This window comes from Caretta caretta, chromosome 1 (assembly GCF_965140235.1).
Source record: "Caretta caretta isolate rCarCar2 chromosome 1, rCarCar1.hap1, whole genome shotgun sequence".
In the NCBI taxonomy this organism is placed as follows: Eukaryota; Metazoa; Chordata; order Testudines; family Cheloniidae; genus Caretta; species Caretta caretta.
In genome coordinates, this window is record NC_134206.1 from 67377723 (window position 1) to 67521901 (window position 144179).

The window sequence follows — 144179 nt, forward strand, 5'->3', positions numbered from 1 at the left end:
TAGACTAAAACCAGGCTTACACCATTAACTGGTACAGTATTTAATAATCACTACTAGTAAAATTCATTTTTATAAGAGTCAGCAACACATACAATTCACCAGCTGAAACATGTAGTTTGATGGAAATACACATTCAGACGCCAAGAATGAAACCACTAAACTATGGAAACACTTTATTTTTTTAATCAGAGAGTAGAAATGGAAGGAAGAGTTTTTGTGACTCTACCTACTATAGATTCTAGATTTAATAGTGGACTTATTTTTAAGGGACATACATTTATATCAATGGATTTTGATATGCCTAATAAGTGTACTCATTGTAATACAATATTATACACTTACATACATATGAGTATACTGCATGTATGTGTTTATATATTATTACATTAAAAGCTATTTTGGAAAGAATGTTACTGTGGCAAAATCAAGCACTCAAAAATTAGGAAATGCCAAAATTAAGATTGCTCAAGCAATGCTAATTCGGCCCCCTCATGTGTATGCATTATGACATAGTCTTTAATGACATGATCACATTCTTTTTTCCAGAGGATTCTTGCATCATTCAGTGAATGGGTAATTATTTAATATTTCTTTTTATCCTCCTAATCAATATGCATAGCTCAGATCTTATTTACTGCCCATTATTCAAATGCTGTATTGAATACAAAATTATTTTCCTGATGGGCTTTTCTATGATGATCTCACCATAGTATCCAAGTGTTTCACAAGGATGAATGAATTTATCTTCACAACACTCCTGTGTGATTATCCCCATTTCACAATTAGGGAACTGAGCAACAGATATAGTTAGGCCCAAAGTGTCAAAAGCGTGAGCCCAACTTAGGACACTTAGAGCCTTATTTTTCAGAGTACTTAGGATGGGATCCATAAAGGAATGTAGGTGTTACAACACTGAGTGTGATAGCACCTTTGAAGCATCTAGAAAATCACAGGAACACCACTGCAATCCACAAAACCAAAGTTAGGTGCCCAGATTCCCTATACAATGAATAGAGAGAGATAAGCATCTTAGAACCCACAAATCCAGCATGCTATGTGCTGAGCTGCCTGAGCTAGCCAATGGGAGATGGTGATGAAAGGGGTTTGTCATAGATCCTATCATTCTCCAAGAAAGAGGCACCTAAAACCAGGCTGCATGAAGCTGTCTATCTCTGCTCAGCAATCCACAAAATGGGAACCAGACACCTGTAGTCAGATAGATGAGGCACCTAAAGTGTTTCTTGTAAGAATGAGTTAGGCACCTGTCTTTGACCACACAATAGAGGTGGAGGGGCCTGCCTTGCAACTTTTAGCTGTGTGGTTATAGCACTTGCCTGGGGTGACCCAGGTTCAATCCCCACCTCTCTGCCAGAGGGGAGAAGAGAATTTGAAAAGACATGTCCCACTCTCAGGAGAGTGCTCTAACTATTGAGTTTGGGATATTCTGATGTGGGGCTCTCTCAATCTCTCCTCTTGAAGCTGTTCCACTGTGGATAAATAATGAAAGAGAGATTGAAGCAGGGGGACTGGACCCAAGTTCTCCCACCTCCCATGTGAGTGCCCTACGCACTAGGCTACTGTATCAGTCTCGCTCTTTCTTGCCCAATGACTGTTCCGCTGTGGATAAATATGTAAATAGTCATTGGCCGAGAGAGAGAGAATTATCCTCAATGTGGGGAGGGTGGGAATGAGACATATATTTTCCCACAGGGGTTCTCGGCTATTTGCTGGCAGCAGAGGAATGTAGACACTCAGGGGTCCTGGCAGGGAGCATAATATAGTGGTTATAGATCATTTTGTTTCGGTGCCCCCAGCCTGTCTCTGTCCTACTCTACTCCTATCCACCTTCTAACCCAGTTCCCGTCTCTGCTCCTATTCGATTTCCCCACCTGCTTCAGCACCATCCGCTCTTTTCCTATCCATCTCCTCCACCCTGGATTTTGCTTCCCTCCCCTTCTGCTCCTAACCAATCCACATCCACCTGAACTCCTACCATCCTCTTCCTGCACTTATCCACCCCTCACTCCTGACTTCCTCTTCTGCTGCAACTGTCGGCTCCCTGCCCTTCCCCCAATGCTTCAGTTCCTGACCCTCTTCACCTATCTATCGAGGTTTAAACTGATGTAAAAATGTCCACATGCAAAATTACATCAGTTTAACTTAGTTAACTTCTGTGTGTGTAGACCACACCTTGGATAACTTCTTGCAAGACACTTCATTAAAATAAAGTAAAATTGGAAATTTAAATATATTATTTGAACTTTAGACATTATTTTGTTAACACACACGAAGAATTCTAATAGACTACAGAAGCACCATTTTACTTTACAGAAGCTGTGCTAATTTGTCCTTACAGGCTGATCCAAAGCCCACTGAAGTCAATGGAAAGATTTTTGTGGGCTTTGGAGCAAGTCTTATATCATGTTAATCTAGATGTTTTATAATTCTATTTTTAATTGTAATTTCAACTAATTTCCTGGTATTGAAGTAAGGCTCACTAGACTATAATTCCCTGGATCACCCTTACAGCCTTTTTAAAAGATAAGTGCATTTACTACCCTCTAATCCTCTGATATAGTAACTGATTTTAATGAGTGCATATTTTATAGCAGCTCAGTCATTTAATTTTTAGATTCTTTCAGAATTCTTGATGTCTATCATCCAGACCAGGTGACTTTGTGATCTTTAGTTCGTCAGTTGCTCTGTTGACACGACATTCTATGTAGTACCTCATCTTTGTTATGTGAAAAGAGTAGGTCTGGGGTAGATATCTCCCCAATATTTCCGGTAAAGCCTGCTGCAAATAAAGCATTTAATTTCTCTGCGATGTCTTGATATCCTTTAATTGTTCCATTTGCTACCTGGTAATCCTGCAGACCCACCAATTCTCTCACAGGCTTTCTGATTTTGATATACTTAATAACGTATTGGTTTGTAAGTGTTTGGCTATTTCTGTTCAATTATCTACAGGTACTTTGCTCCTCAAATTCCCTCTTGGGCCTCCTAATTTTCACTTTACTTGCAGTAGTTTATGTTCTTTTCTGTTAGTTTCACAATGATTGGATTTCTACTTTCTGAAGGACACCTTTTAGACTGAAATAACCTAAATCTTGAACCTTGCCATTTAACCATAATGATTTTCTCCTTGCCATCCTACTTTCTTTTTTAGTTTAGGGATATGAATGTCTTCTATCACTGTTATGATATGTTTAAGTGGCCCCCATGCAGAGACTAAGGATTTTAATTTCAATACTTTTGATTTAAGGTTTTTTTGACTAGTTTCCTGTCTTTTTAAATTGAAATAAAATAAATCCTTCTTTCTCAGGATAGGGTCACCAAGACCTAGTGTTTGGGATGAATCCTTACTCCAAAGATTTTGAACTTTGTTATATTGTGGTAACTATTATTTAACAGTTCAATTAAAGTTACTTCTTGAAGCAACCGCTGTCTGTTACCTTAAAACGAAGTTGAGAATAGTCCTGCTTTTGTTTGTTCTAAAACCAAAAAGTAATAATTTCAGGTGTCAAGAAATTGATTTTCTAAATCTTGTCCTCTTGTACCATTTGACCAGTTCATATGCAGGTAGTTAAAGTAATTTATTATTGCCATTTTATTGGACTCAGTTGTCTTGTTGATCATCCTCAACACTCAATATATTTTTTCAGATCAGGAGGCTGGTTAGTATAATCCTCCTAGTATATTTGTATTCTTATGTCCTGAGAGTTATATCCACATAGTTTATCTCTTTATGGTCCTCTCTACTCAGAAATTTTATCTCACAAAATATTTCTAATAGGTTTTTTTCCCCCACTAAACATGTGGCATATGCAGAATACATGATGGTGTGGTGCACTACAAAGGTGTTATTGGCACTCATTTGCAATGACCTTCACAACTCTCTTGTGGCTTCTCCACACATGAGTAATGCACCTATTACAAATTAATGCAGATAAAACCTTTATAACACTCTACACAGTCATTTAATATATGCTACATATTTGACAGAAATAAATATTTTAGAAATATCTGCGAGTTGTTAAACAAACAAAAATTATACTATTTGCACATATGGATTGAAATCAATAAATGGCTTTTCATGGCTATAAATTGCATGGCAGAACAAACACCAGAAAGGGAGACAGATGTTTTAGAGGTGCTGAGCACCAAAGTCTATGAAATCAATGGAAACCACAGACAGTCAAAGTCTCTGAAAACAAGGGGTGAAATACTACACCCACCCCTTGAAGTGGGATGGGATTTCACCTCACACCACTTGTGTCGGTGTTCAGATATGGATTTAAGGGCCTAACTTTAGGTACTCATATTTTGATATTTTTTTCCAAATATTCTACATGTGTATTTAGTATAAATGGTATGTAGCTCTTTGGTGCTTTTAGGAAAATTTTCCCAGCAAATTTTGCCAGCAAAACTTCCACTGATTTGTATAGAAGTTTTGGCTGAGTAAGCGCTATAGAGTTTGCCCCTTATTTCAAGGTCCTGGGAGCTTATCCTATGTGTGCCCTCAACTTCATTGACTTCAGGGTGAGTTGAGAACTGCTCAGCATGTAAAGTTGAATACTTAATTATATCAAATGGAAAGAGGCAATTGCTGAATTGGGGGGAGGGGAGGGGGAGAGAGAACAAATCCCCAAATGCATCTTATTTCAACTGAACATAAAAATTAGAAAGAAATCCTTTGATGCATATTACTCATCATATTCCATTGTAAAAGTGAAGTGACTATTTTGGCATGCTGGAACCCTACTGGTCCCTAACAGAAAGGCAAACTAGAGACAACATATGTACATAAACGGGCACCCACCCACTCACCCACAAGATGCCCCAAATGCAGTAGTACTGGCTCAGAACACTAGAGGGAGCTAGTACATAAATGCAATGAGACACTTTTTCATATTCACAGAGCATTTATGTCACATATTTCGATATCCTGAAGTATTTAATTTGGCAACGGTTGCCTAACTATATAATAATAACAGCACAAGACCAAAGGATGGGTGATACAAACCTGCTGAGACAACTGAGTATCTTTGTATCGATGTTCCACTTTACAAAATGTGTTGTTGGTTCACGTCTTATTTTGGTAAATAAAAACAGACTAGTTGTAGCAGACAGCCATACACAGTCAGAATCCTCCTTTCAGAAAGCCCAGTTTATAAATATACCATATATATAGTGTCTCTCTTTGGCACACAGACTATGTGTACGTTTCAGTTTAGCGATTCCACACTGTAACAGATAGATAGATAGATAGATAGATAGATAGATAGATAGATAGATAGATAGATTTTACACAGCATTAGTTTCATAATGGTTAGAAGTAGAATCATTCTGCATGGCAAACTAGCCATTTTAAAGCTACAAAGGGGTCTTAGGATTGGGAAGAGCTCTAGCAAGGACACTGATTTGAATATATAAATGTAAAATATGTACTCTGAGTTGAATGATATTGATGGACATAACTAAAAAAAAGCCTGAGTGTAATTTCATTGACTCAGGCAAAAAACCCCTCTCTCACCTGAATTTTTAACAAACTGCTCTAAAATAATTTCCAGAAGCCTCTTGTAATTGCTCTAGATTTTATTTTCTTTACTTCCTAAATGATACATGTTACTCACTTACACATTCGTCATTCACAATTTATAAATGGCAGCTTAACTTTAGTATTTATGAAGTGAGATCAATACATTAGCAATCAAAACACTCACCTTTCTATTTCAATACATCATGCTTCCCTCCTCCTCCCCCAACTTTCGCCCGGGATGTCTGAACAGTAGTCGAAGTTTACAGAGCTCTCTCCCAGATGGCTGCTTTAAGAGGGAATATATGTGTAGAGACAGTAGTCCTAGTTTCGGTACTAAAACATTACTCCAGGAAAAGAAAGGGGTGACAGAGCACGCCAGGTGCTTCTAAATATTGGTAATACTTGGATGCAAAAGAATCTTCTTGTGGTCCAGAATCATTTGCAGAAGTGCCGAAATTGCCTATTCTAGTTGTTTACCACCGCATTGGCTTCCATAGGTACCACACAGCATTCGGAAAAAGGTTCCTTTGTGCCTGATAAGATTTATATTTTGGTCATCTTCTGAAACCTGCCTACTGTGGTTAGGGTGGGGCCCGATTTCTAATGAAATGTTTAACGGACCTGCGGAGAGGGCAGATATATTTGATTATCGCCTCTTGAGACACTTATTGATCAGTATGTGCTGGAAAAATTATAATATTCGGGTTATCTGTCATGCATTACTACATTAGTGCGTTTCAAATAATTGTTTATCAAGTGGCAACTCAAATGTTTTTACCGAAGGCAGGGGAGTTGGGTAAAGATCGCTGCCTACCCGCCGGTATCACAGAAGATATACAAGACCAGCAGCTGGATCACACGGCACATTCTCCCATTCCCACAGTGAAGCATTCTAACCGTACTCAGGGATTTACGTGGAGAACCTGTTGGGAATCTGGGATCTATGTCATCTATGCAAATTTCATCCCGTCATACGCCGCTACTACAGTTTGTTTAATGTCTGACATATGGGAAGTATTGGTCCTAATTTTTCTCTATTTTCAGCGATCACCGAAGACTCCTTAATATTTCTACAAAAAATGTTTAAAATGCCAGAGAAACACTGCAGTGTGTAGAAATGAGAGACTGCAATTTACAAGCAACAAGCCCTTCTCACATTGTTAGTCTCCAATCTAACCGATCTAATCAATGACACCAAAGCACTGGGGATTCAAGCACCGCCTCCCCAAGCCTTTCCACTGATTCTCATTGGCGGCCAGGTTCGGAGGCAGGTTCTTTTCCTCAGCACGGATTGGCTGGCAGGGAATCAGTATCAATGTTTAAGCAGCGGCGTGAGGTGAATAGAGTCAGTCGGCAAGAGGCACTGGGAGAGAGCGATGGGGCTGAGAACCCAGCAAATGCTGCAGTAAGGGAGGGGGGGAGCTATAACAGACAGTGTTCCAACTGTTGAATTTTCGCAAATCTCCACTTACCTACGGACGGCTTGTACTGTGGATCTGTTTTCTCTGAAATCGACATCTCTTTTGCATATGGTCTGGTTAACGTTGGCTAATGCCTTACTGAAAGGTGCCACCCTTCAATGAGACCGAGAGAAGAATTTTTAAAAATCCCTCTACAACAGACTGCAGAATTAACTATGTACAGTGGCTCCGGACTCAAATAAAGGAGAAAAAAAACAGCACAGAACTGAGACTTGGAACTAGAGCTGTGGGCATTTCAATGGGAACCTGTGCTTTCCCCCCCGTTAATGTGCAAGATCTCTGGGTGTTTCACACATAACACTGAGGAAAGGTGGCTAAAAACACTCAGCAAAGCAGGAGACAGACGCGCCTCTGTGCCCGTGAGTGGATAACAGCCTTGTTTTCCTGATCCCCAGTCTCCCGGAGAAAGAGGTATAGTAAAAGTGCAGCTGGATCCGACACCCTCCTCTTTCTTCCCCTCTCTCTTTTTTCCTTCAAAACATGAATCTGATTTCTCTGTCTATAGCGTGAGTCAGAAAAGCGTTAGGAAGAAGCTGCAACTAATGTCTGTGAAGGGAGGAACATGAGGCGATAGTGAATGTGATTTGTTCTGCTGGATCTGACTCATCCAGCAGATTGAAACACCTGCATTTCTGGATGTGTCAATCATTTCTTTTCGGCTGTTAAAAGAACCTGAAATAAAATTTAACACTCCCCCCATATATACCTATACATAATATCACTGGGGAGGTAAATCATCCCTGGTGAACGCATCTGGCATTGCAGCCGCTCTTTCCCCATACACCAAGATGCACAGAAAGACTATTACAGCTTGAAAAGACTGCAAAATGCATCACACCAAACACTGAATTGTATTTGTTTTATTCCAAAAGAATTGTCGATCAAAATATTTGCCTCTTTTATTCATCGCCAAGATTCCCCCTCCCCTAAATGAAGAGGACTAGGAGGCAGTGTCATTGGAAGGAGATGCTGAATAGAAAGAAAAGAGAGGCACTTGACAGCTCAGCCTTGTGAATGCAGAGACTGTTTCCCTTTTAGCGAGAGACTAAGAGAGTGTGTGTGTGGTGGGTTGCTTTTATTTTTTTGTTCCTCCTCGCCCTCTTTTTTTAAATCAGTGCATCCAGCCATGGGTTGCCTGTTGATTTCCTCTCGAGTAGAGAGAAAAGCAAACTGGAATTAAACTGCATCGAAAAGTGAGGCTCCACAGACACACACACACACGCAGTGTGAGTGAGAGAGAGAGGAGAGGATGTGGTGGTGGTGGCGGCTACTGGCCTGTCTTAAAGAAACCCAAGTGTGCATTTGATTGAGCACAGCCTGTGATTTAAAAAAAAAACAAAAACAAAAAAAAAACCACATCTATCGCTAGTGGTGACGAGCAGCTGGTGGGTTTCTTAATCCCCCCCCCCCCAAAAAAAAAAGAAAAGAAAAGAAGAGAGGGAGGCTAGTGGCGCGGGTAGAGAAAGGAAACTACAAATCCGGACACTAGTTTTCACACTGCAATTTCCCTCCCCTCTTTTTGTTGTTCGGCAAGGAAAGAGTGAGCGTGGAGGAGCCGGCGAGGGGGAAATACCGATGGCAGCGAGATGCAGTTCTCCGCCGCAAGCAATGCAAGATTAGATCTCTAAATGCAGCAAAACACTCCCTGAAAACCAACAACCCCGCGGTGCAATCAGACATTTCACTGCCTCTCACTGCACACGGAGCGGGCTTCTACACAGGCGAGAGACTCTTTTTACCCCCCTCCCCCGCTATCTCCCCCTCCTACCCACCCTCCACTCCATCAGTCGCATCACAAGCAATGAGTAGCAAATAAGCGTTTTCTGTTTACGGTCCTGCTTCCCAACAGCCAACTCCTTTTTCTATATATTTTTTTTTAATTTCTTGGACTGATCTGGAAAACCACCACTGCCACCGATCATTTTTTATACTCTTTGTAAATCGGCGGATATTAAAGGGGAAAAAAATCAAACAACCATTCGGATCCGTCTAAAGAAAAAGGTATATTTTTATTCTCCTCCTCCTCCTCCTCCTCCAGCTGAAGTTGGGCAGCCTAAGTAACTGTGCGGGGATTGTGTGGCCGCAGAAGCGCTTGATTTGAGGCTGCTTTTCTCTCGCTCTCTCGCCCCTCCCTGCGAGCTACATGCTCCATTTGCTGCCCCGCATCCTGTGTCTCTGCAGATGTTTTAGAGCAACAGGTTCAGCAACTTAAAACACAGGGGTGGGGAGCGGGAACAGAAGAAGGGAGCGGGAAGAAGGCGGCGGAGGAAGAGGGGGCAGGGGCCACCCTGGTGCTGCCGCAGCTGCCACCACCCCCTGGCTCGGGGATGTACCTTTCCATTTGTTGCTTCTTCTTCTGCTGGGCTCCTGCCCTGACTCTGAAGAACCTGAATTATTCGGTGCCGGAGGAGCAGGGGGCGGGCACGGTGATCGGGAACATCGGCAGGGATGCCCGGCTGCAAGCGGGGGCGGGCGGGCCGGCGCCGCCGCCGCCGGCGGAGCGGGGAGGCGGCCGGGGAGCCAAGTCGACGTTCCGCGTGCTGGAGAACTCGGCGCCGCACCTGCTGGACGTGGACGGCGAGAGCGGGCTGCTCTACACCAAGCAGCGCATCGACCGCGAGGCGCTGTGCCGCCGCAGCGCCAAGTGCCAGCTCTCGCTGGAGGTCTTCGCCAACGACCAGGAGATCTGCATGATCAAGGTGGAGATCCAGGACCTGAACGACAACGCGCCCGCCTTCCCCTCCGACCAGGTGGACATGGACATCTCGGAGAACGCGGCGCCGGGCACCCGCTTCCCCCTCACCAGCGCCCACGACCCGGACGCCGGCGACAACGGGCTGCGCACGTACCTGCTCACCCGCGACGACTACGGCCTCTTCTCGCTGGACGTCAAGTCGCGGGGCGACGGCACCAAGTTCCCGGAGCTGGTGATCCAGAAGCCGCTGGACCGCGAGGAGCAGAGCCACCACACGCTGGTGCTGACGGCGCTGGACGGCGGCGACCCGCCCCGCTCGGGCACGGTGCAGCTCAACGTGCGCCTCATCGACTCCAACGACAACAGCCCCGTCTTCGAGGCGGCCTCGTACGTGGTGGAGCTGCCGGAGAACGCGCCGCTGGGCACCGCCGTCATCGACCTCAACGCCACCGACGCGGACGAGGGCACCAACGGCGAGGTGCTGTACTCCTTCAGCGGCTACGCGCCCGAGCGCGTCCGCGACCTCTTCAGCATCGACCCGCAGAGCGGCCTCATCCGCGTCAAGAGCAACCTGGACTACGAGGAGAGCGGCCTCATCGAGATCGACGTGCAGGCCCGCGACCTGGGGCCCAACCCCATCCCCGCCCACTGCAAGGTCACCGTGCGCCTCATCGACCGCAACGACAACGCGCCCGCCATCGGCTTCGTCTCCGTCCGCCAGGGGGCGCTCAGCGAGGCCGCCCCGCCGGGCACCGTCATCGCCCTGGTGCGGGTCACCGACCGCGACTCCGGCAAGAACGGGCAGCTGCAGTGCCGGGTGCTGGGCGGCGGCGGGGCGGGCGCGGTGCCCTTCGCCCTGGAGGAGAACTACGACAACTTCTACACGGTGGTGACCGACCGGCCGCTGGACCGCGAGGCGCAGGACGAGTACAACGTGACCATCCTGGCCCGGGACGGGGGCAGCCCCCCGCTCAACTCTACCAAGTCCTTCTCGGTGCGGATCCTGGACGAGAACGACAACCCGCCCCGCTTCAGCAAGAGCCTCTACGTGCTGCAGGTGCCTGAGAACAACATCCCTGGCGAGTACCTGGGCTCCGTGCTGGCCCAGGACCCAGACCTGGGCCAGAATGGGACTGTGTCCTACTCCATCCTGCCCGGGCACGTGGGCGACGTCTCCATCTACACCTACGTCTCCGTCAACCCCACCAATGGCGCCATCTATGCCCTGCGGAGCTTCAACTACGAGCAAACCAAGCACTTTGAGTTCCGCGTGCTGGCCAAGGACTCAGGCTCGCCCCATCGTGAGAGCAACGCCACAGTGCGTGTCACGGTGCTCGACGTCAACGACAACGCGCCCCTCATTGTTCTGCCTGCCCTCATCAATGACACTGCGGAGCTCCAGGTGCCACGCAACGCTGGCGTGGGCTACCCCGTGGGCACCGTGCATGCCCTGGACAGTGACTTTGGGGAGAGCGGACGCCTCACGTACGAGATTGTCGAAGGCAATGAGGAGCACCTCTTTGAGATGGACCCCACCAGTGGTGAGATACGCACTTTGCATCCATACTGGGAAGAACTCAGTCCCGTGGCTGAATTGGTGGTCAAGGTCAGTGACCATGGCAAGCCCAGCCTCTCAGCCGTGGCTAAGCTGATTGTCAGGGCCTTGGCTGGACCACTGCCCGAAGCTGGTGAGCCACAGGTGAATGGTGAGCAGCATCGGCGACCACACTGGGACCTGTCGCTGCCCTTGATTGTGACCTTGAGTACCGTCTCCATCATCCTACTAGCTGCCATGATCACCATTGCTGTGAAGTGCAAGCGGGAGAACAAGGAGATCCGCACCTACAATTGCCGCATTGCCGAGTACAGCCATCCCCAGCTGGGAGGAGGGGGCGGCAGCAGCGGGGGAGGAGGAGGAGGCAGCGGTGGCGGGGGTAAGGGCAAGAAGAAGAAGATCAGTAAGAATGACATCATGCTGGTGCCCAGTGAGGGGGAGGACAGCAGGGGCCCCCTCAATGTCATGAACGTAGTGAGCAGCCCATCCTTGGCCACCTCACCCATGTACTTTGACTACCAGACCCGTCTGCCCCTCAGCTCACCCAGGTCCGAGGTGATGTATCTGAAACCCGCCTCCAACAACCTGACTGTGCCCCAGGGACATGTGGGCTGCCATACCAGCTTCACAGGGCAAGGAACTAACGCCAGCGAGGCTCCCCCGAGCCGGATGTCCATAATTCAGGTAGGAGACTTTTAGAATAACCTGGACCTCACTTTAGACTCTGGTTTAAACTTTACAGTTTGTCTGCAGTGAAACCTGTTGTAAGGCACCAACAAAAATCAGTCACTTCAGGGAGGTGGACTTATTAAAATAAAGGTGTGCAGATCATACTTGAGGGATCTGATTCTGTTCTCATGCTGGTGTCACCAGTGTAAATCAAAAGTTATTCCACTGACATAAATGGAGTTACACCAGTCTAAAGCTGGTCTATGTGAGAACACAGTCAAGCTTAATATGTTTGGTATACTTTGAGGGTAGTCTCCTAAAACGGGAACTGCCTAATAAAGGTGAGAGAGACCAGGTAGGTGAGGTAATATCTTATATTGGACCAGCTTCTGTGGGTGAAGAAGACAATCTTTCAAGCTACACAGAGCTCTTCTTCAAGTCTGGGAAAGGCAAACTCACCCACCTTGTCTCTCTCATAACCTGGGACCAACATGGCTACAACAACACTGCAAACAACTATTAAAGGTTGTCTCTTCCACAGGTTTCACTGAACTTTTGTTTGGGGCGGAGATGGGGTGGGATATTTGAAGAAGTTATGTCTGCTGCTGTAACCAACAGGACATTGCAGAAACTGTACACACTAAGGACACACTTTTTTTTCCTGAGGAAATCTATTGCAACAGTGAATATAGCCTTCCAATCCTGTATGTAATATGGACTATTGCCAAAATGTATGCTTTTAATTTTTTTATTTTCCTTTTTTGACCATATATACATATATTTTTTATCTTTGACACAGAACAGTATAATTTGGGGCCCCATTACTTCTTTTTCTTCTCTGAAAACAATAAAACTTTCAGTCTTGGAAAGTTCGCTTAGTTAACTAGATTAAAATGTAAGTGATAGTTCCTTCTTCCCTCCCCAATGTTAACAAACCTCAAATCCTATTGTAAATCAACAGAATGACTAGTCAGATTTCCAGTAGCCTGAATCAGTATTGACTATTGCTTTATAGTGAAAGACTTGCATGCTCTGTTGTTTTTTTATCAAAGCTCATTTTTGAAAAATGCAGTAGTGGGCCACATTCTGCCTTCAGTAACACTCATCACCCATTGACTTTCATGTATGTCAGTGGTGGCAGAATTTGGGCCATTGGATTGAGTTTAATATTTAATTAACAGAACAACTTAATACATAGTGTGCAGTTTGAAGTTCAAACACAGAAGATGTTTCTGGAGCAGTGGGCTTATACCATGAAATTGAGGGCAGAATCTGGCCCTAATTGATCTAATTTAAAGTATTCCTTGATTAGTGTGGCTTAACGTTCAAATGTTACAGGTATGCTCCAAAGAAATTTTTAGAGTTTTCATTGAATGCAGGCTCTGGGTAATGACTATTAAATATATCTGAAGTGTCATATCTGTTTTGTCCTGTGGTTCTCCTAATATGCTGTTCTGAGTCATAGGGGAATGAGCTGAGTGTATCAAAAGTGACACAGACTCATTTTGTGTTGCCAGCTAATGAGAAAAAGTTGCACTGTAGACACTTAATATATCAAAAAGAAATTCGTAATGCATTTGAGGCTTCATATGATGCAGTTTTGTGAACACCAAATTTACTAGTTTCCAGTGGCATCTAATATTCTCAAGGGAGGTAGCCAATAATTGATCTACTATAGCTCTATATTTTAATAACTGCAGAAAAAATGCCATGTGTACAAGGTCACTGCAAACTATTCCTCAACCCACTGTTGAGTTGTGTCACAGAAACAATTTCATTTTATACTTATCATGAATTTGTGTTGCTATCAATTAGGTGGTTGAGTAATATTCAAAATCAGAAATTAATTTTAACAAAAAGTGACACTTCAGGAGCAATATTAGGTTAGGGCAATACTGAAAATAATTTGAATATAATTCATGCTTTAAAAGACAAATAACTTTCAATGACTCTTGTTTAAGTCATGTAATTTTTTTTTACTATAAAATGAAGTTGTTAAAATACAAAAATTCTTTTTTTTCCAAGTGACAAGTGTAATACTTTCTAAAACATAGAAAATTATATTCTCTTGCAACCATGTAATGTTTATATAAAGCAATTAATACATGTATTGATGCTACCCAATAGTAAAGATTCAACTGTAGTGTAAAATCTCAGTCGTAAATATTATTCCTTTTTTAAAGTGTTCACTGTATCATATCAGTCATGATTTTTTTTTAGATTTATATAAAACTGAAAGAGGAATTTCCTCTCGTAAAAAAAGGTGTGTTGTGGTTTCTGTGAAAGTTTTGCTGTGATGACTGTGGAAAATCTTAACCGTAATTCCTGATAGCATGAACCTGTATACCTAATATTTAACTTTCTGTTTTCCTGAGTATCTGCACACAGTATTTTGGAGCAAGGTGATGCAGCTAGTGAGCTAAGAAACACTCATCTTTCGTTTATGGAAAGCTGGATCAAATTTAGTTTAGGTCACAAGTGGACCTGAATTTAATAGTCACAATATAATCATAAAACAAATACGCAGTTTGACATAGTTGTTGGGCCTTGTTCAGGATAGGCCCAAGTTTATAGTATCAGGAGTTTGTATTAAGAGAACTCTGTGGAAAAAATTGCATGTCTTCACCAAAGGCTACAGATTTTACATGCCACAGAAATGAAATTTTATATTTTCTTGCCTTCTTTCTCTCCCCATCCCCAAATTAAGTATTATATATAAACTCTGCATTTAAAATCAGGAAGCACATGCTACTTTGGGTCTGATTCTGCACTTCAGTGAAGCTCTCATTGGAGTCAGTGGGAGTTTTCCATGAGCAAAGAGTGGAGGATCAGGCTCTCTCCCTAGTAGAATATCTACTTCTAGGAAAATAACCTATGCTGTGAGGAAGCAAAAGAGGTAGCCAGTAAAAGGAAGAACTAGTTTCTAAACATCAGGGTTTCTCAGACGTTCTTGTTAAACCCTGGATTTGTGCTGGAAATGGCCCACCTTGATTATCATACACATTGTAAGGAGAGTGATCACTTTAGATAAGCTATTACCAGCAGGAGAGTGGGGTGGGGGGAGAGAAAACCTTTTGAAGTGATAAACACCCATTTTTTCATGGTCTGTGTGTATAAAACATCCTCACTGCATTTTCCACTTTATGCATCCGATGAAGTGAGCTGTAGCTCACGAAAGCTTATGCTCAAATAAATTGGTTAGTCTCTAAGGTGCCACAAGTTCTCCTTTTCTTTTATCAGGGTTATTGTCCACCTTCATTAACTAGTGAAAAATGCACAATTTGCTCATTGCTTCAAGTAGGTGAAAGCTAAGCTATTTTATAAGTATTTTCTCTAGTGAATATTCAGTTTAGTTTTTTTAATACATATGTATGGTGGAACCACATTAATCTCCTACTTTCTAATTTACACAGCAGAACAGCTCTCTTTCTCGTCCTGTTTCTCAGCAAGGATTTAATAGAGTTCTCTCGTGAGGTTCTAATAAGATTTTGTATGTTTACAAAATATACTACATTATATTACATCACATACACTACCAAAAATGTATAAATAATTAAGTAGAGACTACAGTTGTCTAATCAATAAGGGCCAGATTTTCCCTTTCTTACCTTTGTACTCTGAAGTTATTCCCAGACTAAAGTCAATAGGTCAGATTGTGATATCCTTATCCATGTACATAGCATCATATCTCACCTATAATCCCATCAGAGTTGATGGATACCTGGAAAAAGGTACTACTTAGAATCTGGCCCAATGAGAATACTTGCCATGCAAAGTACTGCTCAGTATGAATGAGGTAGCATAATTTTCTCCCAATTTAAGTACATTTTGCAATTCATTATCTTTTATGTTTTAACTGTCCTTTTACTCACTAATTTGTGAGTAAATTTCAGTATTTGCAATGGGTTTATAAGTAACTAATGTGAATTAGTGGGGTTTTGTACCATAATTATGAAAATCTTCAGATTTCCTGTATTATGTATATGAAAAATTTTGGATCGATATTCAGCAGCACTGAGAACTCAGCACCCATTGATTTCTAAGAGAATTGCAGGTGTTCAGCAACTCTGAAAATCAGGCCATGTTTATTCAATAGATTAATCAGTTGACAGGATAACATATAAAGACTATTACTTTACTAGTCATACATAGTTAAGACACCTACTGTGCACAAACACATCTTATTGTTACTTAACAATTCAACCAGCACAATGTATACATCCTCTAATAAAGAATAGTAGTTTTAAAGAATAATTTAGCATAAATATGTTTAGACATAAATGTACCGGTGTGTGTTTATATACACAGACAAAATGTATTTACAAACCAAAATTTTAAATGGTTCACATAGAGGAAAAAAAGTGTAAATTTCATGGCCAGATTAAATCAAACTTCCATCCAAGCCCTTAATCTTGTAACAAATGGGACTTTGCGCTGTATTCTACAAGTACATGCGTTCATATTCAGCCCTATCAAAAACTTCTGTAGTTAAGTGTGTAAGCAATTCATGCTAACAGGAAACAGGCAAATAGTTCTGCTGGCAAACAAGCCACAATTTCTTTTTCTTCAAGTTTCCAGTAGATGAAAGAGTGGATGGATAAAGGGAAACCAGCAGAAATAGATTCTTTAAAGTGACATGACAGTAGTGTAGAAAACTATCTACATATGCAAGGAGTGTTGATGATCATAGAGAATATTTATTATTATACTTGGGATGCAGTGTGGAGAGATTTGTACATATATCAAGTGAGACAGAATGTGGAAACTGTGGTCACAGATTTTATTGAATAGAAAAAAGAAGAAGAAGAAGACGAAGAAAAGAAAGATACCATTTTACAAGGAACTATCAAGCTGGGAGTCACCACAGTAGCTGCAGTAGGCAGTCCTGTAACATTTTAAGATAAAGTGCAGATCATTCTTAATACTTCCAGGCACCTGATGTTTCCGATGTGTCAACAGATTACTGTTAAATCCCAATGCAACCTCATCACCAGGTGTCTAGTAGTATCTGAGAAGAAATAGACTTCAAGGGGAAAAAAACTCTGTAAGCTGTATTCATGCTGTTATGTCTTCAAATATACTATTGTTCTATTGTTTGCTTTAAGAAACTTCAGTGTGCAGTGTTGCAGAATGAAACATGCTGACACTGTAATATCAGGAGAACTGAAATAATTAAAAAACAAATTGCATTCATTCCCAGAATTCAGAACTCCAATCTCAAAAGACTCACATTATGTTTGGTTTTTATATCCTTTGCAAAGGGGGAATATTCTTCGTCTGATGCAGAAGCTAATTTTTCTAATAGAGCTAGTGGAAGTTTAGGACATGTATTGAGAGGAGAATGTAGGAGAAGTCAGTGGAAGTTCTGTACAATTGCAGGCTTGCAGTTTGGACATTATATTTCCCAGGCATTTGGATTTACCAACTGTATTTTCTAAACTCAAATAAAAAACTACCAGACTAACATCTGATCTCATGTCAGAGCTATCTGGCTGAGAGGTATTACAATAGTTTTTATAATGTGTATGTTTAAATTAGGTATAATGTAAATTAGCCCTATTAAATGTTTGAGATTTGTAAATATATATTGCACTGAGTATAATTACAGTATACACATTTCTAAAGCTTCTAGGCCTATTTTTCATTGTGTATTAATTTCAATGCAAGTATTGCCAGCGTAAGAACTGCAGGATTGGACATTTTCTTTATATTTGCACAACAATAAATATTTCCTTTCTGCCCAACAGATACTCTATTTGAATATAACACTGTTACATAAAATACATGTACTTTATGGCCTGATCTTGCAACCATATCCCACATAGTATCCACTGGGATTACTAATGTGGGTTATGGCTGCAGGATCAGGCTCCCCCTCTTTTGTACCATGTCTGTCATAGACCCTGTGGGCCTGATTCTGATCTTCCTTCCTCCTACATTTTACACTAGTGTTACTCCATTGACTTCACTGTAGTTAAGCCTGATCCATGCAGGTGTAAGTGAGATCAATCTAAGGCCCTATACTCCAAAATAATTTGTGGGTTTAAACATTACAGAGTTAAACAATACAAAATAGCAAAGGGAGAGACAAATTATGAGTCAGGAGGAGAAAATGCAGATACTGGGAGTAGGGAACAACAACAATGCCTCCAAAATAAAAATCCTCATTAGCTAGTTGATTAAGAAGATCAAGGGCTCTGTATGACTTGTTTTCTGTTAACAGAGACATATACAAGCTGAAAAAAGTTAGTGCAGTTAAAATAAGTGACTAAGGGCGAGATCCTTCAGTCCTTATTTGGGTAAAACTCCCATTGACTGTTATGTGCTGCATAGTTGTTGAAGCTCTGCTCATGTTGGTGACCACTTAACATGAGTAGTCTCATTGATTTCAATGGAAGTACTCAGGTGAATAAGTGATTACCAGCATGAATAAAGTTTGTACAACTGATCCCTTGAAGAGTTAACTTTTGGTTTAGCAATAACTTTGGCCCAGATTCTGCCACCCTTACATTAAGTACTGTTTTACTCGACACATAATCCTATTGAATCCAGTCAAACTTCACACCAAGGAATCTAGTTTCCATTTTAGACAACAGTATAACTTTCATTGACTTCAGTGATGCAAAATCAAGCCTCCTACTAAGGTTTCTATGGAATGTGAGTAAGGGTGGCAGACTCTGGTCCTTTATATTTAGAACTCAGTCATAAAAATCGTCTGTCATAGCAGATGTGGAAAGTTGCTCATATATACATAATATATATAGATAGATAGATATAATGGGACCAGCCTGTGCACGATGGTGCAGAATCCTTTTCTAATGAAGAATTGGGGAGATTTCAATCTAACTTTTTAAAAATAATTTAAATGTCCAAATTTATGGTTTGGAGTTGAAAATAATATAGTAATAATTCATTAATTAATAATTATAGTGATATAAAGGTCAGAGATATCTAAGACTCCCTTTGAACTATTCATAAAGAACACTTTTTGCTATTATATTATATAAACAAATATTTGTATTTGTTTTAAACCATATATACAATATTCTATTATTTTTAAAATGTGGTAAATATAGCTCTGTGAAAAATTTTCACTATGTAAATTTAAAGTATTTGCAGCTCTCACCTGCAAATAATCAAGTATAGACCAAATCTTGCCGTTGCTACTCAGGCAAAACATTAATGAAAATGAATGGAGTTTTACTTGATTAAGGATCGCAAAAGTGGACCCTAAATCAGTTCTTGAGGTTTTTTTTTTAAAAATATGAAGAAGCTCCAGTTTCTCTTTATAGCCACTTTCTCCCCCTGAGTGAATTTTAGACACTTTGTAATTTTTCACCTTTATATTTTAAAAAAGCCACACTTAACCATCTCTTTCCCTTAATTCTGTTGCAAAAGTAAAAATGTTGTACCAAACCCTTCAGGCAGTATTACACAAATCCATGTCAGTCTATTTCACTTGTCAGAAGCCTTGAAAATAAACAAAAGAACACCCATAGCTGTGTTGCTTTTTGGAGGTAACAAACTCTTCAGGTTTGAGGAGTATCTGTCTATGTTAGATGAAAGGAAAAAATATTGTGCAACAGTTAAGAATTTCCATGAAAGGATCTTTAAACAATGATTTGTTGACCAGAGCAGAAACACAGTTCCTTTTTTATCTCTACTAGTACAGAAGCAGTATTTTGATGTCAGGAGGTCGGAAGAGAATACTTTGGACATATTTTTTTTCCCCAGAAAGTAGCTTGAGGACTTTATATTTTCAGTCATATCAGTGCTTACATTGTACAAACAGAGGTGGTAAAATTCGTGATGAGAGGGTACCAAAAGATAGGGAATGAGTGAAATCTGCCTCTCATGAGAATGCAGTTTCTTACGTGGACAGGAAAATGCTCCAGGGAGAGCCTGGCAACATCTTTTTGGGGGAAAATATCATTTTTGAGAGTAAGGACCATTTTGTTTTTTTAGTTAGGAAGAGGGAGAAACTAGTAGATCTGGCTTTCTCGTAGTTCTGAAGTGATGGGACTCAGTATTGCACGCATTCTGCCAGCATTAAGCATTTTGTATAAAATTTCCACTGTTAAGTATTTACACTGAAGAGTAAGCAAATTTATACATATACACCTGTTAATTAGGATATTAGGCAGTGCTTTATATAACCTTCCCAAACACAAATATATTTTATATATAAATCCCAGAGGCTGCAGCATACAGTTCATGCTTTATTAAGGTCACAACAGAAGCATCTATTTCTATTGGTGAATTGCTTCAACCAGTTAGTGTTGCTACCTGTGCAAAAGGACAGTATAAAGATCAGTTCATCTGTCACTTACTTTCAGTTAGAGGATGTCTCTTTTTTCAGCTCTAAAGTTAATCAGTCCTATGCTGATGTACTGTCAATTTATTGTAGTAAAGGAGATGTCCTCTGATTACTTAAAATAAATTATCTTTAAGACAAAAGGCTTTAATGACATCAGTGTGCTCTGTGACTGTGTGCTACAGTCTTCAATGCATGGGACAGCGGACTTTTAAGTGTAAAAAGAGAGAATTGTTAGAAAATATAAATGCAGAATTTCAGCTATGTGGATGGCACATCTTATCGATTAATTGTAAATTCTTTCAGTGATAGACATGTGAAATTAGTTTCAGACAGTGTTTCAGACAATGTATTGATATATGTATGACACACTTAGATTTGCTTGTTCTAGTCCCAGTGACACTATGATTACTGGTATTTGCAATCCTTGCCCTGGAACACTTCCAGACAGTTTTATTGTATTGAAATGACTCTTACAGTTCATTGAGCATCTAGCATAACACTGCTGAATATGATTGGCGCGTTTGCATATATTTATTCAAAAAAAATCAGGCAGTTAAACTGCATAATTATGGGAAAACGAATCATAACAATAAAAGACCATTTAAGTTAACAAGCTTTGTGATCAAAGGATAAATACAGGTTGGATAAATGAGACTCTAGATGTAACTAATCTACATAAATAGGCTTTGGTCTGATTAAAGGAAAGGAATACATTAAAATAATTTAAAGGTATTAAAAGCATTTTGCTTCAGTAGCTTTATAACATCTAGTTTTATCTTATTTTTGTTATGTTTCGATTCAATAAAAATAGCTGTGATCAGTGATAAACTACTTTTATGTGTTTTTTTATTTCTTGATTACCAATGTTTACAAAGCAAAGAAAATATAAAATAGCACAAGTAAACAAAAGTAACAAATCATAAGTTTCCATTTTATTTTGAACACATTGTGTGTCAAAAACCTGAAGCATTTTTAAAAACTTGCAATGTTTTTGATTGATTTTTAATTAAAGAAAAACATTAAAGGGAACATTTAAAGGACTATTTCTTGTTTACTGTCTTTATCAGTGAAGAGCAGCCTTTGTAGTGTTTGAAAGCTGCTGCATTAAAAATCAATTTCAAGTCTTCAAAGCTATAAACTCTTCCTTGCGTTGTAGATATATACTGTTTTTAAAACCATTCAGAACACACTTGACAATTGAATTAAAAACAAAAGGTAAATAATGGCTTCATCAACATTTTGAAGGATTTTAATGTATTTTTAATAATAGCTAAGGATCTTTATATTTAACTGACTTGAATCACAGTTTGTAGTTTTTAAATGAATAATTTGTTCCTAAAAGCAATAATACTTAGTCTTTTATTTATACATTTTGTTTTCAACTTTCATTCTTGGTGTTTTTTGTTTTTCAATGAACATCGTGACTCAAACACAGAGTATGTCAGTCAATATCTTTACTTATTATATTTCTGCCTGGATCATTACTGATTGCTAAGCAACCACTTATGGATAGAATTGTTGTGGCTACAATTCAATAAAAACTGAGCAAGAGTACACAGAATTGCATTAGGAGCTGTCATAACTGCCAGAAGTTTAATTGTATAAAACTGCAAAGGTCATTTAATTTAGAAGAGAGTTGCCATAAAACTCTAAAACACAAAGATTGTTAACTTAAATGGTCTTTTATAGCTTTTTTACTGCACCCCAAATTAAACACTTGGATCCTACTTGCACAAAGCTTATGCTCAAATAAATTTGTTAGTCTCTAAAGTGCCACAAGTCCTCCTTTTCTTTTTGTGGATACAGACTAACACGGCTGCTACTCTGAAAGTTATGAGAGTTTTTTCATTAATTTAGTGGATCAGGATCATGCCCTTAATCTGTTTATGATTAACTCCAAGACCTGTGAAAACTAACCTCCTTAGATATGACAACTTCTTAAATAGAACAACTGCACTGGTATTAGAGGTCAAAAGGCCTGATTCTGAAAATACTTATTCAGCGAAGTGTTTTAACTCATGAGAATAGATCAGTGGTGGGCAACCTGCGGCCCATTGGCCGCACAGGGCTCATCAGGGTAATCTTCTGCTGGGCTGCCAGACAGTTTGTTTACATTTGCACGGCCACCCGTAGCTCCCAGTGGCCGTGGTTCGCCGTTCCCAGCCACTGGGAGCTGCAGGCGGCCATGCAAATGTAAACAAACTGGTGGCCCAGCAGCGGATTACCATGACAGGCCGCATGCGGGCCGCAGGTTGCCCACCAGTGGAATAGATCCATCGAATTAAATGGGATCACTTGTGTGTGAAGTTGCTCGTGTGTCAATATATGTAGAATTGGGCCCAGAATTTGTGATTCTTTATTATCAGCATCCCTCCCTGTGGGATCTTCCAAAATTGAATCCAAGCTGCAAAAGCTGTTCATTTCACTTTCCCTCAAACTGCACTCTGTAGTGCTCTATTGCGATAATCCTGATGACTGAATATTTGATAGTTTTTGCTGTTTTGCATACACTTGTGTAATTTGATATGCAGATTTGAAGATCATAAAACAATCCTGCTTTGATGATCATGAGCAAGATTATCCAGCCACAGCTGTAAAGTACCCAGTGTGTTCTTTACTGATCTCTTCATCATTTCACTGGATCAGATTACAATAAGAATATAGTGGAATTTGGAGTGCTTGGGAAATAGTGGATTTAAAAGCTTTAAAAATGGCAATCACGAAAACCTCAGAAACTGGTTCAGTATCTAGGCCACACTTCAAACAAAATAAGTGTGCGTGCGTGTGTGTGTGTGTGTGTGGTAGAGAAGAGGATGGAATGTGTTTCAAAAAGATATCTACAGCTTGAATGGAAAAGAATGTTAGTTAATGCACTTTTAATGGCTTTTTTGTATGTATTACATGACCTGTAAAGAACTGTTAAGCAGTCCTGGAGAAGATGTTGTCAGTCTTTACCCTCTTGCAACAAAGGAGAAAGCAACAGGTTTAGAGGCAGATTCTGTTGTCATGTTTTCCTGGGGCAAAAGTGTAATGAAGGAAGGGCCTCCCTTTCTACTGCATAGTTGCAGTTAAACATCCTGCTTAAAACTGTGTATTCAACTGTCAACTTTCAGTATTGAGAATAATGATGAGGAGGAGGTATAAATCATGTGGAATGTGAAGTAATCAGCACTCAATCGGTTCTATTAACAGCATTAGGTATTAAAAAACACACGGTAATTTGCATCGCCATAGCTTCAAGGTAAGGAACAAATCAGTCAACTATGTAGGCAGTGTGTAGAAAAGGGGGAAAAAATGTTTTATGTTTCTTTTGAAGTATAGTCCTCTCTTTATGTAAGTCCATAAATGTATTCTATCTGTTTAAGTCACCTGTAACTTCTTTGCAGGCCTGGCAGAATAGAATATTGAATAGTGCTAAAACTAACAGGATGGATTTGCTTTATTATTTATTCATTGACCACCCATTATATATGGAGTCTCTTCAACAGTATACATCTCATTAACACAATAATGTGACTGTCATGAAATAAAGATTTCTTCAGAAGTAAAGTAAGCAATTTTAAATGTGTGTTTCTGCTTCCAGAATCTTGAATAGAACTTTTAAGTTCAGCTCATTTAAAAATTATACACTAGCATCTTCCCCGCATCCCCTGCACTTTGATTTTTGGCAGAACAATCCTAATAATTAGTGGCTAGCTTTCCAAATCTTGACCTGATCTGTAAGGCTACTGTTTATCCTTGAATGAAATTAAAACAAGAAGTTAAAACTGCTACGGTTAAATAAATGCAAGCTGCAGGAATTTTGGCTGGTATTGGCAAAGATCTATTATGGATTGCTTGCAGTTGTGTTTGTCTTGCTGATTCCAATAAATGAAGAAATGGGTACCCATGCTGAGTAGCAAGGGGAGGAGAGAATACATTTAAAGGAGACTGTTTGTTCTGATTTAAATTTTGAGCAATAGGTTTTCGACAGTATTTTATAATCAAGACAATTACATAGTAATTTGGGTTAGAATACATGCCCAGTTCCCTATCTTAAAACCCAATTTGTTACCACCTGTGGCTATTTCTATTAAAAAAAGAAACATAATTACTATGCGTCTCAGCAGTCTAAGAGTAAATTTTTGCAATTACAATACCTCCCTTGGGCAGATATGTGAAAATGGCAGATTAATTCTTGCCAGGGTCTGTCAGTTCCTTGTGAATTTTTAAGGTTGCTAGTAGTTTAGTATAGTCTGCTTATTACATTGGTACTGTTCGTAATGTTGTGGTTAAGGTTAAGTCAGCACTTCCATTATAAATCTCTAGAAATAGGGCTCTATAGCACTGCCATAAAAAATTCTCTCCAAATTGAAACTTGACATATAAGGTCTCAGGCAAGGAGTGAGAACCCAATTCTGCTTGCATGGGAAACTGATAGGAGTTTTGCCAGTGAAGTTTACTTCAGTAGAAACAGGACTGGGATATGTGTTATTATTTTATCCCTGACCAGATTTTAACAAACAAGTTTAGTTTTAGTACAATAGCTGGATCATTCTCAGAGTCATATAGTAAAATTGATGTAATAGTGTGTGAACTGAAGGGCCACATATTGCCTTTAGGATTGCAGAAAATATTGATGGTTTCAAATAGGATTTTTTGTTTTGTCCACAATGGCAGACAAACTTCCATGTTTCTTTAGAGTGGAATGTCTGTGGGCCACCAGGACCAGATCCCGAAACATCCACCGGAGTTACTCATGTGAGTAGTCTTATTCAAGTCCTAATGAACTTTACTTACCTGAGTAAAGTTACTTGTGTGCATAGGTATTTTCAAGATTGGGTGGTTAGGCTCATAGCCTGTACACAGCTCTGCACAGATGAACTCTTGCCTCCAAATCGAGCCCTTGTTGAAGTCAGTGTGGCTGCACATGGGCTCATGAGTCCACCTGCAGGGAGCAGCATTAGCCTGTGTTATGGATTAGTGCCTTATTAGTGTTCAAAGAGAGCAATTTAAGGAACCCTTAATGTGTCCATTTTCTTTACATTCACGTGTTGTGTGTGTTTGATTTTATTTTTCATTGTTGCTGTTGTGATTTGGGATTTTTTTGACAAAAGAATTGTTTGTTTCATTACTCTCAACTGATTGTATGGGCATTTTTTTGACTTGGGCATTGTCACAAACACAGCAGGTTAGAATGGCTTCCTTAGAGCCTTTACAGCCCATTAATTGAAAATCCATGGGGAAAAAATAGGTTTATACATCACACCACAATATCAATTGATTTATTTATTCTTGATTAAAGCATCCATATGATGGCTCTGAGTGCCTTGCCATTTAAATAAATTATAAAATCAAACCACCAGTTCAGTCAACTCACCCTCGTATCAAGCAGCTGCTTATAATCAGATATTAACAATCACATATATTGGCCTGTACATCAGTCTCCCATCCCCAGGTGAAAAAAATGGGCCCAGCAGCTCTGCCCTGAAAGTTGACAAAAATCCATGCTATTTTGGAATGGGGCAGGAGGGCATTCCAGAATCCCAGGCTCCTTACAGAGAATACCTTTTCAGCTGTCCTCTCTCTACTTTACCAAGCAGCTCTAGCTTCAGAGCCTCCACAACTGTGGCAATGTATTACAGGGAGAGAGGCAGTGCTTATGTGAAGATACATGACTAATGGTTCAAACATTTATTTAAGGACATAACCTCTTGTTAAATTTGTGCAGGCCTAAATTATTTATCTTATGTCATAGATAATAAAGCAACATCACAAAATTGTACAACTGCAGATGTACGTCACACAGGCATATGATGTCATCAGATTCGATAATTTGGTGTTCCTTCATTGTAGTTTCAGTTTTCAGTTCTGCAGCTGTTTCCATATACAGAGGATGTGACTCTAACTAGTGCTAGTTCGTGGTAATTATATCTACGTGAGAATAGAGCATCATATCCATGAACCAACGTACATGAATAACAACTTTAAAATGTTGAAATAAATAGTTACATGAACCTAAATAAATAGTAACCCAGACAGAAGTAAATGTAGAGTTCATGGCCTTCAGTGAAGAATTAAATAAAATTAAAGGTTTAATTTCTGACTGGCTCGAAGAAAATCTTCAAAAGAGGAAAATATTCTGAAAGCTCTTTAGCAACTCCTAAAGTACCAGAAGCAGGTGAAGGGCACCAATTTAAAGAAGAAGGCAACTGAAAGAACTGTGGGAAAATGCAGATCTGCCTCTGTATATTTCATAAGTATCGCACCGACAGGCAGGTCCAATGCCCTGCTCATTTGTGTCCTCTGCCCCTAGCAGCATGGCTCTAAAATTATACTATATCATAGACTTCCCCTGGACACAAAGCATGGAGTCAGAGTACTAACACCTGTGCAGATTTACATTTGGAAATCTGCTGGGTTTGGAGTAGAACATGTCATATACAGGGTCTGCTCTCTTGGTCATTCACCATTCCCTATCATCACCCGCAAAAACCCACTGAACCCCAACCATGTGTCTGTGTAGAAGGGCATCTGCAAGTGTATATGGGGAGGTGGAACATACTGTACAGGAGTTCCTTCATCCATCATTTCACGTAAGAGCCCATTGTAATCTTTTTCCTGCGCCTTTGCAACTTTCTGCAGCATTCAGTTTATATGTATGTGGGAATATAATCCCGATGTAAGTACTCAGTTCTGCTTCAGCTGAAGTAAAGGGCTGATCCAAAGCACACTGAAGACAGTGGAAAAAAACATCAGTTTATTTTAGTGGGCTTTGGATAAGGCTTGATGTGAATTTTGCCATTATCTTTAGATGGAAAGGGAGCAGCCCCAGACTATATAAACAGCAAATTAAGGTGTTGAAACAAACTGAATAAAGCTAAGACGTTCAAAACAGAATGTCTCTGTTTCCCCCCCATCAGTATACTGTGAGTTCAGGATAGTATACCAATAAAAGGACACATTTTGATCTACCCCCCCCACCATATACTGTTGCTTTTATAGATTTTTTCCCCCTAGAAAACGTGTTCAGTGCTTGTAAAAAAAGGAAAACAATAACAGTAAGAATAGGACAATTCCTGAAGTATGTGCTTGCTCAAGTGGAAGTTTGAGTAAGAACGTTGGGATTTCACTCAAAATTAAAAATAAAATGCCCCCAGCTCAGCATTCATGAGCATTGTAAAACCAGTGTGCATGGTAGAAAGAAAAATGTCAAAAGATAAAGAGATGGTTTTCATAGTTCCAAGGGAGGGTTGCAAACAGGGGGAGAGGAAGAAGAATATTTTTTTAATTATGCAAAAATACTTGGACTGTCTACTTAACTTTTAATATCCTTGCTTTTGTCAGCTTGTATATAATTTTAATTGGTTTAACTTTCAGTGTTAACATTTAATAAGTAAATCAGGATGGCGTTGGTATCAAATTTGATATCAAAGATGTATTATCTCTTCTTGCTTGTGATTCACTAGTCCTGGAGCAAGCTGATACAGTGATAAGGTGTTGCAGATATCATCTAGTCATTTAATTGTAGCTGAGTCAGTTAGTTGTAGTAAACATAACATCTTGTTTGGAATGCTAAGGTAGATTCAACATAGTGAGAGCCATAGATAAAAGATCCGTTAAAGCATTTCAGATTCAATCATTAGGTTTCATTGCACCCATCTGCTACCAGAAAATGTAATTGGAAACTTGATTCATTGACCTTTAACTGTCATTTTGGACTATAATTTTTAAATCCATATTTTCAAGTCAGAGTTAATTTGATAAGAGCAATGTCCAGTACATTTTAATGCAATTATTTTTGTGCAGTTTTAACAAAAAAAATTATAATCAGGTTTTAATGGTCTGTTGTATATTCTGCTAATCCAGTCAAAGTAGTTATTTAATATGAATGTGGTTAAAAGCAACTAATGTTCAACTTCATTAAGGCTTCTGTTAAATAGGAGGCTTGCTGAACTTTTCACTGTTATTTTATGCACGAACTACTACCTCTTATTAATTATTTTCAGGGGTCCATGTTACACTAAAATTATACTTACAAGTTCCAATCACACCAAGATTATACAGCATGACACAGAGGCTAAATAAGCACTGAAATGACATAGCGCTTCAGATATTCATTCCTAAAGCATGCTTAGTTTCATAGCCTTCCTTGTATTTTTCCTAGCACAGATGCTGTCTCATGCAGGGGGGATAGCACACACACATCCCGTAGCACTTCTCCTGCATGTGTAGCACACAGGTAGAGTGTCTTGTAAAATTACAGGGTTACTTAGAACAAGCAGGAAACGTGTTGTGATAAATGAGCGTGATTTAATATCCTCTCAGTGATGGTATGCTGTTCTGTTGTCTGAAGTTCATGTGATGGGAAAAAATGATTAGACAGGTGTTTCTTCAGCTGGTGGGATCAAATTCCTGAAATATTTTACATAGTGTAGAGACAGATGTACACAACATAACCTTATAATCCCATTTCACAGCTTTTCCAAATACTGGGGAGCTCGATAAATAGAAAGCCGATTATATTGGCAGCATAACTCTATTAATAGGATTCAGATCCACATTATTGACAAGTCAGTGCTGTTAATATGATCCAGTATATTAAATTGACAGGAAAACTAGAACAATAGGATGCATCTGCAGCCTAATTGACATGGAAGCTCTTTCAAAGGTTCTTAATGTGGTTTTTATTGACAGTGTGGCTCTAGTAAGTACATATCGTTGGTCAAAAGTGAAAATATATTGGATACAACTATACTAGCAGGCTAGAGTGAAGTAGTTATTGTTCTGGTTTCCCATACTGCCATCTTAACTTTGATATAAGTCATATCAAGTCCCCTCATAAGAACTTCACAAATACTTCTTAAAGCATCAGTCTCAGCTGCAATGCTCACAGGCATTTGACATGTTGTGAATTATTTTAAATGTGCTCATCTTTTTTTTTAAATGAATAGAGGCAATACAGAGTAATGTAATAATGTGTCATGAATTTCATTATGTTTATTTATTGATTCTGCTCTGCAATAGCAGAGGCAGAGCTATTGTATTTTCAGCCAGAGCTCTTTATACAGTGTGGTATTTGGCACATCTTTCTATATGCATTTCTTGTGCCTTCTCCAAAAAATAGTTTATTTTAAGAAGTCATGCTACAATTAAATAAATATTTTCTTACTGCTTTTCCTTCACTTTGTTTATGTTCTCATCAGATGTTCACATCTCATGTGAATGAGGCTGAAAGACCTCCTAGTGAAAAAAAAAATCTCCATTATGCACAAAGGGAAGCAAGAGTCTTCCCTCTGATTGCCATTTTAGTAGGAGAGGAGTCATGGACTAAGTGAGGTTGTCACCCTTTCCCCAGTTCTTCTCTTTTTCGTGGAGAGAGATTTGGCTGCTAGATGTCTCTTGTATCTCCTCTTGCAGTGATGGGGAGAAAAAGGGATGTGTTAGTCTGAAAGAGCTTTCCCTCTGAGGGGGGAAGAATTGATCATGGAGAGGTTGCATTCTCTCTTGTGTCTTTTATTTCAGATGCTAATCTGGCCAGGATCCGTCCATCCCCTTTCCCATCTATCTTTCACTTTTCCTTTTTACAAGGGCTAGGGGGAAACCTGGCAAGTATTCTTGCGTCTTTTTTGTCTGGTGAATTGCCAAGTACACCATTGGAAGAACTTGGCAAATAAATAATAATACATGGATTGGGGACTGATTTGGCCAGGATAATCTGTGATGCTCTAGTTTATTATATCAGATGTAGAGAGCGGTGGATATCGCTCATTCTTTTGTTCTCTGCTTTCCGTGTATATGGGTTTGAATGTGCAATCCATGGCTTCCCGAAAAGAATCCTTCTTCCTTTGGGCAAAAGAAAAGCAAAAGAAATGCATGATACCAGGAACCTGCACTCAGTATCCCTACAGCAGAGGCTGGTGGTACAATCTTCACATGTGCCCTTGTTTATCATGTGTTTTCTTAATGAAAATATGCTTTTGGACAATGTCATATGTTATTGGAAAAATCATATAAGCACACTGCACGTTTTCTAATATGGAAACCCACATTTTAGAAGTGTGAAGCTTCCCAGTCATGTATATATGTAATATAAAATATACCACGGTGGTGCAATTCCAGAAGGAAATGAGAGCACAGCACATAAGAGGACAATTGTTCCTAGATTTGTCTAGAATGGTGTCACTTTTTAATTCTATCCTCCAAATAGGTAAAATTCTTCATTACTGATTTATGTACAACTCTTTGTTCGCTGTTGGGCCAATACCTTTTGTTAATGGTAAAGGTCTGAGGTTTAAGGTTTTTATACCGAAATAAAAAACTAAGTCTTCAGGCCAAGTAAACACACTCAGCAGCAGATTTACCAAGAAACCTTTTCTTTCTCTTTGTGGAAAATTGTACCATGTAGAACATAAACAGTTTCTAACAAAATCAAGACAATTGTCTGTTCTTTCAAAACTAGATTTGGCAGAAAACAGTTCTTTTGTCTTGCGAAGTGATTGCCAGTATGTAAGAGCTCTGTTTCACTGGGTGGAAAATACTTGGAATTAAGGTTTTCAGAAAAAGAATTGAAAGATGTTTGAATTAGATATTAAGTGGCAGTCTGATAAAGGGGAGTGATGTTCCATTTCATTTTCTGCTAAAGTTTAATTAAAAAGATGTTAGAGTCAGCAAAGACATTTTGTTTTATTGTAGTTTCAGGTATGAACACCTACATAAAATAGACTTGCATTGAATCACACATTTTGCAGCTGTCATGCTTCTTCTTGTAATTCTGAGACATAATATGAGAAAGATTATGAATATTCTAGTTGCCTAATATTCATAAATCTGATTAATGTTTGTCTTCTTTTTTAGACATTAGAATATATCTTCTTCTAAATATGACAGTTATTTCTGGGCACAATTTGTCAAGAATACTTGAATACCATGTTTCTCTAAAATTTTCTGGAATTGTGTTGTTTTCAGACGTTTATTTTTGCAAGGGAGGGAGCTGTTAAGTTGCAAGCTTGAATTTTCTGTCTTATTTTCTAATCATTTTGTGCAAGCTAATGAGAAATGTACCAATAGTGGATTTCAGACTGGAGAATTGCAGTGTAATAGTGGGCCTGATTTTGTAAAACAGCTTTTAAATTTGCATCTGTGATTTTGGAAGCTCTACACATGCACAAACACCCAAATCTGCACCAGTAAAAACCTTTGGATGCAGAGATGTGGGATTTTGTGCACACAAATATTAAGAGGCAAGGTTCAGGCCCCTTTGGAAATTAAATATTTATGTAAGGGACATACTGATGTTTCCAACGTGGACCCAGATCATATTCTTCTGTCATAATACCCAAGGGAAATGACTCTGGAGGGGAAAATTTCCACAGGTATCATGAAGTTGCCCTATGTTGTCCCGCTGCGGAATAGTGGGATGCGTGCAAACTTAGTGGATCCCAGAGGGTGTACCTTTCTCCTGCGAATCTTCCCAAAAGAACAAAACCTCTAGAACCATCGTGGAAATCTTCTTAATCTACAAAACATTAAAAACATTTCATTTCAAATAATGTAGATTTCAGTACCCACATTCTTCCCTTGCATGGATTAACAAAAATTAAAAACGGGAGAGACCTTTTAGCTCAGCAAGACTATCCTCCCCTGCCACTAGAGGAATGTTCACTGTAATACAACATCATCTAGGGCTGTATCCAGTCTTGTTTAAAATGTTTCAAATGGTGGGGCTTCCATATCTTTCTGTAGGAGACTATCCCTCTCTAGTGGATCTCATTAGGAAGTTGTTCCTAATATTCAGCCTCTTATTATCTCAATTTCCTCCTTTCCTTTCTCTTAAATTAATCTTTTTGTAAGTAGTAGCCATTGTAAAGTTAAATAGTAGAACCTAACTAGTGGACATGCAAATTTCTGGGTCACATGGTTGTGAATTTGGAAATTGAGAATTCTGAGTTCCCCATATGTAAGTAATAGGCAAATGCAATGTTGGTGTACTGAAATGTATTTCTTCTGAGTACACAGATCCAAGCTGGTATCACAGAATGTGGATAGGTAGGTGTGTACCACAGCATGCAATTTAAAATTCCATGCGGCCAGCATTTCTTATGACTAATAGCAGAATTTGTATGTGTGTTCTTCTTCAGTACTTTATCATCACCGTGCTTGATCCCTGTCTAATGCACTGTGTTAGTTAATTTTACTCAGTGAACATCTTGAATTCCAAATAAAATCTCCAAAATCTGATGCTAAAAAGCTGATGTGGGGGTTTGGTGCGAAGGTGGGTAATGCTATCTGCCTGTTCAATTGGGGGAGCAGATCAGGGTGCATTAGTGTAGCCCCTTGGATGGGCTGCTCCAGGCTTCAGATTAGTAGCTGTTGCCCAGCACCCCTTATATGGGGATTCCTGATCACAGAATACATGTAAAATGCAGTCACCTTTCTGCCCAAATATATTTGAATCTGGTGTAGAAAATACCTCCCTAGCAGCCAGCATGGCTGCCCCAACTAGGCCCTACTATGCAATGGTTCTGTGGACAGTTCTAATAATTATAAATGGCAGTTCAGTTCTGATTCTTGAACATCCTTTCAACATCTAGTTCAGACAAAAACTGACCAATACATTATTTCCTAAGAATTAAAATGATCAAGGCAACTGCTTAGATTGCAATACCTAAAATCATAAATAGTGTTTAATAGGGGTGTAGTTTGCCTGCCCTTTTATCTTCCTTCTCCTCCAAACACAAAAGATTGAATTCTCTGCTGTTGTAATGCCACTGATTCTTAAAGTTTGACTGTGTTACTCTGGTTGTGTGATACCAGTGGCACTTGAGGTCTTATCCTATACTGTATAAATGAGTGTGTTCGATGTAAATGAGTTCAAAAGTTAGCAAGGAATATGGGCATACAGTATGCCACTAATAAGATCTGCAGCTAATAACATAGAAAGGTTTTGGGTAGTCAGAGTGCAACAAAATGCTTTTTGCTGGTGGTAGGTTTTTCAAAAGCCATACATTGCTTAGAACTGCAGCGGTGTGGTATAAAGTGGTATGACTAATAAGTCTGCTGAAAATATTTAAGATGAAGTTTGGTGAAAATCTTTCATATCAGCTTTCATCAGTGTTACATTTTTTAATTTTTTTAATGTCTGCTCATTTAGGCTGGGATTGTCAATGCAACCGATGTGAGTTAGGCACCCAAATCATTTAAATCAATGTGAGTTGGGAACCTGACTCCCTTAAGTGCCTTTGGAAATCTCAGCCTCAAAGCTTAATGTTTAGTATTTATTATAATGGTTACAGTGTATGTAAGGATAGTGTATGTAAGGATTTTGCCCTGTAGCTAAGCGTGCCCTGCTGTAGCTCATCATTGGTAGGGAGTTTCCAAGAAGTGGTAAAAGTCTATGTTTCTGGAGTTGAAGGAGTAGGATTTTATACTTAGTTCTGCAACTATACATAGATTATCTAGTAATTGTGTGCAGCTCCATAGTTAAGATTGCAGTTAGGGTTCCATTATGAACCCTGTTTTTCTTATCCCTTGTAACGTGGCATAGAAAAAGTATTTTCAGCTAAAATTCACTTTAACATTTAAATTCAAATGTATGTATTCCAAAGAATGTTAATTTATACAAAAAATTAAAATAATGGAAATGGAAAGTAAATAATCAAGGACTCACTCCATACAGCTTCTTGAATAGATGTTCATTTATAAAACATCACATCTAATATTAAAAAAACAACTTTAACTCTGCTGCCAAATACCAAACTGTCATGCATCTAGCAGGGTTATGCTTTACACCATAACACCTACAACATTAGACATTTTATAACTGTTAGTTATAGATCCTTTCGCCACTCTTCCCTTCCAGCTCCTCTGTGCTTCTCTGGCAGCAGAAAGCAGACAGCTAGCTCACTCAGTCAACTGGGTTTCCCCTGGAGTAGGCAAATCACTAGGTCATACAAATCTGGTATATTCTACTGTATGCACCATGTTCCTATCCCCTTGGGATTGGAGACTGAAGGGTGTGTGGCCAGAACGCACATTGCTCCAAGAATACTGGCAATACTGCTATGGGGCAAGTACAAAACAGTGTAACATGGCTTGTTTTGTCTTGCACCAGTGATCAAATACCTTCAGATGATCCCAGGATTGGAAGGGAAAGATGGAGAAAAGCCATCTACACCCTTTCCCCAGGTATACCATTGGCACTGGCCCATGGATTACAAATGAAAGTGTAATATATTCTAGACCTACTCTATCTCTCTTCCTTTATATAAGTAAGTATTGTGCAAGCCTTGGTGAAGGAAAGGAAATTAATTGTGGGTTTTTTAAAAAATATCATAACCCTGAGTGCCTCGGAAGAAGGAGGGTGAGAAGTTTGCAGAAATCGCCTGTTGTGATTTGGTTATTATTCCTTGGGAGGATATGTATGGTCTGTGATAAGATGGTGTGGTGATTGGTGCCGTTCCAAGAATCTAGATAGAAAGTTTGAACAGAGTATTATGAGGCATGGACAATAGATGTAAGGTGGATTGAGCTAAATTTAATATGTGGACTGTATCTGTAAGATAGCATCTTTGACTTTAGGAAGATAAAAAGGGAAATTATATTGAGCTATAAATATACTGGATGAGGTAACTAGCTTTTTGCCTCATAGTGGAACGATAGACGGGAACAGTGTTGATTCTGGGTGGTCTCTTGAACATAATAGATAGTTGAGATTAGGAAGAGGCAAATGTCTAATTAGTATAGATAAGAACAAGAGGTTAACGTCTCTGGCTAATAATAGTTGAGACGAATGGGATCTAGAAAATAGTCTGTGGTTGGTTCTATTGGCTATAAACAGTATGCTGGGTGGGATGAGCGGTGATTTGTGAGCAGTGGTAGGCTGTTTTCAGAATGTATATAGTGTAGGGTGCATGAGTATAAGAGCATTTCTGGTCTATAGGCTGAGATTGAACAGGGATATGGGAGCAGAGGTTGTTTTGGGGATATGTTATGAGGTATTTAAATATTCTAACAGTTTATCTTCCTTCTCCCATTTCATAATTGTTATTTTAATTCCTTTAAATGCCTATTTTAAAAACTGTAATATTTATTGCTATATGTACATTACAGCCTACATGTTAACTAGCAAGCTTAATATAAATAAAAAGCTAACAGAGGCTTTTTTTGATAGTAGATATTAAGGATCATGTTTTCAAAAGGGCCAAGCACCAAACGGCTTCTGTTTATGTATCTAAATTAAGTGGCTGGGTTTTCAAAAGTGCTTAGCTCCCTACAGCTCCTACTGTGAGCACTTTTCAAAATCTAACCTCAATAGTGAGAACTGAGCACTTCTGAAAATCTGCTCCTAAGAGGCTTGCCTAAGGTCACACAAAAAGCTAATGAAAGAGCTGGGATTAGAACCCATAACTCCAAAGTTCCACTTCTCTAGACTACGTTTTCTTAGGTTATACCTAAGAATATGATATTTCCCACAGCAGAAATCCATTTTACCTTCTAACATCTGAATAAAATCAGTTGCTATATGCATATATAAACCCCTATATTTGAAAAGCACTGTGAAGATTTGAGGCTACAACCATAAATTGGAGCCATGAATCTAAAACATTTTATTTTGAAAAAAGAGGAGTAAAAGTCTGATTCTATTGTCAGACATATGATTTGCATTGCTACACATCTTAAAAGTAAACTCTCACATGTGCAAAATCAGATTATTTTAAAATCAACATACACAGTATGGTGCATTCCAAATCTGAAATTTGAAACTGCTTCAAATGTTAATACAAAATGCCTGGTAATACTGTACCAACTGACTGTGCCAAAGAGTTAATAAGCAGTAAGGGGGAAAAAACCCAGAGTATAAATACTCTGCGTTAACTAGTGGGTGAGAGCATGTAGTTTTTCCCCCAAATAATCTGTAGTTTAAAAAAAACACACCACAAGTTATATAGCTAAGTTTATTTTGCATATACTGGGAGAATGATAGATGTTTGATAGTTGGTTGCAGCAACCAACATAGAATAGTAGATTTAAGATGTAGGGTCACATTCTCCCAAACTTCCCATACAACCTACAAACAGCAGCAAATCATTTTTATTACAGTGGATCTTCATCAGTTGCACATAACAACAAACAAACCTAAGAAATTAAGTTGGGAGCGAATAGGGAAAACAAATATTTAAGCGACTAGTCATTTATGTAAACACTTGTCCTGCAACATTAAACCTTACCTTGGGCCTTCTGCTTCGTTAATTGAGTGCTCCCTGTGTTACTGATACTTATGCGCTAGATGCTGTTCCTGAACTCATTGCTGCAGAGCATAATGGCGTGATATGAAGTGTTTCAGAAAACAGTAGAAGCTTTGTCGCTAAGTCAGCTGCAAGAAGAAGTGATGTGTATGAATGTATAGTATATGGTGTTTTATGAAAGATACAGTCTCTTTCTCTCTCTTTCTCCCAAAGAACTCTAGTTGATGATACAAGGGGAATTCAGTTCCCTTTGGCAGAACTCCATGTCAGTCTGGATGCTCTAAATACTCCTGTTCTACAGTTACTTAGCTCATACTGCTAAAAATACACTAGTCACAGACTTTATAAAATATCTTCTTTTAAAAGAATGTTTGGCAACAACAATCATTTAATGTTATTGTGTGCATGCAACCCCTATTTTTCAGAAACAGCTATTAATACTGATGAGAATTAACTAGAGAGACAAAATCAAACATATGCATAGTGCTTGCATTTGGTTCCAGTAATATTTAAAAGAAAAGACCCATAAACCACTAACAGAAAGATTCTTAAACTATATTTTTTGCAATTCAGAAGTAATGTACTAGTTTAAATGAAATTGTATTCAGCAATAAGGGCATCAGAATCCCAGAAGATGATGTAACTATGTTAAAAGTGAGCATTATTGAATAATTCACTTTTGTAATATGCAAAAATTGGGTAATTTTTTCTTTCCTCTTTAATAACCATCAGTCTTAATATCTAACTAATGAAAAAACATAAACAATGTCATCTGTCAGGTTACTGACAGAGAATACCACTTATTATAGCCTCATTGTTTACTTTAGCAGGTAATTTGTGGACCGGAATCATTTAATTGTTCTGAGTACATAATTACATGCCAGCATTTTCCAATTTAATTAAAATGTACAAATCTGAAGATTAAGGGATTTTTTTGAATTATTAATTATTTCTCCTCTAGGAAATCTTGTTGCTCTGCAGGAGATTTGTCCAGTGTACAACTATACGTATTTTTTTCCTTCTCTTTCACAGACAGACAATTTTCCCGCAGAGCCCAATTACATGGGCAGCAGGCAGCAGTTTGTTCAAAGGTAAGGCCTATTAAATAACTTTCTCGGCTTCCCCATTTGCATTCTTGTCAAAATTGCTTTGCCAGAGAGTACAATTCAAATTGGAACAAGTAAATACAACTCTCTCTTTTTTTTTTTAAATATGTATTTCAGTAGCTCCACGTTCAAGGACCCGGAAAGAGCCAGCTTGAGGGACAGCGGGCATGGGGACAGTGATCAGGCTGACAGTGACCAAGACACTAACAAAGGCTCCTGCTGTGACATGTCTGTTAGGGAGGCACTGAAGATGAAAACTACTTCAACTAAAAGCCAGCCACTTGAGCAAGGTGAGTGAAGCTTCCAATACCTACAAAGTGTAAAGCTTAAGCAATCATTATAAACCTATTAGTGCTACAGTTGGAGTTTATCATGGTGGAATTGATACTACTATCAGATAAAACAGTAAATCTTGGCCCAGAGCAAAGAATGTTCAATATCTTTAAGTATAAACATGAAACTACAATAGCCTTTCTTTTTTTATTCCAAAGAAAATTTTAAAAATCATTAAAAATTAGTATTTTTCCAAAACTATTAGCATATATTTTGTTTTCATGGACATTTCCATAAATGTATAGTGTACAGTCTTTCTGCCTAGGCATGCCTTGAAAATTGAAATTAGATATGATTACAACAACAGACAAAATAACATCTAGTCATTTCCATTCTTTACATAGTTTGGAGTGAGGTTTAAGAAAAGATCTTGGATATCAGGGGAAAAAAAAAACTGGATCAGAAGAAATTTTCAGTTCAAGGCTATATTTTCCTATTTGTAACGTTGACTTCACTATTCATCGCAATATAAGAAGCAAAGTGTCAAATAATGGCATCATACGATTTTCAGTATAATCATTTCATTCACACCCTAAGAAAGACGCAGATAAGTGTCTGTTAAGCTGCTACAATGATTTATACTAGGACAGCGGCAATGCTCTATAAGCATACATTCTGATAAATAAGCATGTTTATTGCCTCCAAGTCTGTGTCCAATTCTTTTTTTTTATGCCTTTTCACTAATTATGATATCTTCTATTTCAAAATAAATATGACATTTCCTAACAATGTCAGCCAAACTGAATGCTCCAGCATCATGTATGTTTGTGTTTTTTGTTTGTAGTCTCAAAAGCAATGAGGAAATGAACAACTGAATTCTTTTGAATTTACTGTCACATATCTGTTAGTCATTTTAGTCTGTTGTGTGGAAAGTGATTCACAATGTTAAGGATATTTAAAAATTGATTAATTAAATCATTCTTAATGAGAAGCTATATTTATAATTAAGCAGAAATACATTATAAGCTTTTTATTAATTGATGATTAATTGGAACTAGATTTTTGCCTCTAGCACAGTCTGATCTGTAGCACATTCATCAGCAAATACACGCTCTACTTCATTTTTCTGATCATGTTGAGATTGCAATATAATTTTTGTTGTGTACAATATTTATAATGCTGCATTATAATTTATTCTGTGTGTATTGGAGGGTTGACCTCATACAAGGCCTTGTTTTCCAAGTAATAAATGCCAGAAAGATTATTTTTTTTCCTGACCTTTTACCACAGTGACTCTGCTTATAATTGGACATTGATCTGTATAAAGATGCAGTGCTGGACTTTTTTTTTTTTTTTAAAAAGAAACTGTTTGAACATGGATCTAAGTTTCTCAGTTTTTGTATAGAAAACAGAGGACAGGGTCTCCAGGCTTCAACATAACAGGTAACCTGAAAGTACAATGGAATTCCAAAAGACAAAAAAAAAGTGGAATTAGGAAAGTTATGTTCTAATAATCTAAACAAAATAGGTGCATTTTTAGGAAAGCGTTAAAAGACAGAGTTTGTATTATTGCATTTTGTGCAGCAACATGTTATACACATGAGCCAGATACAGGTCAGAATACAAGAAGACTAGTAAGCAAATTTAGTCAACCATTCGTATTGCTTATTTTTGTAATCATGCAAAGAGCTATTCGGAAGTTTGCATTTGTCATCATATCTGGATGAGGGGTCCTATTAATCAAAAAACTACTCATGCAATTGGCTCATATTAATTCCTCAGTTTCTTTTTATACAGAAATTGAACTATGAATATTAAGTGCAATCTGTTGCTGAATGTCAGCAGGAGGCATTTAGGCAAATCTGTTTTGGGGGGTTTTGCACAACAAATTAAATGTAAACATAGAGACGGCAAAGGGAGCTATGTTTCAAATGTAATTAAAAAGGGTAATGATATTTGTTGTTTCCTGTGAGTTCTTCAGGAACAAAATGGATGGTGGAGTTATGTAGACTAGGGTTCCAAACCTTCACTGAACTTCATATGGACACAGAGGTTCAATTCATGCAGAGATCATTGCAGGAAAGAAGCCCAAAAGCCCAATTCTGTTCTACTGAATCAATGATTGTTTTTCTGTTGATTTTAATGCGAGCAGTATTGGGCTCAATAATTCTACCTGCACCGGTATAGTCTTTCTCTTCAGAAAATGGGTTTTGTTTTTTGAATGAAAAGGCCAGTTTGTGGGAGGAGACATATGACAAGTAAGATAGTGAAAGAAAATGATCTTGTTTTCCATAAAGAAAAATTGTCTTCCAGGGTAAAAGAGATGGAAGAGTGGCCAAAAACCAGTTGTCTAGACCAGAGCTCAAAGTGGTAGCAGAAGTGCTGGCTCTGTCATCATTCTAGGTTGCACTCAAGGATGGAAAACCATCAATTTGTAACAAAAATTTAAGCCAGGTGGTATTTGTTTAAGTATATTTAAAATGCTGTTGCTTTTGTTGATCTGAGGTCAATTAGAATTATTACGTGTTCAGCACTTTTTAATATTAGACCATGCTTAAATGGACTCAGGAACCTAATGTTAGGGTTTTGAAACTCTTGGCCTGAGTTTGTATCTGCAAACTTTTGTATATAATTTCCAAGCATTCCTATCAGAAGTGTAGCTCCAGACCCAGCCATGGTAGCAGCAGCAGGAACACTCGTGTGAACTGGTTACTGATACGTTAACAACTGTGTCATCTAATCTGGCTCAGAGCAGGTCTAGACGACATGGTGGTTAAATGTCAGTGGTTGATCTACACTTATGCTACCACTTGTACAGCCACACAGTGCTAGCAAAATAGGAAGTTTTATGAAAAAAAATGTCTAGGATAGAAATAGCTTCTGGCTGGATATGGGGATCTGCGCAACCCAGCTCACATTTCGGCTTCCACCAAAGGAAAGAGACAGTGGAGAGCAAAGCCCAAATACATCTGCTGTTGAGAAAGTTTGATTTTGAAGGGGAAGTCTACAGGTGGCACTTTTCGTTTTGCGCTGGTCTCAGTACTATTAAATATGGGAGAAACTGCAAATGAGAGAATTTTTATCAAAACTAGACATTGGCCCCTAATGGGAAAAAATAACCCACATGCTTTAAAAAAAGTCACTGGAACAATAAGTCTCGTGTACTAAACAGTCATGTCTCCATTCAGTTATTTCAGTGAAGCCATCCTGCTATATACTTCAGTCCTCTCTTTCTATAAAAATGTCTAGCTGTCTTTTAATCTTATTTATACTATCTGAGTCACTATTCTTACTAAGCAACTTATTCAATATGCTTATGGTTTTGCCAGAATTTTTTGTTTATGCCTCATTTTTAGGCTGTGTCCCTGAGTTATTTTAACCCTTTCACCAGACAGAACAGTTTGAACTCATTCCCTTTGTTAAACACTTTTAACAGCTTTAAATAGTTCCTATTAAGTTACCTTGAAACTCTTCACTGCTCCAACTGAAATAGCTCATAGTATTTTTTTTCCAATAGTATTTTTTAAATACTGGAATCATTCTTTTTGATGCCAATGGTTTAAACATAAGGGCAATAATATCTTTTCCTGGAAAAGATGACCAGAACTGAAAATCATATTCTAAATGGTATCTAGAAAATGGCTAGTACAATAGCAAAATAATTTGTATTCCATCCTTCTGTTAATGCATCCTAGAAATCTATTTTCCATTTCTTGCAGCTATCCACAAAGTTGGATATTTTTCTAATAACTCTTAAATCCTTTTCCTGGTTAGAATGCTGCAGGATTTCTATTTCATTTCTATTTTGGTTTATTTTCATTTCTATTTTGGTAGCGGTTTTTCTACTTTTCCTACATAAAATTATTTTATTATTTTATTGTCAAAATTACTTTTGAGATCAAGTCTCTCTGAATCTAATAGCCTTGTTCAGTATTTGTTGTAACACAAGGTGTGGTATCATAATTTCAAATATATGATATCAAAGTTTGCTTTTCATCCACATCTCACAGGAGGAGTTTGCATAAATGCTGTTGCCTAGTTAACAATAACTTTATTCTTGAGAGAGAAGAAAGGACAGAGGAGCCTCCTGAGAGGAAGATTAGAAGGAAATTCTTCAAGATTCATGTCAGAGACTCCCTTAAACCCTATAATCTGTTTACCAGGTTTCTCCGCTAGAGGGTACAGTTTTGCCCTAATTTACACAACACGGCTAACCAGTATAAAAGGGGCAAAATGAACCCGCAAGAAAAATAAGAGATACTAAAGCATCAGCCCCAAAATATAATACTTCTTTCTTCTTACAACAGAAATACATATGCATCTTAACTGTAGTAGCGCTACCTGCAGCAATCTTATAACAAAAACATTATCAGTGTTTTAACATCTCAAAGAATATTCTGAACTCTTGAGTTTGTCCACAGAACAAAGTCCCTTAAAGTCTGTTGTAGCTTGTTTGTTGATTTTTTCCACTCTTTGAGCAAGAGTGTGATAATTTGTTCTTAAAATCCAGTACTCTGCATTGATTCCCCAATAGTAAGCATGAGATTATCAGAATTTTTGACCAAGAATTTTTCTGATCTCCCCATTGACAGCCTTGTCACAATTCCTGAGGTCCCCAGGATAATTAAAAGCCATTGGGATCTATTTAATTGGCTGAAATTCAGCCCTTGATGGTCAGTGAGGAAAGATCAGGCATAATTCTATTCTGCTCTCTGACGCCATCACCAATGCTTTTCGTGCCATTTGGAATGATGGGTTGTTAAACAAGTGCACTAGTTTAATGAGATATCCAAACAAGAAGATTGTGGAGAAATTCCTTCTCACAGTTTGGTGATTGCCTCTGCTGAGAAACTGATTCAGGTTGGGAGTCCCCCCAAAACTGACGCAACCTGTGAAATATTTTGTTCAACATTGCTTCCTCCCATAGGTTTCCCCCCCCGGACAGAACATCTTCTATCACATTCTCTCTGTGCCCAGAATGTGAATAGCTGTCAGACTGCACTACTTGTTCTGACGCCACCTAAGAATCTTTATGTCCAAGAGTATCATCCACTCCAACTTGGTTACCCCTAACATGGTCAGGTAAGAGACTACCTTGCTGTTGTATGTCAGGATTTGCACGCAATACCCATTCTTCACTTTAATCTGATTCAGTGTGATCCAGACCCAGAGCAATGCCAGCTTGTTTATACATAGAGTCTCTTACCTTTTGATATCTCAGGGACTTTTCTCATTCTGATTTAGAAGTATCAGTTTCTAGAATTATAGAGTATAGAAACTATTTGGTAGTGCCCAAAATAAATGAGGTTTTATCCCTATCAGATTTGTTCCTTACCATACATTCCCTGGTATTCCCACTCCTTTTCTGACTTCTGTGATTTAAGCAAGCGCATCTGTAGTTTTATGTAAGCAGTTGCCATGGGAAATGCTAGCAACAAAGCTGCTTTATCAAGGAAACGACCTATCTAGCCAGCTGTCTCTGACCAAATCAGTTACCAACACCCCGTGAGATATTTGGGTAATGCAGTATCATTTTAACAATAGGGATTTTAGTTTAAGACTCAGAACCCACTGTGGCTTTTATTATTTATGTATGGCTTTTATGCTCAGCTCCAAAGGTTTCTTAATTTTCTGCAGTGCGTAGGATCTGATGAGAAACAGTCAAATGAAAAAGAGTCCCATTCAATTACATCACATAATGGCACACAGCTAAAAAGTGAAAATATTTTAAAGAGCTTATGTACAAATGCTAGAAGTCTAAGTATTAAGATGGGTGAACTTGTGTGCCTCATACTAAATGAGGGTATTGGTATAATAGAAACTTGGTGGAATGAGCATAACCAATGTAACATGGTAATACCAGGGTACAAAATATATTAGAAGGACAGAATAGGTCGTACTGTTGGGAGAGTGGTGCTATATAAGAAAGCAGGCATAGAGTCAAATGAAGTAAAAATCTTAAATGAACCAAACTGTACCATAGAATCTCTATGGATAGTAAGTCCATGCTTGAATAATAAGACTATAGCAGTAGGGATATATTACCGACCACCTGACCAGGATGGTGATAGTGACTGTGAAGTGCTCAGGGAGATTAGAAAGGTTGTAAACATTTAAAAAACTCAATAATAATGGGGGATTTCAGTTATCCCCGCATTGACTGGATACATGTCACATCAGGGCAGGATACAGAGATAAAGTTTCTTGACACTTTAAATGACTGCTTCTTGGAACCCACAAGGGGAGAGGCAATTCTTGATTTTGTCTTAAGTGGAACACAGGATCTTGTCCAAGAGGTGAATATAGCTGAACCGCTTGGTAATAGTGACCATAGCATAATAAAATTTTACATCCCTGTGAGGGGGAGGGAGAAACACCAAAGCAGCCCACCCCGGTACCATTTAATTTCAGAAGGGTGAGCTACACAAAAATGAGGAAGCTAGTTAAACAGAAATTAAAAGGTACAATGTCAAAACTGAAATCCTTGCAAGCTGCATGGAAACTTTTTAAAGATACCATAATAGAAGCTCAATTTAAATATATACCCCAAATTAAAAAACATAGTTTAAGAGGACCAAAAAAATGCAAACATGGCTAAACAACAAAGTAAAAAAAGCAGATAGAGGCAAAAAGCATCCTTTAAAAAGTAGAAGTTAAATCCCATTGAGGAAATTAGAAAGAAGTGTAAACTCTGGCAAGTGAAGTGTAAAAATATAATTAGGAAGGCCAAAAAAGAATTTGGAAGAAAAGCTAGACAAAGACTCAAAAAATAACAGCAAAAAAAAAAAAAAACATCAGAAGCGGGAAGACGGCTAACCAACCAGTGCGGCCCCAGTATGATCGAGATGCTAAAGGATCACTCAAGGAAGATAAGGTCTTCACAGCTGAGGATGTGAGGGAGATTTCCAAACCTGAGCCATTCTTTTTAGATGACAAATCTGAGGAACTGTCATGGATTGATGTACCATTAGAGGAGGGTTTTGGAAAAAATTGATAAATTAAACAGTAATAAATCACCAGGTCAAGATGGTATTCACCCAAGGATTCTGAAGGAACTCAAATGTGAAATTTCAGCACTACTAACTGTAGTAGATAACCTATTGTTTAAATCAGCTTCTGTACCAGATGACTGGAGGATAGCTAATGTGATGCCAATTTTGAAAAAAGTCTTCAGAGGCAATCCTGGCAAATACAGGCTGGTAAGCCTAACTTCAGTACGAGGCAAATTGGTTGAAACTATAGTAAAGAACAGAATTATCAGCCACATCGATGAACATGATTTATTGGGAAAGTCAACATGGTTTTGTAAAGAGAAATCTTGACTCACCAAGCTACTGTAATTTTTTAGGGGGTCAACAAGCATGTTGACAAGGGTGATCCAGTGGATATAGTGTACTTAGATTTTCATAGAACCTTTGACAAGGTCCCTCACCAAAGGCTCTTAAGCAAAGTAAGCTGTTATGGGATAAGAGGGAAGGTCCTCTCATGGATCAGTAACTGGTTAAAAGATAGGAAACCAGGGATAGGAGAATGGGACAGTTTTCAGAATGGAGAGCGGCAAATAGTGATGTCCCCCAAGGCTCAGTACTAGGACCAGTATTGTCCAACATATTCATAAATGATCTGGAAAAAGGGGTAAAAAGTAAGGTGGCAACATTTGCAGATGATACAAAACTACCCCAGATAGTTAAGTCCAAAGCAGACTGTGAAGGGTTACAAAGGGATCTCACAAAACTGGGTGACTGGGCAACAGAATGGCAGATGAAATTCAGTGTTGATAAATACAAAGTAATGCACATTGGAAAACATAATCCCAACGATACATATAAAATGATGGTGTCTTAATTAGCTGTTACCACTCAAGAAAGAGATCTTGGAGTCATTGTGGATAGTTCTCTGACAACATCCACTCAATGTGCAGCGGCAGTTAAAAAAGCTAACAAAATGTTAGATAATAAGACAGGAAATACCATATTGCCTGTGTATAAATCCATGGTATGTCTACATCTTGAATACTGCATGCAGATGTGGTCGCCCCATCTCAAAAAAGATATATTGGAATTGAAAAGGGTACATAAAAGGTCAACAAAAATGCTTAGGGGTATGGAACAGCTTCCATATGAGGAGAGATAAGACGGGGAATTTTCAGCTTGGAAAAGAGATGACTTAGGAGGAATATGATCAAGGTCTATAAAATCATGACTGGTGTGGAGAAAATAAATAAGTAAGTGTTATTTACTCCTCATAACAGAAGAATTAGGGGTTACCAAATGAAATTAATAGGCAGCAGGTTTAAAACAAACAAAAGGAAGTATTTATTCACACAATTTATAGTCTACCTGTAGAGCTCTTTACCAGAGTCTGTTGTGAAGGCCAAGACTATAACAGGGTTCAAAAAAGAACTAGATAGGTTCATGGAGGATAGGTTCAGCAATGGCTACTAGCCAGGATGGGCGTGGATGCAAAACCATGCTCTGAAGTGTCCCTAGCCTCTGTTTGCCAGAAGCTGAGAACGGGAGACAGGGGATAGATAATTTGATGATTACCTGTTCTGTTCATTCCCTCTGAAATATCTGTCGTTGGCCACTGTCAGGATATTGGGCTAGATGGATCATTGGTCTGACCCAGTATGGCCATTCTTATGTTCCTATCAGTAGATTGGTCAAGAAAACAGCACTTCTAAGCTTGAGAGTCTGATCAGCTGTACCACTGGCCGCGTCCTCCTCATGAAAGTACTAGGTGCGCTGAACAGACTGAACATTGTAACTTTCCATTGGTGTATTACTGCTTTTGACACAATCATCTAGCATTTTTGGTAATAATAACACTCAAATGGCTTTGCTGAAGTCCACTTTTGCTTAAAAAGTTTTCCTGTTGAATCTTTTAAGCTGTCCATTTTGAATGCTTATAGCACTAAATACTTGTTCAAGGATTTTAAAGGTAGGACAAGCCAAAACCAAGACTTTCTGACCAAAAATATAGATCTGAACTCGTCTCTGCAAATGTGCTGCCCCTCTAATATTTCATAGCAGCCTCTCCTGTAAGGCCAATAAGCATAAAAGATATATTTTAGCAAAGTTCAGCCACAAGTTGTTGGGCTAGATGCAAGAATTATTGGATGAAATTCTGTGGCCTTTGTTATGCAGGAGGCCAGTCCAAATTATCGTAACATCTAAAATGTATGATTCTGAGAAGTATCTATTTCTGTATGTTATATGATAGGAGAACTTACCCCCAAATTATATTTTGAACAAAACTAAGCCTGAGCCCGTCTGACATCCAGCTCTTATTTACTGATATTGGAGGATGTACAGTGTGTTTATTATATTGCGAGAGGAAGGGTTTGTCTGTTTTTGTTTTTTTGTCCCATCCCTTTAAAAGTCCTTTAATAATAAATCCCCTTTTTGTTTGCATGTTGTGTTTTTAAACTTGAGTCTACCAGTTAATTTTTAGATTGGTTTCAGAGGAACAGCCGTGTTAGTCTGTATTTGCAAAAAGAAAAGGAGTACTTGTGGCACCTTAGAGACTAACCAATTTATTTGAGCATGAGCTTTCGTGAGCCACAGCTCACTTCATCAGATGTTTACCGTGGAAACTGCAGCAGACTTTATATACACACAGAAATCATGAAACAATACCTCCTCCCACCCCACTGTCCTGCTGGTAATAGCTTATCTAAAGTGATCAACAGGTGGGCCATTTCCAGCACAAATCCAGGTTTTCTCACCCTCCACCCCCCCACACAAATTCACTCTCGAATTTGTGTGGGGGGGTGGAGGGTGAGAAAACCTGGATTTGTGCTGGAAATGGCCCATCTGTTGATCACTTTAGATAAGCTATTACCAGCAGGACAGTGGGGTGGGAGGAGGTATTGTTTCATGATTTCTGTGTGTATATAAAGTCTGCTGCAGTTTCCACGGTAAACATCTGATGAAGTGAGCTGTGGCTCACGAAAGCTCATGCTCAAATAAATTGGTTAGTCTCTAAGGTGCCACAAGTACTCCTTTTCTTTTTGCAATTTTTAGATTGAATTTCTGCATTTTCAGTCTCAATTCCGTATTGAGAGTAGGTTCTCGGATGGCATTTTGTGATGTCAGGCCAGAAGACAATAACAGCTGCTGCTGAGAAGCTGGGTCCAAGCCTTTATGCTGGGTTTCTGCCATAAAGACAAGAGAATTCCCGCAAGCTACCTCCCTCCACCAATGTGCTCCCCTCAAGTCTTTGAAGCTTTTGGGAGTTCTAGCAGTAGGATAAAAGGGGGAGCGGGATGAGGAAGAGGATACTATGCTAAAAATGGGCAGAAAAATTATATGAAGTGTTGACCCTCTGATGGGAGAAGAGGTCAGGTTAATGTCTCTATCTATTTACTGCCTTTATATTATATATAAAACAGATAAATGTAGGCAGATGTTACAGTAGTTGAAGAGTCAGTGAGCAGCACACTTTGCATGAGAATACCTCTATCTACTCTTACCACAAGCTGCGTTTCAACTGGAGTTGGGTTCATCCAGACCAGGTTTTCAAATGCAAGGACATGTTTCATTTTGTCTGGGCTCACCACTAGGATATCCTGGTGTTTTGGCAGTGTACTTAAGTATATGGGAGAGACTAAATGAAGCTATTTAGGCAAAAAATTACGGGGAAACTCTCTCTGACTGACTTTCAAAACATACCAAAAAGTACTTATGTATCTATATGGAAATAGAAATGTGTCTTTGCAATATAAAGGGGGGATAATCAGACAGCAGGGCACTGTATATGCACCATTTGCTGTGTTATGCCACTTTGTCAGACAACATTTTACAGGCTACTTTGTTTTTTCTCCCAACAATTCACCTTCCTTTTTAACTGGAGGTTGGCCAGGCTAGACAGCTGTACTTTCCCCATTCTACTCCAAGCCTGCCAGTCTGCTCTTCTCCTCCAGGGACCTTCTCCCCATTGCCTGTGGGAAAGAAGACTTGTCCTGTGGGACTGGCTCCCAGACCTGCTATTTGAAGGGTCAGTTGTGAAAAGATTTCCATATTTTTCCTTCTATATCTTTATTTTTATTTTGTAGACAAAGTTTCAGCACCAGATTAATTTGCTATCTGATGCTGATGAATTCTTAAAGGGGAAGAGATTGAAACCTGATCTGGATAAACTACTGCTCCATTTCAAATGCTGTTTGCTTGGTGTGCTTGTTTGCACATCAGTACCTAGGATATTCCTCAAGCTCACCACTGTTTAACAACAGGTCTTGTGTTTGAACTCAGGGTGTAAAGGGTAAGGTTTGGGAGCTCTACTGTAAATACTTATTTCTACATGTATTTCTGAAAGCTAAAAATGCAGAAGTCACCCCCCCCAGCCACTCCTTCACACCCTCACCCCCAGTTTAAGCCTCTCTACCTTTTCCTGCAATCCCTATTTTGAAACCACCTTAGCTGTAGTCAGGGACAAAGTCATAGTGCGGTGATTTGTTCTTGGAAGTCTTGGAATTCATAAGTATTTCACATAGTAGAGCTTTGTGTTTTTTTACTGCAAGAAAAGCAGAGAAAAGGCTCACAGTGCTCAGTAAGATGAAGCACTTCTGTGTCAAAATTATTATCTTGAGCTAACAATGTTCTTTCAGATTCTTTCTGTAAATGGAAAGAAAAGTGGGGGCATTGAGAGATCAACAACTTTGGAACAAGGCAACCAAAAAGGAGATAGTTCTTATTGTTTTAGGTTTTATACATTTTTCTTTGTAGTAAACAGCTATTCTGTTGTGCTTACTTTTGTTAATAGAAGTTTTAGGCGTACACATATGAATTCATGATGACTTCATAAAACCCATACTCTTGGGACAGGATTGTACCCTTTTTCTGAGAAAGTTCTCGGTTTGGTGGACTTATATTATAACTTTCCCTTCCTTTATTATAGTTTCTTGTATGGAATTCAATTTTATTTAAAAGTATGTGTCTATGTTTGTGTGTGTATCCAGTTATTTAAATTACATAATTAGAGCATGTACATAATAAAATGTGATGATGGGCCATATCCTGCCTTCCTACATTAAAATGCACAGAAAGGGAAAATTTGCATTGAATAATCCCAAGGCTTTTTTGTCAGTGAGCATCCTCTCTGCTATGAGGCTTGGCTGGCTGTGGTGCAGAACTGGCAGGAGGTCTTGACTGCTGAGTGCTCTGAGGCAAGAATCCATGTAATATAATAATACTACTTAGCATTTATAGAGGGCTTTGCTTAGACACAGTGCTGTAACAACATTAACTGATTAATACTAATTACAAGTTGGGTCTAAACCCCAGGGATGCTGATGTATATATACTCAATGTGTATGTACATGTACTCAATGTACTCTGCCACCATACACTTATCAGATACCCCCAAATCCAAAATGGCAGCTGAGCTGGCTTCCATGTCCTGCTACCGCTTCCCCTTCATCCCAGCAGCTATACTTATATAACTTCCCTGCCCCAAGTGGGCTTCATAAGTTGTGAAAGAGACTTATTGCTCCTGAGAGCAGCAGGAACTTCTGATGCATATTTCATCATGTTACAGTTCTTTATACTGAGAACACTCCATGTATAACAGATGTTCCCTGACTACTACCCTTTCCTGAAGGTGACATGCCCTTTTTTCTTATGTTGCAGCTCTGCTGTGTGTGTTTTCCAAAGGAGCTGATAGTGGCTATGTGTTACTAGGAGAAGAAGCTGCATAGCGGCCCCTGTGCAGCATGCTAAGCTACATTTAATTCCGTCTGCTCCCCTGTGCTACACAGAATGGAGGGGAGCATATGCCTGTTAGGGGGCTTATTCCTTCACCCACTTACTTCCCTGGTCCTTCTCGCATGAACAGAGAGCAACAATACCCGAAGTCCAAAGGTGCAAACAATTCGATGTTTATTGGGGGGAACTTCCAGCAAGCATGATTCCAGTTTCCTTCCTTAGTATCCCCCTTCCCAGCTCTGACCACAGAGCCTTACACCTGTGTCCCTGTTCCCATTCCTGCCCTTAGCCAAACATGATCCCAATTTCCCCACCCCCAATCCCTTTTCACATTTCTCCCTTTAGCAAAACATGATTCCAATTTCCCCCCGACACCCCACTCACTTTTTGATTGACTGCAGATTATATAGTAAAATTTGAGTTCTGCTTAGCTATACCTTAACCATTTTCCTGAAATTTAACTAACCAATCCTAACATATTGTAACATGATTATGTAACCAATTATATCCCACTACCTTAATTAGTTTACACCCAGAAAAATTAATTATACAGCAGACAGAAACAATCACAGAACTAGACAGAGATTATACAGACAAACAATAGCAAAGTGGGAACTATCATGACAAAACAATATAGAAGTGAGGATTTCACATCCCAGCTATTGATAAGTGAGTTCTTGCCAGACAGAATGCTATCAAACTAAGTTTCCTTTTACATTTTCTAGACACTTCCCTTTCTCTGGAGGTGTTAGGCACTATCAGGACAGGACTGTGTTCCTAACAGCCCAACAGCACCTTATTTCAATGTGACTAGTTTGGAATGTGAGGATGTGACCATTCGCTTCCCAGCTTATGGCTGCCTCTGCTGCTTAGCCAAAGATCTTAGCGTAAGCACAGGGCCTCAGACTGTCACAGTACGAGAAGGCTCTTACACCGGCAGACAGTGATTTTGATTCTTTCTTTTATACCCCTAACTAGCCAAGTGATAAGAATACACCTAAATTCTTAAAGTATAGGCCTTTACAGACAGGCCTGAATATCTGTATCCTAACAATGCCCAATGTAACAAAGTTATGCTGTGACATCAGATTTCAGAGTAGCAGCCGTGTTAGTCTGTATTCGCAAAAAGAAAAGGAGTACTTGTGGCACTTTAGAGACTAACCAATTTATTTGAGCATAAGCTTTTGATGCATCTGATGAAATGAGCTGTAGCTCATGAAAGCTTATGCTCAAATAAATTGGTTAGTCTCTAAGGTGCCACAAGTACTCCTTTTCTTTTTGTGACATCAGAAAATCTTTATTTAAATCTGTAAATGTGTTGTACAAATTTAGGACCAAATTCTGCTAGCCTTACTTACATGAATAGTCCCATTGAAATCAAGGCAATCAAGCAACATATAACCCACAACTCCTAATATTTCAGATGTTAACTTTTTCTTTAATAGTATGTTATTAATCAACAGTTTCTGAAAGTTGATTATTTAAAATATCCCATTTTATTTTGAATTATGGGAGCAGTGTGAAAAATTCAGATTTGTACATTTCTTATACCTGTTCCCAGATTGTAAAAGTAAATGCAGTTTGCAAGTGTGTTCTTATGCCAGGGCAGTCCGTTAACCTCTGTGTTTGTGAAGTTTAATAATTCTAGGGTAAAAACTGCTGCTAGCTAAAACTTAGTGTACAGTATCTCTACCCTACTAAAGAGAGAGAGTGTTTTATAAGTTGAAAGATTTAAAATTGTCGTGTTTTTTAAATAGATCATTAATAGGCACCTTAGAAAAACCGAATATAGGAAGACTTGCGTGTTTTAACAGAATATTCAACTTCAGCCCTCCTCCTTGTGGGTTATTGTGAACTTGCATAACTCAAACCAGTTTTTATGTAAAAACTGAAGTTTGGCAGTCTCATTGGGCCAAATCCTTGGATGCCTCACCTGCCCAAATAAGGTTCAAAAGAATCTTAAAATTGTGCAGGCCAGGTGCAGCAGAAGGACTGCATCACCTTTCATACTGTGAAGAAAAATCTCTGCGATAGTCTCTGCAGTGTGAGTGGTCACAAAAAGTGGCCACTATACAAATCCACCGTTCCTAAACCCCACATATAGTAAAAGCATGTGTTGTTTCTGCTGCTCCATTCCTAGGGTCTGTGGCCTGTTGGTGTTGAGGATTCTGACCATTAGCCCTGTGACTTTTTTTGTTGACGTGAGCAAAGCCCACATTAAAGGGCTTTGATCCATTTCTAGGATTTGGCCTTTGGTCTATAAATTTACAATATTATCAATATTTTTTTTCTAATCTGAAGAAGGAATATCTTTTTATTTGCCAAGTAACTTCGAAAATTGTCTCCTGCACCTTTGCAATAATTATTTCATAAAATGCCAGCCTCCCCTCTCTTTTCCAGCAATATTCCACTGATAGTTTAAATTCTGCATGTATGATCAACAGTATATTCTTAGGATATGGTACTAACAGTTTTAGAGAGGATTGGCATGAGAATAGTTGCCGACCAATTTCAGTTAAATTCATATGCTTTTGGACTGATTTTTTAAATATTTGCTATGTGTCCAAAGGCAAATATGTTCAGAAAGTTTTAACTAATTCCCTTCAGCTCTTTTGATTTTGAAAGGGGTAAAAAATGCTTTTTCCGTTTAAAAAATTCTGGCTAAACTTCTTTAGGCAAGGCTTTGAGATTGTGACCTCTAGCAAAGAAAAGTTAAAATTGCTTTGGGCACCATCAATTGGCAACATTGCTTTTTTTTTTTTTTTTCTGCTCTCTCAGTTTTTCAGTGCAGAACGTTACTACAATAGAACCTCAGAGTTCTGAACACCTTGGGAATGGAGGTTTTTCATAACTGTGAAATGTCTGTAACTCTGAACAAAATATTATGGTTGTTCTTTCAAAAGTTTACAACAGAACATTGACTTAATACAGCCTTGAAACTTTGCTATGAAGAAGAAAAATGATGCTTTTAACCATCCTAATTTAAATTAAACAAGCACAGAAGCAGTTTCCTTACCTTTGCAAATCTTTTTTTAAACTTTCCCTTAATGTTTTAGTAATTTACATTTAATACAGTACTGTACTGTATTTGCTTTCTTATTTTATTTTTTTTTGTCTCTGCTGCTGCCTGATTGTGTACTTCAGGTTCCAAATGAGGTGTGTGGGTGACTGATCAGTTCATAACTCTGGTGTTCGTAACTCTGAGGTTCTACTGTATTTATTATTAATGAAAATTGTACCATATTATATAAGCAACATGGCAGAGTTAATGTTGCAGCCTTAACTCTTAGAATGTCTTAGCTTTTGAATACTTGATCTAAAATCCTGAATATTGGAATAGTGCAGTCTAATTTGAAAATTGTTTATTTAGGAATAATTGTCATGTTTTGGTGTTATTCTTCATACCTGAATGTTTCTTCTTCAGCAGAGGCCGAAGAATAATGTTCTATTTCAGAGAATTCCAGGAAAAACTGGGTTCAGTTGGCTACCATCTCCCATTGTTGTCAATGCGATAGAGGCCAGAGGATGCCCTTAGCAAAGACGAACACTGTCTCCTGTCACCTCCTGACAGACATAGAGGGTTACCATCTTCTCTGAAGGCATGTTGGCTTTATTTCCTTTTGAGAGACAATGGCTATTTTATAAGAGGACATCCTCACTGAGGGCAGGCCTCTGGCCATAGCCTCATTGAGAACAGTAGAAGATGGTGGCCATTTTGAAAAAAGCCAGTTCTTTTTGGGTTCTCTGAAAGAGATTTTATTCTTCAGCTTCCATTGACGGATGCATTTTCAGTAATGAAAGATAGTGTTTCTTCTATTGTACATACTCATAAATATTTCTTTTTTAAAAACTATCAGGCCTACTCAACAAGGAGGATAGGCGATGAGGTGTATGGGTGCAAACTAGGGAATATGTGTTCGGAGGAATGTAGGGGTGTAGAAGGGATGGTGGGCTTGGGGAAGATGGGTGTTTGTGTATTCAGAGGAATGTAGGTGGTTAAGAAAGGAGGGGAAAATTCAGGGTGGTGGTGCATGGGTATATAAAGGAATGAATGAGATTTTGGAGGAGGAAACTGGGGTATACACCATATTTTGCACTGCTGTGATGATGCAAAGTCTCTCTAAACTCAGTTGACTAGTCAGTATGCTCTGACTGGTTTGTGGTTCTCCAGAGTGCAATAAAGTATCCAGAGCATATTGATGAATCTGGCCCTAAAAATTAAAATAAAAAAGATATCTTCAAACTATTAGAAATATCACATGATAGCAAGAGAACACTTTTTATTAAGTGTTCATGTACAACATTTTCAATTAAAAAAAAACAAGAAAATTCCCATACAAAACCTATTTTCAGGTGAAATTAATGTTCAGGGTATATATTAGTAATTTAGGATAAAATAAATTACAGGGATCATAGAATCATAGAATCATAGAATATCAGGGTTGGAAGGGACCCCAGAAGGTCATCTAGTCCAACCCCCTGCTCAAAGCAGGACCAATTCCCAGTTAAATCATCCCAGCCAGGGCTTTGTCAAGCCTGACCTTAAAAACCTCTAAGGAAGGAGATTCTACCACCTCCCTAGGTAACGCATTCCAGTGTTTCACTACCCTCTTAGTGAAAAAGTTTTTCCTAATATCCAATCTAAACCTCCCCCACTGCAACTTGAGACCATTACTCCTCGTTCTGTCATCTGCTACCATTGAGAACAGTCTAGAGCCATCCTCTTTGGAACCCCCTTTCAGGTAGTTGAAAGCAGCTATCAAATCCCCCCTCATTCTTCTCTTCTGCAGGCTAAACAATCCCAGCTCCCTCAGCCTCTCCTCATAAGTCATGTGTTCCAGTCCCCTAATCATTTTTGTTGCCCTTCGCTGGACTCTCTCCAATTTATCCACATCCTTCTTGAAGTGTGGGGCCCAAAACTGGACACAGTACTCCAGATGAGGCCTCACCAATGTCGAATAGAGGGGAACGATCACGTCCCTCGATCTGCTGGCTATGCCCCTACTTATACATCCCAAAATGCCATTGGCCTTCTTGGCAACAAGGGCACACTGCTGACTCATATCCAGCTTCTCGTCCACTGTCACCCCTAGGTCCTTTTCCGCAGAACTGCCTTCTAGCCATTCGGTCCCTAGTCTGTAGCTGTGCATTGGGTTCTTCCGTCCTAAGTGCAGGACCCTGCACTTATCCTTATTGAACCTCATCAGATTTCTTTTGGCCCAATCCTCCAATTTGTCTAGGTCTTTCTGTATCCTATCCCTCCCCTCCAGCGTATCTACCACTCCTCCCAGTTTAGTATCATCCGCAAATTTGCTGAGAGTGCAATCCACACCATCCTCCAGATCATTTATGAAGATATTGAACAAAACCGGCCCCAGGACCGACCCTTGGGGTACTCCACTTGATACCGGCTGCCAACTAGATATGGAGCCATTGATCACTACCCATTGAGCCCGACAATCTAGCCAGCTTTCTACCCACCTTGTAGTGTATTCATCCAGCCCATACTTCCTTAACTTGCTGACAAGAATACTGTGGGAGACCGTGTCAAAAGCTTTGCTAAAGTCAAGAAACAATACATCCACTGCTTTCCCTTCATCCACAGAACCAGTAATCTCATCATAAAAGGTGATTAGATTAGTCAGGCATGACCTTCCCTTGGTGAATCCATGCTGGCTGTTCCTGATCACTTTCCTCTCATGCAAGTGCTTCAGGATTGATTCTTTGAGGACCTGCTCCATGATTTTTCCAGGGACTGAAGTGAGGCTGACTGGCCTGTAGTTCCCAGGATCGTCCTTCTTCCCTTTTTTAAAGATTGGCACTACATTAGCCTTTTTCCAGTCATCCGGGACTTCCCCGGTTCGCCACGAGTTTTCAAAGATAATGTCCAATGGCTCTGCAATCACAGCCGCCAATTCCTTCAGCACTCTCGGATGCAACTCGTCCGGCCCCATGGACTTGTGCACGTCCAGCTTTTCTAAATAGTCTATCTCCACAGAGGGCTGGCCATCTCTTCCCCATTTTGTGATGCCCAGCGTAGCAGTCTGGGAGCTGACCTTGTTCGTGAAAACAGAGGCAAAAAAAGCATTGAGTACATTAGCTTTTTCCACATCCTCTGTCACTAGGTTGCCTCCCTCATTCAGTAAGGGGCCCACACATTCCTTGGCTTTCTTCTTGTTGCCAACATACCTGAAGAAACCCTTCTTGTTACTCTTGACATCTCTGGCTAGCTGCAGCTCCAGGTGCGATTTGGCCCTCCTGATTCCGTTCCTACATGCCCGAGCAATATTTTTATACTCTTCCCTGGTCATATGTCCAACCTTCCACTTCTTGTAAGCTTCTTTTTTATGTTTAAGATGCGCTAAGATTTCACCATTAAGCCAAGCTGGTCGCCTGCCATATTTACTATTCTTTCGACTCATCGGGATGGTTTGTCCCTGTAACCTCAACAGGGATTCTTTGAAATACAGCCAGCTCTCCTGGACTCCTTTCCCCTTCAAATTAGTCCCCCAGGGGATCCTGGCCATCCATTCCCTGAGGGAGTCGAAGTCTGCTTTCCTGAAGTCCAGCGTCCGTATCCTGCTGCTTACCTTTCTTCCTTGCGTCAGGATCCTGAACTCAACCAACTCATGGTCACTGCCTCCCAGATTCCCATCCACTTTTGCTTCCCCCACTAATTCTACCCGGTTTGTGAGCAGCAGGTCAAGAAAAGCGCCCCCCCTAGTTGGCTCCTCTAGCACTTGCGCCAGGAAATTGTCCCCTACGCTTTCCAAAAACTTCCTGGATTGTCTATGCACCGCTGTATTGCTCTCCCAGCAGATATCAGGAAAATTAAAGTCACCCATGAGAATCAGGGCATGCGATCTAGTAGCTTCCGTGAGCTGCCGGAAGAAAGCCTCATCTACCTCATCCCCCTGGTCCGGTGGTCTATAGCAGACTCCCACCACTACATCACTCTTGTTGCACACACTTCTAAACTTAATCCAGAGACACTCAGGTTTTTCTGCAGTTTCGTACCGGAGCTCTGAGCAGTCATACTGCTCCCTTACATACAGTGCTACTCCCCCACCTTTTCTGCCCTGCCTGTCCTTCCTGAACAGTTTATAACCATCCATGACAGTACTCCAGTCATGTGAGTTATCCCACCAAGTCTCTGTTATTCCGATCACGTCATAGTTCCTTGACATCACCAGGACCTCCAGTTCTCCCTGCTTGTTTCCAAGGCTTTGTGCATTTGTATATAAGCACTTGAGATAACCTGTTGATCGCCCCTCATTCCCAGTATGAGGCAGGAGCCCTCCCCTCACAGACATTCCTGCCTGTGCTTCCTCCCGGTATCCCGCTTTCCCACTTACCTCAGGGCTTTGGTCTCCTTCCCCCGGTGAACCTAGTTTAAAGCCCTCCTCACTAGGTTAGCCAGCCTGCTCGCGAAGATGCTCTTCCCTCTCTTCGTTAAGTGGAGCCCGTCTCTGCCTAGCACTCCTCCTTCTTGGAACACCATCCCATGGTCGAAGAATCCAAAGCCTTCTCTCCGACACCACCTGCGTAGCCATTCGTTGACTTCCACGATTCGACGCTCCCTACCTAGGCCTTTTCCTTCCACGGGGAGGATGGACGAGAACACCACTTGCGCCTCCAACTCCTTTATCCTTCTTCCTAGAGCCACATATTCCGCAGTGATCCGCTCAAGGTCATTCTTGGTAGTATCATTGGTGCCCACGTGGAGAAGCAGGAAGGGGTAGCGATCCGAGGGCTTGATGAGTCTCGGCAGTCTCTCCGTCACATCGCGAATCTTAGGATGTTGCGGTTATCGCTAAAACAGGCATTATAATTTATACCCAGCAGAGTGATAGTTAAGGTTAAACTTTAAAGAAATCCAAAAATGTTAATATATGGAAATGCACTGTTAAGGCTCCCAAACAGACTTAGTACTGCCCTATTGTGACACCAAGATGGGGGGTGGGGATTCCTGTGTGTCTTTAAAAATGACAAGTGTCTAATCTTAGACCAGAAGCACTATGATTATTGCATGATGTCACTATAAGCTAGGATTAATATTGTTTGGATGCCTTAACTGTGTATTTACATATCTCAACATGTTTGGATTTCTTTTAAATTTAACCTTAACTCAAAACTTCCTGAGTTTATAATGTCTATCTCTGAAATAATTACAAACGCCCTGTAATATATTTAGCCCTAAATGACTGATATATATTCTCAACCTTAACTCCACCTTAACCTTGTTTTTGTCTGAGAAAGTATATTTTATCTATACTGAACTGCCGATGATTACTAAAACGTTGGCTTATGTGTTCTTTCTGTGTACATGTGTGTACAAGGGGAAAGATTTAAAAAGACAAATTTGACTGTCAGTGGAATTTAGGCACCTAGCTGCCCTTTGTGTCTTTGAAAATCTCCTCCAAGATTCTTCACTAAATATCTACTATTTTAAATTGTACAAAACAGACATTTAACCTGTTTTAAATAAGACAATGTAAGTTCCAATGTAAGCCCAGAAATGGCTTTAACATCAATGGAAAAGATAAGGAGCCAAATGCTACTTTCCCATTTTAAAGTAATTGGAATTACTCCAGATTTCCACCAGTATACATAACTGAAGAATTTGGCCCATGGGTTATAATAATAGATTCTCACCTAATCTTTCTGCTAGCAAAGTAAAGATGTAGGGCTACATTCACAAAGGGATTTAGGCACCTAACTGCCACTTTAGGCACTTAAACCAATACAGATGTATTGGGTTTCTAACTCAGGATTGCGAATTGCACTAGGCGTCAGAGTGCCTGCGAATTAGGTGTTGCTATCCTCAACATAACACCACCTAAATCCAATTTGTGACTCTAACCAGCACTTACTATATAGCTGCATCCCTTCGAATGCAAATTAGGATATTTTTTGGCTTTCCAGATGTATGTAAAGACAGAGAAGAGAGAGGGAGAGGAGAGAAAAGAGAAAATTAGTTTTGAAGCATTAGAGTAGGAATACAGCATGTAATACCAAAGAGAAAAAGGCAAATAACCATGACACGTTTAGATTCCTTAAGAATAACCAGAGGCTGTCCTACCCACAAAGCAGCATAGTGTGGCCTTCTGGTGAATGCTGTATTTTTTACTTCTCTGTTAAGAATTAAGAAGAAAGCAGAAATTTATTTCGTCATCCTGAAGATTGGGAGCAGTTAAACTTAAGTTGTAGTAAGGCTTACCATAGTGTAAGTACACTTTGTTGTGTGCTGCAGAGACTAATCAGGGTAAGCAGAGTAGACCCGCCTTTTCCTGTTTTGGATCAATACAATATAATCCTTACGTACTGCTGTAAATAGATTTAGCATAATTTAACTTTAAATTTTCTCTGCTCACTGCCAGATATCTCCTCTGTTTGTGTGAGATTTTGTTTGTTAAATGGGAAACAGATTAGTAAAAGAGGCATAGCAACAATTTTTTTGTGTGGGGGTTATGCAACTGTTTAATATTTACATTTAGTAGAAATTATTGGAAGCAGTTGAGAAGTAAACATGCTGAAAAATTGGACAAGAAAGTAAAATAAATTATTTGTCAGTCTGTCCAGATCTTAATCAAAATTTATTATTAATTTTTAAAGGGAGAGAAAAATATCCATCACATTGTTAATGAAATCCAGGAAATTTAAGTTACCTAAGAAAGAGAGCAACTTTAAAAGAATGTTTAGTTGAATAAAGTTAAACTTTTCCACTAATGAAGCTATTGAAAACTTAGGCCCAGATTCTCCCCTAGGTGGGTTATTCCTCTGTAGAGACATGGAAATTGAAAGAGTTAAGACTCAGAGAGTTTCCTTGGTTTGGCCCTTCTAAAGAAATGGAAAGCACATTCAGCCTCCAAAATTTGCAGATTTGCCCAGCATCTGCCAGTGTCCATGGAGGTCCTCTGCCTTCCAGTTCCCTAAATATAGAGGCAAAGTTTCTTCAAGAGTCATGCTACCATGGACTTGCACATTGGCCATTGACCTCTCTCCCATGGGAGTGTGTTTAGGGGTCTGGCAGAAGTTGTTGTTGGAAGTGGAAGCATTAATTTATTGCTCAGATCTTTTCTAAATTAGGTGGGAGACACAGTGATTGTTTGTTCCACATCAGAAATGTGATACCTGTGGCGTACCTACCCATGGAAGGGCCTGTACACGGTTATGGAGAAGAGGCATCCTATTGCAGAGCCTGATCCCCGACTTCCATGCTCCCACAGTTAGGTTCTGCTATTCTTCACTTGCAAAAGTGGAGACCAGCATAGGTCCCTTAATTCTTGATGCTATAGTTAAATATTCATCTGTTTAGCTCTGGAATTCATCTGGGCTTGTATCTCTGGTGCCAAAAGCTATAAAAATAGTGCATTTAATGTTTAAAATTAGAATCTGAGGTCAACCTGTAGCTTTGCTGTAAAAAGCCAGATTGCAGTGAAATACTCTGCTCAAGTGATTTGACAGAAAATGTTCACTAGTAGCCAAAGAGTATATGGGACTCAGACTAAAAGTCAAAATAATTATCATGTTTATCTGACCACTTGAGCTGTTAAAAGTTATGTTAATTAAATACCAATGAATTATTACAAACATTAATTTAGGGATTAACTTCAGTATATGATATCTATATTTTGCATAGTGTTAATCTTTAGTAATTAATGTATCATTTGTAGGTTTGAAATAATTCACGATAATATTAAATCTAACCTTATTAAATCTAAGACAGTTTCTGTATGTTCATTAAATTCTTAAACAGCTGTTAATCCTTGGCACATGTGTTTAAGAATCAGTCAGCATTTCATAAACATACAGAAACAGTCTTATTAAATCTAAATAAATATGTATTTAAGACACTTTGAGCCCTATCCTGCCCTATTATATTCATCATAGCTCAGCATGTATCATTATTTGCACTAAAATCACAAAATACTGCTCAGCATCAACATTATTAACAGTGAACATTCTGCCTTCTAAAAAGGCCCACATATGTAAGAATACACTAGGGGGCTGCACATTTGGCAAATAGAACAGGACTCCCAAGAAAAACATGCTGCATAAATTCCCATCTTCAAAGTTACCTCATTATCAAATGTTTAGCCCTCTGGGTGTACATCAAAAAACTTCCTGCAGAACAAATCTGGCTGTGTTGTACACCAGTCAAAACCTCGTGACCTGGAAATGTTAACAGTAGATTTGGGTTTTTTTTTAAGTTTTCTCAAGTGGTGGCCAACTTGCACAGCCATCAGGTCATGAGGATTTCTTACTGGAAGGGCAGTTTGGTTACTTTATGAAATATGGCCACCTTCTTGTACTGGCCTGCTTTTTATTTTATTTGTCTAATCCTTAATATCCACACTGCAGGCTTCTTTTTTGTTTCACATATTTTTAAGTGACTTGTTCTTTGGGGAAAATATGGGTTTACATTTCAAGAAAACTGGGTGTGCAAAATGTGAATTTCCACAAGATTCTCATAGGCCTAAAATAAACATGTTTATCTGAAAAAGTAAAAAGGCCAAAGTTTGTACTCAGAGGTAATGTGTAATTTAGATCCCATGACACTAACTTAGGCTCCCTTACATGCACTTTGATTTACTCTGCTGATGAATAAAAGATTCCACATGTGTATAACTTACACCCAGAGGATTCAGAAGCAGATGTAAGTTAAAGCAGTCTCCACCCTATTTAAATTTACCACATTCTACAGCTTCGCCTGTCTTTTCTGGGCTCTATGCTCTCTTACACTCTCTTCTACATCAGTGGTTGTTAGGGAGACTAACTTATCAGTCCCTTCTGAACTTGCCCCCAGATCTCTTGTATTTTGAAAATTCATTAAATTATTCGTTCATTTTTATAGAAAATACATTGTAAAATTATGTTTTAATAAACATAAGAGCTAAGTATTGTCATTATCAGCAAGGGTAGGAAGTAGCGCTATCAATCAAATTAATAAAGAGAAAAGGAGTTTCAGGTTAAAATAATTATATCAAGTGATATATAATAATAACTGTCATGTGAAGCTATTGAAAGGATATCTAGAATCTTATTTTCTCTGGATTTATGGGATTTTTAACCCTGTTTCTAATATGATTCCTCATCATCCAGGGCCTGCCCATTTTTTGTGTGGCACTGTAGTAAAGCAGGCTGTACAGTGTTTTTCTTAAAGAGACATATTGTATCGATATCTTTCAGACATTTTTTATTGTATGTTCATAAGCAATCAGGTGGGTAAGCATCTGGTTTCACCAAAATAAATTAAGCTAAACTGCTTTAACTTTTTTCTGATGCAGATATTTTAAAACCTGCTTTAAGCAGAACTAAGTTGGTACTTAAAATAGCTCACTGATATTCAGAATAATGGTATGAAAGCAAGTATAGTAAAAATGGACATTAAGGTGCAGTGTAAGCACTGATTCAGCTATTACAACACTAATTCAAAAATTTTAGCATGTAAGGTCTACATCTGTGTGAATTAAAAAGTGTATGTACACAGAGGCATTCTAGAAAGTGTGTCTAAAATCAGGCAATGGTGGTTGAAGCTGTGAGGAAATCTGAAGTGTGATGTCATCTTCAAATCCTGATTAGGACAGAAGAGGAAAGCAGCAAAACTATTTTCCAAAATGAGTTGGATAATATTCACTGTGTCATTTTCCCAATTTTAGCCTTCCTTGTGACCCAACTGACTTTATCAGCACTTCTTTATGAAAAGGATCTCCCATTGTCATGTCTGTTCCTAAAGGGTCAGGCAGATGTGTCTGTCTCTATTCTGCCTCATGAAAGGTCCGATATTTAGTTTTGTTCTCTCTGGAATATCCTGACAGTGTTAGTACTAAATAAAAGCTACCAATTCCCTGCTTGTGTTTATCCTTCTTGGGAGCTTTGCCTTCAGGAGTGGAAAATTATCATATGTATGTTTAGTGATTATATCTGCTTTTGATTAGTGTATAGACAAAGATACATCTCAGTGAAAGTACTTTTGAGTAAGATTATTATTAGTTCCTTTATTATAAAATGTTCTAAATACAAAAATTAGTTCTGTTCTTTGTGCTGTGCCATCTTTTTCCCTACTACATCACCATTGGCCTGCTTGGTTACTTCAGAGAGTTATTTCAGGGGTTATCTATACAAATCTCCACTCTGGAGTATAACTTTCAGCAGTTAATATTTTTTCTCAAACTAAGACACCTCTCTGTGACTTTGGCACACATACAGCTGCATTTCCCATGATGGATACAGCACATACACTTCCAAATACATCATCTACAGTTCCAACTTGGACTGAAATTCAGATTGCCACAAAATGTGCACCTTGTTTCCTATATAATTTAATAGAATCATAGGACTGGAAGGGATCTTGAGAGGTCATCTAGTCCAGTCCCCTGCATTCATGACAGGACTAAGTATTATCTAGACCATCCCTGACAGATCTTTGTCTAACCTGCTCTTAAAAATTTCCCATGATGGAGATTCCACAATCTCCCTAGGCAATTTATTCCAGAGCTTAGTCATCCTGACAGTTAGGAAGATTCTGTTGATGTCCAACCTAAACCTCCCTTGATGCAATTTAGGCTCATTGCTTCTTGTCCTATCCTCAGCGGTTAAGAAGAATTTTTTTTCTCCCTCCTCCTTGTAACAAACTTTTACATACTTGAAAAGTGTTGTTATGTCTCCTCTCAATCTACTCTTTTCCAGACTAAACAAATCTAATTTTTTCAATCTTCCCTCAGAGATCGTGTTTTCTAAACTTTTACTCATTTTTGTTGCTCTTCTCTGGACTTTCTCCAGTTTGTCCTCATCTTTCCTGAAATGTGGCGCCCAGAACTGGACACAATACTCCAGTTGAGGCCTAATCAGCACGGAGTAGAGTGGAAGAATTACTTCTCATGTCTTGCTTACAACATTCCTGCTAATACACCCCAGAATTATGTTTGCTTTTTTTGTGAAAATATTACACTGTCGACACATACTTAGTTTGTGGTCTACTATGACTCCCAGATCCCTTTCCATGGTACTCCTTCCTAGGCAGTCATTCCCCATTTTGTATGTGTGCAACTGATTGTTCCTTCCTAAGTGGAGTACTTTGCATTTGTCCTCATTGAATTTCATCCTATTTACCTCAGACCATTTCTCCAGTTTGTCCAGATGATTTTGAATTATAATCCTATCCTCCAAAGCATTTGCAACACCTCCCAGCTTGGTATCATCTGCAGACTTTGTAAGTTTACTCTCTATGCCATTATCTAAATCACTGATGAAGATATTGAACAGAACCGGACCCAGAACTGATCCCAGCAGGACCCCACTCGTTATGCCCTTCCACCATGACTTTAAACCACTGATAACTACTCTCTAGGAACGTTTTTCCAACCAGTTATGCACCCATCTTATAGTAACTCCATCTAGGTTGCATGTCCCTAGTTTGTTTATGAGAAGATCATGCAAGATAGTATCAAAAGCTTTACTAAAGTCAAGATATATCACGTCTATCACTTCTCCCCCGCATCCACAAGGCTTGTTATCCTGTCAAAGAAAGCTATCAGATTGGTTTGACAGGTTCTTCTTCGAGTGCTGTCCCTGTGCTCCACTCCAGGTGATGGTGCATCCCGGTGCCATTGATTGGAGATCTTCGGTAGCAGTGCCTGGTCAGGACGCATGCGCTCAGCTGCTGTCTCGCGGTCTCGTTAGAGTCTGCCTGAGCGCGCGCCCCCTGCACTCCCCTCAGTTCCTTCCATCCTCGGCTGAAGACAGGACTCGGGGCAGTGCTGATCCTCTTCCCTGGTTTCTGGAGGAAACAATTACAAAGAACATAGAAATAGTTAGTTAGTAACATCCCAGTTGTTTCCCTTCCTCCAGATTAGTTACTTAGTTTTTTAAAAAGAAAACAAAACCAAAAAACCCCGTTTTTTTTCTTCTTCAAGTTTGTCTCCCGCTGAGACACGCTCCCTGGGCATTCCTAGAGCCAGGGGCTTCAGGATTCAAGAAATGTGCTTCCTGCCAAGTGTGTCCATTGCACGAGCCTCAAAACCAGGGCTCGTCATGACAGGAACCTGCGGCTAAAAATGCTTCCCAGGCAGAAATCCCTGCAGCCGCCTCTAAAGACAGGCAATGGCAAACCCTCTCCCTCACACTCCCCGGCCAGGTCCGAACCAATTGGGAGCATGGCTTCACCCTCTCAGGTGAAGAGGCAAGAAGCCCACTGTCTCCGTTCAGAGACTTTCACAAGAGTAAAGGGTCTCCTGTGAGATCCTTACCCTCAGTGCTGACAGCGCCGAAGGCAGGAGCCTCTGACCATCCCAGCACCTCAGCCACGGCTCCCGCGGAGCACAGAGGCAGGGACCCGACTTCCCATGCCGGGACGGTCTCCTCGGTACCAGTCCCCTCGGCACCCAAAATAGACCTGGTGCTAACAGCGCACTCTGCCCTGGTGCCGAAAAGAACATTGGCACTGAGCCTGCCTGCCGCTCAGATAGCAGCAGCGGACCTCCCGCAGGGCGCCTACAAGCTACCCGAGGCACCGGGAAAATCCAGACAAAAGTCTGTGCATGCCTCTGAGCACAGATCGCACGCCGCGGAATCAGAGTCCGGGGAGCAGCAACAACAGTTCCTAAGTCAGGACAACCTCTCAGTGGCACCTGAGCCTAACTCTCCGTTCCTGGACACGCAGTGCTCACTCTTTGACCAGCCACTCTCCCCGCCTGACCTGACAGCGAGCCTGATATGCAGCAGCATGCAGAGTTCTCCCCACCTACCTCTCCTCCTCCACCGGAACCTTTTGCACATCAGGTCATGGCTTGCAACCACCAGCCGCAGTTTCCCTACTTTGCACCCCTGTGGGCGACACCTAACTTTTCTTATTCGATGCCTTGGCCTCACTGGTACGCTTGGCCAGCTCCTACTACCACTCGCCCTCATGCTTCTTCCACCAGACCACAAGCTCTTTCTGCTCCTCTATTTCCAGCTCCGTCTACTTCTAGAGCGCCTGAACTCCCCTCTGAAGAGGTAGGCTATGAACCATACCCTGATTCACTGACTCCTAACTCTCCATCAGCTCCAGACGCCATCATGCCTCCACAGAATGTGGACGATTTCAAACAATTCCAGGAACTTTTCAAGAGGGTGGCCCTCAGCCAAGATATCCCTTTAGAGGAGGTCCAGGAGACAGATCACAGACTCCTCAAAATCCTTCAGCCCTCTGCGCCCTCAAAGATTGCGCTTCCCATAAATGAAGCACTCCTAGAATCAGCTGACACTCTCTGGCAGATCCCAGCCTCTATCTTACCAACCTGCAAAAAGGCTGAATGTAAATATTATGTTCCTGCTAAGGATGTAAACTTCTTATTCTCTCATCCACAACCAAATTGTCTTGTAGTGGATGCAGCGACACACAGGATGAAACAGTTGCACTACTGACCCACCCCGCAAGATGAAGACCTCAGTTGCCTTGACATCTTGGGCCACAAGGTTTATATCTCCTCCATTCTGCAATTCAGAATTGCCAGCTATTCTGCCCTACTTGCAAGCTACGACTTCGATAACTACAATAAACTCTTTGAATTTACCTCCCATATCCCAGAGGACAGGAGAGCAGACTTTAAGTCAGTCCTCATCGAGGGCCAGTTGGTCTCCAGAACAACCCTACAAGCATCTCTAGACATGGCAGACACAGCTGTCCACACTACTGCAACTGCAGGGGTTATGCGCAGATCTTCCTGGCTCTCTTCATCCGGTATCCCCAAAGACCTGCAGATCAAAGTGGAGGACCTCCCCTTTGATAAAGACAAATTCTTTTCCAAGAAAACCGACAAAGTCCTTCACACCATGAAAGACTCTAGAGAGACCCTGGGCATCTACCCATCCCTTCCCAGGAGACAACAGTATCAACCTTACCACACACACAACAGTATCATTGGCATCAGCCCAGACCATATGATATACCCAGGAATCGGCCTAGACCTCCTAGGCACAGACAAAACCAAGCGCAAACAGCTACCTCCCAACCTTCAGGAAATAAACAACAATTTTAAAGTGTTGGTCAAGGGTCTGCATGACCACTCCTTGACTCCACTGCCTACTTGCCCATTTGGCCACCGCCTCCAGGTTTTCCACCATGCCTGGCAGGAGATTACACAGGACCCCTGGGTCCTGGAAATAGTTCAGTCCGGTTACTCTATCCCTTTTATATCCTACCCTCCTACCCTTCCCCCTCCCTCTTCAGGGACCCCTCTCATGAGCACCTGCTTCACGTAGAATTGGCTCATCTTCTACAGATAGTGCAGTGGAACCTGTACCGACACAACATCAAGGAAAAGGGTTCTACTCCCACTACTTTCTGACCCAGAAAAAGACTAAGGAATGGAGGCCTATTCTAGACCTACGCGAACTGAACAAATTCGTAAGGGTACAGAAATCCAAGATGGTCACACTGGGCACAATAATACCTGTGTTGGAACAAGGGGACTGGTTCACAGCCCTTGACCTACAGGATGCCTATTTTCATATATCCATTCATCCAGCCCACAGAAGATTCCTACGATTCACAATCGGACACGACCATTTCCAATACAGGGTACTACCTTTTAGACTCTCCACAGCACTGAGAGTATTCTCCAAGACCCTAGGCGTAGTCGTGGCGCACCTCTGCAGACATGGGATCATACTTTTCCCCTACCTAGACATTGCCTCATCAAGGGCAACTCATATGACGAGATGCTACAAGCTACCCATTTCACCATCTCCCTCCTTCACAGCTTAGCCCTGCAAATAAATGTCCAAAAATCCACCCTGACACCTACATAGCAGATCAAATTCATTGGGGCTCACCAAGACTCAATTCGAACAAGAGCCTCACTGCTACACAACAGATTCCTCGCGATCATACATCTCATACACATGCTCTCTGTTCGTCTCAGAATACAGGCAAGAACTTGCCTACAGCTCCTTGACCACATGGCAGCCACCACTTTCGTAGTCAAGTACGCCAGGCTGCACATGAGATGTCTTCAGGGCTGGCTCAACTCCCAACTATAAACCCAGCAGGCACAGCCTCTGCAAGCTGCTAACTCCTCCAGCAAATGTACTAGCTTCCCTACAATGGTGGACGAGACCAGAGAACCTCTGCATGGGCATTTCCTTCCAACAACAATCCCCCATGCTCATGCTCACCACAGACGCTTCTCTGATCGGTTGGGGAGCACATCTGGGGAGGACACACGGCACAGGGCTGCTGGTCTGCGCCAGAGACACGTCTACACATAAATCTTCTAGGGCTCAGAGCAGTGAGACAAGCCTGGCTTCACTTTCTTCCCCTCATAAAGAACAAATCTATCCGGGTCCTAATGGACAATATAGCATGGATGGTTTACATCAACAGACAGGGGGGAGTACGATCGCACTCCCTATGCATGGAGGCCATCCTGTTGTGGAATTGGTGCATACAATACCACATACAAATTATTGCTTCATACCTACCCGGATGTCACAACACTACTGCCGATGCGCTCAGCAGACACTTATTCACAGAACTCAAATGGGAATTGCACCCCATGATACTACAACAGCTCTTCTCCCACTGTGGCACCCCGTCAATAGACCTCTTTGCCTCAGCCCAGAATCACAAATGCCACCTGTTTTGCTCCAGAGCAGGATTCGGGACTGCATCCCTAGGAGACGCGTTCCTCATCCTGTGGAACAACTCTCTTATGTGTGCCTTTCCACTGATCCCTCGATACACAGGGTCCTGCACAAGATCAGAGATGACAAGGGCCGGGTCATATTCACTGCCCCAGCTTGGCCGAGACAGACATAGTATCCTTTCCTGTTCCACATGTCCTCCCGTCCTCCACGGACTCTCCCCAACAGACCAGATCTGCTTTCTCAGGACAAGGAACGGATTCTCCACCCTCAGTTCCCAAAATTTCACCTGACAGTGTGGTTCCTTCATGATTCCAGACCCATGAACTAACCTATTCCAAGCAAGTCCGATATGTCCTCCTGCATAGTAGAAAAGACTCCACTCATAAAACTTACCTGCAGAAGTGGAAGCGCTTCTCCCTGTGGTGCTCAACTAAACACTTAACACCCCATATTGCAACCCTTCCTAACATCCTACACTAACTTTTGAAACTAAAACAGGACAGACTCTCAGCTCCATCAGAGTACACTTCATGGCGCTCACCACCTTCCATGATTCGTTCGACAGCTATTCAGTCTTTGCCCACCGCACCATAAGACACTTTCTCATGTGCCTACAAAAATCTCTGCCCTGAGATTTATCCATCAGCAGTTGCATGGAATCTCAATCTCATTCTTTGCGGTCTTATGAAACCTCCATTCAAGCCCTTGACTACCTCATCTCTTCTTCACATGTCCATGAAGGTAGCTTTCTTTGTTGCGATAACATCAGCAAGGAGAGTAGGGGAAATAAGCGCCCTCATGGCCTATGCTCCCTACACAACCTTTTCTAAAGATAAGACCACATCCTAAATTTCTCCCAAGGTGGTGTTCACCTTCCACCTTAACCAACCAATATACTTACCTACATTCTATCCCAAACCTCATGAGACACCGCATGAGGTGACTCTGCATACTCTCGACATCAGATGAGCAATTGCCTTCTATTTAGATAGGACTAAATCATTTTCTAAGTCCTCATGACTATTTGTCTCTACTACTGAGAGATCGAAGGGTGTGGCTATCTCTAAGCAACACCTTTCAAAGTGTATCTCTGACTGCATCAGATCCTGTTACCACATTCAGAATGCTCAACCGCCTGAAGGCATTAGAACTCATTCTACTCAAGCTATGTCAACATCCGTTGCCTTCCTCCATAACGTATCCATTCCTGATATCTGTAAGGCGGCCATGTGATCATCTGAACATACATTTGCCAAACACTATGCTATTATGCAGGACACCACAGCAGACACCATAGTGGGCCATATAGTACTGTCTACAGTTCTCACTTCCGTAACTCCAAAATCCCACCAACCATAGTGGGTACTGCTCCACATTCACCTGGAGTGGAGCACCCACAGGGACAGCGCTCGAAGAAGAAGAGAAAGTTACTCACCTTGCAGTAACTGAGGTTCTTCGAGATGTGTGTCCCTGTGGGTACTCCACTCCCTGCCCTCTTCCCCTCTACTTTGGAGTAATATTCTGACTTCTCCAAGGTATAGAAGGAACTGAGGGGGGCATGGGACACGCATGCTCGGGCAGACTCTAATGAGACCACGAGACAGCAGCTGAGCACATGCGTCCCGACTAGGCACTGCTACCGAAGATCTCTGATCAACGGCGCCAGGATGCACCGTCACCTGGAGTGGAACACCCACAGGGACACACATCTCAAACAACTTCAGTTACTGCAAGGTGAGTAACTTTCTCATTTGTTCTTGACAAATCCATGCTGACTGTTACCTATCACTTCATTATATTCTAGATGTTTGCAAATTGATTGCTTAATTATTTGCTCCAGTATCTTTCTGGGTACAGAAGTTAAGCTGACTGGTCTGTAATTCCCTGAGCTGTCCTTATTTTCTTTTTTATAGATTGGCACTATATTTGCCCTTTTCCAGTCTTCTGGAATCCCGTCTTCCATGACTTTTCAAAGATAATCGCTAATGGCTCAGATTTCTCCTCAGTCAGCTCCTTGTGTATTCTAGGATCTGTTTCATCTGGCCCTGGTGACTTGAAGATATCTAAGTAATTTTTAACTTGTTCATTCCCTATTTTAGCCTCTGATCCTACCTCATTTTTGCTGGCATTCACTCAGTTAGACTTCCAATCACCACCAACCTTGTTGGTGAAAACGGAAACAAAGAAGTCATTAAGCATCTCTGCCATCTCCACGTTTTCTGTTATTGCTTTCACCCCCTCATTGAGTAACAGGCCTACCCTGTCTTTGGTCTTCCTCTTGCTTCTCATGTATTTGTAGAATGTTTTCTTGTTACCCTTTATGTCTCTAGCTAGTTTGATCTTGTTTTGTGCCTTGGCCTTTCTAATTTTGTCCCTACATACTTGTGTTATTTGTATATATTCATCCTTTGTAATTTGAGCTAAGTCAAATACTTATGAAATATCTTTTTGAAGTATCTTCTTCCTTTATTTTTCAAAGAAAGTTTCCTTTGTCATTTTTTGTTAAATGAAGTAAATAATGTTTTGTAATCTCATTATTTTGTTTTAAAATTCTTGGATTTTTTTCTTTCACATAGTGTTTTATAACCAAATGTATAAAATCTCAAAATTTTACATTCTAGATTTCACATACTGCATTGTGTTAAAATAACATTTTATGAGCACAACACCTTAAGCTACCAGCCCACTTTACATCCACTGCTGTTACAGGTTCTTGTATGGAGCCATTTGGGGCTCCATGCCAGTTACTCTGCCACCTATCACAAACTGATGTTGTTTCACACTGCCTGCTGTTTCCTAGCTTAAGGAAGGTGGCAGGACTCAGTAGAAGGAAAAGACAGAGCATGTAAAGGGTTCAGATCAGGGGTGGGTCATGACACCTACAGGTGCTCAGAGCTCAAAAGTAGTGAAATCACCATGCCCCTACTCCATAGGAGGACAATGCTATGGAGAGGCCACAGAGGAAGAATCTAAGTCTCCATCTTGAGATCTGCTTCACAGTGCCTCGCTACTCAGCATGTCAGAGGGGGGTAGGAATGTGGTAGTTGCTCTGTGAGGCAATGACCGTTTTTTCTTTGAGTAACATCTGCATATTCCCATTTGTGGAATCAAGGCACCTGAACCATGAGCTTCTTCAACCTTTCTGGAAAGCAGTATCCATTAGGGCCACACACCACTCATCCCCCCTCTTGAATGGTTCTGAGGGTATAAAACAGGGAGTGGCCCCAATCACCCCTCATTTCTTATCTATTTCTTGTCTTGGATTGCATAGTGTCCTTGATACTTTCCTTGTTGGTTTTTTTCTTTTCTCTCTCTCTTCGTATGCCTTTTTTGAAGCAAATTTTTGTTTATAGTTTTTCAGTTACTCACATTTTTCTTTAGAAAGAAAAAATGAGATCCTGTACTGCCTGCACTCTATAGGGCAGCCTGAGACACACCTCCTGATAGAGGTGGCTCATGAGGCCTAGTCGACTAAGCTGGCATTGAATAATCCAGAATCAGCTCCAGAATTTGTCCCACCGGACCAAATTTGTCTGTCTCTCAAGGCACAATAGAGGCATCTCAGGGTGGTTGTTTTATGGCCGTTTCTTTCTGAGGGAGTGGCCAGTTTCTAATCTGTTTCACTTATAGGTTCTCATTCACTAATGTAATGTTTGGGTTGCAATTTATATTTATTTTAAAATATTCTATTAGAACCTTAAAATTGAAATATTTCTATTCCTATAACTATAGCTAAAATAAGTTTTTACAAAGCCTAAAATTTGTGTCATATTTGACCTGACAGTGTCCCTCTACTAGATTGGTTGATTCAATCAAGCAGTGCCATCAATCCCATATTCAGGGGTTTCCAGATCTGAAAAGAACAATGCAGGTTTGAATTCAAAGCCATGGTACACTATAGTGTCAGACTGATCAGCTCAAAAGGGGACAAGGATACCTGAAACTCTATGTAACTAAGCTAGAGTTCTACACTGATGCATGCTGAGAACTAACGTGACTTATTCTCTGCAGTGACTGCCAACCATGTAATTCTTAGATGATATCCTGCCATTTGTTCTATGCAACAGAACTGATATCAGTTCCAAAGTTGCTCTCTCCACTTCGTGTGTAGAGTTAGAATGCAAAAATAGTGATTTTTCGGTATTGTGGAGAAAATAATATAAAAATGGACAGTGATGGAATATGAGGAGAAACAAAAATAAAAGTTCATTGTTGCCTTCTAAAAACAAATTAAAGTCAGATAAATCTTTTACAATCTCCTTTTCCCATGTGTCATTAACTTTCCTTGCATTATCCTTACTTGTATATATGAGCTTTGAAAGTTCATATGCTGCAGGTCTGTCTATCTATACTATGGTGTTTCTAAATATAGGTTTCAGAGTAACAGCCGTGTTAGTCTGTATTCGCAAAAAGAAAAGGAGTACTTGTGGCACCTTAGAGACTAACCAATTTATTTGAGCATGAGCTTTCGTGAGCTACAGCTCACTTCATCGGATGCATACCGTGGAAACTACAGCAGACTTTATATATACACAGAGAATATGAAACAATACCTCCTCCCACCCCACTGTCCTGCTGGTAATAGCTTATCTAAAGTGATCATCAGGTGGGCCATTTGTGCTGGAAATGTTTGTTTTATTGTTTGTTTGTTGCTGGTTTGTTTTATGTTTTTGTAATTTTTGGTCTTTGATTATTGTGTTCTATTAAGATTGCAATGTGCTTTGAAAAGTTCTGTCTTGATCCCTTCTTATGTCTTTGGTAGGTTTTTCCACAGATGGCAGCTATCAACTAAGAGCATTTTATCTCTGTTCTTGAGAGCTTCACATGGAATACTGTTACATATATTGGCATAGAAAACACTGCTGTCGCAGTGTCCAATGAATGGAGAAGTGGTCTCAGATATATTGTATCTATTAAAAGCTTTAAATATTATGACCAGGGTCTTGCATTGGCATTGTAAGTAAAATTGGAGCCAGTGGAGAATGCAGAAACTGATGTGATATATTATTGATAGTTTTTCCTTCTGAAGAACCAAGCGTCAGCATTCTATACAAGTTGGAGTGTTTATGTGGCATTGAGGGTGGAAGCAACATTGTCCACTTTCTCCATTGGCTCCCCATTTACTTCCAATGCCAACAATAGCAGTAGTAATAGTGAGAAATTTCTTTTGCTCCTGCATCTGGCCACAGTGATCAGTCCCTGTCTAGAAGTGACTAATGCATTGATTACTGTGGCCAGAACCAGGACCAAAAGAAATGGTTATAATTTTCTGGAAAGATGGGCAACAGGGGATGGATCACTTGATGATTACCTGTTCTGTTCATCCCCTCTGGGATACCTGGCATTGGGCACTGTCGGAAGACAGGATACTGGGCTAGATAGACGTTTGTTCTGACCCAGTATGGCCATTCTTATGTTGTTATGTTCTAAAGATGGAAGTTAAAGAAGGCATTTCTCACTATTGTTTCTACCTGTTATTCAGGATTGGTGATGAATATAGTAAGATCCTGAGACTTTGTATTTCCTTAATAAACATAGTGCATATGTCTCAGGTGGTGAGAAAAGTTACTGTCCTGATTATCTTCTCAAACTATTCTTTTTCCACCATCATCACTTCAGTTTTGCTTTGGTTCAGTTGAAGCCAGCTGCTTTTCGTCCAGTTACTAATGTCGGCAATACAACAGCTTGGTGATGGCATCTGTTTAGAAGGTGATATAAAACAGGGTTCCATCAACAGTGGGGCCCCTTTATGTCTTATCCCTTCAAAGGAATCACCAACAGAAATTGAAGAGGAGGGGGAACAGTACTGATACTTGCGGAACTTCATGTTAGAGCAGCTGCACATTACATGTTCAGGATACTATTTGAAAGAAATAATTGAGTCATCATAGTGCTGCACCATCCTCTCTGGCTAGGTCTCATAGGTAGGTCAGCAACAGCTTGAGACTCACTATGGCTGTTGCTTAAAATAGATTGAATACTACAAGCACTGAGGTTTGATATCAGTCATTTTCCCTTTGGGAAGTCATCCATCAGTGGAACAGAGTCATCTCTATGTCCAGCCTTGGTCTGTGTGGGAAGCTTGAATGTGTGTGGGATTTGGGATGTTGGAATATGCCACATGCTGGCAAAATTTGAAGAGATGGTGGAGGACAGGGTAGTAGTAGGAAAGACTGTCCATATCAAATGTTGGTTTCTTAAGGAGAAAGTGGACTGTCACAATCTTCAAAATGGCTGGTAAACTATCTTTGGTGAAGGAGGCATTGATAATTGCTTTCAGTTGTAGGCCTAATTGCTCTTTGCTGTTGTTCACTAGCCTGGAGGGATAAAGATCTGTTTAGTAAACTGGCTGGGAAATGGCAAAAATTTTGTTTACATTTTTTGTTAAAATTTAATTTTTGACAAATTTTGCAGTGATCAGTGCTTTGATCAGATGTTTGGGATATACTGTCTGGGGTGATTAGGCAGTTGTCTGCACTGAACAGTTCTATAAACTGTGATTTCACCACTGCTGGAGCAGAAGAAAATACGTTTGTTTTTTCACAACCTGTATAGAGGTGGCAAGTTTCCACTATGAATGGTTGAATTTAGGGCCATAGTTTCTAAGCTGGGCATAATAAGTATGCCTGCAAAATTGTTCCGTTACCTGAGCTACTCGGTTTGTGTTCAGTGAGTGCAGACACATTTTAACAGTGGCTTTTGTTTTGTTCTACTGAAAAATTGGCCCTTAATGTTTAAGCAGTAGACACATTTTCCTGATTGTTAAACCAGAATTAAAGGAGGATCAAAATTGTTCCTGTGTGTGATATGAGACATCAGATCTTGAACTAATATGTCTGTATGCAGTGAAGTAGGATTATATCGTAAATTTTAAAGTACTTTTTACAGGTAAGACCTTGGAAAATGTGTTGCTATTATTTATTAATTACTTTATGTTTGTGTTGCAGTCTTAATCAGATGAATTGCCCGTTGTACAAGGAACTGTGCAAACAAATGACAGGTTTCAGAGTAGCAAATTGGATACAATTAACTTAGGCTTGAATAGAGACTGGGAGTGGCTAAGTTATTATGCAAGGTAACCTATTTCCCCTTGTTTTTTCCTATCCCTCCCCCCCCCCCCCCCCGAAGTTCTTGTTAAACCCTGGATTTGTGCTGGAAATGGCCCACCTTGATTATCATACACATTGTAAGGAGAGTGATCACTTTAGATAAGCTATTACCAGCAGGAGAGTGGGGTAGGGGGAGAGAAAACCTTTTGAAGTGATAAACACCCATTTTTTCATGATCTGTGTGTATAAAAACATCCTCACTGCATTTTCCACTTTTATGAATCTGATGAAGTGAGCTCACAAAAGCTTATGCTCAAATAAATTGGTTAGTCTCTAAGGTGTCACAAGTACTCCCTTTCTTTTGTGCAAACAAATGTAAACTTTCTTAATGCAAACTGAGGAGAATAGGTGTAGTCATCTTTTCAGCTATTATTTCTGTTTAGAAAAATGACTTTATGTCCTTCCATCTTAAAGAGGAAAATTATAGAAAAGGATATCCAGGGATAATAGCTCTCTTTTCAAATCATGAATGGGTGCTGTGAAGTGATTCCTTTCCTAGTAAAAATCTCAAGAGTTGTACTGTAGACAAACAAAGTAACTGAAAGGTTTCAGAGTAACAGCCGTGTTAGTCTGTATTCGCAAAAAGAAAAGGAGTACTTGTGGCACCTTAGAGACTAACCAATTTATTTGAGCATAAGCTTTCGTGAGCTACAGCTCACTTCATCGGATGCATACTGTGGAAAAGTAACTGAAAAGGATTTAAAGTATTGTTGAACAAGATGTTAAGATCCTAACATTTACAGAAATCGGACTTGGCAAACCTCATGTAAGTGCAGATACACTGTATCTAGATAAATATATTAGAAATGTTATGGCAGTAAGCAGTGAAGTTTAAATCTATGTTTTATTAATTACCCTGGATAAAGAAGGTAGTCGTTCTGTTTCCAAAGTGTAAGACTTTTTCACATCCCTGGTGTTAAAAACGATGCCATGCCAAAGAATTATAAATAGAAATGCTATGGTCTAAGAAAGCTTTTAGTTCTGTTAGGGAAGTAAACTGACTGAAGTTTTTCTCATTTAGTCGAAGAAAAATAAAGGCTTCAGACATGAGGACTGGCAGTACTTGTATCTGCTTAAATTCCTTCTACATCTCCAGTTGATTGACATACTCAACAAGCTGTTAATTGCCCACTTGGTGTGTTTTAAATGAGCCTTAAATTTTTAGGATTTCTGATGTAGATTTGTAAGAACTGGAAATTAAGTAAGTTTAATTGCATGTTGAGTATTTTTATTCACCATTCACAGAAACAATACTCTAGACCATAGTAGCACTTAGTGTGGATTTTCAATGGTCCTTTCCCCCTGATTTGAGCAGCATACATTTGTTTTCTTTAAATGAATAACTGTGTACTATTTATACAAAGATAGTACCTTTACACTAGTTCTACAATGAGAATATGCGTGTTGTATCAGTTATTCATAAAATAAAAAAATGTGTACGTAGATTGGTAGTGTTTTAGAATAGTAATTTAGAGGCCTTCTTAGATAAGAATATAAGAGTGTTGGAAGTCTAAGGTGACTGTAGTTGTCTTCACACAATGAATTGGAACTACTCTTTTTTCAGACTACTTGCTTTACTTTTACTTCAATAGTTTTGGTCCCTGGGGTGCAGAGCTGAGAAATATAGATTGTAACTATGATGCCACATAAGCAGAATAGTTTAAGTGATGATACAAAATGAATTGCCTCTGGTAGTGAACAAGTAGAGACTGGTTTGTGTAAAACAGTTTTTTACAGTCTGACTGTGGTGGGCTATTCTCAACCCCAGTGATACCTGCTGAGGAACTGTTAAATTTAGTTACATTATAGTAACATTTCTCTGAAGAAATGAATTATATACCTGTAGAGTAGTAATTGTTTGCATGCAGCCATGGCTGTTATTATGCACTCAATGACATTTTGTCTTCAGATGTGAACATTTGGATTGGTGCCAGATGTGAATTAATCTGTGGTTGTGATATAACAGAGAATGTTGGCAAGGTTGGGATGGTTGGGATGGCAAAGTTCTCTTCTCAGTGTCTAGACTTGATTGTCTTTATTGTGGTCAATAAATGCCATGTGATCTTTCATCATGAACCATAAATAAAAAAAAAATCAGAACATAAGATAATATTGAATACAAGGAACTGTCCAACTATCCAACAGAACCCTCTAATATTGGACACTTACAGCATAGGGTACAAATCCTGATTACCCAAACTTTACCTCCTCAAGGACTACATTGTCAACTTTCAAGTGGCCTATAGGCTGCACCTAATTTGCATTAAATGGAGAAGATGCAGCCATAATTTTGAACATGGATGTATGGATCATGGAGACTAGAGAGTGTAGTTTACAGTGTTCCATCGTGAGCTGTGCGGAAGGCTGCACTGCATGTTTGCATATGTAGTCTCTATTCATGATCAAGACAGCTGGTAGGCATCACTTCAGCCACCCTGCTCTGGAGATAGAAGAGTATGCCACTAACTGAGTTATACTGAAATACTATATCTGGTATAAAATAGCCACTGTGTTTTCTGTGACCTCATCCCTGCAAACCAGCTGCTAATAGGGGATATCTGTTGAGTCTTTCTATTATACATCATCTCTTACAATTCCTGTCTGCACAACTTTCATCTGTCTTTATACCTATTGCACGCATAAAGTAAGGTGGGGGTGGGGTGGGAGGGAGAGGAGCTAACCTTTTCAGCTCGATTACAGAGAGAACAGTTTGTTTTTGTAATTAGAGCTCAGCAGTGATCTCTGTTTATTTCACTGTTATTCAGCTCGCTGTAAACAGAACTCAATTTTGACAACTGTTTAGCTCACGGCACAGATTTAAAGTATTAAAGGATAATGGAAGACTTATTAGATTAGCTTTTGCCATGATCTTTTAGTGTCCCAGATAATTATTATTTGTGATACAGCTGAATGGTTTATGCTTGTATTATTATTATGCATGCATTTCTGTGTAATACCTTATGTACTGTTGATAGGCACTAAAATATGCATTAGGAAGTATACATTTAGTCAGATTGCACTGATGTCAGTGGCGTTTTCAAGTGGTTCAAATTGCTCTTTTATGTGAACTGCTTTAGTTTCCATATTAAAAGAATGAAAAGGTTCTCAGGCTCCTGATTTTTTCTTTTAAAGGCTCCGTCATCTTCTTCATCATTATTACTACTCTTAATCATTTTTAGTAACACTCATGTGATTCCACCACACACCTTTGATCCAATCATTACATTACATTTCTCCTCAGGCTCTGGCATTTTTACTTTCAATGCTCTCTCTCTCAAGCTTTCTCAGTGTTCTTCCATATTTTTTCTTGCACTACTACCCTTCTTTTGTTTCTTGTTTAGTTCCTTATCCCTGCTAATCACATGCTGTTTTGGACTTTCTCATTTCATTCTTTTTCTGATTGCCTCTTAATACCCATTAATTATGATACATTGCTTCTTACTCTGATTTTATCATTGACTTTTTACCTTTTGATCACTTCCTGCCCATTGTACATAAAATCTGTCTTTTCAATCTTTCCCCCACTTTTCCCCACATCCTGGGTCCCCAGTTTCTCTTTCTTTTAGCTAACCGTGTTCTGTTCCTTTGTCTGTCTCTGATCAGAAACAATACCTCTAATCTTATTTTCTGTTTTTAGCATGAATTGTATACACTATTTTGCCTTTGTTTATAGCTTTGATATCCTATGTAGTCTTTCTCTTAAAAGACTTAACTCAAATGGCAACTTCCAGGCAATATTAATAGATTAGGTCACTGTGTTCAAAAGAAGTTAACCTGATCATCTTGGGCACATTTTACAATTACTGGAAAAAATAACTGAGAAAAACTTTAATATGGAGTTTTCACATTTGAGAGATTGCATTTTACTCTTAATGTCCATTGGAAAAGAGCATATGTCAGTGACGAAGTGGATGCATTTAACAAAAAGATGGGATTAGTTTATAAATGAAACACATTTCATATTTTCTTCTCAACCCCAGGTGATCACTGGTGGCTTACTGGTTCACAATTTGCTTAGAGGAAAGGGAACACTCTGTCAAGGCCCAAAATTGTGCCTAGTCTACAAAATTTTCTGATTTTTTGAAATGTACTTTTCAAAAAAACAGTCTGATATGCATGGGTCATGGGTGAAGCTTCTCCTGGGGGAGGCTAGCTCCCTGTCCTGCCTCTTTCTCCCGTGGCTCCACTTATACTCCACCCCCACTCTGCCCCAGACCCCACCCGTGGTCCACCCTTGCACCCCCCCCACCCCGCTCACCACATCCCTCCTCACCTACAGCTCTCTATCCCGCTCAGCCCCCTCCGCCGTCACTCCCCACTTCCCTCCTCTCCTCCACCCCCTCTCTCACAAGGCCCCCACCGCCCACCACTCCCTCTGGCCCTCCTCCTCTCCACACACCCCTTCCCCCAAGGCCCCCGCCGCTCACGCTAACCACATCCCTCCTCTTCTCCATCCCCCTCGCCCTCGAGGCCTCTGCCGACCACTCACCACGTCTCTGCGGGGGAAGAGCGGCTATGGAGCAGAGGAGGGATTCAGTGGGCAGGGGGGGTGGAGGAGAGGAGGGATGTGGCGAGTGGCGGGCACCTCCGGAGAGGGGGCGTGGAGAGGAGGGACTCAGCCAAGCAGAGTTGGGTGGGTGCCTCAGGGAAGGGGTGCAGCAGGGACAGGAAGAGGCAGAGTGCAGGTGGGCCCCCAACAGCCCAGGCATCTGGTGGCGGGTTGGCAGCCACTGTACCGGGGAAGCTTAGACTGCCTTGGCCTATTATACCCGCTGCCTATGCTGATATGGAAACAAATACCAGCTTCTCGACAATGTGATCTTTCTCTCAATCTCTCTGTTATATATTATTATGTATTAGTCTTTATACTGCACTCATGCTCGTGGTATCTGATCTACTACGATAAAACAAAACAAGCTCAGTTTTTTGATAATTTTAATCATATGCGGATGTTACCCCATCCTTTTGCATGGTGCTCTCTTTTTGTTCACTTAGGCAGGCAAGATATTGAAACGTACAAGCACCCCAGTTTTACAGCAGTGTTTACTACTTGGGGGTGAGGGGCTTGTCCGTCTTTTGGGAACCAGACTGGTTATGTGGGCCGAAGATAAAGGAGTAGATAAATGTAATCACTTTGGATCGGAAAAGCCATAGTTTGCAAATTCACATGCACACATTGCAAACATGCTGCTGTGTCTGTGGGAAAAGAAGCAGGTTGCTCTCTGAAAGCCAGAATCCTCCTTCTCTATGCTTGTTCCTTGTGACCCTTAATGTAGTTGATTGCAATAGCTGATTGCAATCGCGTGTATACAAGATTGCAGGCTCAGGCAGCATCCCACAAGTCAAACTTTTTTTTTTGCCCCTGTTGCACAAATAAATACTGCTCGCCCAGCAGCATAAAGTCTCTGTATGAGTGAAGGAATTGGGAGAGGGCTCAGACTTCCCAGACAGCAGGAGATTAGGAACGGGGGGGGGGGTGTGAATCAGACAGAACATGTAGAAATATTGTAAAGACTAAGACCTTGTCTACACTACAGGGGGAGATCGATCTAAGTTATGCAACTTCAGCTATGTGAATAACGTAGCTGAAGTCGACGTACTTAGATCTGCTTACCATGGGGTCCACACTACGTTAGTTCCACTGGAGCTCTCCCGTCAACTCCCCTTGAGCTTCTTGTTCAGGTGGAGTACAGGAGTCGACGGAAGAGTGATCAGCGGTCGATTAGCGGGTCTTCACTAGACCCACTAAATAGACTGCCAGTTCATCTATCACTGTGCGTTGAACCCCCAGTAAGTGTAGACAAGCCCTAAGAAAGGAAGATGGTGGAAGGAAGCAGCGAAAGAGAAGACAGAAAAGGAAAAGAGAGAGGAGAGAGAGAAAAGAAAGTTAGTGGTATCTGTGGCAGGAGGACATAGTGTGAGGGGCATGTTCAGTGGCCATCTGCTAATCCACAACAAATAGAGGCTTCAGCAAAAAAGGATGGAAACCACTGTCTTAGATTTTCTTAAACTTCTCACAAGAATGGAACAGATCAGCAGGATGGCAATGTGCATGCATGCTCACAAATGCTGGTAGGTCTGATTTCAGGCTTATTGACTCGGTGATGTCATTTAAAAAAAAAACAGCAAATTCTTTCCCTGCAAAAGAATGTGTGGTACTTTCATCTGACAGCTATCCTATCTTGGTAGAACTCAGAAGGTGATGTTGCACTGTAGTGCATGTGGCCAAAATGTGTAGACATGAATAGCACTTACAAGGTCTGTATTTTTTAGTGAAAGAAAAAAACCCACAAATATTTGGATTAAATTTATATGTAAAATTTTCTTCTTTAACTCAGAAATAACTGTCCTCTGAATTCATATATAAAATCTGAGAAGACAGGGTAATTAATCACAATCCAGTGTGTACTGTGAGTGTGCCATTTTATTTTAACACTGAAAGGAAAAGGTTTAAATTATTTCCCTCCTTTTTTTGTAGCCATATTCAAAGATAATGATTGTATATATATGGCTTATTATGTCTTTTCTTTTTTTTAAAGAAATGACATAATCTGCTCTGCAGAGTACTTGAATGTGCAACAGATAATATGTCCGTAACGCTATTGTATATCATTCTTCTTTTCTTTGATCATGATTCTGATAATAATAATAATAATAATTTAAAATATAAATTCTGCATCTTTTTTCAGATCAACATAGTGGGTTATGGGCTAAATGTCATGAAAAATTAAATTAAATCACAACATAATTCCCTATAGAAATCTGTTTAGTTCTGTAGAATTCCCATCAGGAAACACTGAAACCTAAGATATTTGTATTGTTTGGTGAAAAAAGTTGTTTGAAGCTAAGTGAGCAGGGTGTAATTTGCAGTGCTACAATATAGTATGCATTTCTTTTTCATCCAAGCAAACTGTAATAATGTGGCAGAAAGACTTTCCTATAAACAATATCACAGTTGTAGCAATCTCATATAAAATAGTTTCTTGTATTTGTATTGAAAATGTTGTTGTGATTTTTTACACACAGTTAGGTTCAAAAGTCTTGCTGCAACTTACAACCTGGCTGGATCAGTTCCAAGATTCCCAATTTTCTGTGCACACATGAGTGCACAATAACTAACAATACACTGATATGTGGCAGTTAGTACAAACTAATCTTCCTCACAGTCTTCTCAGGTAGTTGCAGGATGTGCCAGATGTGGGGTGTTGTCTTTTAGCTTCTTTCAACGTTTTGTGGCATTTTCTCTCCGTTTCTAAACTGCCTCTTCTGCTTTGATTCCTTTGTTGAGAGCAGGTGAGGATGGTTTGGAATAAATGGGTTTTTTGTAACTCCAGTAAATTAAAACCAAAACTGTAAAGAGATTTGTCTCAAGCATATGCAGAAGAACCTCTGCACAGAAATAGTATTTTTTTCCAAAGTAAAATTTTACATTACAAAAGAAATTTCCATGTTAAATATGCACATATTTATGGCTAACTTTACAGCCAAATTGACAAAAACTATACACGTCATCTTTCATTATTAGAGCAGCTTCTAGAACTAGATGCCATTTAAAAAAAATCACATGCATCTCATTACCTTATCACAGAAAGAGATTTAAAATCTGAGGTGTTTCATTTCAAAATGATTTTTAACCTTCTGCTTGGGGGAAAAAAACACGTCTTTCAAGAGAACAAAAAAAAAGTGGAATAATCTGATAATCTGTAACTCTGTCTCCTAAATGTAATTTTGCCCAAAGAAAAGATATTAAGCTTTCTGAAATATTTTCTGTTCATATTTAGTTCAAAAGCATTCTTTTATTCATCTACATCTGACTCTCCTAGTGGAATATCATGATTTCTCTTTTACTGAAAAGCCTGAAGCTTAGGAGCTGCACACTATTTTATGACCTTCTTTAAAGAGCAGAAGCTAACTAGGAATACTAGGAAATTAAGTTTTGTCTCCAGCACTAAAAAACTAAAAGTAAAAAGTATAAGGTAATCTTTTGTGAGAAAACAGAAAGGGGCCTGCAAATGATATTCTGTTCTAGGGGATAGTATCTCTTCCCACTGTAACATAAACTGTCATTGGAACCCAACATCGAATAAAAATTGCACGCTGCAGAGCAAACCGGGAAAAGATTAAAATCAACATTTTCATAACAGCCTGCCAAGAAATATGGAGAGAATACACAAAGGTGTCCACAAATACTGTATAACAAACTGTGATAATATTAAAACAAAAACCATATTCCAACATAAAAAGCCTTTCTCAGTCCTCAGAGCACAAACTTGATGAACTATTAATTCATAATCTTGTGGATAAAATATTCTATTTTAAATTATTAAGAATGATTTGGATCCATCTTGTTTACAATAATTTAGTATTCACTGGATAATCTGAGGTGAGATATTTACTAAGACCTGAAGACAGGAGTATCGAATTGCTCTAGCACACATTTTTCCAGAATCTGCTGTGTTTTATGCACTTGTGATCCATCATATATAAGATGAGATCCCGCCTAACAATTTCTATCTAGTATCCTCTTTTGAATATGACTTCAATCGCTTCTGCATTGTTTTTACCCTTTTATTCTAATATGGATAAAGTGAAGATTAATTAGACCATTTTGTTGTTTTTCTTGGTTAGCTCCTACTTGTTACAACATATTTTTCACTTGTACATTGGAATTAGGACCCCTTATTCATCCTAATAAATGATCTCTGAAAATTCGTGGAAAACGGAGCATGTTATACCACTCTCTGTTTGCATGGAGGAGCTGTGTGTTTCAGAGGACCTTTTGGACAGAGCGAACACTTGTCAGTGTAACATTTTCCACTTTTTTTTAGGTTGAATTTCAAGTGCTCCTTACTGAAATGAAGTATTACAAAATGAGAAGTATTTATCAGAGAAGCATGACTACTTTTAAGATATATGTGATAAGATATATATGTTTTATGTCAAATTTAGGAAGGCAAAAATAAGCCTGTTGGAGAAAAGAGAACATTTATGAATACTGAAAGACTGTGAACCTATTTAAAGAATCTCTTTAAAAGCTCTGGAAAACTCACTGGAGTATCAATTTGACTGTGGTAACAAGATGACTCATAGATTAATTGCTTTTGCTTCAACAAAACAAATAACATGCCTTTCACTCTGCTCTTTGATGTGCTGAATACCATAATAGTAGCCTTATAAACATGTGCATATCCCAGAATTACTTTCAGGTGCTTCCATATGTTGTGAGAGCACACTTTAAGAGCAGGATAGAAACATACACAAATTAAACAAGAAGAAAGAAAGAAAGAAAGAAAGAAAGAAAGAAAGAAAGAAAGAAAGAAAAAGATCTGCAGGGCAACAGTGCGAAAAAATGTTTAAGCTGCCTACTCAACCTGTTTTACACTGGAATTCTGCATAATTATGTTACAGAGGAGGGGGAAACAACAGATGTTGAATAAAGATTGAAAGTAAGAAAATGAGATTGTTCAAAATAAAAAAAATTAAAAAGGAGCTACAGTTGCTCTCAGCTAGACATTTTTTTGGCAAGACTTTTAGACAGCAATCTATTTCTCAAATTCATTGCCCATTTCAGTAAGATTAATGTAAAACAAAGTGTTTCTTTTTGAGTCTGATCATTTGAACAATTATACAGCTTCAGTAATCCCCAAGTCAATCTTTCAGAAAACAGCTGAATGTTTCCTCAAGCAATTTCATAAAGTAGATTAAATGAATTTGATATCAGGTCAAAAAAACTGCAAGTACTTTGCATGAGTAGGTGTTTTTTCCCCTATTATCTTATATAATTAATTGTTTTTACTTTCTGTACAAATATTTAAATAATCAATAGATTGGACAGTTGTTCCCAATCTTTGTGGGATAAATGCCATTGAACTATACTAAAACTTTTTATTTATTTTTTAATGTCACCTTTCAGACATCCCCTGACACATCTCAGACATTAGAGCAAAGGCAAAACTTTTACTTGAAAGAGAGTGGGTCCCATTTTTTCCTCTCATTAGCGGATAATTTCTGGTTTTGACTTTTAGTACATTGTTACCTTGAAGTTACTGTCAATAGTGAGCCACGGTATAGCCAAAATGAAGTGCTGAAAGATACATACAGAGACAACACACTATTATCTGAAACTATTTGAATCACCACTATGACACTCCCATTATCATTTGCACATAGAATAATTTACCCATTGACTTCAATGGGAGTTTTTCCTGAGTAGATCCTTCACAGGATTAGTCCTTGACTGGAGGCCTCATGCATTTCTGTGACACTGCTGCCCTACTCTTAGAGATGGTCATTCAAAAAGGTTGTTTTATACAAAAGCAGAGACCATTTGGGGAGCGGGATTCAGAATTGAAATGGACCCTTTTCCCAACATTTTATTTTTCTACTTGTTAACTAAAAATATTTTATTTTTCAAGCATTCCCGACTTTGCTTTCCTTTGCTATCCTCACCCTACACACCATCACAAGTAGACTTCAGTCTGTTGATCTGCTTCTGCCAGGTGAGCAAATACTTCATCTGCTAGCTGTCTTCTCTTGTGATCAGAATTTTACATGTAAGATTATGAATCTTCCTAGGTTTATTTTTTAAGGCTATGGCGCAGAACTTGATAAGACTGTATTATTTCTTAAAGGGCTTACAAGTAACATGATGAAGAAAGAGACTGCAGATTTGTATGCATTTTATATTCCAGAAGAGTTGAACCAAAATTTCATCTGAATAATATTCAAAGTTAAATCACTCTGCCTTACTATATTTGCATTAGTCCTGACAGAACTTTATAAAAGATGGGATGCAATGCAGAGAGGGTAGAGGTATGAAAGAAATGAAAATGTATCTGTGTGTGTGCATGTACGTTTTCTGGACATGCTCTTACTGCAGACTTTCACTGAAATGTATCAGGCATGAATATCCATAGTTCAACACTTGAACACATGTAATACTGCAAGTCTGCTACTACCACCAATCTCTGTAGGAATTGTATGGTTCACAAGCACCAGCATGTTGATGGATCTGTCTGTGGAATCAGGACAAATCTTTCTTATGATTCATTTTTGCCACAGATAAGTCGTAAAACTAAGGCAGCAGATTGATGGGGGTTTAGGTTTTCTGCGCTTGTTTTAAACAGTAGATGTAGAACAGGTTCTTCTGTTTTATAGCCTGGAGCTAAACTGTCAACATAAAAGATGTTCGGACTTAATACCTGAGAGCCAAGCAGAAGAATTTCTTCCTACTTTTTTTAGAGCAGATTAACTGCCACACAATATAGCTCGTTACTGCCTAGTGTAAATTTATTGAAAAGGCAGTTTTTGCTAAAGTACATGAAATACTTTATCTAGTCATTATCTGCTTTACTGCAAGACGTTGAAATCAGCGGGAGAGGATTCTCCAGCAGCTCAGAGAAGAAAGATATTCACTCAAATCACTGTCTGTCTGTGGAGATTTCTGCATCTGACCAAAACTTATTGGGCTTGAAACATTATTCTTCCATTTTGCGTGAAAGTGAGAGAGAGATCGAGAAACAGATTGACATATATATACCAACTCACTGTCACACGATGTCACATGATGGTGGTTAGAAATAATTTTGATTTATTAAATCTGTAATTAAAGAAGAAAAGAGTGGAAGTGATGATCACATGCAGAGTAACATAACTAAAGAAATAACTGTTCAGGTTTTGCCATGTTTGGTGAATATTGTGGGTTTCTAGTAATTAATGAAAAGGGTGACCTCTATAGAAATCAGTATATCATTTTGTTATTATACCTATGTCATCTAACAAAAGCATATCACATCATTTTTTTCTGAGTTAGAAAATAGCCTGTGAAACAGTGGAATGAAAAAGAAAACAAAGTATCATAGAATATCATGGTTGGAAGGGACCTCAGGAAGTCATCTAGTCCAGCCCCCTGCTCAAAGCAGGACCAATCCCCAACTAAGTAAATGATTTTTAACAAATAACAGCATTTGTCATCATCAGCAGCTTATACCTAGTAGAAACTGCCTTCTTTTTTGTAGTTGTTTTCCATGTTCCTCATGTATAATTTTTTCTAGGAGTGCACATGCCCTGGACAATAGAAGCCAAATCCTGCTCTCTTTACCCTTGCAAAACTGCCATTGAGCCAGTTCTTGAGAGGTGCAGTGCAACTACAACTTTGAGGGGGGTCTAAGAGAATTGTAGTTGCTCAGTATCTCTGAAAATTCAGCCCATTCATTTTCTCAAGGTAGATGTACTCCCATATTTACTTATATGACAGAATTTAACATGAAGTGTTTGCTTTAATTATTTATTACTGATAAAGCTAAATGGTGAAAAATACTTGCTGGGTATTTTTGATAAAGCTAAATGGGGGAAAGTTGTGCTGAAATGCATTGTTGTTTAGCTTTTATTGGAAATGAAACATCCTTTGTTAGCCTTTGCATTGCATAGGATTTTCTTTTATTTTTGCTTGATGTCAGTATTAAAAAATCCACCTGTGCTTAACCACAGCCCTTTATCAAAGCAGTAAGCTGATCTTGCAGGGATTTGTGATTGAACAGTGGGAAAGGCAGCAACTTACTCAAAAGGTGGATTGGGTGTTTTCTGTAACCACTAAATGTTTGGGCGGAGTTGGTTTTAGTTTTTTTAAATTTTGCCCTTAAGTAAGGCAGGTATATGTCAGACATCCTATTTACTGCCTCTGTGTTTTAGTCTGTGTATAATGTGTGTGCATGTGTAAATGTTTTTTTTTGTTAGGGTTTTTGCCTTTATATTTTCAGAATGACCTCTGAATACATAACTTTTTTAGTGAATGGTGTTTTTCTGTGTATGTAAAAAAAAGGCATAATTAAGGTTGTTAAGTATAAAGTTTGCCTTACCTTGACATTTGTCCGACATTGAAATTCTTACCTAAAGGGCTCCATTCATGAGGGTGCTTTCCTTTTTAAACAAATCCTTTTTGCCACTTAAAATTATACTTTAAAAATAGCACCTAAATTACTGGAGAGCCAAGGTTTATGAACCAGTGGGTCTAGAGCAGGGGTCTGCAACCTCTGGCACGCGTGCCAAAGATGGCACGCAAGCCGATGTTTAATGGCATGCTGCTGCCTGCTGAGTCCCAGCCACCGGCCCCACTCAGCCCCCTGCTGAACCCAGGCCGGGACTCCAGCAGGCAGCAGCGAGCCATTAAAAATCCTGCCCGCCCCGACCTGCTCTTCTCCGCCCCCGCGCCGGCTGTTGCTGCAGGGCAGGCGAGCTCCCCCTCCTCTTCCCCCAGAGTGCTGCGTTCCTGCCCCTCCTCTCCCTCCCTGCCGCCCATCAGCTGATGACCCTTGCGAGGGAGGGGGAGAAGCGGAGCTGCAGTGCGCTTGCTGCTCCAGGGAGGAGGCAGAGACGAGGTGGGGACAGGGGGTGGAATCAGGGCATATGACCTCCAGCCCCCTGCTGTGAACCGCTCTGGGCAGGGGGCTGGGAGCACCCCCACAACCCCAGCCCACACCCCCAGCCCTCTGCCCTGACCCCTGCACCCCCCTTACACACCCCCAGCCCTCTGCCCTGATCCCTGCACCCCCCACACACCCAGCCCTCTGCCCTGACCCCTGCACCTCCCACACACCCTAGCCTCCTGCCCTGATCCCTGCACCCCCCATGATCCCAGCCCTGACTCTAGTACCCCCCACACATACCCAGCCCCCTCACACCCTATGTCCTGATTCTTGCACCCCCCACATTCGCACCCCCACCCTGAGCACCAAACGGGAGCTCCTGCACGCCCCCCCCACTCCCCACATTCCCACCTGCACCCCTCGCACCAAATAGGAGCTGCCCAGGTAAGCACTCCACACCCAAACCCCAACCCTGAGTCCCCTCCCTCATTCTCTCTCCTGGCCAGACCGTACACCCCAACCCCCAGCCTGCTTCTTCACCCCCAGCCCTGTGCTCAGTGCACTCCCACCCTCAGCTCAATGCAGAGAGAGAGAGGAAGAGAATGAGCTAGAACCAGGGAGAAGGTAGGTACCCACTCTATGTGGGCAGGGGCAGGATCCCAGACTGGCAGCGGGCTGAGCGGGGCCGGCAGCCGGGACCCTGGCTGGCAGGAACCGGCGGACTGAACCCCAGACCGGCAGCAGGCTGAGCCGCTCAGCCCACTGCCCGTCTGGGGTCCCTGCCGCCAGCCCTGCTCAGACCACAGCCGGTCTGGGGTTCTTGCTTCCAGCCCCTTGCCAGCCGGGTCCCGGCCCCAGGCCCTGCTCAGCCTGCTGCCGGCGTAGGCGAACAGAACCCCAGGCTGGCAGCAGGCTGAACGGGCCGGTGGCATAAGATCAGCATTTTAATTTAATTTTAAATGAAGCTTCTTAAACATTTTGAAAACCTTGTTTATTTTACATATGACAATAGTTTAGTTATATAATATATAGACTTATAGAGAGACCTTCTAAAAAAACGTTAAAATATATTACTGGCACGCGAAACCTTAAATTAAAGTGAATAAATGAAGACTCGGTACACCACTTCTGAAAGGTTGCCGACCCCTTGTCTAGAGATTGTGGGTCTTGCATTCTAGAGAATGATGAGTCAGAATTTGCAGTCCAGATTCAGACAAAGCTCCCATTATTGTCAATGGTACTGTTGCCCAAATCAAGATTGTAGGATTGGGCCTTATGTGTATACTCTGGTTTGTTTGCATAAGACCCATAGTATGTTGGGTATCTGTTTTTTAATAGAGTTATGTTTTGAGTAGATGTAAGTACCTCAGACTCTTATGGCCAGCACTGTCTTAGATTCTCTGTCAGCTCTTGCTGCTTTCTTGCCCTGTACCAGTATGGATAGGAGATTGTTTGCTGTTCTCCATGTCTGGACAATGCCATTAGGGGCCCCATAGGCCAGTCTCTAGCATCAGTGATACTCTCTACCTTCATGGAGGGGATAGGATTATAAGCAAGTTTCTTTAAATTAGCTCTTCTTTCCTGTCTACTTGGTGGATGCAAGGTGTTTCATTAACCATGTGCAAATTTCTTGCTGAGTGATTCAGCCCAACTGGGCATGACAAGTTATAGCATGTCATCCAAGAAATTTAAAAACCATGTTCCTGAAAACATGAGTGTGAGAAATAGCAGATATCACAAATAAAAACTCTTTTATATAAGATTTCATTATGAAAATAGGCTGAGTTCTATTTGCCACAGAAACAAAAACAATCCATTTGGATGTTTGGCTCTGCAGTTTTGCTTATATTTGATAGCAGAATTGTCTGCAAAGGATATTTTCCCACCTTGCCATGAGAAGAGCTAGGAAGTCACTATTTAGGATCTAAGTCCAAAATCTTCAAATGTTTGCATCTAAAGGTTCAAATCTATATCTATATTTAGGCACCTCAATCCTCATTAGGTGCTTGAATACACACTTAGTTGACCAACCTCAGAAACCCATATTTGAACATTTTAGCCAATTTTGATTAGTTAGTTAGTTTATGGTAACGCTCATGATGTGCTGGGCACTTTCCCAGGCATTCCAGAATGGAAAGTTCTTGCCCAAGCAGCTCACAGTCTCAGGACAGATAGATAGGTTGATAGAGGTTAGGGAAAGAAGAAGAATAAAGAGGGAGATATATTATGGCAAGTCCTATCTATCTATCTGTCCTGAGACTGTGAGCTGCTTGGGCAAGAACTTTCCATTCCTGAATGCCTGGGAAAATAAATACAAGGATGGACGGATAGATAGATAGATAGATATCCCTGTATATTATATATGTATAATAACCCTTTATTTACTTGTATTTATATATGCAAGAGGGATATATATTGATATATATAGTCAACTAAGAATTGTAGACAGTATATTAGATGTAGGTCTTCAAAAGAGAATTAAATGTGGGAAGAGTAGTGATCTTTCAGATGAGTTCAAGGAGGTCATGGGAGGGGGGCAAGGAAGAAGGCAGAGGCATTTGTGCAAGAAGCTGACAAAGGCGTGGTCAAGATTTGAAGGGAGGAGTGATGTGATCAAATCAAATTGCAAGCAAGACCACTAGTACCTGCTGAATATAAGGGCCTGAATGCAAAATTTAGTTTGTGAGCACTGAAAGAGTATATGTATAATAAATGGGGCGGGGGAACTTTATTTTTTCTATCCCAAACTCTTGACCCTTTCTGTGATTTTGGTGGGTGACTCCCAGGTAGATTTGCACTTGAGAGGAGCATGCTAGAGAGAAAGGGCTGCATACTCATTACCCTCTTCTGCTCATTACCTTCTCTGCTCCTACCTGTACGCCACAGAGCCATGGCTCCCACATTCCACTAAGAGGCCTCCCTTAAAGCAGAAGAAAAACACAGCAAATTCTATCAGAGGTTTGGAAACTCTTAAAGCAGATTTTGCTCCATGTAACAGAGAGTAACAGCTGGTCCTCAAAGTATTTATTTGCTACTAAATTATCACCACTTTTATTTATGATCTGTGTTCCTCACAATAGATGTTCTCCACTTTCATTGTGCCACGTCATAGCTCCTTGTTAATTTATCCTCTGTCTATGATTCTTCAGCTGCTGTCATAGGGATCTCTAAAGCTGCTTGTTAAGAGAAAGCATTTTAACAGATGCCCTTGCACATTGGGATGAATGTGTTATGGATACAGAATTATATTCACACTTCTTACAATCACCTTTTTCACCTGCTCAAGCAGTGAACACTTCTGGCTTGTTGTCAGTTCACTTGATTGCAGCGTGGGAGGTGTACAGGGTCAAAGCAAGCCTTGTATCTTATGTTCTGTCATGCAAGTCTTGTGAGCTTTATTCCCATACTCCCAATTTTGATATGGCTGCTTTGTGCTTTTAGAATTACAGTATAGTAACAGCATAATTAAATCTTTTTCATCCATTTGTAGGATGACAGTTTTGTCCCCATAATATATATCCCTAATATCCTTATGAATTTAACATATACATATGTGAAGCTGATCTCAATATGATAAATTGCAGAGAGATGTGATAAATTGACTTTATCTTTTACCTTTACCTGACTAACCTGCCCCCTGAAACTAGTCCCTTTCCCGGGGACTTATTCAAACTATCCATCCCTGCAAGCCTTTCTAACAGCCATCATTATTTTAAGTCTACCTGTCAAACAGAAATTTCCTCCTTCCCAAAATTCCACCTTTGCCCAAACTGTGATAGGCAAAATTCAGCTCTGCACCAGTAACAGCTTTTCTGTGTATAAAAACGTCATTAGCATAGGCCCCAATTCAGTAAGGTACTTAAGCACATGCTTACTTTTAAGCATATAAGTATTCTCAATGAAGTCAAGATAGAAATTTGCTTCCTTTTTTAAAGACTGTAAATGAGGAAAGACAAAAGTAAGCTTCATGTGTAGCTGTACAACAAAGTCAAAGGGACTGGCTCAGAGAGCTCCCAGCATGGCTTGTGAGCATGAAAGCATACACAATAAACGGCCAAGATGTTTATTGTCTTTCTTTGCTCTGTCCTAAACACTTGATTCTTTCCGTGATTTTGGTGGATGGGCCTAAGTATTGGGCAGACCAAAAAAATTCTAAATGCTAGGTTGGCAAGTCAGGCATTTCAGCGCCTAGCCCATTACTGTGTTTGAAGATCTTCATGTGGCATTTTAGAAGGATTTTAACTCTCTATTTAAATCTATCCTCAAAGATCTCAGGTTCCCCTCTGTAGGCCTTTGTGATTCAATTTATCTCTGAAAAATTGTCACTTAATAGTTGTTTTTTTTAATTTTAATTTGTGGGTGTTATGGAGGGAGGAATAGAGAAAGTGAATAAGTTAACTTTAATGTTTTGACTTACGTAACCCAGAAAGTTACTTTTAATATGATAATTTTTTAGGTAGAGTAGCTCTACAGGTGATATCTACCAAATGGAACTTTTTACAAGGCATATCTGAAACTATAAATCTGATTAAAAGAAACATCTTTGCTCAAATTGCTTTCCACCCTTAAAAGAACGCTTCTTTAGATCCTTACGGTGATCTCCTTCTCTTGGACTCCTATCCATCTAGCTTAGTTTAACTTAACTGGCAACCTTAGCTCCCTCCATGGAATTGGTTCCATGAATATGATGAATAGTCTCAAGAGCAGAGAAGCAAGCTGAATTTAACCCTTTCCTTTTAACACAGTCTTTTGGGACTCCCAAATCCTACTGGCAGGCACTGATTGCTGAATAATAAGCAGTAGGGGATTAGCTGCATCTGTATTGACTGTGTCTTTGGAGAATGCTACCAGTAACACCAATTCTGTTTGTCTACCACTAGGAAATGAACAAAGGAAATGTGTTAGAAGCAAAATATGAACAACAGGATTTAGCATGGTAAACAGGTGCATATCCCTGTAGAAATCAGATAGCAAAGCAGAGAGAGAAATCCTAATAGGAAAATGTTGCTTACAGCTTCTAACTGGTTGGGTTTAATAGGCGTATTTTCCTTGACCTCCTGTACACGATTACAGCTTTGCTAGAAGGAAGACTTGAATTTTAGATGTGTTCATCCATGTCATCAAAGATGCATGTTATCATCAGAGCTAGAGTTGGCTAGCAGTGACACTGAAAGCATTTAGAAAACTCTGTGCTTTCCCCTTCAAAATCAGAAAATACAAAGCAACAGAAATGCACATACTGTAGTTAATAATCCTCTGTGTCTGAAATACTTTATTCTCCACTTTTGTCCTCATTAGATTTGTAGTTTGGGATTGAAGAGTCCACTATACTCAAAGATGACATTTGCTGATTGTTTTATAAAAGATATGCTACCCATAAGAAAAATAAAATAAAAAATGATTTTGTAAAACTTTCACTTATTAAATGCTACAGCTCAGATTTTCTTGGAAAAAAAGAGACTGAATATGAACAGTCTATACGAAATGAGTTTTGATTGCCTATTTCTATTAAATATTAGAGAAGACATTTTATGTTTCATATATAATTTCCTCTCTCTTCTCTGTTTTCCATTTTGAAGTTCAGAATACCTAATGTCACTTTTTCTACTGGAGAACAGTTAATTGGTTAAAGAGTTACCTTTTCTTTATTCATGTCTATTGGCCATTTTCATATTTCTTTTCTTATGTCTTTTTACTTCAGTGCTTATCTTTTTTTAATTTTCGTTCCAATTTCTCATTCTACAGGCTGCCAATACATAGCCCCGAAGATACTGTAGATGTTAGTTTCAGTACTCTGTCCAGAGGGTCAGTAAGCCTCTGAAACACTCCCTGAAGGTGTGCAGATGCATTGAACTGTGGCTGCAAATGTTGGAGGCAGATCGGAACATCCAGCTGCCACTGAATTCACTTGAACATGATGTAGACCAGTAGGTTCTAGTGTCTGAAAGTATCCATAGTAATATATCATAGGAGCATTTTGTAATGCAGGTGCACTCTACAGGATTGCTGTCACTGTTTACACTTGATTGTGTTTTAAGAAATTAGCTGCTAAATATGTGATGTCAACTTGTCAGAAGGGCAGAGGCTTATAGATTACAGTGAGGTTTATTGAAACCTTTCTTTATCCCCAACTCTGGCTCCCTAAGAAGTACTCTTATTGAATCAAATAGTTAAACTGCTAATTTATTTACATAAATGATATTTGAGTTAGTGTTCAGAAGCCAAAGACCTAATGGAAAGAAAGAGGTCAGGCCTCTTGAGGCTTTGAAATAGGAATTTCTGGCTCAGAGTGCATTGCTAGCAAACCCAACAGGGGAACAGTGATATATCACAATGAATATTACAGGTACATTGTTCTAGTAAAGTAAACTTTCTTCTCTGTTTTTCTGTTAGAAAAGAGAAAAGCTGCATATAACAGATCTTCCTCCTGCCCAGCTATTACTGGTGGTGAGCCCGGCTTACTTAAAGTCAAAGTTCAAGATCCAAAGCTAGTGGTTATACAATACCAAGAGAGGCAGACGGTCATGGAAAAACCTGTAAATAAACATGTGTTAAGACTTACTCTTTAGAAAACAAAAGTTAAATTGTATACTTCTGATAGTGTCTACCACAGTTCTGTAGGTAGATAGACAAGGAGGAGGAATGCACCTTTATTTTTGTATGGAAATAACTATGTGGAAGAATAGCTTAAATCTTGTTTTGACTAGTATGCTAAGTAAATATGACATAGAAGTCATATTGTGAATAGGTATATGTACCAGCAAGGTGTCATTTTACAGAGTGACTTTTTTTCCACCAGAAGGAACGTTTAAGAGCCTGTAGACTTGTGGAGGAAAATGGATAATCATAAGCATTACAAAAATAAAGACCTTGAGCAGTTATAGTGTTTGTTGTTATAATTCATGAGGGATGTCAAATTTCTAGCATGTTACAGATTTTTGTGCTCCTTTGCAAGAAGAATTCATTTTTATTAAAGTTATACACACATTTTTCATCTGGAATTAAGATCATTGCTAATGTCGCCATTTCCTCTGATGCAAACATTAGCACGGAGATTCAGATAATTTCAGATTAGGCATTCCTCTTTTTTGTGTGTTTGCTTTAGTTTTGTGCAATTGCATCAGTATTTTAATGGACCACTATTCTGCATGAACTACCAGACCAGAGGTCTGGACATGCCATAGGCTTGGAATTTTTCAAAATGCTGAAAAATCTGAGATCAGGTACTTTGCCTAGGTATTGCACTCTTCTGCCAGTAGCAAGCTGAATATTACACTAAGCTGTAGAGTACCGCTGCAGCTCACCCAAAACCATTAATGGGCGTAGCTTCAAAAATGACTCCTCTCCTGCCTTGCCAGTCAATTAGGTTCTAGGAAGGCTGATATGGGTGAAGAAGGGAGGAATGGCAATCGAAAAAGAAAAATGAGAACAAATGGGAAATGAAATTCCAGTTCAAGCATTTCCTGATGGAAACAGCACTGAATTTGATTAAGCAGCTATGAGAAGTACCAAATATCATACTACAAAAAGACCACTGTTTCTATTTAGAAGGTAGAAATAAACTATTTTGTTGACAGCCATGATGCAGAGCAAATTCTGTCTGCAAACCCTGCCAGTAATGTAACAGTAATTCTCCAACATAACATTTGTCCTTTTACTTATTTATTTTGTATTAAATGTCCAGAGCAGAGATTTTCACATAATCATACTAGGGACAATTAAGTCTATTTTTACATAGAGATGGATGCCATGTGTATATGTGTAGCAGTTACGCTGGAAGCATATGCATGATACCAGCTTTACAAATACTTGGGCTCCCTAGGCACTAGATAATTTTGAGCTAAGGGAGGGAATGTTTTTCATGTTATAACGTTTTTTTCCTTGGTGGTAGCAAATTAACTGCTTTGTATGCATCTTTAGCTGGAACTGCACAGAGTCACTTGAGAACTTGACAAATAAGTTTAAAGCTCTGCCATTGTATCATTTTAGCTAAATTACATGCCTGAAACCTATGAAGCATGGTGTGTGATGTACCTGTACAGTAGCAGGTAGCACAAAGAAAAAAAAATTAGAGTTCTCTTTCTCTTAAGAACAATTTTTTACTTCCTTAACTCCTTATGCGGTTTTTCCTACTGAAGGACAACAAGTATAGTTACATGTGGTGCTACTTATCCATTTTGGCCCCTTAATAGTCAAAGCAACATTTTTCATTACAAGAAAAATAAAGCAAATCAATGTCTTATTCAGAAGTCCATTGGTCACTTTTAGAACCATCAGACAACCTTTGGGGATCAGTTGTTTCGGATCCCTGTTATATTTTATTCTAAGATCCAAACGATTCAGACAGCTGAGCCAAAAAACCCCACAGAAGTCCCTCACCTTTTCTTTCCATGCACACAGAAAGACTAAGAGCAGAGGTCTAATATAAAACAAAAGCAAATTAAGGTTTAGTAGAAATCATATATGAAGTTCTGTATTAATTAAAGCAAAAGGCTTCAGGAAACCAAAATGGCTCTCTGAATAGCCCAAGATAGTTCATAATGTTAACGTCTACAACTAGATTGGTCATCTTTCTAAATGTCTGCACCCATGTCTGCCTAAATGAAAGGCTCTATCATTTATGGAGTGGAGATTTTGTCCCAAGGAATTCATGGACAGACATATTGTGTGATTTATCTTTAAGAGAAATGATGAGGCTTCCTCAGTAGTCTTAAGGGCAGAAGTAGCATCTACCTGCTTTGCCTGAGCTGTTTTTTTAGACTGTGGAATGTCTTACTGTAGCTCCTCCTTAATAAAGCATGAGGATAAAGTAGTAGACAACATCTCTCAGAACGATTGCACTTCCATTTTGGTTGTGCCTGTGGATGCCCTTTGGCTTCTTGACCAGTTCTGTAGTATGTAATGCAGTTTCTCAAAGGAATATGATTCAGATTGTAGGAAGCTAATGGCCAGGCAAAGTAGCTTCTAACCAAATCCAGGGAGGTTATTTGGGAAACCTGTGGACGAGTAATGGCAAAATCTTTGGGGAAAAAACCCATAGAGACTACAAGTCTTGCTGTAAAACAGAATGCCATTTTGTTATGGCATAGTACTCAAGCAGATCTCTGTAACAGATGAAGATACAAGTTCAAAGGTGATGGGTACCAAGGTGACTCAGCTGCTTATTTCAACACATGCAAATCAGAGGAACCGAGAAAGTTCCTCCAACAGAGAATTTTTAAGGTCTATATTCTATTTTAATTATGATCCTCAAAGTATTAAAAAATAACAGCACAATCTGGAACTTGAGGCTCTTGATCAGGCATCTGGAGAAATTAAAGTTCAACATGAAGACTCTGAAAGTCATCTTCAAACAGAATCTCTTAGTGATTTTTTAAAATTATTATTGACTGTGAACCTGGAAAAAATCTAACTGCATCTCTCTGTGTTCCCAGTAGTCTATGCCAAAGTTCTCATAGTCATAGAGGCAGCTTTCAGACAAAGGGGCATCTTTATTTATTCTCTCTTGAATTATCTTGTAATGGAGCATCACTCAGGCAGAAAGCCAAGGATGATATTTTTGTGACACTCAAAATCATAGAAGAATGTGGTTTCCTCATAAATTGGGATAAGTGAGAACTCCATCCAGGAAATCTCTGACTTGAAGGTACTAATAATACACTAAAACATAAAGTCAGCAATTGGCAAAATCATAGTCCATGGTGCCATTACTCAAACAGTAATGTCCCCTGCTGGTTATCCGACCTAGGGCAAATCCCACATGAGGCATTTCCTACACCTTCCTACAAAAACATCTCTAAATCCATATCCAAAGTTAGGTTTCCTCGGAGATCTCAGCCTACTATGTAGCGAGGGAGAGGTTTGTGATGATCTGATAGCTGAATCTTGGCAAGCAGAAGTAGCAATGATGGCCTTCAGGAGGAATGGAAAAACATTCAGCCTCCCATGAGGATTAAGGTGTATGACGACAGCATAATATTAACCTTTTGAAACAGAAAGTGATATTCAGTTGGTTTCCCCTATCAGTAGAGAACAGACATGATCTTTCCCTGGCAGGCAAAGAGTTTTTAAATGTAACATTAGTGCTTGATGGCAAAAATGTGAGAGAAATGGTAATTTTTTTCACATTTGGTAACATGGTGGTCCAAAAGTGGCTAAAATTAGGATATATGTCCTGGATTCAGATTGTATTTGTGTCTATGTAAGGGTGCATGGCCAACCCTCTTTATCAATCTCTGAGGGAGGCCATGCCTCCTCACAGTCACATCCTTGTTACAGCACTCACTCAGAGGGGAATTAGCTGTCTTTAAAGCTGAGGCCACCTGACCTGGGCCAAGCAGCACCAAGTGTAGGTGCCCAGGCCCTTAGGCAGTGTGGGGCACCACCAAGTGAGGGGCTCTGGACAGCAGTCAGGGCAAGTGCAATGAAGTTTATAAGTGCAGGCCCTCTGGCAGGATGGGTCAACAAACAAGTAGGAGGCTCTGACCTATAGTCAGGACAGAGCAGCAACAGTCAAGCATCCTGACTTTGGCAGACTGCAGACAAATGCAGTCCACGTGGTCTACAATGTGGAGGCTGCTGCCCCAGTGGCAGGGGATGAGGGGACCGGGTCTCAGCCCAGGGCCCTAACAGTGGTGAAATGGTCCACAACTAGGTCAGCGGGTCTCTTCCCGCAACACGCGGACCTAGTATCAGGTCAAAGCCCAACCAGACTGTCATTTAGTTCTGATGGACTACTTCCTACTTTCCCCTTGATGGGTACCTCATTCCATGGGTGTCCTCCATCTCCCTGCAGTAGGTGGTCAGCAGTATCCCCAGCAGCTCCTCGGCATCTTGGTCGACCGGCAGCTCTGGAAAGTCCTTGGTATGGAGTCCTCTTCGGGCTCCAGTAGGAAGCAGAATGCAGATATCTATCTCCCTCAGTGGCTCCAGCCCAACTAAGCTGCAGGACCTGCCTTTTATACTTCCGCTTCTTGTCCTACCCCTTAGCTTCCGGCAGGGCAGGCATGACCCTCCTGGCTCTGCAACCCAAGGGGTGGGTTGTAGTCCCTCCTTGTCAATCTCTGAGGGATGCCACGCCTCCTCATCATAGTCTACCATGTATAAAGGATTGAGTATCTACTGACAAACTTTAAGGTATTGATCCTGCAATAGGCAAACCCATTCTCACAGAACCCTACTGACTTCAGTCTATCACAACCAAAGAGAAGTGATGATGTACTCTGAATGACAGCAGGGCTGTTAAAATGGGTATATAAACAAGAGAGAATCCTTCAGAAAGCCACCATGTCACCAGTGCCACATAGCAGTCAGACATGGCCTTTAAAAATATCTGCCATCCCCAAACTTTTAAGATGGTGTATCTCAGCTTAAAAAGCAAAAGTCTCCTCTTCTAGCTATAGATGTAAAGACTGTATGTTAAGCTAATTGATAGTTTATGAACAATAGTTCATGTGGTAATATAAAGCTAACCACTGGTGCTTGGTTATGTGTTTGTAAGGGATAGCAACGTTTATTTATTTAAAAAAAAATTGGTATGTTCAGAAAGGATCAAGAGTCTGATCATGTTTTCATTACCTTTGTCTATCCTCCCTCATTCTTTGCTTTTATTTCTCATAGTCACTTGTTGCCTCTTCTCTCTAACTAAATTGTAAATTCTTTGGAGCAGGGACTGGCTATTACTATTTGTTTGTATGGTGTCCAGCACAATGGGGCCTTGATCTTGACTGGGCTTCTAAAGATAGATATGAACATAACACAAAAGAGAATTTGAATTTTATCAATTATTGGTAAATAATTATACAAATTCAGTAAAATTTCTGAACTGGAGCATTCCCATCTCATTGAAATAATGTTGATAAAATCGCATTGTATGATCTACGGACCTGCCTTTGACAAAGAATAGAAAAATGTGTTAGTCTGAAAATGTCCTTTCTAACAGATCCACAGATCCGTCCTATTAATTACTGCAGTCATATTTCTCTTCTTTTCCAGGAAACAGCTCTTGGGCTCTACAACAAGGAGTCACTATAGTCACAGTTTAAACGCTAATAGTTTATCAGTTTAGGCCAACTGTTTGGGCAATGCAAACCACCAGCTAGTCTCTTGCTGGAGATTTCCTCAGCAAGCATAGAGCTGGAATAGCTGGCTCTTACATTTTCCTTCCTGCAGCCCTGGCTCAAGGGAGTATTTTGGTGGTGGGATCGGGGAGAGCCAGAGTATGCTGTGCTGTCTATCCACAGCTGGCATTTGGTCCATTGGTGAGCAAATTAAAGCAGACTCCAGCCCCTCTCAGGGTTGGTTCAGAGGCAGAGAACTAGGGAGCCAAAACTGGTTGCTCGTTTTCTATTTCTTTTTTCCCTTTTCTTGAGCTGTCCTGTGTGAAGAAGGGGATATGTCCTTTTCTAAACACTTCCCTAGGCTCAGACAGAACCACTTGACCTCCTATCCTGCTCACTTGGGGCTCCCAAACCCTGGTAGGGAAGCAGGTACCATGGAGCATCCAGAAAGACTCTCTCTTCCCTTCCCTCTGATGCAGCAGGTGGTGAGCTATCAGAGCTGTTCCTGGAGCTAAATGAGAAACTGATCCCCTTGCCCCCCACTGCAGAGTGGGAGGCCTGATTTAAGCTCTTCAACTGACAAATTACAGGATATGTCTCCGGGAACACACTATCAATTCAGTCAAGTATAAATATTCTTATTAACGCCGTCACCCTCAAGGGAACACAGTTTAGGTTCTCAAGGGCCACTAGTGGTGCCAGGACCACATGTTTTACCCCCCTCTGGTTTAGACAGTATTTTTTCTGCTGAGGAAGTGTTCACATTTGTGGGCTTTGGGGAAGTGGAGCCTATCTCTGTCTGTGACTCACAGATCTGGTTTGCCTCCAGAACAGCTAGGCAGAGGCCAAAGACCCATTGTTGGGATCTGTGGACCAGCCCGCTGTGAGGAAGGAAAATTTTCAGGTAACAAGTACATTTTCTTATATTTGCACTGCCTCTAAAAATATGTAAGACTGACACTAACTCTTTCACAGATTTCAAAGCATACTTTAATGTACTGTATGTAATCATCCTCTCAGCCCTGCAATATTTTTGAAATGTTTATGGACTAACACAGCAGTGATGAACTAGGACTAAATCTACTGGCCCACCACCTTTTAATTGCCTTTCTAACATTTTATGCAGTATCAATGTTAGAAATATCCTTACCTTGTTTCCAGGAAAACCAGAGGGAAACTCTGTATAAAGGTAACAATCCTCAGGTGTTGATAGTTGTAATATCAAAAGAAAAGCCCACAAGAGTTAAGAGGTTTAAAAAGATGGGAATCCATTTTGGTTCTACTGTCAGTCATCTTTCTAATCTAAGCAAATTGCTTTGCCTAACTGAAGGAAGCCTTTAAACAGACAAGCCAATATAAATATGCAGATTGCAAACAGCTCTGTTTAATAAATGCAAGCATGTGCAGAGAACTGTTTGTTTACCTCTGCTTATTTATGTCAAAAGCAATTGTAATTAAACAGGAATCCAACCTCAGAAGTAGTACTTTAGTTGATGGTTCTCATCAGAAGTGTCATATAATCCTAGTGTTAGGGCATGTCAGAGAAACCATTATTTTTGTCACTAATAGATGCCTACTGATAAATAGTTCTTTCAGGTTACAACATTTTTGAGTAAAGGTAATTGTCTCCCTCAAATCAAAAGTGAGACACAATTTCATATTAATTCTAGAAGGTTTTCTAATCCAATTACAGGAATTACTAGCTGTTGTTGTTAAGAGAGAGTTATTGATGTCTCTTTTGGGAAAATATATACAGTTAAGTGTTCAGCTATTTATACATATGTGTACATAAATATAGGCATTCAATATTTAATATGTATGTCAAAATGTTAAAATAGTGTATAAAAGTTAGTGCATTCCATTGGTCTAAAGTAAATGCTGATTTTTCACTTTGCATAATTTTGTATGCAACAAGAGTGTTCAGCTTCTAGGAAAGTCCATGTGAACTTTGTGCATGCACCCAAAGGCAAATCTTTCCCCCCTTAATAGGTAATAAAGCTCAGAAAACACATTGTTTACTGTGTAATGAAGTAGAAAAGAGAACATTTCACAAGCAAGAGGTGGACTGTAATAGCATTATCTAAAGCCACATGCTTTAAGAACAGGTAGATATAAACTTTGGGCCCAGTCCTGTAAACCCTTTCTCATTTGAATAGCCCTGCTCACAAGAGCAGTATCATTGACTTCAGCTGGACTGTGCATACCACTAAGGATTTGTAGGATTGGATCTTTTTTTTTACCTTTAGCATTTATAAAGGTGAACAAGGTAAAACAGGTAGATTAGAATGTGGCAGTATCCAGAAAGGATAGGAAACAGTGGTGAAATCTTGGCTCTATGAAAGTCAATGGCAAAACGTTCATTGATTTTGGTGGTGCCAAGTTTTCCCTCCAGGTGTCCAGGAGATCAGCTGTTATTTGAAAGAAGAGGAAAAAGAATAAAGCATATAAATATGTAAAACTGATGAGCATATGCTAGTATCCACCAAGACTGTAACAACATATGCATAACAAAATTATTGACATTTTAATTCACTGCCCACAAATGTTAGAAAGTAAGTGTTCTTTCTTTACTTATCCAATATGTAAATGTAATCTGTAGTGTTACAGATCTATTTTTCTGTTTTTTTATAGTCCTGTTACATGCCTATATGGTGATGGGTAGCTACACATGCTAAATGCCACGAGAATGAAATTTTATGCAAAGAATGCACATGAGCTATCATTTACCAAGTCAGCCAATATAAGGCATAATGGGCCAAATCACGTTTGCCTCACTCAGGTGTGAGTTTAGGGAATTGTGGTTTGGTTTTGTTTGATTTTATATAATTTCTTATATGTAAGTGAAGTCAGCTTACACACATAAACACAGAAACATGAACATATACTATTACATTATGTACAGTAATTTGACACAAACTGTAGTGACCTGGAAATTATAAACATATCATATAAGATGCTTCTTGGCAGTTGTTTTTTATGTTTGGTCTTTTATTTTTAAAGTAATTTAAAATAAACATCTAAGAGCCAATTAAAGTGAAGTAGTATTTGTGAAGTTAGGTTAGCTATACATTGTTAGAAGCAAAAAACTTTAATTCTATTAAATTCACCTTGTGATAATTAAGAAGACACTTAAGAGTTAATGAGTCAAATTATGATTTCCCATTTTTTTAGCCATATGAAAGAAGTCAGCAATATGAACCCACTAATTAGTTATCATGGTAATGCAGTGTATTTGTGCTGTAAAAAGAACTGTGGCACCATTTTTATTTTATTCTGTTTTATGAGGACTGTGAGGAAAGAGTAAGGAATTAGAGAAAGAACCACAGAAATGCATCTTTCATTTTAAGATTAGCTCAAATGACCATTTTTTGCATTGTTTTTTGTTGTAGATGTAGCATATTTTGATCAAATATATATCTTGCATTGTACAGTCTACATTTTGCCAGCATGACTTCATCCTGGGCTATCTTAGCTCTTTCTGCTACAGATTTCCAATCTAGGTTACTATCATTTGCCAGGTAGCTTGTTTCCTTTTCTTTCTATGGTTGATAATTTAGCAGGTCTATTTTAGGATTTGTTCTCCCTGAAGTGCATAAAGCACTTCTGATTGTTTACCCTTAAAGCTCCAGAGACTGAGGAAAGTCTCCAGGCTGCTGCTGTTTATTGTACACACTTGGACTGTTAAGGGTTTATTTTCAACAAGAGATAGACAAGTAGAGATAAAGACCAACAGTGCATATCACCCTTCCAGTGCATCTTGCTGTACAATGCTGCATATAACCTATTTTATATATATTTATTTTTACCTTTAAATTGATTCTGTTTTCTCATAAATACTAATTTGGCCCTTGGTGGTGATAGTTCACTTTGTGTTTATAGTTTCTGCTGCTGGTACAAAAGTGGCTGTTCGATTTTCTTCACTGTCTTCTAGCAGCAGCAGTCAAAATTACAGGCTAATGGTGAGGGTGAGCAGCTTATAATGTATGATAATCAATAGTCCAAATCTGCTTCCTATGATGCAACATAAAAGAGTGAAGTAAAAAGGTACAGATTTTCAGCAAGGCAAAAGCTCATGTACTGCTGGTGGTTTTCCCTTCAAGGTCAACTTGTATTTTTTTCCTCACAAAACTGTTCTCTCCTTTTTTTGCTTCATATTTAATTCAGTCAGTGCTAGGATGTCCAGGGAACAGAAATGGAAGGCTAGTCAATACTGCAAATATGAATGCAAGTATAAAAACAGCTTTAGCCAATTCAGGAAACTAGAGGGAAAAGATAAATATGATATATAAAGATAAGTATTCATTTTATTTAAAGGGATTGTCAAGTCTAATGGATCATAGATTTTTCTTTGTGTACTTATTGATGAGGGACAAATCACACATATGTATGTAAACACTTATATATATGCACATACATATATTTCATAAAGGTTGACAATTTCAAAGCTGACTAGGGAACTTAGCCACATAAGTCATATTGAAGTTAACGGGAGTTTTGTAAAGTCCACTAGTTGGCTTTGAAAATCTCAACCATAGGTTTTTTTCTATACGTTACAGATAGAGCCCTGTATGGATACAAAATTTGTAGGGCCTTAGCTATAAAATTTGGATCCGCATCCATCCATCACCAATCAGCAAAAATGGTTCACATCTGCAGATGCGAATATCTGCAGATATAAAGTGGATATCTGTGAATTTGCAGGGTTTTAGTTACAGACAGAGTGTATAGTGAGACCTATAGTTAACATTGCATAAGTGCTCCATTTTATTTTCAGTCTTATTATATATTTGGTTTTTTATCTTTGAATGGTTTGTTCTCAGTCCAAGGACTACTGTTTTTAAAAAAATAAGTAAAACCGGTTCAGCCATTTTTGAGAATGGGAGGCAAAGAGAAAAAAATACAACTTTCATATATGAAAATTTCCATTTCCATTCTCAAAAATGGCTGAAACATTATTACTTTTTTTAAAAAAGTAATCCTTAGACAGAACAAAACAGCCAGATTTCAGCCCAAGAGTTAAAAGACCAAAAAAAAATATAAGACTGAAAATATTGTTTAGATTGGAACACATATGGAATGTTAAGTATAGGTAAGGCTGTGAGGTTGTCATGGAGATCACGGAAGTCATGGATTCCGTGACTTTCTGTGACCTCCGTGACTTCTCCAGTGCCTGGTGCGGCTGACCCCAGGGCTGCCCAAGCAGCTGGGGCAGCCCCAGGGCCAGCCTCACCAACCGCTGCTGGGGCAATCTTGGGCCACCACGCCTCCCAGCAGCAGCAGGAGTTTGAGTGTGGGAAGGGGCTCAGGGCTGGGATTTGGGGTGCGGTATGGGGTGAGGGCTCTGGGAGGTGCTTACCTGGAGGGGCTCCCAGGAAGCGGCAACATCCCCCTGCCTCAGCTCCTAAGTGGAGGCGTGGCCAAGGGGCTCTGCACACTACCTCCACCTGTAGGTACTGCCCCCACAGCTCACATTGGCCATGGTTCCCAGCCTATGGGAGATGTGGAGCCGGCACTCTGGGTGAAGGCAGCGCATAGAAGTGCCTGGCCACATCTCCACCTAGGAGCTGAGGGAGAGAGATGTCGCTGCTTCCGGGGAGGCACGGAGCCAGGTAAAGAGCCTGCCAGCCCTGCCAACTGCACCCCCCGGCACCAGTGGGGGTCCCAGACTGCGTGCCACCATCCACCCCCCACATCAGCGGGGGTCCCAGGCCACTCCCCCCAGCACCAGCGGGGATCCCAGGCCGCCCCCACATCACCACCTGCGGTGCCCCTGGGCTGCCACCCCCACCAAGATTTAGTCAGGGGTATATAGTACAAGTCGTGGACAGGTCACGGGCCCTGAATTTTTGTTTACAGTCCGTGACTTTTACTAAAAATACCCTTGACTAAAACGTAGCCTTAACTTTAGGTCTTGATGTGAACATTGTAGTTGTTAAAAACTTGAAATTTAGCAGGAATATAATTTCTTCTTTGTAGATGTGCATTTTAGTGGTTTCAGAAAAGTTGTCTATGATTTGTTAAAGTTATAAGTGTCTTAAAATAGTTGGCAAATATGCACTGATTTTTAAAATATGTCCTACTATAGTGTCTGCCAGTCTTCTATGGTCTCTGTGCACATGTATATATGTTAAGAAAGTTCAGAGAGAGAGTTGTGAAAGTGTGTAAGAAGGGACATAGGGCCTACCTGCTTTGATAGAATGATTGAAGGTACATAGGAAAGTGGAGAGAAATCCTGCATCTTTGATTGTGTGGTATACAGCATTCTGCCCTAGCTGCCTAGCAAATATTGCATACGATGGCAATTTTTATATGGAATTTGCCAGGCTGTTTTAAGATGAGAAACTACATTAAAAGAATATTAAGGTTGCAGTGTGAAACTCTGAGAAGTCAGAAAATGAATGACTTATGCAGGAAATCCCTTAAGTTGGCCATAAAAACCTTTGTACGACACTGTCATGCCTCTGTGTATTCCACATATTTAACAAGAAAAGTTTAGAAATGTTTTAGATAGATTTTAAAAAGAGAGCTATTCTACTTTTCATAGTGCTGTGCCTATAAAGCCAGAAAGAGAGTTAGAATGACTCTAGCCTTGTGGTTAGGGGACTCAGCTGTGATGGGGGGGTCGGATGCTTGGGTTTCACTTCCTCCTCTAATGAATATTTATTTTTTTAAACAAAATAAAACAGTGTTAATAGACGAGAATGAGAGAACCCAACTCTAGAATATCCAGTAGCCTGGTGTTTGGAGCACTCACCTGTAATTGGGGAAGGGAGAGTCTAACAACTTCAAATCCCTACCCAGATTGGACAGAGTAAGGATTTGAAGCAGGTTTCCCACATCCCAGATTTTTCTTTGACTTTGAACAAAACATTTAATTCAACCCAAAATGATTTTTTATTTTGTTTTCAGTTTTTTGTTTCACCCGGAATACCAAATAGCTTTTGTTTCAACTCGAAACACGTTTTTTTTCCAATTTGGCCAGAAAACCAAAAAAATTGATTATTCACACATATCACTCTATCTGTTACTGGTCCAAGATGGAAAATTGTTTGTCCTAAACCTGACTGGCATCATTTGGAGAGACATATGCCATTGTTTGGGATGAAAAATAAAAGAATATTCTTTAGCACAGCGATTCTCAGACTTTAGCAACCCGAGGCCCCCATTTTGATTTAATTTTTTTTGCGGACCCCATGACCCCCGCTCAGCCCCAGGCCCTGCTCCCCATTCCACCCCTTCCCCCAATGCCTCACACCCGCTTCACCTCTTCCCGCCCTCACTCCACCCCTGCACCACTTCTTCCCCACCCCTGAGTGCATCCCGTCCCTGCTTCTCCTCCCCCTCTCTCCCTCAATTCCTCCTGCTCCCTCGCAGCACCTCCTGCATGCCGCTGAATAGCTGTTCAGCGGCATGCAGGAGGTGCTGGGAAGGAACAGAGATGGGGCACGCTGCGGGAGGGGGTGGAATTATGTCCGGGGCCGCCAGCCCCACAGATCAACTCCTCCCTCTCTGATTTCATCTCCTCCCTCCCAGTGCCTCCTGTACGCCTGGGAACAGCTGTTCAGCGGTGTGCAGAAGGTGCTGGGAAAGAGAGGGAAGAGCGGGGATGGAGTGAAGTCAGGGGAGGGGGCGGAATCCTGTCCGGAGCCACTGCCCCCACTGATCAACTCCTTCCCCTCCCTCCCAGTGTCTCCTGCATGCCGGGGAACAGTTGTTCCCCAGCGTGCAGGAGATGCTGAGAGGGAGGGGGAGGAATTGAGGGGAAGGAGTTGATCAGTGGGGCCAGTGGACCACCTGGAGAACTCTCGCTGATCCCCAGGGGTCCAGGGACCCCAGTTTGAGAAACGGTGCTCTAGCAGGTTGATGGAAGTTTTATTTTGTTTGGTTTGAGGTTTTTTTGTTTGGTTTGTTTTGAGATTTTTTCACTTTTTTTGGTCAGCCATTTATTTTTCATTTGGTTCTTTTGAAGCTGCTTTGGGGGTTGGAATTTTCAAGCAGTTCTGACAGAGATAGACTAATTGGTGAAATGCAGGTGTAAGAGAAATGTAATTTATCTGTGTGGCTCTGCATTTTTATCACCAGGCAGTTGTCACTACGTATTTTATGTGTGTATGGGCACTAGTGTCATCTCATTAATACAGAGTAAAAACAGGCATCACAAACTTCAACCCCAGTCTTTAAGCTCTTCCCAGCCCTTTCTTGGTACGCTCTCTTCATTTTCTTCTTAAACTCCCTGCTTCTCACCATCTTTACTTTACCCCATTTCCCATACACTAAGAAGAGTGTCCAACTTCTTGTTCTCCAGAGATCCTCTACTAATTTCTTCCATAAATCTTTCCTGCTATATTCTATTCCTTAAGAATTTCTCCACACTCTCTTCAACCATAGCAATTTACTCTGTCTCATATTTGCTTCTTTTGTCAGTCTTAGATTTTAAGCTCTTTGGGGTCAGGAACATGTGTAGAGCACTGCATGAATTCGCAGTATTCTGTAAATGATTATTAATAATATATCTAGGTTAACTCTCTCACCATGAATTAAATTACCTCACTATAAAGTGATGTAGCACAGCATTAATTAAACTTAGCTCAAGCTTCAGTCATATGGCTGATTTTTTTTTTGAAGTGTAAATGATTAATGCTGTTTTACAGTATTTGATTCTGCCTCTCTGTGTTTTTATCTGTGTGTGGCTCTGTGTAGTTTGTGTATTTAATACATAGAGGTTGTGTTCTAAGATTATTAAATAGTTATTGTCTGATCCTGATAGGTGCAGTTCACCTGTACTATACTTTGACGTCAAGTCAGTAAACGTTACGGGTGCTCAGCATTTTTCAGGCTCAAGACCTTTTGTGTGTGTGTGTGTATGGGCACATACATATATCAGAATCTCAATCTTTTTAGTTCAGCTGGAATTCCAGATCTAAAAATTTTTATGGCTACCAAATTCTTTAAAAAAACGTAATGATTTGGAGGCCTGTCTGCTACTTTAGCGGGTGGAAATTTTTAGCAACTGAGGAACAGTGTTCAGAAAACCCAGAACTCAAGACATCTGAGATTTACTTTCTCAGTATTGGTTGGAGAGTACTGAGAATATGGGCAGTAGAATCATAGAATCATAGACTGTCAGGGTTGGAAGGGACCGCAGGAGGTCATCTAGTCCAACCCCCTGCTCAAAGCAGGACCAATCCCCAACGAAATCATCCCAGCCGGGGCTTTGTCAAGCCTGACCTTTAAATCTTCTAAGGAAGGAGATTCCACCACCTCCCTAGGTAACGTATTCCAGTGTTTCAGCACCCTCCTAGTGAAAAAGTTTTTCCTACTATCCAACCTAAACCTCCCCCACTACAACTTGAGTAGTTCCCCTTACAATCAAGAATCCCTTAATAAGGGATCCAAAGGGTATTTCTGAAATTTTCTAGCCTCCTAACATAAAGCTGGAGTCATTCACACAGTGAAATTCGGGCTGAAGAATGACAGTCCAGAAATAATTGGTTTGGCTCAAGATGACCAGCCAAAACACATTTTTTTAAGCAGAGAGGGATAGGTTCTCCAGAGGATTTAGGGCTGTGGTACTCAACCTATTTTTCATGGGGCCCACAATGTGTTACCTGGGCTGCAGGTTGAGAACTACAGTGCTCCCCCGCCCCGAGCCTTCCCCTACAGACCCGTATGCCCAGTGCCTCCCACGTAGAGACCTCTCCACAGAGTGGGGCCAGGAGCGGAGCCCTGGGCGGGGTACTGGGCAGCACGGAGGCAGCCTGGACCCCAACCCCACTGCGCCTGGCAGCAGGGAACCCGGATCTGGCCATGCGGGCCTGGCAGCGTTTAGCACACAGTTGGGCCGTAGCTGTGTGCCAGTTGGACTGCATGCTGGCCACAGCTTGGGGGCCTGATTTAGGGCCTAAGTCTGACATTTACTTGCCATTGAGATACTCAAAACCACCGCTAACCTGCCGCCCACCTCTGTAGGTGCCTGAATTTCCATCATTACAGTCCCCTAGGGCACCTACATTTCTGCCAGGGAGCATGCACACAGCTGTCGCATTCTAGGCACCTATCTCATGCCGAAGCCCCAGCAGGATGCTCAAACTAGGTGTTCCCCTGCTTATCTTGCCTGTGGAATCCAATCTAGTAGGCATTCTCAGCGAACACCTAAACCCACACAAAACAGCTGCTGGTGGTGCCCTTTTAACTTTTTGCCCACTGGTTAGAACACTCAGCTGGGATGTAGTAGATCCAATTCAATTCTTCATTCTGCCTTATGTGGAGAAGGGATTTCAACGTAGTTCTTCCCCCTTCCAATAGAGTGCCCTAATTACTGTGTTAGGGTGTAGTCTGAGGTAGGCTTCTCTCGATCTGTCCTGTTGAAGCTGTGCTGCTTTGTATAATTAACTAGGCATTGGAGAACAGGGACTGGGTCTCCTACCTCCTAGGTGAGTGCCCTAACCACTGGACTGTAGTGTCATCCTCTCTCACTGTCTCTCCCAGTGTGCATTTAAGCAATTATACACAGCTCAACAGGAGAGACTGAAAGAAACCTGCCCCAGAATACATCATAGCACAATGGTTAAGGTAATCTTCTGAGACAGGGAAGACCCAAGTTCCTTATTTGCATCAGACAGTGAGGAAAATTGAATGTGGGTCTCTCACAATCTGGTTAAGTGCTCTAACCAGTGGGCTGAAAGATATAAGGGGACCACAACCAGCACCTATTTCTCTTTTACCTATGCACTGTACAGGGAGCCTAGGTGCCTAACTTGGGGCTGTGGATTCCTCTGAGCAGTAAGGTGCCTAAAAGTTAGGTGTGGTAACATGAAAAGGAGTACTTGTGGCACCTTAGAGACTAACCAATTTATTTGAGCATAAGCTTTCGTGAGCTACAGCTCACTGTGAGCTGTAGCTCACGAAAGCTTATGCTCAAATAAATTGGTTAGTCTCTAAAGTGCCACAAGTACTCCTTTTCTTTTTGCGAATACAGACTAACACGGCTGTTACTCTGAAACGTGTGGTAACATGTTAGTCCCTCCGTTAATCTAGCTCAAAGTTCTTATGTATGCCTTTGAACTGAATTGTAGGACCAGAAATTTCCACATTTAGTCTTTAAAAATGCAGTGAACAAAAATGCTTTATTTAGCTTTTTTCCATTATCTCTTTCATAAAATAGAAATATAAAAATCCTGACTGAAAGCATTATCAATTCAAATAGTATGTCAAGGCTTATCAGTCTTCCAAATTGTATGTATTGAGCAAATCCATTTTCACATACTTTCACCAAAACAAAAAAGGAGGAAACTGATTACATGATCCATTCTCATGTCTAATAAAATAGCGGTATGCATTTTTGACAAGCTTATACTGAACCATACAGATGGAAAATTCCAGTTCTCTATTCTCAGCAGGAAAAGTTGGCTTTTTAAGAAAATCTTTTTATTTCATGACTGTCACCCAGCATAGCAATTACAAACAAAATGGAGGTGACAAAAATGAAAACTCAGCTGGCTTAATTCTATGAAGTGTTTGTATTTCCATAGAGCCAGTCTTTGCTCAGTTATTTGATTTGAAAAATTAATCCTGATAATGCCTTTTGAGTTCCTTAAGTACTGTTCACTATTTTTCTAGGATGAGTTCTACAGAACAAAGACTAACAGATTTCTACAGCAGATTAGTTTACAGATGAAGCTCAATTCTACTGAGAATGATTCTCTAACGACCCCTTTTTATTTCCTTTGGGCTATGTGAATGCTTTAATATTGAGAGAACAGAGTTCAGTAAATATATTGTCTCAAACGGTTAGTTTATGCAGTCCTCCTGAAATGTTTTAATTATTCCTTTTTTTCCATAATTAAGAAATCAGAGGTCAGGAAAGCCAACTGAGAGCTGATCATAGCTTCTGTATTAGTTTAAAGGAACCCCTAATAACATGAGTTGTTGTTTTTCTCATTTGCTTTACAGAACAAGAAGAGTGTGTTAATTGCACAGATGAATGCAGAGTGCTCGGTCATTCTGACAGGTGTTGGATGCCACAGTTCCCTACAAACAATCAGGCTGAAAATGCAGATTATCGCACAAATCTCTTTGTACCCACAGTTGAAGCTAACGTTGAGACTGAGACTTACGAAACTGTGAATCCCACCGGGAAAAAGACTTTTTGTACATTCGGGAAAGACAAGCGAGAGCACACTATTCTCATTGCCAATGTTAAACCTTATTTAAAAGCCAAACGTGCCCTGAGTCCTCTTCTTCAGGAGGTTCCCTCAGCATCGAGCAGCCCAACCAAGACATGCATTGAGCCTTGCACCTCAACAAAAGGACCACTGGATGGTTGTGAAGTGAAATCAGGAGCCTTGGCTGAATCAAGCAGCCAGTACTTGTCAACTGACAGTCAGTATCTATCACCTAGTAAACAGTCAAGAGACACTCCATTCATTGCATCAGATCAGATGGCTAGGGTCTTTGCAGATGTACATTCCCGAGTGAGCCGAGACTCAAGTGAGATGGACTCTGTTCTGGAGCAGTTAGACCGTTCAAATCGGGATCTAGGGAGAGAGTCAGTGGATGCAGAGGAAGTTGTGAGAGAAATTGACAAGCTTTTACAGGACTGTCGTGGAAGTGACCCTGTAGCTGTGAGGAAGTGAAAAAAAAAAGTGTAGGCTGGCACTTACTTGCCTCTTCTGCTTATCTGGAAAAAAAAAAGATCGCCCCTGGTTATAACAGTTTTACAGGGATGAAGGAAGACCAATGCTGCTTTAAGGCTTTTAGTGAACGTCTGAAGTGCCCACAAGTATGTTCTTTTCACTGCTCTTTCTTTTTCACATAAAATACTGGTTTCATTTTGACCAAACTTTCATTAGGACAGTGTGAAGTACATTAAGAACCAAGAGAAAGAAGGAAAGACAGTGCCATTTTGACAATCTGATAGGAAGGTATGAGAAATGAGGAATAGAACTACGTCTGATATTTTAAGACTGTCCTCAATAGTTGATGCTGACTTTACTGTTTACCTATAAACCCCATGAAAAGCAGGGTTGAATCATTCTGATCTGTGGTGGATTTCCAGCAGTCACCACAGGCTTCTACTGAAAGTCCTAAAAAAGATTTTGTAGTAGTCCAAGCTACACCAAACATTAACATTCATTTGTGGTAAACATTTCTGTATAAAATTATCTGCCACAAAAATGAAACAAAAACACAAAAAACAAAAATCATTCCAGATCATTATTCAACAAAACATATCCTGGTCATTAGTAACACAACTCATATCATATTAAAGTTAAATGTAAAATGATATAGTCCATTTTGTCCTGCACACACATAAGCTAATTCACTTGATAAAAAGGAAAAAAAAAGGTTTTAATGCCTATTTAGCATTTTAGTGTCCAACAAAAATATAAATAGTTAGCACTAAGTTAGAAACAAACCTGAGGTATAATACAAGTTCGCAAAAATAGTTACCTTTGAAGGGTAATACGTGAAACAAAATAACATTATTAACACGTTTTTATTAATTTGTGGACACTAAAATAGCTCAGGAAAGTGAAAATGTCTTAGACATCTACACAAATCACATGACCATTTAAATGTGCAAATGTAAGAAGATTCAATGTGTTTACATCAAATGACATATTTTTATTGATTTATTGCAGATTCAGTGCATATGAGCCAAATCGTTGAGTGTATAAGAGCTATATTGTGTATTTTATTAAATTAATATATAGTTGTGTTGCAAAAATATTTGGGCTTATATTGTAAATGGCAAGTGTTGCCTCAGTAGCTGTCGAACTCTATGAGTTTTGTTTTCTCCTGCTTCCTTTTCCCCATGGAGTGTGGGAAGCAGAGCCTCAGAGCAAAGTCTCTTGTTTAATGTATGGTCTACAAAGTACTTCAGTACATAATCTGTTCAGAATGTGTTTGAGTGAGCTGATGGAGCTAACTGAACGGCCTACAAATACAACTATCAGTCATGGTTATGTGCAAATCCTTCTATTGCAAACCTATGTTTAATAACAAAAATTACACTTGAACCAACACCTGAAACCTCCTTGTTTTTTTCCAAGCACATATGCAGACAGTCTGTTAGGTAACACATTCTTGGTTGAAATCACAACTGATCCTAATATTTAATGTTTTATGCTACTGTTAAGTTCCTCGAGTATAAAAATGTGTCAGAGCCTGTGTGGTAAAGCGCTGTTTTTTCTGGTTTCTTGGAAAGTGCTATGGTTTACAAAGGTTCTGGGTGCAGGCTGCTTATTTTTTATTTGTTTTTTTAACTATTATTTTAAGTTGCTTTGTTACCGCCTTGGAATAATTTACAAGAGAATGTCTCTCTCTCTCTCTCTTTCTCTCTCCCTCCTCTCCCCCTCCCCCCTTTTAACGTCAACCCTTTAGAGAGTTTGGCAAACTTCAAAATGGCTTCTAGATGAAAAGCTGAAAAAATACACATTTAAATATTCCCTTAAAATGAAACTAGCACAAGCACAAGAAGCAGCAGAGGAAAAGTTTAGACTAAAATTTTCCTCTAGGTATTTTAAATACTCTCTATGACATAGCACCATGAAACACAGTGATAAAAAATTGTTGATCTGCATTACACTAAATTTAAACTGTCATATTTTTAAATGTATTTAAAAGAGTGAATTTAATTCAGGTTGGCCATTTCAGATCCCACAAGGCCGTACTTAAATAATATTCATCAGTTCAAGAAACAGAGTTGACCAACATCTGGCTGTGATGTTGTGTATTCCGTGATAAAGGTGTTCTCATCTAGTCAGACCTACAATGAATTGTCTTTGGTTCTTGAAAAGCAGCCATTACAAAAGTTTGCTCTCAGCTTCCATTGTACAGAAAGTCTACAATCATATGTAAACAAAGGATATTGTACATGTTTTATCAAGCTACTCTCCATATTTTGGACAATTTGTGTATCTAAAATGTGTTGTTGTCTGTGTACTACAGTATTATTTTGCCAAGAGATTGAAAGTTGATTTTGCTTGATAGCTAAAATTCCAGAGAGGATCCCTTTTTGTTTTGTCTGTCTTTTATCCTTGTTTCCATGGTGCCCATCACTTTAGTTTATGAGCACCAAGCTTTTAGTTCAGCCAGTGAGATCCATGATTCAGATAAACCTAAATCAGTATGTAAATGCAGTCAAGTGATGGAGGCTTCTGTATTTTATAAACAATTTTAACATTCAGAAACCAATTGTACAATTCACTGTATGTGTCTGAAGACATAAAAACACAACATTTTGAGAACGGGCTGTGCCAGTGTAAAAGAAATTTACCTTAAGGCTCTCTGTCACTAGTGATTTACTAGCTTGAGCTGTTTAACACATTATCTGTATTTAGTAGTTATTATTTATTTACCAGTCTGAGGTAATTCGGAATTCATGACTCACAGCTTTAGAGCTGAGTTTAGCAAATCTTGCTTTTATATAATTTGTCCAGCAACTGCCTTGTGTTGCAGATCTTTGGCATATTGCTTCCAATGAGGCTGTCCCGGAATATGATATCTGCGTCATAATTTAGGAGTCACCTGTCACTGCTGTTGAGACATCATGATCAACTGATAAAGTTTACATGGGGGGAGGTTTTGAGGGTTAAGTTAGCATCTGTGTGATTAAGTGAAGGAGATACCACACATGGGAGAAGTAAAATATAACTGTTTATCCTTCAACCTCCTTGCAAACAACTGGAAACAACCCAGCAATTAAAACTAAAGCCCATGGATTATTTCTTGCCTTTTTTACATACATAAGGCAGATTTTAAAAGTGACTTTTAATACTAAATGAAAACTTCCACCCGACAATTGTAAAAATAATTATTGTTACAAGGGGAAATCCATTAAGCAACTAATAAAGATGTGTGAAATATGAGTGGAGAGGAATGGATGTCTATGCCACTTGTATATTAACCAAAGCAAATAATAGAGTAATATTTCCTATGATTTCCGAAAATGTTGACCAACCAAATCATAAACAACTGAATTCAAAATCAGTTAGAAAATTTACTTTTTTCTAGGCCTGTCCTACAGAAGAGAACTTCTCTTGAAATGTGATTTGCCATGAGAGCACACAGGAGATTGTCCATTTAGAAATACGACCATTAAAAAGTCATGCAGATGCTAGTGATGGAGCTCAATGCTTTATTCAAACTAGCTTTCCAGCTGTTTGTTGCCTAATGGAGTAGAAATGCTGAGGTCAACAAGTAGTCTGAAGTCTGGCATATTATACGCCCACTCATTATTGTCTAATTACATTCTTTTGACATCAGGCAGCATTTATCAGTGCATTAATTCAAATGGGAGTTTTGGCTATCAAGATTTGTTGATTTGAAGTGTAATTGAATGAAACCTGATTAAGGTCTTGACTTCTCTGGCCCCATTGTTCCACAGGTTGGCAGTTCACATTTATCAACCCTTGTCTCCCCATATGGCTAAGAGCTGCACCAAGTGATTGGTGAACAACACTACAAAAACAAAAGCAGCATACGTTGTATGGATTATCTCAACCGCTATTGTTTAATGGCTGTGTTTAATGTGACCTATCTGGAAAATGAGGACTACGAATAAAAAGCAATTACTAATAGTGGTGTTGCCTGCTCTTGCATTCATTAACAGAAAAGAAATGTGTTAAACACTGCATACCACAGGGAGCCTGATGGTAATTACTTTGGAAAAGCAACTTGTGGCAATGCGGCTGTTACAGCTAGTTAACAGTTTGCCAAAAAAATGACAGTTCCTGCTTCATTTATTAGAAATGTGTAACTGTTTTCTCTCAACAGGAAAGTGGTGAAGACTTTTCATCAAGCTGGGTACGGTTATCTTTTAAGCAGCTGATGTGATGAAGCCCTACAGGCTATTATTACAACAGTATAGAGCTTCAGTAATAGGACTTTACTATACTGTTTTACTATACTGAAGTGAACTCACTAGAAGTATTATAAATGAGGGTCTCAGTTCTCAAAGGCTGTCAGCCTAAGAAGAAAGATCAAATCACTGCTCAAGTGTACAAGTGGAAAAATAATCCAAACGATGTAGGGTTTTTGGTGGTTGTTTTTTTTAAATCTTTCTCAATGTCCTGGGTATCGGAGGTAAGTAATCTCTATTCCTATTCTGCTGTAAGCAACTTGACAAAACAATGGGGAAAAATGTGACTAAGTATTAAGTCTGGCTGCTTGAGTTGTTAACAAAATATACAATCTTAACTAGCCTGTAACTTGTTCAGTTTTTACATCAAGATGAATTCACCAAATGATGTTCCAAAGGGCTTTTTTAAAGTGCTCTAATTTGAAGTCTTCTGTGGTTACCCATGTGGCATAATGATAATAGGTTGATATATGTGGAGCTGTGGAGAAGTTACTTCCACAAATTTTCAACCAACAAGAAAATAGTTTTTGCTTTTGACAGATTCATATTTAGATCATTCAGGATACTGCAGGTATTAGGGAGATATTTGTAAATACCCAGCTTCTAGCTCATGGTTAGTCTAACATGATCTTTTGTCCTTTTCGGTTCTGTATTACCAGAGGCTGACCTTTACAGTCCTGCAGGCAAGAGGCTATTCATCCCATATCTTCTATAGCTCTATTATGCATAAACAAAACCATCCTGCATCTAATTAGCTGACTACCCTGCACACAGAAAACGCCTATTGTTTTCTTCTCTGCTTTCTGCTGCATATGTTTGTCTTCCCAAAGGCTGCATTCCAAAATCCAGCAAGCCCTGTCCATGCAGAATCTTGCCAGAATGTACCTTATGCTCCTGAAGTCCTTGTTTGACGTGCTGGTTTGCTGTCATGAACTCTGCATAATTCAGAGCTTGGCTGGATACATAGTATTGGTAGAACAAACAGGAATAAACCATCCCAGCTTCCCTTTACCCCAGAATACAGTGTCATTGATTTCTCATTTGCAAAGTGGCCAGTCTGTTGCATAAAGATTCTTAGATCTCCACTAGGCCAATCACATATAGCTGCTTTACAGTGTTCACTCATGGGACAAATATCCTGTTCTCAACCCTTATATGTCTGAGACAAGAAAGCAGCTGAAAGTATATTTCTTCACTTAGTTATATGTCCCTACAGGCAGAATTTCACTGACAGTAATGGGGAGATGGCCCTATGCAGTACATGTGTAGCCTGAACTGTAAAAGGTCAGCTTAGTATCAGTAGTGCACACAGAAATGGATCAGGAAGTTAATGAGCCATCTTTAAGCCTTTTGAGTCACATTTTCCAGGATGCTTGTGGTGTCAGAGGGATACATAGGGAGCACAAAATCGCCCTTTGTTCATTTTTTATTATTACTAATATGACCCCACTCACAATATGTTAAATTCAAGTTTAAGAGAAACATTTCCCTTCATGGTTAGGAGACAGTGTTTTCTTTCTTTCTTAATAGATACTGGAATCAATCTGTGGAGTCTATTTTAGTTTCAAAATAAAAGTACTGTTGATAGGCATGTATCTTTTCTACAGGTATTGTTGAGCAGATATGATTGGGGTGGTTTTTTATTCACACAAAAATGTAATATGTCCCCAAAGACTTTTCTGTGTTCCCTGATAAGGACAGGAACCACAGGTAGATCTTAGAGCATGGCCTGGCAGTCAACAAATTTGGGCTCTGGCTAACCTGTGGAGAAAGGGAGCAGCCAAGGACCCGCACTATTTAACAAGGAGACTATCAACTAAGTGCCTCTGCTGCCACTGTATCGCAAGGAGAGAGGGAATCTGTGACTTATCCAAGACATTCGAGCTTTTTAGGTTAAAACCAGCAGCATAATTTGCACCTGGAAACTAACTGGAAGCAAGTGCGGATGAAGCACGTTTTTAACATGCTTTCAAGAAGAACCATTCCTTAACAAATCCAGTCACATTCTGTGCTAGCTGCGGTTTCTAAAGGCTTATCTACAGGTCCCATTAGGGTGTAAATTCTAGGGCGCACTAGCATGTTGCGTCCTCGCTGGCCTATGTGGACCCTAGTGGCACATACCCATAATGTGTCCTAGCGTAGTCCTGTTTGACATGGAACTACATTAGCACACTAGGGAACTTTTATTGCACATCAGCAGGATCCACAGGGGCAAGTTAGTGCATGATATGCCAACACACTAGAATTTATAACCTTCTTTTGTGGACTAATGCATCATGTAGACAAGCCCTAAGTGGTCTTAAGAAAGTCACATGTAGAATTCTTTGCAGCAGTCCAGTCTGAAAGTGACAAAGACATGGATCACTAGGCTGAGATCTGCATCCAAAAAAAAAAATGTCACACCTTTTGGGCCTCATGTAAAAAGACCTTTTGCCCACTCCTGCTATTACCACACCTCAGCATAGTTGCCAGTAGCCACTATTATTTGTAACAATGGTTTTCAGTGTAAGTTTACATTTAATGTTTATATAGTATAAGGAAACAGTTTCACAGAAGATAACTTCTACGTCACATACTCATTTGCTCTCCAGCTGCTCCTTAGCAGTCCCATAGTGTTTCTCTCTTTTATTATAAATTTGTAGTTAAAAATGTAAAACAAAGTATACATATAAAATAATTACATTGCATAAAACAGAAGATTTATCATCATATCCATTATAAATTTACTCCAGGAGTAAGCTTTTGGGGGCAGAGAACCCTTGTCCATCTTTAGGAGCCTAAAACGCTTGTTGGCAAAACTGTTTGGTGTGCATGTTTTGTATAGTTAATATATTTTATAACTACTCAATGTAGTATAGTTCATAGTTAAATAATGAACAGTGATAAATTACAGTATCTCTGAAGTCCTATTTGAGTCTAAAATGATGTAAATAAATATTTACCATGGGACTGTTGGGAGTATAAGGTGGGAAACTGAGTCACAAGTCCACCCATTTAGGCTTAATCAATTTTTGCCTTTATTTATACAATTTGAGACAGAAGTATTGTCTCTTACAGTACCTGAACATATGTTTATAACAGATGATAAACAAATAAGTTAGTATGGGGCACAAGTTACCATAATCCCAGGCACAGAGAAGTTCTCCTGTATGTCATGATGGTCATCACTGCCTCTGATCTCTGGTCTAATCCTTCAGACCCGTTCCTTCAGTTTGTGGTCCAGGGTTTCTCTGATTTGGTCTTATTCACTTGGGGGTATTTATTCATTTCCACATTACATATTAATTAACCTTTTTCCAATAAGTGTTTAGTATATTATGCATTTGTTTTATGTGACCCGTACAATACTCATGCACAAGATTCAATTTACACAACTTTTGCTGTTTATACAATTTCCATGTCATTCTGTTTCTGTGTCACCCTGCTCCTGTGACTTCTTGTCATTACAGGGTTGTGTACTTTTTACCTAAAATCTTCCAGCACATCACCTTTGTCCTGTCAGCAATAACATCATTTTAAGCAAATCAACAAATCTATGTCAAGGGAGAAGAATTGACAAAACCACAATCATGCCAGAAGGGCATTGACCTAAGAGTGACCTCGTCTAAACTCATTCATTGTCTATTATAAATTATCATGGCATAACTAACAAAGCTCTTAATCTTACTATTTTGCAATTCTTCACTTTTATATTCCAGTATCGTAATGCTGTATGTGTATTATACCCCTTTAATCTTCTTTAACCATGGGTTTTCAAAGGCCCTTTTCACTCAAAGTCCACTTATATTTGTGAATCATTACCCCCCAAAAGTAACCCTTGTTAATTTTCCTTGTGTTGCATTTTGAGGGGTGTCTTGAGTTTTTGGCCTTAAAAATAGACTTCCCCAACAGGACTGATTCTCTATTGCCTAACATCTTGTGCCAGCCAAGTTCACAGTGTGTGTAAACCACTACTATTCTGATTTGGTAGCATTTAGCGCCCACTTGGCACAAGCTGCAAGGGTGTTGAGAATCAAGCCCCATATCATTTGATAAGGATTCATTGTAGTACATCAAGAAAAGAATAGAAATGTATAGAACAAAAATAGTCCAAATGTGAAATTATTTGAATAACTTGTATTATTTTTTTTACCAAACTGTTTTATTAGGTGTTTAGAAGACAGATAAACAAGTGTTAATAAATCTTTAACTTTGGCCACAAGATAAGCTTCTGAAAAACATCTAAGCTTTCACTTACTGTATATAAAACAAACAAAAGATCTACAATATTGTGCTAAAGATTTTATATATCATTTTAGTTTTCCAGCTGAAACACCTTTCTTAAAAGACCCATTCTTTGACCCTTAAGCTTAAAAGCAACATCTACCAAACTGGTAAATTTTAAAACCACTAAAAGGCTAAAAATCTTTGGGATTGGTATGTGTGGTGATGGTGGTGATAAAGCAAGTGGTTTGGAAGTGGTTGATGGTGGCAGTTCCTTAACACCTCTGCAGAGGAAGTGAAATGCCAGGGACATGCCATACCACTGCAGTTAGAGGTAAGGCAGGAAGGCTAGAGGACATCTGAATTAGGCTCTCATGCTTGAAGAGCTTTGCTGGAGCCTTGCCAAGCTTAATGTGGGATCAGGAATGTAAAGCTGAGACAGCTCTGCTGATAACTGGTGATTCTTTTAGTCTAAGGTGCTGTTCACATCACCGCTTGCCTGGATGAAATCCAAGCATTTACAGGCAATGACAAATCTAGGCAGCAAGGAGCCACCAGAGGCTGCAACTAAATCTTGAAACTAACTCACAGATCCTTCTGAAGTGTTTTACAGCCGTCCTCATTCATGTTTCGTTGTTTAATCCATCCTAATTATTTTTAAGGAATACTAGTAAGTACTAGGCTGCATTTCTAAGCTTACAGAGGTAGACCAAAGAAAGACCAACCTTTGGACGTGTGCATATTGTTTTGTGCCGCAGACACAGTTTCTGAATGCAGCAGTCAGTTAAAATTCACATTGGCTTGTATTTGAAAAGCCACCTGTTTGTTTGTTTGCCTGGGTTTGCGGAGGTGTTTAAAAAAATAATCCAGCATGACAGGCTTCTTTTGCGAAAAGCAGGCACAATTTAACTACAATATAAATATTAATCATAATCAGTAGTCCACACTGAGGATTTTAGTTGGCATAATATGCACATATGCAACAGTTATGTAAAAGTGGAAGTTATTATAAACAGTAATTAATACACTGTATTACCAGCAGACTAAAAGCACTTTGCTCAGCATTCACTGCTTTAAAGACTGCATCAAAGTGGCAGTAAAATGTTTACCAGATTTAGTAAAGCACATCATTAGCCTTAGGGTTGCTGTTCCAGTGGTGACTCGCATTACCATCCACAACATGTGTTGCAAACTTGTTGGGTTTTATTTGTGCTGGAATCTTGCTATATAAAAAACAATATAATTGCTGATTTACCACTGCTGTTCAATCTAATTTACTTCTTAATGGTCCATTTGCATAGCAGAATTTGCATTTTATTTCACAAATAATGTTACGACTCCACCTGCCCTACTTCAGATAACATACCAGAATGGGGAGATGAAATGGCACCAGAAAGGAAGTTAGAAATTGGCTGCCCTTATCAAAGGCTCCCACAACTGAGGTAAAAGGGGTGGGGGGGAGAGGAGAAGGGGGATAAAGGCACAACCTATGTACCAAAAAAAAGAAAAAAAGAAAGTGTTCATGCCCCCATTCTCAGCTTTCTTTGGCTTCTGCAATTCAGAAGAAGTAATTTTCATGTGACGCTATCACATGTCACCATCCCTGTGAAATCTTATTCATTTTGAAGAATGTGTCAGACAAGTGTGAAGATATATGCAGATACTCATTGTTTTATCAAGCGGTAACATCACTCCAGCGCAACTATTTCCTTATTGACTTGGACCCTGTCTAAACACTGTAGATCACGGGTACGTTACGAGGGATTCCTCAGCGCACTGTAAGGTGATCACAATAATAAAAAGTTCGGAGGGTTTTTGTTGCTTTGGTTTTGGTTAACAGTGCATATTTACTTCATTGTATTTTTACTCCTGCTTCAAGACTCAAACCCTGGGGTGACAGCTGTCATTTTAAAGATAACTCGTTACAGATTTTACAGAATCCTTTAACAGATGGCTAGGTCTTTGTTTCCCAGGGAACACTAACAGGTTAAGTTTTTCATGAGCTTTTAATCAATTGAACAAAACTTCTATACATCTATCAATTATTTAGTAATGTTAATAACACAGCAAGCTGAGGATAACAAAAGTGGGTTTTTTTCCCCCATGAAACCAGTGCTTTTCCATAGAAAGCAGAACAAAAATTCTTCGAAAGAGTTCTTTTCCTCCCAAGCGATGATGCTAAGTGCCACTATTTGTAATAGCAAGTGAATTTTATTTTTAAGGGGTCTGTCTGTGTAGCCTTCTTTGGCGCCTCACAACCAACATTAAAACCATAAATCATTAAAACATACAGCAGATAACACATGACAAGATAGAACCACATGAATAATGAAAACTGAAGTCATTGTTTAGAACTGATAACTTTGCCCAGGTGCAGGTTTCCACTATGGCACTTTTTCAGGTCCTTTTGTTGAGTATTTCACAGGAGGCCAAGATACCAGGAATATACACACCAATATATGGTCTTGGTCTGCTTCATGGTCTGCCTCATGCCCCAAACCCAGCTCCTTGCTATATTAGGGCCCGAGCCTGCAACCCCCTCCTCACGCTACTAGTTTCATTGTAATGACATTTTATAATAATTACACTGAAATCGTCCAACGTGAAAAGTAATTATACTTTGGTTTGATATCTGTTATTACCACTAACTAATATCACCAGCAGGCTAAGTGCTTAGGTAAAATACTTATTAATACCCACTTATTTTCCCACTTAATGCATCACACTTCAATTACCTTGAACATTCTACTTTTTGACTCTAGTGCCTAGCACAAAAATCCCATAACAAGAAGGTAACTACAGAGGTTAGATATAATTGCAGCATCTAGTATTACAAAATGTACATCTCCTATTGCCTTCTACAGGCCTACTTGTGTGAGTAAGTCCCTTATTAGTTCTACTAGTAGTATTACAGTAGCACCCAACCAAGACCATTGTGTTAGGCACTGTACAAACACAGTAAATGACAGTCCCCGCCTTCACAAGCTTACAGAAGAAATGTAGACAAAGGGTGGGAGAGAGGAAGTGTTGCTATCTCCATTTCATAGATGGAGAATTGAGGCACAGAGAGGCTGTTGCTTCCCGTTGCTCACACAGGAAATCTGCGATGGAGCTGGGCGTAGATCTACAGAGGCTCAGTCCCATACCTTAACCATAACACCAGCCTTCTGCTTACCCTCAGAGGCTGAGATAGATTATGGGGCAAAAAAAAAAAAAGAGTTCTAATACGTTTACTAGAATTTACCTGTACTCCATGAGTGTTTACCACTTTTCCGAGTGCTTATATATTTCAGGTTTCAGAGTAGCAGCCGCGTTAGTCTGTATTCGCAAAAAGAAAAGGAGGACTTGTGGCACCTTAGAGACTAACCCATTTATTTGAGCATAAGCTTTTGTGAGCTACATCTCACTTCATCGGATGCATTTTAGGTGCTTTTCCTTTCATCATTGTAGCATCAACTTAGTCCTACTGCACTGAGTTTCCAGTATCTCAACAGGAATTTCTAAGGCCTCGACTTGTCTGTGCCCCATCTCATGGAAACAATACATTCCGTGGTCAAATGCTATTCCGCAGAGTAAGACAAGTAGCAGCTGGCACCATATAGTTCTGTTATAATGAAAACATGAGGTGGCTGCCATTTCACAGTCCTGCACTAATGAGAACAGTAGGAGGCTAGCATTACAATGGTCTAATGAAAACAGGAAATGGCTGGCATTCGACTGGTATAATGAAAACAGGAGGTGGCTGGCATTACTCTAGTACAATGAATAAATTAAGATTTCTGGCCTTACCGATCTCATCTACATTATATATGAACCTAGTGTGCACAATGTAGGCTCAGTCCACTCAAAGTGAAACCAACAGTGAATGGAAACAGAATCCTCCTTTAATGCATTTTGAAGCAGGAGGCTTAATTTTGCTGCACCTTTTAATTCTTTTTAGTGAACGCGGGTGAAAGAAAATGAAATGATGGGATAAAAAGAAGGCACACCATTTGCACAGATCATCTTTTTCCTTAAAAAAAATGCTGTGTGATTTCTCATGACTAACCCGTTAGACCTGAAGGTTAAAGTTGCTCAGCAACAATGAAATCCAATACAAGAGCTTTTAATTTAGTATCCTACTTTTTGTGGGGGAGGAGCACGGGGGGGGGGGGAGGACGGGACACAAGTATCCAATGGCTACTAAATGCTTTGTGGTATTGCATGTAACATAAAGAAAGAGAACAAGAGGAAAAATAAATGCTGAGAAGAAAAAAAGAAGTTAAGCACAAAATCAATCATTCAACTAATGGGCTTTCTTCTCAGAACAAAAAGGTCAGGCGTTTTTGTTCCTTGCTTTTCAAGCTAACCTCTTTAGTTGACTTTTTTTTAATTATTACTGCAGAAGAGAGTCTTGTGTGTAGGTCTCTGACAATAAATATACAACCATCTTCTGTTTTATTGTGACTTTTACAACCATCAGAAACTGATTGATTCTCAGTCTCCCTACTCTGGCTGGATTCACCATCAAATTCCTGTAGTTCAAGGCCAGTTCATTAAGACATTGCATCAATCTTCTTGTACAGTACCTTTCAGTTCCTCAAACCCCTGGGTTTTTTTACCTCAAAAAATCAACCACATCTTTCTGGATATCTTCCATTTGAACCGATAGACAAGATCAAGCGAGTATAATTTCCAAAGCAGCAATTAGTATGCTGGAAAGTTCCAGCATAAAATGTCATGCTTCCTGCTGCCTAGTATGCTGTCAGGAGCCCCAGCTTCCCTGCTCAGGCTGCAATGAAAATATTCTAGGCAGGTACTACTGAGTAAAACAGCAGTGTGATGCAAACAAGGGTACAGATAATCAAATCAAACTTTCTAATCGAGTTTTGCTATGCTGACACTCTTATTTCTCTCTAGCCTGCAGTTTGCATGTTGTTTTACAACACTGCAGAATTACTTAAAGAATAAATACTTGTGAGTTTATGAAATCATTTATGGCCAACATATATCTGAGAAAGTTAGAGGGTGAGGGAAATAATCTTCCTGTGATGCCTGTACTACTAATTTGATTTCTTTACATGTCAGCCTAACTTGCTCTTTTCTCTCTACTGTGCTATATTTTTTGAATCACCAGATTCCCATTTGGGGGTAAGGCGTGCGGAGGGTTAAGAGTAAAATGAAGTAAAGGCAGACATTTTTCCCCCCATCTCCTTCAAAATGATTAAAGCTCTTGCATTTAGAGAAATGCATCTTTATACCTTCAGGATCAGATTTGAATCTCAGATGCACAGCAGTGGTATCACCGAGTGTTTCATAAAAACTACTGCTGTGCATTACTTGTGCTAGCCGCAGACGTGGCTTAATCAAGATAGGAGCCCAACGCGTGCCATGCATCTGAGATTAGAAGCTGGCCCTCAGCCATTAATGCTGGCATCCCAGGAACCAACAGAGTCCTCTGCCAAAATTCTGGGATTTGGATTCACTGAATCCAACTCACAACCTCTAATCCCCCACAAGCAGAATCTGTTTGAATTGTGGGGCCTGTGAAACATCCAGGTGGCAGTAAAATTGTGGCATTGCCTGTATAAGCTCAAGGAATACCAAACTCAGTTTAGGAAGCTAGGAGCTATTTTCCAAGCCTGAAGTTTTTCATTCATTGATTACTGTGGACTGTTTAGCAGTCTGAACTTCACCTATTGCACCTTTTTAGCTTGTTTATTCTGCACAGAGACCATAAACATATTGTCTGATGCCCATGCCACCAGACTCCGTTGAAATATATGAGAGCTTATAAATATTGCATACTGTAAATTTGCTTGACAGGTGTCATCACTTTATAAGCAATATTTTTTCATTAGCCAACTTGGTAGTAAAATGGCATTTTGCCCTATTTTCAAACTAACAAATTCTGTCAGGGATGGCATCTTTATTGCATTATTAAATACATCAGTCAATACCACCTGGTGTAATTGAGTCTTGTTATGTGATTCAGATAGTCATTTAAACTATGGATTTTTCAAAGTCAAATCATCTGGCAGAAAGAATATTGTTTTAATGGAATTTTAGATAAATGCTTACTGTATCACCGCAACCACTAGTCCTGATTTAAGATAATGAATTGACCTTTCCTCAGATGATACTCAAAATCATTTATAATTGTGTTGTACAGAAAAAGCTACAATAAGCACTTGATTATGCTTGATTTCTGCTTTGTGCTACATATCAAAACCAGCACCTGACAGTTATAGCGAAATATGAATGAGTGTGACGGTGCAATTATTTTGGAGAAGACAGAAGGACTTAGCCAAGTTCTTTTTAAGTACTTTAAAATAATAGTAGAGATATATGGTCCTTTCTCTCTCTCTCAAGGTCTATGCAAAAGGAAAAAGGGCTATCATTAGCAAACTATATTGAATGTTCTCTAGTGGAATGTTAAAATGAATTTTTTAAAAACCACCAGGGAAAAAATTATGGGAAAATAAGTGGATTAAAGATGAGCCAACAAATTCGGAATAACTATAATCTGATTCAAAGGTATAAGTTTGAAGCTGAGGCATGATACTATTTTACCACAAAGGTGGCTACTGAAACGTTTTTTTCATTTTCACGTGCTGCTGCCATTTCTGTTTCTGGCTAGTTCCATTAAAAAAGGAAATGTTGAAATAACATTACAAAAACTTTTATTATGGTGTGTCTTGCTAAGTTTTTGAAAATTCAAGAGGTTCCTTTATCATCTGGATAAGCATTCAAATAATAGGTGCTTATCTTAACCAAACCTAAAATCTTGATTTAAACCAGCATTGCTCCGTGCCAATTCATTTTTCACATTACGTATTTCAGTTAATCACAAGTTACTTTGGCCCAGGTCCAAAAAGGATGCAGGCATCCAAAGCCCATGTTTAGGTGCCCAAGTCCCAGTTTTAGTCAATATCGCAATCCACAAAATCCCTGCTCATCCACTGCCTAACCCTATACGTGCCAAAACTCACTTGCTGACTAAATTTTCACTGGAAGAGTTCATTAGGGACTAACTTTCTGCCCCTGGTCATGCACGCTGCTGCCTCACTGTAGGCGTCTGCATGCCTATCTCCCACCTAAACTCCAGCACAATCCACAAACCAGGCAAAAACATGCCTGAACTAGACAACTTGACTCCTAAGTGCCTTTGTGGATCTAGACCTTTGTCAATAACTTCCCTGCCATTTTCCAAAGGTATGTGAAATACAAGTTTTAAGCTACTGTATCTTCTTTGATGCTCGGTATCAAACGTTTAGAAACTATGCACGGCCTTGGTGTCCTGACACCCTTGATATGTCCTCACATTTCATTAGATAGAATGGTCATTTTACTGCAGCTGTATTACCACAGCATGTTTTTGTGGCAGATCTAGTAAATTAAGCAGAGGTGGGCCTAGTCAAGCAAACTGGAGAAATGTGGTCTAGATGAAATTACTATAAGGTGGGCACACAACTGGTTGAAAGACTGTACTCAAAGAGTAGATATCCAGGGTTCGCTGTCAAACTGGTGTATCTAGTGGGGTCTTCCAGGGGTCAGTCATGGGTCTAGTACTAATCAATATTTTCATTAATGATTTGGATAATGGAATGGAGAGTATGCTTATAAAATGTGCAGATGCAACCAAGCTGGGAAGGATTGCAAGCACTTCAGAGGACAGGATTAGAATTCAATATGACCTTGATAAATTGAAAATTGGTCTGTATGCAACAAATTCAATTAAATAAAGACAGGTGCAAAGTACTTCGTTTAGGAAGGAAAATCAATTGCACCAATACAAAATGAGGTATAACTGACTAGACAGTCATACTGCTGGAAAGGATCTGGGTCAACAATGTGATGCAGCTGTGACAAAGGCTAATATCATTCTGGGGTGAATTACCAGGAGACTGTCATATGTAAAACACAGGAGGTAATTGTCCTGCTCTATTCACCACTATTGTGTCCAAAGTTGGGTGCCACATTTTAGGTGAGACTCCAGAGAAAAGCAACAAAAATGATAAAAAACAGTTTTAAAAACCTGTCCTATGAGGAAAGGTTAAAACACCTGGGCATGTTTAGTCTTGAGAAAAGAAGACTGAGAGATAACAGTTAGAGGTAGAAAAAGAAGTAAAGGGCTTAATGTATAACCAGGGAGATTAGGTTAGATATTAAGAAAAGCTTTCTAACCATAATGGTAATAAAGCTCTGGAATTCCAAGGGAAGTTGTAGAATTCTCATCATTGAAAATTTTTAAAAACAGGTTGGACAAACACCTGTCAGGAATGGTCTAGGTTTATTTGGTCCTACCACAGTGCAGGGGCCTGGTCTTGATGACTTCTCAAGGTCCCTTCCAGTCTTACTTTCCATGATTCTATGAACTCTTGGAAGAGAGACCTCCAAGGAAAACACAAATTGGTCTAGTAAATGAGCTTGATTATTTACCAGATGATACTGTACTCTTCCTTCTAAGTAAACCAAAGGCCAGTTAACCAAAGGCCAGCCTAGTGATAGGGGAAAGAGAGATAACGTGTTGTCAAAAGTACTGGGTTTGGATGAGTTGTAAAACTGAGCTACTAAATACATAGTATCGTTAACGACTCCAGGGCACTTCCTGTGAGATGATGGGTTTTAACTCTGTTATTTTACCAAATTTGAGTTTGGAAAATTAAATTATTTTTGCTATATTCCCCATACATCTGCAGTAAAAAAAATATAACAAGGCTCTTTTCCAGCAATGGTACAGTTGCACTGGCGCTAATAACAGTGTAAGTGCTAGTGTAGATAGGGGTCAGATACTTTCAGCACAGGGTCATGAAGCAATGATGAAAATGCTTGACCCTTATGTACCCAAGTACTGTCACCATTTTTATACTTGTGCTGCGCTGGAAAACGAGATACAGAATGTTCTAGTATAGACAAAGCCTCTGTCTGAAACTATTGTATGGTGTATTATATCTTGTGGCATACATACTGGGACGGTGAAACATTGTGTAACCCTTCTGCCTGTCAGAGTTGGCAGCAACAAGGGCCGGGTTCAGGATCTAGGGTTCCATTCCAATAACCCAATGCAAAACCGGCTCGAGCCCCCACCCAGTGACCTGGGACAAATATATACCACCCCCGCTGGGCGCCTCCAAGAGGCAATACTTCCCCTCTCGCAAGCACATAGTCTGAGTGTAGCAAAAAGCCTTTTAATAACAGAGAGAAACAATGTGGCATTATGTTGGGGAAACAAAACCAACAGGATTCATAACACAACCCATGAGCAAAAACCCCACCCCAAGCAAATTGGGGCATGCCCCTTTCCCTTTGGTTCTTGAGTCCAGCAACCCAAAGTCCCAAAGTCCAACGACCCAAAAGTCTCTGTCCCTGGTCAGGGCAGCCCCAGAGTTTAAAAGTTTATCTGCAGAGTTTTACCTCCCAACCTTACGTGGTCCGAAGCTGATAGCCCCACCTCTCCATGGAGCTCCGCTCTGCCAGCCACCCCATGAGCTGCTCTAGGCATCCGACAAACTGCTCTGCTCCACAAGCTGCCCTGCTCGCCATCCTGCAAACTGCAATGCTCTGCTCTACCAGCCGTCCCACATATGCTCCACCATATATCTTCAGGCTCCCCCACTACTTAACACAACACTCAGTGATTTCATCTCTTAGTAAGTTTAGCTCTTTTGTGATTTCAGCTTGTAGTAGGGGAGCCTCAGTGCTGGTACACCATTAGCCCCAATTGAATTCCGGTCAGCAGCCTGTAACTAGATTCCTAATTGAATCAAAATTAGCTCTGATATTCCACAGTGGAGAAAGGAGGAAGTGGGCCTCACCAGGGGGCCCATACCACCAAGTATTAATACCTGTCCCAGCCTCTCTCTCTTCACAGAGTTTTGGAACCCATGTCCCTTGCCTAGTGAGTGCTATTTAGGTGATGGTGAGTCCCTCCATCATAACAAAAGGCCAGGTGCAGTTCCACCTGTCCTTGATTCCCATAATCAGGGTAATAGCAATTTATTCTTCCTGCCCCAATAACAGAGTCACTGGGGATCCCACAGCAGCCAAAGTGACCATTTGGGCAGCTATGGCCTCATTCTAGGCGGGGTGGGTGTGCCTATGCAAATGAGATCGGCCCCTGAAGTTCTTTTCCACAACTTGCCACACCTCACCACCAGATGTCAGGGTGGAGCTCATCCTGACTCTGCTTACAATTGTCTCTATATTTTGGGGTGAAAGGTGTTTGCAGATACCATGGTGATGGAAATAATATAATAAAATATGGAGCATTGTGAAATTTTATTTCCTTGCTCATCCTAGGTATGCAATTTTGCTATTGTTGTGATGGGTGAGTAAAATATTATTAGCTTTTTTTCATCATCAGTTATCATGTCAAAGGGAAAACGAGTAGATTTTTGTACCTACAATGATAAATGTTAACGGCAATTTTTGCAAGGCAGATATAAAATATAGTAATCATGTAATAACATAGATTGTATTGTTTGCAATGCAACTATTGTATGATACAGAACTGTTTGCATCTTGTTAATGGCAAGACAAACTTTTTCAGCTCGTTGACTTGTGTGTGAATGGGGGCGGGGGAGTAGAAAGGGAGGGCTGATGGGGAAGAGATGCTGTCAAATAAGCAGATCACACTATGATGGTACGTCTAGCAAACCACAGTTAAAAACAACATTTTGTCTTATCTGAACTTCAAAGGTTACAACGAAAGGTTAGAGTTGGCATCTTCTATGAACCTGCATGTTCTTCTAGTTTGGCAAAATTCCTAACAAGGATGTAGGACGAGGCATTGAAGTGCCTCATTCTCACCTTGATGAGCACTTAAAATGTAATTTACTGTTGCTCTCAATTACTGTAGATTCCACAAGTGTTTACTATTTTTGGCATCCTGCAACCTCACAGCCAAATGATGATGAATGAATATAGTGATTTGTTCTGTTTCAACAGAAATCTGGTGGTAGGGCAAAATAAGATATTTATACTAATCTGCATGAGTCCTGTTTGAAACTTTAATACACTGTCAAGAAGATGCGCTAGCACTACATTGAAAGAAATGCTCTAGGATGACAGACTTTTTTCCATAGAATAAGTTATTTCTTTCAAAAAAGAGAAAGAGAAAGGACCTTTTCACAAATATGTTTTTATATTAATTATGAAGAAGGTCCTATTCAGTTGCACAGTTAAGCTCCCATCTAGAGCCTCAGCAATGGGTTCAAGTTCTTAGGAGGATAACAACTACAGTCTGTTTGCTTCATTTGCATCTAATTTCTTTTTTCTCTAGGCATAAGTCACAAAGAACCTTCAGCAACTTGTCCTCAGCCTTTCAGATTTTTTGCTGGATTTTTTTTTAATCTTGTATTTTGCTCTTAACAGGAAGGTTTTCTTGATTTGGCTGTGGCGGGAAGCAGAATAGCCATCATGAAATAAAATGTCCACTTCCTCATCCCCATAGGATAAAGCTTTTCTTCCTCGCAACTTACTAAGCCACCTCCAGACTGGGGACTGGACACAGAATATACCTCCTACAAGGCTCAACAACCTCACACAGCGTGAAATTCATCCCACTGAAAGGGACCCATACAAGATCCGATGGACCACTTCAGATGTAGCTTAAATACTGCATATGAGCTACATGACCCATCTGCATTGGGGTGAATTGCACCCTTCCTTCCTGTGATAATCCACCATAGAAAAAAATTCACTGCAAACAAAACAGTAAATCAGTTACAACCACCAAATTTACAACCATTTTCAGTCTGGACCTCCAGCTAGCTAGCGGGTGTGTGATATATCTTTATATTATTTCACCTGATGGTTTGGGAGCCTAGCCCTGCTTTCATTGAAGTAAATAGAATTTTATCACAGGCTTCAATGAGAACTGAATCAGGCTCTTTGACTCTGATCCTCCAGTTGGATTCATGACTGCACTCCATGCCCATGGGAAGACCCACCCAGGCAGATCCTATTGCAGGATTGGTCCTTTAGATTGTAAGGCTTTGTGACAGAGGCATCACAAAGATTTTCAAAAATAGCTAATGATTTGGATGGCTTAATGTTTGAGTGCCCAATCTGAGACATCTTTTACACAGATTCATAGATTCCAAGGGGACCATTGTGATCATCTTGTCTGACCTGTGTAACATAGAACTCCCCCAAAATAATTCTTAGAGCATATCTTTTTAAAAAACATCCAATCTTGATATAAAAATTGTCTGTGATGGAGAATCCACCACAACCCTTGGTAAATTGTTCCAGTGGTCAATTACTCTTACCATGCCTGGGGGCCCAGCTGCTGCACCATGCCCGGGCTACTGGCTGCCGGCACATGCACAGGGACGCTTTGGTCCCAGCCTCAGCTCTAGGGGAAGAGAGTGAATAGGGGTAAGGGGGCTGGCTTTCAGGACCCGCACTATTAAAAATGTTCCAGCACCACTGTCTATCATTATAAGGCACGTTTAATAATCTTTGAATCAATCTCGTGACTCTTCTCTGAACCGTCTCCAATTTATCAACATCCTTCTTGAATTGTGAAACCTGAACTGGACACAGTATTCCAAAGGCCTTCACACCAGTGCCAACTACAGAGCTAAAATAATCTTTCTACTCCTACTCAAGATTCCCCATTTATCCACCCCAGGATCACATTAACAGTCAGGAAAGCATATTTATGGGAGAGAGACAGGAATTTTGAGGCCTGTGCTATGCAGGAGTGCAGACTAGATCACAGTCATACCATCTGTCCTTAAAATCTATGAAATTCTCCTACCTCAGGGTGCAGACTGCTTCTAAATGATGGGAGTTAGGAAGAAACTTCCCTTATGGGCAGGTTATGCCAGAATTCTCTACTTTGGGGTTTATTGCAACTTTTGCTGAAGCATCTGATCCTGAACATGTCAGAGACAAGGTATCTATGTAGACAGACCCCTAATCTGATCCAGAAATTCCCATGTTCCTGTGTGAATATATTCAGGAAGCTAGATTATATTTTTCCTGAAGTCATTTTGTTTCTAACAAAGGTTCCACATGGAATTTCTTTTAGTCTCTTAATAACTATTCTCTAATTATATTTTCTTATACAACACAAATGCATCAGTATTGAAATATTAATCCTTGGGGATTAGTTTGCATTGCGTGTGCTTTTTTATAGGACCATGTTTTTTGCATTATTTCATTTTTTGAATACTTGTTGTCTTCCACAGGTTAAGGTTGTACAAAGTGTGTGTAAATACTCAGATGTCAAGAAAAATATTTAAACACCTGCATACGGTTTGCTTATTTGCTCCATTTTAGTGCTTTAAAAGTTCACATTCAAAAAAACTACTGTTGTATTCTCCAGGAGCATATTGTAGCTTGTGAGGGCATGAGTAAAGCATTTGGGGCTAATGCCATTTAATACTGTGGGGGAGATTGTTCACCTACATATCCATGGTGAAGGACCCTTCTACCTGTGAATATCATCCCTCCCACATTGCCTCTGCAGACCATTCCCTCATAGTTCCCTGCCTCAGACCACACAGAGTCTAGATGGGCCAGAGTTGTCTCTTGTCCCCTCCTCCAAACAGCCATCAGCAACACTGCTGAAGAGGAAGTTCAACACCATGCTGTTTCAGCCTTCCTGTGGCCCCTTGCAGTGCAGTGAAATCCCATTTCTTTTATGGGGTCCCAGGAGCAGCCTCCATTTCAAGACATCCTGACAACATGGTGTCTTTGGAGCTGTGCTGAAAGGGAATTAGAAAGAGTTGCAGGGTACCTAGCACAGAGCCGCTGGTAAAGACCTGCAAGTTTTACCATGGGAGGCAAAAACTGTTTTTCTGTGTCTTGCCAGACAAACAGCTTTTGAGACTGAAGAACCCGATTTATTTTACTCGTGTTGTGTAGTACTTTATCCTGTGGCATTCCTTGTGGAGCATGGTATTACTCAACCAGAGTAAGGCTGTCAGAGTCTTATCTTTAAAGAGCCATGGCACCATGGTCTTGCCCCTCACAGCTCAGCCAGTATTCCCCAAACCCATCCTAGAGGGTCCATTTTAGGAGGTGAAAAGGAAGTTCAGTGTCCATGCCAGTTCAGTGCTTGGCCTCTCAGCTGGAACTGTGTCTGCTCCATAGTTCCAACTGTGATCATGGTTTTTATGCTATGCTCACAGGTCCAGAAGAACCCGATTAAAACCATCAGTTAAATTTAGATAGGTCACCATGTAGCCTGTAGATAGTAACAACTTTAGGTCACTCCCAATTTGAGCCAAATTTGGCGTAGCAGCTTCTACAAGGGAAAGGCTAATTATACCGTTGTTAATCAGCTGAGTCACCTACTCTCCCACGAAGCTCATACAGAATGTTTGAATAAAGCCATCTTGGCTTTTGTGCTGCCATATTTCATGTGATGTACTGACAATCTTTAAATGTACTGAACTATGGTTATCTCATTTTTTGATGATGTGTAGCTATCTGCATTACACTAGACCAAGCTCAGACATCCTCAACTCCATTGGGGATGTAGTGTGGTGACTCTTGTCCATGTCTTTCTTTAATGAGAAAGAAGATGTCACGTAATACTCATCTAAAGTTTTCTCCACATAATGCAGCAGGTTCCAAAGGAGAACAATGAACACTCACTAACCCCATGCACAGCCCAAAATAACTGGGTTCAACCAATTACTTGGTTTAGGATCCACCCAGAAATAAGAAAGGAAGGAGCTTTCTCTCGAGGCTGCAGAACAGCTGTATCCGTACTTGGATATATATAAATAATGTATGGGGAACAAATATTTAATAATGGGCTTTTCAGTGTAGCAGAGAAAGGTGTAACACGAGCCAATGGATGGAAGTTGAAACCAGGCAAGTTCAGACTGGAAATAAGGCATAAATTTTTAATGGCGAGAGTAATTAACCATTGGAACAATTTACCAAGGGTCATGGTGGATTCTCCATTGCTGACTATTATTAAATCAAGATTGGATGCTTTTCTCTAGGAATTACTGTGGGGAAGTTCTATGGCCTGTGTTATACAGGAGATCACATTAGATTATCAGAATGGTTCCTTCTGGCCTTGGAATCTATGAATCTCACTTCTCCAACATCTGAGCTGGAATGGCCTCAAAAACTCTAATGCACCTGCTCTGCTGGGGATAATGGCCAGTAGATCTACAGAGGAGTGGATCGAAAACCTAACCATGAAGCCCCCATAATACTGAACTCTGGTTCTTAAAGATGTTTGCCTATATACTGTCTTCTGACTTCATGCTTCTGCTCCCTATTCAGCAGAACCTCTGCCTCTGGAAGCAGGATCTGGCCCTAAACGTTGCAAGAATTTCTATTCAATCACTATTTATTTTTCTTTTAGAGTGTGCAAAAATTATATTTGTAATAATTTAACCATGGCAGTGTGTACATGTGTGCAGAAAACTCCTGTACAGAACCATGTTTCCAGCCAAGACACTGCATTTGTGGGAGCAAGAAATCGAACTGGTTTTAAAATGATAAGATTATGAACAGGATTATCTGACAGGGTTCTCTGTGATAGCAGATGGTGGCGCTGGGAGACCCAGGAGGTCCCTTTCTGTCCTATGTTATTATTTCAAAGTTTTTACTTCTACACAATGTGGATCTGTAAATAAAAATTTAATCACTATGTGCTGTCACAAGTTGAACAGTGCAGTCTGAGAGATAAGGTAAACCTCTCTTTATTCCACCACTGCAAAATTTGTAGTTGATTGTTCCTGTTTTTCACCACTAATGTCAACAGAAAAGTGAATCCCGTGCAGCCTATATAGCAAAGTTAAGGCTACTAGCTGAACACTGCCAGTTTGGTGATGCACTGAGAGATTCATTGCACATCCTGCACACTAATGAGCCCACACAGATGCAGCTTTTAACAGAAACAGACTTAACCTTAAAGTGTGCAATTAAGACTGTGGTTTCCACGGAGACAGCTGTGAAAGATGCAACAGAGTTGCAAAATAAACAAGGTCTAGAATATCAGACACATAAGCTAGCCATAAAAGCAAAAGGAAAAGCGATGAGCAAACAAGGTATGACTTGTTTTTAGCATTGTAATTCCACACATATGAATGCCTTGCTTTAAATATAAGCAGTTCAGAAACAGCAACCATAAGGTTTGTATTTGCTGGATGTTTTGTTCTGCACCTAGGGATAAGCACTGAAAAGAAGAAAGGCACCCCCATGCATTGTGTGACAGATATTGGCAATGGCTGTGGTTCAGGTGTCACATCATTTTTGCCACATCATAGCATGAAAGGAAAGGACATAAAATGCAAACTGGTTTATACCCCCTGTGGTGGAAATACAATTCAAAATCATATTAGATATTGGATCAAAAGTATATACTTTATATTACACACAAAATGATATTAAAAGAATATTTTGAAGGTTGCAAAGTAAACACTAGATAATACCAGAATTTCTGCCCCCTTGTGTATATGCATTATGGTATAGCCTTAAATTTTCATGATCCCTCACTATTTTTTTCCCACAGGATCCTTGCATCATTCTAAGTCCACAGTATGGAGTTGATATTTTGTTTTCTCCTCATTCAGCAGGTGTCCCCAGGCCTCATTTACTGCACACTATTCAAACCCTGCTCTGAAGACAGAACTATTAATTTCCTCGTATTTCAGGACGCTCATCACTACAGTATCTGAGTGCTTCACAAACATGAAAGAATTTATCTTCAGAACACCCCTGTGAGGTAAGGGGGTGATAGGGGAACAGATGGGGAACAGAGGACCAATCCACAACCTTATTTAGGTGCCCCATGCCCATTGATTTCCCAGTCTCCTTGCCCAGCAACTCCTAGTCTCATGTCTCTGGACTCCCAGTCTCATCCCCCACTTCCAGTCCCAGTCTCTTGGCCCAGACAGTCTGAGTTTCACACCTCCCAGTTCCTAATCCAATCTGTCACTCCCGCACACTCTGGCCTCCAGATGACCCTCCACCCCCACCCACATTCCCCATCCCCACTGGTTCCCAGTCCAAATCTCCCTCCCTGGGCTCCTTGTCCAATATCATGATTTCTCCCTGGCTCCTTGAGCAAGTGTCTTTGCCCAGCCAGCCCCTGTCTCCCTCCCGCTCCAATTTCCAATACGTTTCCCTTTCCCCATTAGCCCCAGGCTTCTTGTATTCCTTTTACCCCCTCCTCCTCAGCAGGGCTGGCATGCGTCCACTTTGCATTCGAATTAGGCAGCTTTCCCCTCCATGCTGGTTGGGCCCTGCATGGAGGGGGAGATCATTGAGGGCACAAGAGAGACAGTCAGGCTCCTGGACCCAGAATGTCCTACAGCAGCCAGAGCTGAAATCAAAAGGAAAGTTCTGCTCAGCTCTGGGCTGGAGCATGCCCAGTGTAGACAGAATCTTTGGGGAAATAAGCTGCTAAAAGCTAAGACTGTTCTACTGAATTGTGATTTTTCAAAGATTTGTAAATTGGCCAGATTTGGCCAGATTTTCACAGGGATGGCAAAAGGCACATTCCTGGCATACAGCCCATCCCATTGCTGAATTATAAATCCCTGCTCCAATGCATGTCGCACGAAAGCATCTAAAAGAAAAGATCATCAGAAATTCTTAACATGGGCAAAACAATGAATATTTCCCTAGCCTCACTCTCACAAATGGCTGAACCATTTGGGCTGAAATTTTCCAAAACAAGTCATCCTGAGGCATGGAAAATTTCAGCCCAAGTGGCAAAGTTATAAGCAACTGAAAAAGGAAATTTTGGGCAATCTTAATAATAGCAATTGCACCAGGCTTCACCTAAAATTAGGACTGTAGCTCACGAAAGCTCATGCTCAAATAAATTGGTTAGTCTCTAAGGTGCCACAAGTACTCCTTTTCTTTTTGCGAATACAGACTAACACGGCTGTTACTCTGAGACATGAAAACATAGACACTGCCATACTGGGTCAGACCCAAGGTACATGTGGTCACATATCCTTTCACTTAGAGAGTGACCAACACCACTGCTTCAAAGGGAGGTATAAGAACCACACAGTAGGCAGATGTAGGATCCTCACATTAGGTCTCAATCTTATCTCTAATAGTTAGAGACTGGCTTCATCCTTGAAGCCTGAGATTTACTATCCCTTCCAGAATTTCTGTTATCACTAATTATGAAAACTTTGGATATTCTTAATATCCATACAACCTTTTTAATCTTAAACTCTTGACTTCAATTACTTCCTGTGGCATTGAGTTCCACAGTTTAATCACACATTGTGTAAAAACAGTATTTTTTTAGTTGTTTTTAAATTTCCATTGAATGTTTCCTTGTTCCTGGATTATGAGGCAGGGAGAACAGAAGTTCCCGATCTACCTTTCCAAGATCATTTATTATTTTCTATACTTTTTCATGTCTCCTCTTATTTATCTCCTTTCTAAGCAAACAATCCTAATCATTTCAACCTTGCTTTATATGAGACTTTTTTGTGTCCCGTCTCTCAGCCCCCTCTAGTTCTGCAATATCTTTTTTGAGAGGGGGTGAGCAGTATTCTAGATGAGGCCAGACCATTGACTTACTTAAAGGTATTATAATCTTTACGTCATTCACCATTGTTTATGCAACCAAATAGTTAGTTAGTTTTTTTTATTGCAACTACATATTGAGCAGAGGTTTACATTACAATGGTGAATGATGTAAAGTTAAGTTCATGCCACACACACAGAGAAGTTGGATAAAAACATAAATACTCTTGCAGTGTACCACGACTTTATTTTGTAGAATTCAGAATGATTACACACAAGAACCTGAAAACAGGCTGCTCCCTAAGGCAGGAGACCACACCTCATCCCCCCTTTTTTAAGTTGGCTATTTCCATAGCTGGACCTGTTTGCATACTTTCCCACAGAGCCCCCAAGCCTGCAAGCAGGACCAGCAACCTCTCCACCCCCACTCTTAAAGCAATAGCTTGCAGTGCCAACGCAGTCTGCAATATAACACAGAAACCATGCTGATTAGATTCCATTGCATGATCTTTCACATGTTTTGCTATTCTGTTTTCACTGATCATTTCAATCAATTTAGCAGGTACAGATGTAAGGCTCTATAATTGCCAGATAACACCTAGAGGTGGATATTGATTTTAATAAAAAAAAAATCAAACTAAGAAGACTCACCCTGCTGATGACATGAAAAGAGGTAGCATAAGTGCAACTGAAATAAAATACCGTGTATAATAATCCTTTATTTATTAATCAGATTGCCTGAGTGCAATCAGATTGGACTGTGGTTCAAAACAGAAAGGGAACAACACAGGAACAGCGTTGAGTGTGTTGGCAGTGTACTCTAAGAAAGACTAGACTCCCCTAAAGTACCGTAGTCTCAAAAATCACATAGCCATCACAGCAACTGTAGTAAAAGTCATGAGTTACCGCACTTACCATGACTGCTCCCTTATTTTTTATTTAAAAAGCTCTCCTCCTCACTAAGGGCTACCAACCACCCCCAGCAGCACCCTCCATGCACATCCCACAACCCTAATTCTGTCTGGGAGGAAGGACAGCTGCAGGAGTGGGGGGAGGGTTGAAGAGCAAGCCCACCCTGCACTTACTGCAGGCGGCAGCTCTTTTACCTCAGGCTGGGCTAGGCTCACCCTGCTCCGGGTGCTGTGCCCTGCTGTGCAGGGTTGCAATGCTGATCAGAATTCATCACACACACACCCTCGCTGCCCCCCTCATGCCAGGGAGGCAGGGGAGTGAAACCTGAGTGGCAGTGCATCAGACTCAATGCCCAGAGCGGGGATTCAGGCCCAGCCCCATGGGACAGGAGCCGCTGCTGCGGGGTGAGTGCAGGGCAGGGTCACTGTCCCTTCCTCCACGCCAGACTGGTGACACAGCCTCTGGGAAAATCATGGACAGGAAAAAAGGTCACAGACAAACAGAAACTCTAAAAGAAACATCATGGTATCTGTGACTCTTTTTCCTTCGGGACAAACCAGCAGCCCTACTCATGCTAAATAGTTTCCTGCTCTGCAAGTAGTCCCATGGTTCTCCTTTCCCCCACTCTCCGCCTCTTTGTCTGCTTTGTCTTTTTTCGACTGTCAACTCTTTAAGTCAAGTAGAATACTACCTTTTTCCTTTCTTTTGGCCCAGATTTTTAAAGGTATCTAGGTGCCTAATAATGACGATATGCTTCAAGTAGTATTTTCTAAAGCACCTACCTCCCACTGATATCAACTGGAATTTTCAAAAATGCCACTAGGTGCCTAACTGCAAGAGTAGGCACCTAAATACGCATATGAATCTGGCCCCTTATGTCCTGCAATGCTGAGCGAAGCAACGTCTGTATAATTGTAACAATCTGGCCCTTAGTTCATAACACAAAGTGTTTTCTTCTGGCAACACAGAATAATAATAGTGAATGGAAAGACAGCCTTACACAACAAATAATCAACCTGTGAAGCTCACAGCCACAAGATATTATTGAGGCTTACAGCTTAGTACAACAAAAAAGGATTAAACCTTAAAAAGAATATCCAATGTAGCAAAGCTAAAAGAAATACTTATAAGGGTATCAACCCTTATGATTCAGGACATTTATTAAAATAGCCCTCATTTACCTGAGGTTAGTAAGAACATTTCCCCTGAAAGTATATTACTGCATAATTTTCCATCAAGGGGGGTTTTATTATATCCTGTTGTGATGATTTGGGGAATCTGTAGTAAAATGCTCATCAAGGGGTTAGCTGGGTTATTCAGAGTATTATGGATTGGTGCTATGCTTCATCTCTCCATTATTTTCCTGTTTAGTGAGGGTTCCCCATCACTCTGTTTATTATGGAGCTGAGTAAAGCAGCACATTCCTAGCCTACAGTACTGTTTCTTGTGCATTTGTTCAATTTATGAGTTCTGGTTGATATTATGAAGTTATTATGAAATTGTTGTATCATGAAGTGCCTCTCTGGATATGGAGTCAGCCAGGGCTGTAACCCAATTGCTGGTTGTTAGACTTTAACTGGTCGCCTATACAGGAGGTAACACATTGGGATAGATGGCTAGCTGAACATGGGAAAAGCTAGTTCTCTGCAGTGAGGGGGAAATGGAAAATCTCTAGGAGCAGAACGAAGAATCCAAGTGTGGGACATATAAACTCGAGGGACACAAAGAGATAGACAGGAAGCTTTGGGCAGGAGGGAGGAGCATGCTTTTGAAGCAAGGGTGTCCTGTGTAACTGTGTTACCAGCAAGAGCAAAGGAAAGCTAACATACCTAGAGAGGCAGAAAGACTCCATGATTTTGAGAAGGATCTGGACACCACAGAGGACTCCTCCCAAGTCCTCAGGACTCTCCCAAGTGGTGAGGAACCTGAGGCAGGGAAATACATATAAGGATGCTTATTATTTTGTCTAGATCTGAATATCTCTTGTCCTAAATAAAGATTAATGGTTAGG

The 144179-nt window shown here is 40.0% G+C and overlaps 1 protein-coding gene and 1 long non-coding RNA gene across 11 annotated transcripts; one reads left to right on the forward strand and one right to left on the reverse strand.

Moving 5' to 3' along the window:
* The first annotated feature begins 6883 nt into the window (after nt 1-6883).
* On the forward strand, nt 6884-118316 carry PCDH17 (protocadherin 17). 10 transcript variants are annotated; one of them, XM_048851662.2, is made up of 7 exons: nt 6884-7434; nt 8558-11957; nt 37518-37576; nt 37709-37881; nt 86726-86809; nt 102563-102637; nt 113686-118316. In XM_048851662.2, exons 2-7 carry the CDS (start codon nt 9351-9353, stop codon nt 114366-114368), a joined length of 3681 nt encoding a protein of 1226 aa, XP_048707619.1. In that variant the 5' UTR covers nt 6884-7434; nt 8558-9350; the 3' UTR covers nt 114369-118316. The 10 variants fall into 10 exon arrangements, 9 of the variants coding, with proteins under 9 accessions (XP_048707619.1, XP_074984927.1, XP_048707627.1 ...); XM_075128826.1 differs by having other exon boundaries at nt 8563-11957; XR_007356908.2 differs by lacking the exon at nt 86726-86809 and adding an exon at nt 42792-42946 and having other exon boundaries at nt 6884-11957; nt 113686-113728.
* LOC142069572 (uncharacterized) lies at nt 30906-36551 on the reverse strand. The gene is made up of 2 exons (XR_012665486.1): nt 36468-36551; nt 30906-31756 (listed from the first exon to the last, which is right to left on the reverse strand). It is a non-coding gene; the product is annotated as an uncharacterized LOC142069572 (long non-coding RNA).
* Nucleotides 118317-144179: the final 25863 nt, after the last annotated feature.

Coding starts and splice junctions, on each gene's coding strand:
- PCDH17 (XM_048851662.2), top strand. CDS start 9,351: ATGTACCTTTCCATTTGTTGCTTCTTCTTCTGCTGGGCTCCTGCCCTG. Junction 11,958..37,517: donor GCCGGATGTCCATAATTCAG/GTAGGAGACTTT, acceptor TCTCTTTCACAG/ACAGACAATTTTCCCGCAGA. Junction 86,810..102,562: donor TGTTGATCTGCTTCTGCCAG/GTGAGCAAATAC, acceptor GTTTGCCTCCAG/AACAGCTAGGCAGAGGCCAA.